Below are 144,179 nucleotides of genomic sequence, written 5' to 3' on the forward strand. Positions count from 1 at the left end.
TTTATTGCCCATCCCTAATTACCCTTGAGAAGGTGGAGGTGGTGAGCTGATTTCTTGAATTGCTTGTAGTGCAGGTACACCCACAGTGCTAAACTGTTATCAAACTAGCAACCCAGAGGCCAAGAATAATCATCCAGTGGAACCATAATGCCACCACGACAGTATTTAAATTGAAATGCAGTTTATACAAAAGTCTGAATCGAGATAGAATAAAAAGTGAAAAATAAGCTGTCAGAGTATCACTAAAATTTAACTGGTTCACTTGTATCCTTTACAGAGAAAAACCTGTCCTTTGCTGATCTGGCCTATACGTCACACCAGCTCCACATCAATATGGTTAACTTTTAACTGCCCTCTTCAATGGCCCAGCAAGCCACTCAGTTGTATCAAACTGCTCCAAAAGCAATGATTGGATAGTGGACTCTAACCTACAAAATGACCGTGTGATAAATCTGTTTTACTGTCGGCACAGTTACTGCTGTAAATGAGCTGTAATGTGCTTTTACCAGTCCCTGTAAAAAGTCACTTCTGCGGCTGAAATGTTGGCAGTGGAAATTAACTATTAATTAGTAAACCATTTTATATACACAGATGAGCGAGCATGCATATGTGTTCCTTCTGAACATTAAAAGTTTATTTTGGATATTATTTAATGTGACTCTTAAAAATTATTTGCCACAAATCACTTGTGTCACATGTTAAATGAACGCTCAAGAATTAAATAGACTTGTCGATACTTGTGGCATCAGTCATTAACGCAGTCTGAGATTTGTCTGAGGGGTGGCACGGTGGCGCAGTGGTTAGCACTGCTGCCTCACAGCTCCAGGGAGCCAGGTTCGATTCCCGGCTTGGGTGACTGTCTGTGTGGAGCTTGCACGTTCTCCCCATGTCTGCGTGGGTTTCCTCCAGATGCTCCGATTTCCTCCCACACTCCAAAGACGTGCTGGTTAGGTGCATTGGCCATTCTAAATTCTCCTTCAGTGTACCCGAACAGGCGCCAGAGTGTGGCGACTAGGAGATTTTCACAGTAACTTCTTTGCAGTGTGAATGTAAGCCTACTTGTGACTAATAAATAAAGTTTAGATTTTAGTGTGCCATTATATTCCCATGCTTGGGTCAGTATGAACAGGTTTTGGAATCTAATTGACACAAAATGGCGGCATAACTTAAGGCTGGGTTCCTGATGGAACTCACAACAGCCAGGTGGTGTAGGACTGCTCTGTACTAGGCCATTTCACACCAGGCAGCTCACCACTATCTTCTCAAGGACAATTAGGGATAGGCAATAAATGCTGGCCGGGCCAGCGATGAACAACTTTCTGCGAATAAATTGTTTTAAAAAATGTTTGAGATGACACCAGGTGACGAAAACGTTCCTTGTAACTTAACACTGTGGACACGGGGAAACTCAATCCAAAACAGAAAATGCCGAAATGCTTGCCAGGGCAGGCAACATCTTCAGTGAGAGGAACGGAGTGAACAGGCGGGGAGAATACATGTGAGTGCAGTCGGGCAAGGAAAAGGAGCATGGGAAGGAACTTAGAGAGGTTAATCTCTTGGGGAAATAGCTGCTGAGAACATTGAGTGAGTTAAGGTTTATGAATCACTTATATACAAGGCCCAGCTCGTGGGATCCAAGATCTCAGGAAATTCCGTCCCAGTGGACCTTACTTTTAAAAGAAAAATTCTCATGGGAATTTGGCACATTGTTGGCAGATTTGACATTTCTAATCTAAGCCACACTGGTGAAATCACTATAAGCATTAGCATATTGTAAAGTACTTCATAGGAACATTAGGGATAGGGGTATCGAATACCATGACTTCGATCGTGGCTGATCATCTACCTCAACTGTGTCAACTATGGCTTGTATAGTAACAGGCTTGCTTCTGAACCACAAGGTTTCTGGGTTCAAACCCTACTCCAGGGCATTGCATACAAAAATCAAGGTTGACACTCCAGTGCAGTACTTGTCATAATGATAACCGAATGTGTTCAGATACTTGGGTTGTACAGGTACTGTGTTATGCACTGATGAAGGTCATCCAAGGTCAAATGCATTTGCTCGGAAGTTAGATGACATTGCAGATTAAATGAAGTGACCCTTACAGCTTAATCTGTGATTTTGAGTGTTATTCTTTCAACCTGAGGTGTGACATTGACAATGGGGATAAACACATTGATATTTAAGATTGTGCCATGGCATTTCATAGAATCATAGGATCCCTACAGTGCAGAAGAGGTCATTCAGCCCATTGAATCTGCAACAGCTGACAGAGTACCTTACCTAGGTACTCTCCCTTGCCCTATCACCTCATACATTTACCCATTGAACCTACACATGTTGGGACACCAAGCGGCAATAGGGGAGGTGATAGTCTTGTGGTATTATCGCAAGACTATTAATACCCCTCCCTGATGAGCTCAATGCATTCTACGCCCATTTTGAGGAAGAGGTCAGCGAGAGCATCCCCTCCACCCTGGATGCATCTGTATCTGGGGTCACCATTGCAGATGTCAGAGCAGCTTTCTCGAAGGCCAATCCACGGAAAGTGACTGGCCCGGTTGTGGTACCCGGACGTGCACTCAAATCAGCTGGCGGGAGTATTCGCAGACATCTTCAACCTCTCTTTACAACAATTTGAGGTCTCTATCTGCTTCAAGAAAATGACCATCACCCCGGTACCTAAGAAAAACCAAGCAGCGTGCCTTAATGACTATCGGCCAGTGGCTCTGACACCCATCATTATGAAGTGCTTCGAAAGGCTAGTCATGGCACAAATCAATTCTAGCCTCCCAGACTATCTGGATTCAGTACAGTTTGCCTATCGCCGCAACAGGTCCACAGCAGATGCCATCTCCCCGGCTCTGCACTCAACCCTGAAACACCTAGAGAACAAGGACAGCTATGTCAGACTCCTATTTATTGACTACAGCTCAACCTTCAACACTATTATTCCCATGAAACTCATCTCCAAACTCTGTGGCCTGGGCCTCGGCACCTCCCTCTGCGACTGGATCCTGAACTTCCTAACTCACAGACCACAATCAGTAAGGATAGGGAACAACACCTCCTCCACAATCATCCTCAACACTAGTGCCCCACAAGGCTGTGTTCTCAGCCCCTTACTATACTCCTTATACACCTATGACTGTGTGGCTAAATTCCCCTACAATTTGATTTTCAAGTTTGCCGACGACACCACCATAGTGGGTTGGATCTCAAAGAATCATAGAATCATAGAAACCCTACAGTGCAGAAGGAGGCCATTCGGCCCATCGAGTCTGCACCGACCACAATCCCACCCAGGCCCTACCCCCACATATTTACCCGCTAATCCCTCTAACCTACGCATCCCAGGACTCTAAGGGGCAATTTTTAACCTGGCCAATCAACCTAACCCGCACATCTTTGGCCTGTGGGAGGAAACCGGAGCACCCAGAGGAAACCCACGCAGACACGAGGAGAATGTGCAAACTCCACACAGACAGTGACCCGAGCCGGGAATCGAACCCGGGACCTTGGAGCTGTGAAGCAGCAGTGCTAACCACTGTGCTACCGTGCCGCCCATGACAAGACAGAGTACAGGAATGAGATAGAGAATCTGGTGAACTGGTGCAGCAACAATAATCTCTCCCTCAATGTCAACAAAACGAAGGAAATTGTCATCGATTTCAGGAAGCGCAAAGGAGAACATGCCCCTGTCTACATCAACGGGACGAAGTAGAAAGGGTCGAGAGCTTCAAGTTTTTAGGTGTCCAGATCACCAACAACATGTCCTGGTCCCTCCCATGCTGACACTATAGTTAGAAAGCCCACCAACGCCTCTACTTTCTCAGAAGACTAAGGAAATTTGGCTTGTCAGCTATGACTCTCACCATCTTTTACAGATGCACCATAGAAAGCATTCTTTCTGGTTATATCACAACTTGGTATGACTCCTGCTCTGCCCAAGACCACAAAGAACTACAAAAGGTCATGAATGTAGCCCAACCATCATGTAAACCAGCCTCCCATCCATTGACTCTGTCGACACTTCCCACTGACTCGACAAAGCAGCCAGCATAATTAAGGACCCCACGCACCCCGGACATTCTCTCTTCCCCCTTCTTCCATCGGGAAAAAGATACAAAAGTTTGAGGTCACATACCAACCGACTCAAAAACAGCTTCTCCCCTGCTGCTGTCAGACTTTTGAATGGACTTAGCTTGTATTAAGTTGATCTTTCTCTACACCTTAGCTATGACTGTAACTACATTCTGCACTCTCTCATTTTCTTCTCTATGAACGGTATGCTTTGTCTGTATAGCGTGCAAGAAACAATACTTTTCACTATGTTAATACATGTGACAATAATAAATCAAATCAATAAATAATGAAGATTAAGAATAACAGTAACTCAGCAGAATACTAATAACAGTAATAACTATGAAAACAGGAGCACTAGTAAAACACGTCTTGTTTGCAGAACACTCTCTTGTAGACTGAAAAGTCCGCCAAAGCCTATTAAAGCCATAAGTGTGATTATTTTGACCTGCTAAGAACCAGAAGATAAAAAAGGCACGATGAAACCAAAAACAAAATGCTGGATAAACTCAGCGGGCCTGGCAGCATATGTGGAGAGAGAAACACAGTTAACATTTCGGATCCAAATTATTCTTCCGCATTTCTGTAGGAGAGTGAGGTCATCCAGCATTTTCTGTTTTTATTTCAGATTTCCAGCATCTGCAGAATTTTGCCATTAAACAAAATGCATGTTCGTTGGTTTTTTGCTTCAGGTATCGTAATGTTTTGGGGCAGGACCAGAGGTTCTATATTTTTTTGAGAATTGCTAATTATGAAAACAAATGGTGTTGGGAGTGGGGCAGTGTCACATCTTCCCAAGAGCTGGGGATATTCACTGTAGCTTCATTGCAGTGATAATGTAAGCCTACTTGTAACGCTAATAAATAAACTTAAGTAGCTGTTGCCATATGATTCAAACGTATGGGGGTTGGGGTGGGGTGGGCAGCATGGTGGCACAGTGGTTAGCACTGCTGCCTCACAGCACCAGGGACCCGGGTTCCACTCCCAGATGTTCGGAATTTGCATGTTCTCCCCGTGTCTGCTTGGGTTTTCTCCGGGGGCTCTGGTTTCCTCCCACAGTCTGAAAGATGTGCTGGTTAGGTGCATTGTCTATGCTAAATTTTCCCTCAGTGTACCCGAACAGGCACCGGACTGTGGCGACTAGAGGATTTTCACAGTAACTTCATTGCAGGGTTAATGTAATCCGACTGGTGACACTAATAAATAAACTTAACAGAAATATATTTTTAATCTTAGAATAAACTTAAAGCAAGACGACTACAATTCGTTTCACTGTATCCCAATACATGTGACAATAATAAATCAATTCAATTCCAATTCTCTCCCAACACATCAACACTTTGCAGGCTGGGCATTGGGAGTTGGGATCAGGTTGGTCCTCCGAGGCTGCGCGGCGCGATTCCGCTCTGTGGGGGGCGGGGTGGGTGCTGGAGGAGCCGAGCGGAGCCCGCTCCGGCGTCACCTCTTGTCGCGCTCCCGCAGATCCTCGACTCCCGCGGTGCACGCCGGGTAAGGGGAGCCGCCATATTGCTTCCGCAGATTCGTCAGAAAGTGAAAAAAATATAAATTTTAAAAAGATTCCGAGACCGCGATCAACCGTCCCGTTAAAATCTGAGCATCATGAGGATTGTGTAACCGCCCGCATTTATCTGGGGACTCCATGGAGCAGCGAACGCCAGGTGAGAATTGGCGGCCGAGCTGTTTTCCTTCTCTTCTCTGGTGTTTGTGTGAAAGGTAAAAGTAGCGCGAGCTGCCAGGGGCCCCCTGGAAACCTCCCTCCCCGAGCACCGCCCCCCCGCGCCGCGCTCCCGCAGCGCCGCTCCCCCCCCCCCCCCCCCCGCCGGGACATTCGGTTATTTATCCATTTATTTTAATTGGAAAAAAATAAAAGTTCCGGAGATTTAAAAAAAACACCGCGTCACTCAACCGTGATTGGCGGCTCAGCCCGGCCGCTGATTGGCTGCAGCCAGAATAGGCCCCGCCCCCTCCCCTCGTGCCACCTCCCGATAAACACCCGCCCGCCCGCCCCGATAAACACCCGCCCGCCCGCCCCGATAAACACCCGCCCGCCCGCCCCGATAACACCCGCCCGCCCGCCCCGATAAACACCCGCCCGCCCGCCCCGCCCCGATAAACACCCGCCCGCCCCGCCCCCCCCGATAAACACCCGCCCGCCCCGATAAACACCCGCCCGCCCGCCCGCCCGCCCCGATAAACACCCGCCCGCCCACCCCGATAAACACCCGCCCGCCCGCCCCGATAAACACCCGCCCGCCCCGCCCCGATAAACACCCGCCCGCCCCGATAAACACCCGCCCGCCCGCCCGCCCGCCCCGATAAACACCCGCCCCGCCACCGATAAACACCCGCCCGCCCGCCCCGATAAACACCCGCCCGCCCCGATAACCGCCCGCACGCCCCGATAAACACCCGCCCGCCCGCCCCGATAAACACCCGCCCGCCCGCCCCGATAAACACCCGCCCGCCCGCCCCGATAAAAACCCGCCCGCCCGCCCCGATAAAAACCCGCCCGCCCGCCCCGATAAAACCCGCCCGCCCGCCCCGATAAAACCCGCCCGCCCGGCCCCGATAAACACCCGCCCGCCCCCGATAAACACCCGCCCGCCCGCCCCGATAAACACCCGCCCGCCCGCCCCGATAAACACCCGCCCGCCCCGATAAACACCCGCCCGCCCGCCCCGATAAACACCCGCCCGCCCGCCCCGATAAACACCCGCCCGCCCCGATAAACACCCGCCCGCCCGCCCCGATAAACACCCGCCCGCCCGCCCCGATAAACACCCGCCCGCCCCGATAAACACCCGCCCGCCCCGATAAACACCCGCCCGCCCGCCCCGATAAACACCCGCCCGCCCCGATAAACACCCGCCCGCCCGCCCCATAAACACCCGCCCGCCCGCCCCATAAACACCCACCCGCCCGCCCCATAAACACCCGCCCGCCCGCCCCATAAACACCCCGCCCGCCCCGATAAACACCCGCCTGCCCGCCCCGATAAACACCCGCCCGCCCGGATAAACACCCGCCCGCCCCGATAAACACCCGCCCGCCCGCCCCGATAAACACCCCCCGCCCGCCCCGATAAACACCCGCCCGCCCCGATAAACACCCGCCCGCCCGCCCCGATAAACACCCGCCCGCCCCGATAACCGCCCGCCCGCCCCGATAAACACCCGCCCGCCCGCCCCGATAAACACCCGCCCGCCCCGATAAACACCCGCCCGCCCCGATAAACACCCGCCCGCCCGCCCCGATAAACACCCGCCCGCCCGATAACACCCGCCCGCCCGCCCCATAAACACCCGCCCGCCCCGATAAACACCCGCCCGCCCGCCCCGATAAACACCCGCCCGCCCGGATAAACACCCGCCCGCCCCGATAAACACCCGCCCGCCCGCCCCGATAAACACCCGCCCGCCCGCCCCAATAAACACCCGCCCGCCCCGATAAACACCCGCCCGCCCGCCCCGATAACACCCGCCCGCAGTGATAAACACCCGCCCGCCCCGATAAACGCCCGCCTGCCCGCCCTGATAAACGCCCACCCCGATAACCGCCCGCCCGGATAAATACCCGCCCGCCCGATAACCGCCCGCCCGCCCCGATAAACACCCGCCCGCCCCGATAACCGCCCGCCCCGATAAACACCCGCCCGCCCGCCCCGATAAACACCCGCCCGCCCCCCCCGATAAACACCCGCCCGCCCGCCCCGATAAACACCCGCCCGCAGTGATAAACACCCGCCCCGCCCCGATAAAACGCCCGCCTGCCCGCCCGCCCTGATAAACACCCGCCTGCCCGCCCGCCCTGATAAACACCCGCCCGCCCTGATAAACACCCGCCCGCCCTGATAAACACCCGCCCGCCCGCCCGCTCTGATAAACACCCGCCCGCACCGATAAACGCCCGCCCGCCCCGATAAACACCCGCCCGCCTGCAGTGATAGACACCCACCCGCCCGCAGTGATAAACATCCGCCCGCCCGCCCGCAGTGATAAACACCCACCCACAGTGATAAACACTCGCCCGCCCCAATGAACACCCGCCTACCCGCCCGCCCCGATGAACACCCGTCCGTCCGCAGTGATAAACACCTGCCCGCCCCAATAAACACCCGCCTGCCCACGGAGATAAACACCCACCCGCCCCCAGTGATAAACACCGCCCCGCCCCGATGAACGCCCGCCCGCAGTGATAAACACCCACCCGCCCCGATGAACGCCCGCCCGCAGTGATAAACACCCACCCGCCCCGGTAAACACCCCCGATAAACACCGGCCTGCCCCGATAAACACCCGCCCGCCTGCAGTGATAAACACCCGCCCGCCCCAATAAACACCCGCCTGCCCGCGGAGATAAACACCCACCTGCCCGCAGTGACAAACACCCACCCGCCCCCAGTGATAAACACCGGTCCGCCCCGATGAACGCCCGCCCGCAGTGATAAACACCCGCCCGCCCCGGTAAACACCCCCGATAAACACCGGCCTGCCCCGATAAACACCCGCCCGCCTGCACTGATAAACACCCACCCGCCCGCAGGGATAAACACACGCCCACAGTCAAAAACACCCACCCACAGTGACAAGCACCTGCCCACCCGCAGTGATAAACACCCGCTCACCTGCAGTGATAAACACCCGCCCACCCCAATAAATAGCTGCCTGCCCGCAGTGATAAACACCCACCCGCCCCGATAAACACCCCCAGATAAACACCCGCCTGCCCTGATGAACACCCACCCGCCCTGATGAACACCCACCCGCCCGCAGTGATAAACACCCGCCCGCCTCAATAAACACCCACCCGCCTGCAGTGATAAACACCCGCCCGCCTCAATAAACACCCACCCGCCTGCAGTGATAAACACCCGCCCGCCTCAATAAACACCCACCCGCCCGCAGTGATAAACACCCACCTGCCCCAATAAACACCCACCCGCCTGCAGTGATAAACACCCACCTGCCCCAATAAACACCCACCCGCCCGCAGTGATAAACACCCACCCGCCCGCAGTGATAAACACCCGCCCGCCTCAATAAACACCCACCCGCCTGCAGTGATAAACACCCACCTGCCCCAATAAACACCCACCCGCCCGCAGTGATAAACACCCACCCGCCCGCAGTGATAAACACCTGCCCGCCCCAATAAACACCCACCCGCCCGCAGTGATAAACACCCGCCCGCCCCAATAAACGCCCGCCCCAATAAACACCCGCCCGTCTGCAGTGATAAACACCCACCCGCCCGCAGTGATAAACACCCACCCGCCCGCACCAATAAACACCCGCCCGCCCGCGGTGATAAACACCCGCCCGCCCGCAATGATAAACACCGGCCCGCAGTGATAAACACCCGCCCACCTGCAGTGATAAACACCCGCCCACCTGCAGTGATAAACACCCACCTGCCCCAATAAACACCCACCCGCCCGCAGTGATAAACACCTGCCCGCCCCAATAAACACCCACCCGCCCGCAGTGATAAACACCCGCCCGCCCCAATAAACGCCCGCCCCAATAAACACCCACCCGTCTGCAGTGATAAACACCCACCCGCCCGCAGTGATAAACACCCACCCGCCCGCACCAATAAACACCCGCCCGCCCGCGGTGATAAACACCCGCCCGCCCGCAATGATAAACATCGGCCCGCAGTGATAAACACCCGCCCACCTGCAGTGATAAACACCCGCCCACCTGCAGTGGTAAACACCCGCCCACCTGCAGTGATAAACACCCGCCTGCCCCAATAAACACCCACCCGCCCGCAGTGATAAACACCTGCCCGCCCCAATAAACACCCACCCGCCCGCAGTGATAAACACCCACCCGCTCGCAGTGATAAACACCTGCCCGCCCCAATAAACACCCACCCGCCCGCAGTGATAAACACCCGCCCGCCCCAATAAACGCCCGCCCCAATAAACGCCCGCCCCAATAAACACCCGCCCGTCTGCAGTGATAAACACCCACCCGCCCGCAGTGATAAACACCCACCCGCCCGCACCAATAAACACCCGCCCGCCCGCGGTGATAAACACCCGCCCGCCCGCAATGATAAACACCGGCCCGCAGTGATAAACACCCGCCCACCTGCAGTGATAAACACCCGCCCACCTGCAGTGATAAACACCCGCCTGCCCCAATAAACACCCACCCGCCCGCAGTGATAAACACCTGCCCGCCCCAATAAACACCCACCCGCCCGCAGTGATAAACACCTGCCCGCCCGCAGTGATAAACACCTGCCCGCCCCAATAAACACCCACCCGCCCGCAGTGATAAACACCTGCCCGCCCGCAGTGATAAACACCCACCCGCCCGCAGTGATAAACACCCGCCCGCCCCAATAAACACCCGCCCGTCTGCAGTGATAAACACCCACCCGCCTGCAGTGATAAACACCCACCCGGCCGCACCAATAAACACCCGCCCGCCCGCGGTGATAAACACCCACCCGCCCGCCCCAGTAAACACCCGCCTGCCCACGGTGATAAACACACACCCGCCCGCAGTGATAAACACCTGCCCGCCCCAATAATCACCCGCCCGTCTGCAGTGATAAACACCCACCCGCCCGCAGTGATAAAAACCCACCCGCCCGCACCAATAAACACCCGCCCGCCCGCGGTGATAAACACCCGCCCGCCCGCAACGATAAACACCGGCCCGCAGTGATAAACACCCGCCCACCTGCAGTGATAAACACCCGCCTGCCCCAATAAACACCCACCCGCCCGCAGTGATAAACACCTGCCCGCCCCAATAAACACCCACCCGCCCGCAGTGATAAACACCCGCCCGCTGTGATAAACACCCGCCCGCCCCAATAAACACCCACCCGCCCGCAGTGATAAACACCCACCCGCCCGCAGTGATAAACACCTGCCCGCCCCAATAAACACCCACCCGCCCGCAGTGATAAACACCCACCCGCCCGCAGTGATAAACACCCACCCGCCCGCAGTGATAAACACCTGCCCGCCCCAATAAACACCCACCCGCCCGCAGTGATAAATACCCACCCGCCCGCAGTGATAATCACCCGCCCGCCCCAATAAACACCCGCCCGTCTGCAGTGATAAACACCCACCCGCCCGCAGTGATAAACACCCACCCGCACCAATAAACACCCGCCCGCCCGCGGTGATAAACACCCGCCCACCTGCAGTGATAAAACACCCGCGCACCCCAATAAACACCCGCCCGCCCGCAGTGATAAACACCCGCACTCCCCAATAAGCACCCGCCTGCCCGCAGTGATAAACACCCGCCCGCCCGCAGTGATAAACACCCGCACACCCCAATAAGCACCCGCCTGCCCGCAGTGATAAACACCCGCCCGCCTGCAGTGATAAACAACCGCTCGCCCGCAGTGATAAACACCTGCACACCCCAATAAACACCCGCCCGCCCGCAGTGATAAACACCCGCCCGCCTGCAGTGATAAACACCCGCACACCCCAATAAACACCCGCTCGCCCGCAGTGATAAACACCTGCACACCCCAATAAACACCTGCCCGCCCGCAGTGATAAACACGCGCCCGCCCTGATGAACGCCCGCCCGCAATGATAAACACCCACCCGCCCGCAGTGATAAACACCCGCCCACCTGCAGTGATAAAACACCCGCGCACCCCAATAAACACCCGCCCGCCCGCAGTGATAAACACCCGCACACCCCAATAAGCACCCGCCTGCCCGCAGTGATAAACACCCGCCCGCCCGCAGTGATAAACACCCGCACACCCCAATAAGCACCCGCCTGCCCGCAGTGATAAACACCCGCCCGCCTGCAGTGATAAACAACCGCTCGCCCGCAGTGATAAACACCCGCCCGCCTGCAGTGATAAACAACCGCTCGCCCGCAGTGATAAACACCTGCACACCCCAATAAACACCCGCCCGCCCGCAGTGATAAACACCCGCCCGCCTGCAGTGATAAACACCCGCACACCCCAATAAACACCCGCCCGCCTGCAGTGATAAACACCCGCCCGCCCGCAGTGATAAACGCCCGCCCGCAGTGGTAAATTCACGCCCGCCCGCAGTGATAAACACCCGCCCGCCCGCAGTGATAAACACCCGCCCGCCCGCAGTGATAAACACCCGCCCGCCCGCAGTGATAAACACCCGTCCGCCCGCAGTGATAAACACCCGCCCGCAGTGATAAACACCCGCCCGCCCGCAGTGATAAACACCCGCCCGCCCGCAGTGATAAACACCCGCCCACCCGCAGTGATAAACACCCGCCCGCCCGCAGTGATAAATACCCACGCGCTCGCAGTTTTAATCACCCACCCACCCGCAGTGATAAACACCCACCCACCCGCAGTTATAAACACCCACCCGCCCGCAGTGATAAACACCCGCCCGCCCCAATAAACACCCGCCCGCAGTGATAAACACCCGCCCGCCCCAATAAACAACCGCCCACCCGCGGTGATAAACACCCGCCCGCCCGCAGTGACAAACACCCACCTGCCCGCTGTGATAAACACCCACCCGCAGTGATAAACACCCACCCGCCCCGATAAACACCCTCCCGCCCGCAGTGATAAACACCCTCCCGCCCGCAGTGATAAACACCCTCCCGGCCGCAGTGATAAACACCCACCCGTCCTCAGTGATAAACACCCACCCGCAGTGATATACACCCGCCCGCCCCGATGAACGCCCCCCCGATAAACACCCGCCCACCCGCCCGCAGTGATAAACACCCGCCCGCAATGATAAACACCGGCCCGCCCTGATGAACGCCCGCCCGCAATGATAAACACCCACCCGCCCGCAGTGATAAACACCCGCCCACCTGCAGTGATAAAACACCCGCGCACCCCAATAAACACCCGCCCGCCCGCAGTGATAAACACCCGCACTCCCCAATAAGCACCCGCCTGCCCGCAGTGATAAACACCCGCCCGCAGTGATAAACACCCGCCCGCCTGCAGTGATAAACAACCGCTCGCCCGCAGTGATAAACACCCGCACTCCCCAATAAGCACCCGCCTGCCCGCAGTGATAAACACCCGCCCGCAGTGATAAACACCCGCCCGCCTGCAGTGATAAACAACCGCTCGCCCGCAGTGATAAACACCTGCACACCCCAATAAACACCCGCCCGCCCGCAGTGATAAACACCCGCCCGCAGTGATAAACACCCGCCCGCCTGCAGTGATAAACACCCGCCCGCCTGCAGTGATAAACACCCGCTCGCCCGCAGTGATAAACACCCGCTCGCCTGCAGTGATAAACAACCGCTCGCCCGCAGTGATAAACACCTGCACACCCCAATAAACACCCGCCCGCCCGCAGTGATAAACACCCGCCCGCAGTGATAAACACCCGCCCGCCTGCAGTGATAAACACCCGCCCGCCTGCAGTGATAAACACCCGCTCGCCCGCAGTGATAAACACCCGCACACCCCAATAAACACCCGCCCGTCTGCAGTGATAAACACCCGCCTGCCCGCAGTGATAAACACCCGCCCGCCCGCAGTGATAAACACCCGCCCGCTCGCAGTTTTAATCACCCACCCGCAGTGATAAACACCCACCCACCCGCAGTTATAAACACCCGCCCGCCCGCAGTGATAAACACCCGCCCGCCCCAATAAACACCCGCCCGCAGTGATAAACACCCGCCCGCCCCAATAAACACCCGCCCGCCCGCGGTGATAAACACCCGCCCGCCCGCAGTGACAAACACCCACCTGCCCGCTGTGATAAACACCCGCCCGCTGTGATAAACACCCACCCGCAGTGATAAACACCCACCCGCCCCAATAAACACCCGCCCGCCCGCATTGATAAACACCCTCCCGCCCGCAGTGATAAACACCCTCCCGCCCGCAGTGATAAACACCCTCCCGCCCGCAGTGATAAACACCCACCCGTCCTCAGTGATAAACACCCACCCGCAGTGATATACACCCGCCCGCCCCGATGAACACCCCCCGATAAACACCCGCCCACCCGCCCGCAGTGATAAACACCCACCTGCAGTGATAAACACCCGCCCACCTGCAGTGATAAACACCAGCCCGCCCGCAGTGATAAACACCCGCCCACAGTGATAAACACCCACCTGCCCCGATAAACACCCGCCCGCCCAACCCGATAAACACCCGCTCGCCCTCAGTGATAAATACCCGTCCGCAGTGATAAACACCCGCCCGCCCGCAGTGATAAACACCCGCCCGCCCGCAGTGATAAACACCCGCCCGCCCGCAGTGATAAACACCCGCCTGCCCGCAGTGATAAACACCCACCCGTCCGCAGTGATAAACACCCGCCCGCAGTGATAAACACCCGCCCGCCCGCATTAATAAACACCCGCTCGCCCCAATAAACACCCACCCGCCCTAATAAACACCCGCCTCCCCGCAGTGACAAACACCCACCCGCAGTGATAAACACCCACCCACCCCGATGAACGCCCGCCCGCTCGCAGTGATAGATACCCGCTCGCCCCGATAAACACTCCCCGATAAACACCTGCCTGCCCCGATGGACACTGACCCGCCCGCAGTGATAAACACCCACCTGCCCCGATGGACACCCACCCGCCCGCAGTGATAAACACCCACCTGCCCCGATGGACACTGACCCGCCCGCAGTGATAAACACCCACCTGCCCCGATGGACACTGACCCGCCCGCAGTGATAAACACTCGCCCGCTGCAGTGATAAACACCCGCCCGCCCGCAGTGATAAACACCCGCCCGCAGTGATAAACACCCGCCCGCCCGCAGTGATAAACACCCGCCCGCCGCAGTGATAAACACCCGCCCGCCCGCAGTGATAAACACCCGCCCGCCGCAGTGATAAACACCCGCCCGCTGCAGTGATAAACACCCGCCCGCTGCAGTGATAAACACCCGCCCGCCCGCAGTGATAAACACCCGCCCGCAGTGATAAACACCCGCCCGCAGTGATAAACACTCGCCCGCTGCAGTGATAAACACCCGCCCGCCTAAGTGATAAACACCCGCCCGCCCGCAGTGATAAACACCCGCCCGCAGTGATAAACACCCGCCCGCCCGCAGTGATAAACACCCGCCCGCCCGCAGTGATAAACACCCGCCCGCCGCAGTGATAAACACCCGCCCGCCCGCAGTGATAAACACCCGCCCGCCGCAGTGATGAACACCCACCCGCCCGCAGTGATAAACACCCGCCCGCCCGCAGTGATAAAGACCCGCCCGCCCGCAGTGATAAACACCCGCCCGCCTGCAGTGATAAACACCCGCCCGCCCGCAGTGATAAACACCCGCCCGCCTGCAGTGATAAACGCCCGCCTGCAGTGATAAACACCCGCCCACCCCCAGTGATAAACACCCGCCCGCCCCAATAAACACCCGCCCGCAGTGATAAACACCCGCCCGCCCCAATAAACAACCGCCCGCCCGCGGTGATAAACACCTGCCCGCCCGCAGTGACAAACACCCACCTGCCCGCTGTGATAAACACCCACCCGCAGTGATAAACACCCACCCGCCCCGATAAACACCCTCCCGCCCGCAGTGATAAACACCCTCCCGCCCGCAGTGATAAACACTCTCCCGCCCGCAGTGATAAACACCCACCCGTCCTCAGTGATAAACACCCACCCGCAGTGATATACACCCGCCCGCCCCGATGAACACCCCCCGATAAACACCCGCCCACCCGCCCGCAGTGATAAACACCCACCTGCAGTGATAAACACCCGCCCGCCCGCAGTGATAAACACCCGCCCGCCCGCTGTGATAAACACCCGCCCACAGTGATAAACACCCACCTGCCCCGATAAACACCCGCCCGCCCAACCCGATAAACACCCGCTCGCCCTCAGTGATAAACACCCGCCCGCCCGCAGTGATAAACACCCGCCCGTAGTGATAAACACCCGCCCGCCCGCAGTGATAAACACCCGCCTGCCCGCAGTGATAAACACCCACCCGTCCGCAGTGATAAACACCCGCCCGCCCGCATTAATAAACACCCGCTCGCCCCAATAAACACCCACCCGCCCTAATAAACACCCGCCTGCCCGCAGTGACAAACACCCACCCGCAGTGATAAACACCCACCCACCCCGATGAACGCCTGCCCGCTCGCAGTGATAGATACCCGCTCGCCCCGATAAACACTCCCCGATAAACACCCGCCTGCCCCGATGGACACTGACCCGCCCGCAGTGATAAACACCCACCTGCCCCGATGGACACCCACCCGCCCGCAGTGATAAACACCCACCTGCCCCGATGGACACCCACCCGCCCGCAGTGATAAACACTCGCCCGCTGCAGTGATAAACACCCGCCCGCCCGCAGTGATAAACACCCACCCGTCCGCAGTGATAAACACCCGCCCGCAGTGATAAACACCCGCACGCAGTGATAAACACCCGCCCGCTGCAGTGATAAACACCCGCCCGCTGCAGTGATAAACACCCGCCCGCTGCAGTGATAAACACCCGCCCGCAGTGATAAACACCCGCCCGCAGTGATCAACACCCGCCCGCAGTGATAAACACCCGCACGCAGTGATAAACACCCGCCCGCTGCAGTGATAAACACCCGCCCGCTGCAGTGATAAACACCCGCCCGCCCGCAGTGATAAACACCCGCCCGCAGTGATAAACACCCGCCCGCCCGCAGTGATAAACACCCGCCCGCCGCAGTGATAAACACCCACCCGCCCGCAGTGATAAACACCCGCCCCCCCGCAGTGATAAACACCCGCCAGCCCGCAGTGATAAACACCCACCCGCCCGCAGTGATAAACACCCGCCCGCCCGCAGTGATAAACACCCGCCCGCCCGCAGTGATAAACACCCGCCCGCCCGCAGTGATAAACACCCGCCCGCCTGCAGTGATAAACACCCGCCCGCCTGCAGTGATAAACACCCACCCGCCCGCAGTGATAAACACCCGCCCGCCCGCAGTGATAAACACCCGCCCGCCCGCAGTGATAAACACCGACCCGTCCCAATAAACGCCCGCCCGCCCGCAGTGATAAACACCCGCCCGCCCGCAGTGATAAACACCCGCCCGCCTGCAGTGATAAACGCCCGCCTGCAGTGATAAACACCCGCCCACCCCCAGTGATAAACACCCGCCCGCCCCGATAAACGCCCGCCCGCAGTGATAAACACCGACCCGTCCCGATAAACTCCCGCCCGCGGTGATAAACACCTGCCCACCCGCAGTGATAAACACCCGCCCGCAGTGATAAACACCCACCCACCCGCAGTGATAAACACCCATCCACAATGATAAACACCCACCTGCCCCGATAAACGCCCGTCCACCCACAGTGATAAACACCCACCCGCCCACAGTGATAAACACCCACCCACAATGATAAACACCCACCTGCCCCGATAAACACCCGCCCACCGGAGTGATAAACACCCGCCCGCCCCGATGAACACCCGCCCACAGTGATAAACACCCGCCTGCCCACAGTGATAAACACCCGCCTGCCCACAGTGATAAACACCCACCCGCCCGCCGTGAAAAACAACCACCCGCCCGCAGTAAATACCGGCCCGCAGGAATAAATACCGGCCCGCAGGAATAAATACCGGCCCGCAGGAATAAATACCGGCCCGCAGGAATAAATACCCGGCCCGCAGGAATAAATACCGGCCCGCAGCAATAAATACCGGCCCGCAGCAATAAATACCGGCCCGCAGCAATAAATACCGGCCCGCAGGAATAAATACCGGCCCGCAGGAATAAATACCGGCCCGCAGAACTGCACACAGTATTCCAAATGTGGTCTCACCAAGGTCCTGTACAGTTGCAGCATAACCCCACGGCTCTTAAACTCCAACCCCCTGTTAATAAACGCTAACACACTATAGGCCTTCTTCACGGCTCTATCCACTGAAGTGGCAACCTTCAGAGATTTGTAGATATGAACCCCAAGGTCTCTCTGTTCCTCCACATTCCTCAGAACCCTACCTTTGACCCTGTAATCCGCATTCAAATTTGTCATACCAAAATGAATCACCTCACACTTACCAGGATTAAACTCCATCTGCCATTTTTCGGCCCAGCTCTGCATCCTATCAATGTCTCTTAGCAGCCCACAACAGCCCTCCACCTCATCCACTACTCCACCAATCTTGGTGTCATCAGCAAATTTACTGATCCACCCTTCAGCCACCTCCTCCAAGTCATTTATAAAAATCACAAATAGCAGAGGACCAAGCACTGATCCCTGTGGTACACCGCTGGTAACTGGTCTCCAGTCAGAAAATTTTCCATCGACGAATAAATACCCGTCTGCAGCAATAAATACCCGCCCGCAGCAATAAATACCCGCCCGCAGCAATAAATACCCGTCTGCAGCAATAAATACCCGTCTGCAGCAATAAATACCCGTCTGCAGCAATAAATACCCGTCTGCAGCAATAAATACGCACCCGCAGTAATACATACCCGGCCGCAGGAATTAATACCCACGCGCAGCAATAAATACCCGCCCGCAGCAATAAATACCCGCCCGCAGCAATAAATACCCGCCCGCAGCAATAAATACCCGCCCGCAGCAATAAATACCCGCCCGCAGCAATAAATACCCGCCCGCAGCAATAAATACCCGCCCGCAGCAATAAATACCCGCCCGCAGCAATAAATACCCGCCCGCAGCAATAAATACCCGCCCGCAGCAATAAATACCCGCCCGCAGCAATAAATACCCGCCCGCAGCAATAAATACCCGCCCGCAGCAATAAATACCCGCCCGCAGCAATAAATACCCGCCCGCAGCAATAAATACCCGCCCGCAGCAATAAATACCCGCCCGCAGCAATAAATACCCGCCCGCAGCAATAAATACCCGCCCGCAGCAATAAATACCCGCCCGCAGCAATAAATACCCGCCCGCAGCAATAAATACCCGCCCGCAGCAATAAATACCCGCCCGCAGCAATAAATACCCGCCCGCAGCAATAAATACCCGCCCGCAGCAATAAATACCCGCCCGCAGCAATAAATACCCGCCCGCAGCAATAAATACCCGCCCGCAGCAATAAATACCCGCCCGCAGCAATAAATACCCGCCCGCAGCAATAAATACCCGTCTGCAGCAATAAATACGCACCCGCAGTAATACATACCCGGCCGCAGAAATTAATACCCACGCGCAGCAATAAATACCCGGCTGCACCAATAAATACCCGCCCGCAGCAATAATTACCCGCCCGCAGCAATAAATACCCGCCCGCAGCAATAAATACCCGCCCGCAGCAATAAATACCCGCCCGCAGCAATAAATACCCGTCTGCAGCAATAAATACCCGTCTGCAGCAATAAATACCCGTCTGCAGCAATAAATACGCACCCGCAGTAATACATACCCGGCCGCAGGAATTAATACCCACGCGCAGCAATAAATACCCGGCTGCACCAATAAATACCCGCCCGCAGCAATAATTACCCGCCCGCAGCAATAATTACCCGCCCGCAGCAATAATTACCCGCCCGCAGCAATAAATACCCGCCCGCAGCAATAAATACCCGCCCGCAGCAATAATTACCCGCCCGCAGCAATAATTACCCGCCCGCAGCAATAATTACCCGCCCGCAGCAATAAATACCCGCCCGCAGCAATAAATACCCGCCCGCAGCAATAAATACCCGCCCGCAGCAATAAATACCCGCCCGCAGCAATAAATACCCGCCCGCAGCAATAAATACCCGCCCGCAGCAATAAATACCCGCCCGCAGCAATAAATACCCGCCCGCAGCAATAAATACCCGCCCGCAGCAATAAATACCCGCCCGCAGCAATAAATACCCGCCCGCAGCAATAAATACCCGCCCGCAGCAATAAATACCCGCCCGCAGCAATAAATACCCGCCCGCAGCAATAAATACCCGCCCGCAGCAATAAATACCCGCCCGCAGCAATAAATACCCGCCCGCAGCAATAAAAACCCGCCCGCAGCAATAAATACCCGCCCGCAGCAATAAATACCCGCCCGCAGCAATAAATACCCGCCCGCAGCAATAAATACCCGCCCGCAGCAATAAATACCCGCCCGCAGCAATAAATACCCGCCCGCAGCAATAAATACCCGCCCGCAGCAATAAATACCCGCCCGCAGCAATAAATACCCGCCCGCAGCAATAAATACCCGCCCGCAGCAATAAATACCCGCCCGCAGCAATAAATACCCGCCCGCAGCAATAAATACCCGCCCGCAGCAATAAATACCCGCCCGCAGCAATAAATACCCGCCCGCAGCAATAAATACCCGCCCGCAGCAATAAATACCCGCCCGCAGCAATAAATACCCGCCCGCAGCAATAAATACCCGCCCGCAGCAATAAATACCCGCCCGCAGCAATAAATACCCGCCCGCAGCAATAAATACCCGCCCGCAGCAATAAATACCCGCCCGCAGCAATAAATACCCGCCCGCAGCAATAAATACCCGCCCGCAGCAATAAATACCCGCCCGCAGCAATAAATACCCGCCCGCAGCAATAAATACCCGCCCGCAGCAATAAATACCCGCCCGCAGCAATAAATACCCGCCCGCAGCAATAAATACCCGCCCGCAGCAATAAATACCCGCCCGCAGCAATAAATACCCGCCCGCAGCAATAAATACCCGCCCGCAGCAATAAATACCCGCCCGCAGCAATAAATACCCGCCCGCACCAATAAATACGCACCCGCACCAATAAATACCCGGCTGCACCAATAAATACCCGCCCGCAGCAATAAATACCCGCCCGCAGCAATAAATACCCGCCCGCAGCAATAAATACCCGCCCGCAGCAATAAATACCCGCCCGCAGCAATAAATATCCGTCCGCAGCAATAACTACCCGCCCGCAGCATTAAACGTGCGGCACGGTGGCACAGTGGTTAGTACTGCTGCCTCACAGCTTCAGGGACCCGGTTCAATTCCGGCCTCGGATCACTGTCTGTGTGGAGTTTGCACATTCTCCCCGTGTCTGCATGTGTTTTTTCAGGGTGCTCCGATTTCCTCCCACAGTCCAAAGATGTGCAGGTTAGGTTGATTGGCCATGCTAAATTGTCCCTAGTGTGGGGTTACGGGAATAGGGCCTGCGTGGGATTGGGGACGGTGCACACCCGATGGGCTGAATAACCTCCTTCATCACTATAGGGATTCTGTGGATTCTATAAGTATCCGTCTGCAGCAATAAGTATCCATCCCCATGAATAATTAACTGTCTGCAGGAGAGGGACAGCACTGAGAGAGCATCAGGAATAAATTTACGCCTGCAGGAGGGGGAAAGCGGACAGCATTGAGAGAGAGAAAATAATAAATTTGCATCTGTAGGGCAGGGACGGCACTGAGGTATAAATAAATGAAGTGAATATAATGTCTGGTGACTAAAACACAGCAATGTGCATTTTTAAATTGCACCTTTAACATTGCCAAATATCCCAGTGTATTTGTCGGGGGGATGTTGGAGGGATGCCAAATTTCCCAATGCCTTCAAGGGGAGTGTATTTCCTTTTTAAAACATTTTTTCATGTGGGTGTATTTTGATTCGGTAACAGTGGATGATACTCTTCCAAAATCAGGTTGGTGTATGACTTTGAGGAGAACTTGCAGGTAGTATTGGTGCCATGCATCTGCTTTCCTTGACCTTCTGGGTGGTAGATGTTGCGGGTCTGGAAGATGCTATAGATGAAACCTTGACAAGGTGCTGCAGTGCATCTTGTCAATGGTACACACTACTGCTAACGTGATAGACCAGATCGAATGAGGTGCATGTGAAGCCCTACTTCACCCGAAGAGTGTTTAGGATTCGGTGACTGCTTTGAATTATTGCATTCGCTGCTCCCTGTGTGGTCTGCTCTACAATGGAGAGACAAAATGCAGGCAGCCTGGCCGCTTTGCAGAACACCTTCGGTCCATCTGCAAGCAGGATCCAGACCTTCCTGTTGCCATTTCAATACATCATCCTGTTCTCATGTATGGAATCATAGAACCATATAGCGCAGAAGAGGCCCTTTAGCCCATCAAGTCTGCACTGATACATTAGAAGCACCTGAACTCCCACCTAATCCCATCTGCCAGCACTTGGCCCATAGCCCTGAATGTTATGATGTGCCAAATGTTCATCCAGATACTTTTTAAAGGATGTGAGGCAGCCCGCCTCTACCACCCTCCCAGGCAGTGCATTCCAGACTCTGGATAAAAACGATTTTCCTCCCATCCCCCCTAAATTGCCTGCCCCGCACCTTGAACCTATGTCTCCTTTTGACTGACCTTTCAACTAAGGGGAACAGCTGCCCCTTATGCACTCTGTCCATGTCTTTCATAATCTTGTACACTCGATCTGGTCGCCCTTCAGTCTTCTCTAATCCAATGCCCACATGTCTGCTTTGGCCTGCTGCAATGTTCCAGTGAAGACCAACGCAAACTGGAGGAACAGTACCTTGGGTGAATTAGCTCAAATCGTAGAGTACTTGTTTAGCATGCGAAAGGTAGTAGGATTGATACCCACATTCTCCGTCTCTCAGGGAGGCGATAGCCTAATTCTATTATCACGAGACTATTAATCTAGAAACTCACTCAGCTCATGTTCTGGGGACCCAGGTTCGAATCCCGCCACAGCAGATGGTAGAATTTGAATTCAATAAAAAAAATCTGGAATTAAGAATCTACTGATGACCATGAAACCATTGTCGATTGTTGGAAAAACCCATCTGGTTCACTAACGTCCTTTAGAGAAGGAAATCTGCCATCCTTATCCGGTCTGGCCTACATGTGACTCCAGAACCACAGTAATGCGGTTGACTCTCAGCTGCCCTTGGGCAACTAGGGATGGGCAATAAATGCTGGCTAGCCAGTGATGCCCATATAAAGTAAAGTTTAAAGTTTATTTATTAGTCATAAGTAAGGCTTACATTAATACTGCAATGAAGTTACTGTCGCCACACACCGACGCCTGTTCAGGTCAATGCACCTAACCAGCACATTTTTCGGACTGTGGGAGGAAACCGGAGCACCCGGAGGAAACCCACGCAGACACAGGCAGAACGTGCAAATTCCATACCGACAGTAACCCAAGCCGTGAATCGAACCCAGGTCCCTGGCACTATGAGGCAGCAGTGCTAACCACTGTGCCACCGTGCTGCTCCCACAAATGAATTTTAAAACATTTTGATTTTGGGGTGGCACAGTGTCTCCTCACATTCCCCCTCCCCCCAACCCCCCACCCCGCCCACTTCAGCAGTCACGGGCATTCAGCCTTGGATCTTCAGGTAAGCGTTCTCCAAGGCGGCCTTCACGACACACGACAGCGCAGAGTCGCTGAGCAGAAACTGATAGCCAAGTTCCGCACACATGAGGACGGTCTAAACTGGGATGTTGGATTTATGTCACATTATCAGTAACCCCCACAGCTTGCCTCCTGGGCTTGCAGAATTTCACCAGCTGTTCTGTCTGGAGACAATACACATCTCTTTAACCTGTGTTGAATGCTCCCTCCACCCACATTGTCTGTACATTTAAGACCTGGCTGGTTGTAGAGATTTGCATTCTAATCAGTATTCTGTAATTTGATTTCTGTGTCTGTTTGCACTGTTTGAGAACAGATATCCACTCCATCTGACGAAGGAGCAGCGCTCCGAAAGCTTATGGTATTTGCTACCAAATAAACCTGTTGGACTTTAACCTGGTGTTGTGAGACTTCTTACTGTGCTTACCCCAGTCCAACACCGGCATCTCCACATCATATCTTTGTTCTGCCAGCCACACATTCTGATCTCTTATTGCGCCACTATCAGCTGATGAACCAGTACTCCTCCATGTTGAATACCACTTGGAGGAAGCACTGAGGGTGGGAAGGGTGTAGAATGTACTCTGGATGGGGGACTTTAATGCCCATCATCCTTAGCCATGATCACCACCATTTACATTCCTTTTGACTTTTTGTCCTTGACACCTTTGTCAGTCTTTCCTTAGCCTCCACCTATCGTTAGCCCACTACTCAGCCTCTGCTGCTCCACCCCCATCCTCCACTGCCACATGAATATAAATCTCATCCTATTCCCAGTTTTCATTAGCTCTCTTCTCTCTCCACAGATGCTGTTAGACCTGCTGAGATTTTCCAACATTTTCAGCTTTTGTCTCATTGGCTTAGATTGGCTCCCAATTAAGCAACATCTTGATGACTGGGGAGGCAGTGGCGTAGTGGTATTATCACTGGACTAGTAATCCAGAGACCCAGGGTAATGCTCTGGGGACCCAAGTTTGAACTCCGCTGTGGAATTTAAACTTTAAAAAAAAATATCTGGGATTAAAAGTCTAATGATGATCATGAAACCATTGCCAATTGTTGTAAAAAAAATCCATCTGGTTCACCAATGTTCCTTAGGGAAGGAAACCTGCTGTCCTTAGCTGGTCTGGCCTACATATGATTCCAGATTCACAGCAATGTGGTTGACTCTTAAATACGTTCTGAAATGGCCCAGCAAGCCACTTAGTTGTATTCAACCACTACAAAGAAAACAGAAAGGAATGAAACTGGACGGACCACCTGGCATCGACCTAGGTACGGGAAATGACATCCTGTCGACCCTGCAAAGTCCTCCTTACTAACATCTGGGGGCTTATGCCATAATTGGGAGAGATATCTCATCAAGCAACAGCCTGAGTCATACTCATGAAAACATACCTTACAGGTAATATATGTATCCTGGGTATGTGTCTCACAGGCAGGGCATACCCGGCAGATGTGGTGGCACAGTGGTATACAATTGGGAGGGAATTGCCCTGGGAGTCCACAACATCAACTCTAGACCACATGAAGTCTCATGGCACCAGGTCAAACAGGGCAAGGAAACCTCCTTTTGATTACCATGTACCATCTCTCCCCATAGCTGATGAATTAGTACTCCACCATGCTGAACACCACTTGGAGAAAGCACTGAGGGTAGTAGGAGTGCAAATTGTACTGTGGGTGGGGCACTTCAATGTCCATCATCAAGAGTGGCTTTGTAGTACCACCAAAGAGCAAGCTGGCAGGGTCCTAAAGGACATAGCTGCTATACTGGGACTGCAGCAAGTGTTGAGGGAACTATTAGGAAGGAAAAACATACTTGACCTCATTCTCACCAACCTGTCTGCCACAGATGCATCTGTCCGTAACAGTATCAGGAGTGACCATCGCACAGTCCTTGTGGAGACGCGGTCCCATCTTCACAATGAGAATATCCTCCATCGCGTTGTGTGACACTACCACTGTGCTAAATGCGATAGACTTTGAACAACTCAAAGATTTAGCAACTCAAGACAGGACATCCGAGAGGCACTGTGGACCTCAGCAGCAGCAAAATTGTACTCGGCCACAATCATGGCCTGGCATATCCCCCACTCTACCATACCACTAAACAAGGGGATCAACCCTGGTTCAATGAAGTGTGCAGGAGGGCATGTGAGGAGCAGCACCAGGCATACCTAAAAATGAGGTGTCAACCTGGTGATGCTACAATACAGGACTCCTTGCATGCCAAACATCATTAACAGTAAGTAACAGAGAGAGCTAAGTGGTTCTACAATCGACAGAACAATTCTAAACTCTGTAGTCTTGCCACATCCAGCCGTGAATAGTGGTAGACAGTAAACTCACTGGAGGAGGAGGCTCCTCAAGTATCCCCATCCTCAGTGATGGAGGAACTCAGCACATCTGTACAAGAGATAAGACTGCAGCATTCGCAACAATCTTCAACCAGAAGTGCCAAGTGGATGATCCATCTTGGCCTCATTCGGAGATCCCCAGCATCACGGATGTCAGTCTTCTGCCACTTTGATTTATCCCACGTGATATCAAGAAATAGCTGAAGGCACTGGATATTGCAAAGACTATAGGCCCTGACATTCCTGAAGACTTGTGCCCCAGAACTTGCCACACCCCTAGCCAATCTGTTCCAATCCAGCTACAACACTGGCATCTACCCAGCAATGTGGAAAATTGCCCAGGTATGTTCCGTACATAAGGAGCAGGACAAATTACTGCCCACCAGGCTACTCTCGATCATTAGCAAAGTGATAGAAGGGGCCATCAAAAAGCTACCAAGCGCCACTTACTCAGCATAATAAACTGTTCACCGGTGCTCAGTTTGTGTTCCGCCAGGGTCACTCAGTTCCTGACCTCATTACAGCCTTGGTTCAAACATGGACCAAAACTGAATGCCAGAGGTGAGGTGAGAATGGCTGCCCTTGGCATCAAGCCAGCATTTGACCAAGTATGGCATTAGGGAGCCGAGCAAAACTGAAGTCAGTGGGAATCAGGGGGAAGACTCTGTTCGTTGGAGTTATACCTGGCACAAAGAAAGATGGTTGTGTTGGTTGGAGGTCAATCATCTCAGCTCTAGGACATCACTGCAGCAGTTTCACATGTAGTGTCCTAGGCCCAACCATCTTCAGCTGCTTCATCAATGACCTCCCTTCCATCATAAGATTTAAAGTGGGGATGTTCGCAGATGACTGCACAATGTTCAGCACCATTCGTGTCTCCTCAGACACTGTAGCAGTCCAAAGATGTGCGGGTTAGGTGCATTGGCCATGCTAAATTGCCCCTTCGTGTCTCGGCATGGGTAGGTTATAAGGATTAGTGGGGTAAATATGTGGGATTACGGGGATAGGGCCTGGGTGGGATTATTGTCAGTGCAGACTCGGTGGGCCAAATGGCCACCTCCTGTCCTGTAGGGTTTCTATGTTTCTATGTTCAAATGCAGTAAGACCTGGACAATATCCAGGCTTGGGCTGATAAGTGGCAAGCAACATTCATGCTGCACAAGTGCCAGGCAATGATCATCTCGAACAAAAAAGGATCCTTGATATTCATTTGCGTTACCATCGCAGAATCCCCACTATCAACATCCTGTGGGTTCCCATTGACCAGGAACTGAATTGGACTAGTTATATAAATACTGTGGCTACTAGAGCAGGTCAAAGGCTAAGAATCCTGTGGCGAGTAACTCACCTACTGACTCCCCAAAACCTGTCCACCATCTACAAGTCACAAGTCAGGAGTGTAATGGAATACTCTCCACTTGTTTGAATGAGTGCAGCTCCAACAACACTCAAGAAGCTTGATACTATCAGGACAAGGTAGCTTGCTTGATTGCTACCCCCTTCTACAAACTCAAGGACTGCAGCAGTTCAAGAAGGCAGCTCACCATCACCTTGTGAAGGGCAACTAGGGATGCAAAATAAATGCTGGCCTGGCCTGCAATGCCGACATCCCATAAAATGAATTAAAAAAATTAAATTTTGCATACTTGTTTTCAAATTCATCTATCACCGCCCCTCCTTAACTCTGTAATCTCCTCAAGCTCGCAAGATGTCTGAGATATCTATGCTTCTGTAGTTCTGACTTTTTGAACATCCTCAATTTTAATTGCTCCACTATTAGTGGCTGTGCCTTCAGTTGTCTTGCCCCAAGCTCTGGAATTCCCTCTAACCACCTTCAAAGGTTTGTGCACAAAAATGCCTAGTTTTCTATTCCTGTATTAGCTTTAATATTGCACCATTTGGCTTGTACCGTCTCTCCTCATTCTTCCTACCAAAATGTCTTAGTTTACTTGAAACTTAGCCCTCGTAGAAGTCACAATGGGCAGATTAATGGGTTCCACTATTCTCCCATTGTCTATTTTGTGCCAGTGTTAAAAGTGGCCTCTGTGTTCTTGGGAAAGATGGGGAAAGCTCATCCTAAAACTCTTGATAATTGCTTCTTTGGCAGTTTATAGTCTGCATGTTCAGAACGGGAGGTTAGAGTTATGAACGGGAAACTCCAAATTAAGGGATTCCCAAACATCCTGCAATTTTCATTTAGCCGGAATTTCCAGAGAACATGTAATTTTATTAAAGTTGAGCATTTCTTCTGCAGCTAACCGCTTTTCTTTCTCATCCCTGATTATCCAGAGCTGGTTTCCATCTTCATGTGCAAACTCTGTAACCTGTTTTCCCCAAGCCGAGGCGAGCTACTAACTCATGTCTCTGAAAAGCATGCAGAGGAAGATCTGGCTCCAGACGAACTTATTGTCCCGTTACGGCCTCTTCCTGGACCTGAAAGATCTGAGAGAAATGAAGAAGGTAGGAGCCTAAAATAATCCTGACCCACTGCACCCACTCTTGTATCTACTCCTGAATAATATTTTTTCATCCTTTGTATTAAGGCAAATTGTAGCACTGCTCGATCTTAGAGCCAGTTTGATTCTTCTACCAAGGAGTCCATCGCTGGATTAGGGAATTAAATTAGAGTAAGAATTAATATTGAGAATCTGCTACTAGATGTGTTAGGATACCAGATCAGAAACGCCAAGGTATATAATGAAATCATACAAGACCTCAACAATTTGCTATTTTGGCAAATTGAGGATATGTTTCACTCCAGGTGTGATTCTATTGATACACTAGGGAGCTTTTATCAAAATAATTTTTTTTTAACAGCAGAGTTTAACTATAACAAATGAATTAATTTAACATCTACAATTGAACAATACTTAAACATGACGAGATACAGTTCTTATCCACTAACATATCACAAGTTCCAATTCAAGCAATATTCCTCTTATAGATTTAAGCCACTCTTTAAAATTTCTGAGGCCATAGGAAGCGTAGGCGGAGTCAGTGGATGGAAAGCTGGTTTGTGTGACGGAACCCTTTACACAACCCTTTCTAGTTTCTTGTGGTCTTGGTCAGTGCAGGAAATGCTGGCGTGAAGGAGAGTGCCTTGTTCCTCAGCCATGGGTTTGGGTTCAATTAATTATCATGTCCTACTTTCCCCTTAATTGTAGAACTGCCACACAAATGCACTGCCACTCACCTTTTGGCTGCAGTAGTACAAATGCCTGCCAACCTCAAGGCCTCCTCCAGTAGTCAGGTTAAAAATCAGCTAAAAGTAATTTTGGTGGAACTGTATGATCTGGACAGAAATATTTAGTTTTAGGATGAGCTTTCCCCACCTTTCCCAAGAACACAGAGGCCAATTTTAACACTGGCACAAAATAGACAATGGGAGAATAGTGGACAATTACTCTGCAATTAATCTGGACAATGACACTTCAATGGCTACTGTGGTTCTTAGACAACATTTTAAAAATGGACCAAAGGGGCGGCACGGTAGCACAGTGGTTAGCATTGCTGCTTCACAGCTCCAGGGACCTGGGTTCGATTCCCGGCTTGGGTCACTGTCTGTGTGGAGTTTGCACATTCTCCTCATGCCTGCGTGGGTTTCCTCTGGGTGCTCCGGTTTCCTCCCACAGTCCAAAGATGTGCGGGGTTAGGTTGATTGGCCATGCTAAAATTGCCCCTTAGTGTCGTGAGATGCGTAGGTTAGAGGGATTAGTGGGTAAAATATGTAGGGATGTGGGGATAGGGCCCGGGTGGGATTGTGGTCGGTGCAGACTTGATGGGCTGAATGGCCTCTTTCTGTGCTGTAGGGTTTCTATGAACTAACAGAGAGGGTATTCAATTGCCATTAATCATTGCTTTGAAGGTGAGAGCACTGTTGGCTGACCTCATAACAGCAGATGGAGATGGTTGTACTGCACAGCTGTGGCATCTATCACCTTCAAGCACGGCTGTGTCCATGGAGGCAACAAGGGAGGGTTCCTTCTTCCCATTGGCTGTTGTGCAGCTTGGGGGAGTTGATCAGGCAAGCAAATGTCAGCAGATTCCATGAAACTCACATGAAATCTTCACATAAAATATAGTGTAGATAAAGCTTGGATTTATATAGCACCAAGCACAACTCAGGACTTCTCCAAGCTCTTTACAGTCAATGAGGTACTTTGTAAAGTTTAGTCACTGTTTCAATGTTGGGAAGCACAGTAGTCAATTTTGCACACAATAAACCCCCACAAAAATGAAATAAATGACCAAATCATCTGTTTTGGTCTTGTATTGATTTATCACAGCCATTTCTGTTTTTGGGTGGGATTCCAGAATATTGAACAGTAAATTACCCTCTTTTATGAGACTGCTTGTGTTCATGATTTGCTCAACAGGATAGCAATGAAGAACTTCATTCATTTATGCTTAATTTCAGCATCGTAATTTGGGTCAATTTTGCCATTCACTTGAAAAACAACAGTGGATATAGATTAAAATCAACTCTTTCATTTAAACCAAGTGAACTGAAGGTTTTTAGCTTGTATCTGCCATTAAGGGGAGATGTATTGGAGAACTTTCAGACCAACTTATCTGAATTAAAACCCCATCCCATCTGCCATTTTTATCTGACCATTCAGAAAATTTGAAATCTTTAATGGGTAAATTGGGTTGTTGCATTTATAAAACAACAAAGACCAAAGAACAGTACAGCACAGGAAACAGGCCCTTTGGCCCTCCAAGCCTGTGCCGCTCCTTGGTCCAACTAGACCAATCGTTTGTATCCCTCCATTCCCAGACTGCTCATGTGACTATCCAGGTAAGTCTTAAACGATGTCAGCGTGTCTGCCTCCACCACCCTACTTGGCAGCGCATTCCAGGCCCCCATCACCCTCTGTGTAAAAAAACATCCCTCTAATATCTGAGTTATACTTCGCCCCTCTCACCTTGAGCCCGTGACCCCTCGTGATCGTCATTTCTGATCTGGGAAAAAGCTTCGCACCGTTCACCCTATCTATCCTCTTCATAATCTTGTACACCTCTATTAGATCTCCCCTCATTCTCCGTCTTTCCAGGGAGAACAACCCCAGTTTACCCAATCTCTCCTCATAGCTAAGACCCTCCATACCAGGCAACATTCTGGTAAACTTTCTCTGCACTCTCTCTAACGCCACCACGTCCTTCTGGTAGTGCGGCGACCAGAACTGGACGCAGTACTCCAAATGTGGCCTAACCAGCGTTCTATACAGCTGCATCACCAGACTCCAGCTTTTATATTCTATACCCCGTCCTATAAAGGCAAGCATACCATATGCCTTCTTCACCACCTTCTCCACCTGTGTTGCCACCTTCAAGGATTTGTGGACTTGCACACCTAGGTCCCTCTGTGTTTCTATACTCTTGATGGCTCTGCCATTTATTGTATAACTCCTCCCTACATTATTTCTTCCAAAATGCATCACTTCGCATTTATCTGGATTAAATTCCATCTGCCACCTCTCCGCCCAATTTTCCAGCCTATCTATATCCTGCTGTATTGCCCGACAATGCTCATCGCTATCCGCAAGTCCAGCCATCTTCGTGTCATCTGCAAACTTGCTGATAACACGTTACACCTTCTTCCAAATCATTTATATATATCACAAATAGCAGAGGTCCCAGTACAGAGCCCTGCGGAACACCACTGGTCACAGACCACCAGCTGAAAAAAGACCCTTCGACCGCTACCCTTTGTCTCCTGTGGCCAAGCCAGTTCTCTACCCATCTAGCCACTTCTCCTTGTATCCCATGAGCCTTAACCTTCTTAACCAACCTGCCATGTGGGACTTTGTCAAATGCCTTACTGAAATCCATATAAACGACATCCACGGCCCTTCCTTCGTCAACCGTTTTTGTCACTTCCTCAAAAAAACTCCACCAAATTTGTAAGGCACGACCTCCCTCTTACAAAACCATGCTTATATTAAGGAAAAGAAGGTAAAGGCAATTAATGAAGTGCTGATTGCAGTTTCAAATTACTGTAAACCTACATGGTACAGTGTCTAATCTGGGGCTTTGCCAGTGTAGTAGCATGCCTGTATGTTTGCCTCCTTTTTTTATGGACTTCTAATTCACCTAATAGAAATTTCACAAATTAGGAGGATGCAGAGGGTGGTAATGATCAACATTAGTGCCTAATAAGGCAGTAGCATCACACTGATGTCATAATCAGTGTCAAATGTCACCTGAAACATGCCATATTTGGCCTCAAAAACTTGCAGTGCAGGTGAGCTAAACTGACATCACAATGGTGTTGATATTGTGAAGAGCAACTCGCTTGTTTAGTCAGCTATATAAGCATGTAATGCAGCACAAGGTACATACACACCTTGGACCATCAAACTTAGACACAGCGATGGGTTGCAAGCCACGGAAAGTGCGAAAGCGTCCTAAATGTCGACAGAAAGCGAAAAAGCTTCCTAAATGCAAACGTCGTCGCAAGGCCGCCAAAAAGAAATGTGGCTGCTAATAAGATGGTCGAATAATAACAAGGCCCAGACAAGAAATATGAACAAGAAAGAGAACTGACTGTTATTGTAAACATTCACTGGCCTGGAAGATAAAATTGCCTCATCGCTAAACCTTTTACTGTACCACATCATTGTACAGCAAAATAAAATTCTCAAGTAGCTTGAGTTCATGATGAATGTAAATGTGCCGTATATTCTTCATTTGACTTGCTTCTACTTTGGTTTGTTGGGTTCTGAGATAAGTTGTGACGTGGTGGTGTCCAAACTGTTGTGTAAATGGGTTGTCTGAAGGTTTGTGTGCTCCCTTTGACTTTTTTGGTATGTTCTTGACAAAATCTCAGTGTTCAATACATTTCCCAATTAATTCTTCTCTCTAGTTTGGTCGGTCACAGACTCCCCAAGCTCTCCCATGACCTCTTCAGAGATGCTTTGAGGACATTGCTAAAATGCTTCCACTGTCCGAAAGATCAGAGAAAATTACAGCACAGGAACAGGCCCTTCGGCCCTCCAAGCCTGCACCAACCATGCTACCTGACTGAACTAAAACTCCCTACTCTTCCGGGGACCATATCCCTCTATTCCCATCCTATTCATGTATTTGTCAAGATGCCCTTTAAAAGTCACTATCGTATCTGCTTCCACCGCCTCCCCCGGCAGCGAGTTCCAGGTACCCACCGCCTCTGGGTAAACAACATGCCTCGTAGATCTCCTTTAATTAAACCTTGCTCCCCACACCTTAAACCTGTGCCCCCTAGTAATTGACTGTTCCACCCTGGGAAAAAGCTTCTGATTATCCACTCTGTCCATGCCCCTCATAATCTTGTAGATTTCTATCAGATCGCCCCTCAACATCCGTCATTCCAGTGAGAACAAACCAAGTTTCTCCAACCTCTCATACCTAATGTCCTTCATACCAGGCAACAGCCTGGTAAATCTTTCCTATACCCTCTCCAAAGCCTCCACATCCTTCTGGTAGTGTGGCGACCAGAATTGAACACTTCCAAGTGCGGCCTAACTAAGGTTCTATAAAGCTGCAACATGACTTGCCAATTTTTAAACTCGATGCCTCGGCTGATGAAGGCAAGCATGCCGTATGCCTTCTTGACTACTCCACCTGCGTTACCACTTCCAGTGATCTGTGTGCCTGTACACCCAGATCCCTCTGCCTATCAATACTCTTAATGGTTCTGCCATTTACTGTATATTTCCCATCTGTATTAGACCTTCCAAAATGCATTACCTCACATTTGTCCGGATTAAACTTCATCTGCCATCTCTCCGCCCAAGTCTCCAACCGATCTATATCCTGCTGTATATCCTCTGACGGTCCTCATCACTATCCGCTAATCCGTCAATCTTTGTGTTGTCTGCAAACTTACTAATCAAACCAGTTACATTTTCCTCCAAATCATTTATATATATTACAAACAGATTTCCTCTTGGGAATCTCCTCCATTCTTTGTGACCAAGCTCTGAGGAAAGCAGCAAATTTAAGAGTCTATTGTCAGCATAAGAACATGTCTGGTTGAGTTCAAACAAATCCCATTTTCGTATTTAAATTCCCCACCCTCTAAAGTTTGTGAAAACAATCCCCTCCGTCTTTGTATTGAAAGAATTGATACGTGTACTTACAATGAATGTCTGTCATATAGCCCCAAGTGCTGTCATGCCTGACTGCTTCCACAACATACCATCACAACATAGTAAGTTCAGTTTTGTTGACGGCTCCAAGATTGTAACATATATATGTCATCATTGTGGAGCTATGAATACAATTTTTTTAATAAGGGATTGCATACTCTGGAGGGACTTTAAATATATTGAAATTAATTTTATCAGAAGCTTTATAAATGAAGTCTGTAATAAATAGATACTTAGAACTTCATAATAAGCCAGTTTAATTTCAGTATGATCCTTAGGTCTGCCCATGGTGGATGGAGGGTGTAAAGGGTGGTGGATGAGAGGAGCATGGTTTGACATGAGTTGGCATTAAGTTGGCATATGAGTTGTAAGCTATAACATTGGGTCGAGGGGCATGGTTGGATGGATGGTATGAGAGAGGCCATTGGGTGCATTTAAAAAAAACAAGCGGAGACAATGTTTATAATGCGAAATCAGGAAGTGGCAGAGTTTGAAACCCATCACGGCAGGAGGTGGAATTTGAATTCAATAAAAAATATGTGGAATTAAGAATCTACTAATAACCATGAAACCATTGTCGATTGTCGGAAAACCCCACCTGGTTCACTAATGTCCTTTAGGGAAGGAAGTCTGCCATCCTTACCTGGTCTGGCTTACATGTGACTCCAGAGCCACAGTAATGTGGTTGCCTCTCAAAACTAGGGCAACCAGGAATGAGCAATAAATGTTGGCCAGCCAGTGATGCCCATGTCCCACGAATAAAAAAAATTAAGCAAATAATTTGCGTCTGTCTTCCTGGAAGAAGATACAAATACAATCTTCCAGGAATGGTGCAGAACTATTGGTCTAGCAAGAATGAGGAATTGAAAGAAATTAGAATTAATTTAAAAAAAGTAATACTAAGAAATTAATGGGACTGAAAGTTGATAAACGGTGGCACAGTGGTTAGCACTGCTGCCTCATAGCGCCGGGGACCCGGGTTCAATTCCCGACTTGGGTCACTGTCTGTGTGGAGTTTGCATGTTCTCCCTGTGTCTGCGTGGGTTTCCTCCGGGTGCTCCGGTTTCCTCCCACAGTCCAAAGATGTGCAGGTTAGGTGAATTGGCCATGCTAAATTCTCCCTCTGTGTATCCAAACAGGCGCCGGAATGTGGTGACTAGGGGATTTTCACAGTAACTTCATTGCAGTGTGAATATAAGACTACTTGTAACAAGTAAATAAACTTTAAAACATTAAATAAATCCCCTGGTTCTGATGCTTTACATGCCAGAGTTTTGAAGATGCTGCTGTACAGAAAGTGCACATGTTGGTGGTCACCTTCAAAAATTCAATAGATTCTGGAGCGGATCCTGCAGTTCGGGAGGTAGCATTGTAACCCCATTACTTAAGAAAGGAAGCGAGAAAGCGGGGAACCACAGACCTGCTAGCCTGACATCAGTAGTAGCAAAAATGCTAGCTATATTATAAAGAATATGATGGTCAGACACTTAGAAAATAATGATTGAGGACAGTCAAGATGGATTTTGTGAAAGGGAAATCATGTTTGACAAACCTGTTGGAGGCTTTTGAGAAATGTAACTATCAGAATAGAAAAGGAGGATCCAATGGATGTGGTGTATCTGAATTTTCAGAAGGCTTTTGCTAAGCTGCCACACATGCAAAATTAGAGGACATAGGATTGGGGGAAATATAGCGGCATGGATTGGGAACTGGTTAATTGACAGAAAACAGAGTAAGATTAAATGCATCATTCTCAGATTGGCAGGCTGTGACCATAGAATCCCTACAGTGCAGAAGGAGGCCATTTGGCCCATCGAGTCTGCACCACCTCTCTGAAACAGCATCTTACCATTGGTGTGGAGGGGGTGGGGGGAGGTGTTATTTCCTTTATTTATTTTTACTTATTTAATAGTGTCACAAATAGGCTTACATTAACACTGCAATGAAGTTACTGTGAAAGTCCCCTAGTCGCCACACTCTGGCGCCTGTTCGGGTACTGAGGGAGAATTTAGCATGGCCAATACACTTCATCAGCACGTCTTTCAATCTCTGAGATTTTAAATTTAAAAATGGCACCCTGATCTCCGTGAAGCCGGACTGGCCAGCGTGTTTCCTGTTGGGAATTTTTTGCCCAACAGAAGGTAGTTGAATCCAATCCAGCAAGCGTTGCCAGTGCCAGCGGGAAACACTCCCGTTTTCCCACTGGGTGGCAGCACTTAGTTTTTGTTCCAGAGAATCAAGGCCAATGAGTCCAGAAGCCTTCTCTCACAAGAGAAAACAACCTCTCCACATCCACTCTGTGAAGAACCCTCAGGATCAAGGTTTCAATCAAGCCACCTCACCTCTTACTTTTCTAGACTCCAGTAGATACAAGCCTGGTCTGCCCAACCTTTCATCGTAAAACAAAACGCCCATAATTTTAACAGAAGACCATGATCATGAGGAATGACCGGCGAAGACCCGATGGGCTGAATGGCCTCTTTCTGCACTGTAATGTTTCTATGGTTCTAAGAGCTAAAGGGGAAAATGGAAAAACATTTAGCAAGTAACAGAAATGGAAGGACTTTTACAAGCATTAAGAAAGTTAAAACCCGGTTAAAGAGAGGACTGAGTCTAATTTTGGAGAATGAAGGTGTCTTACTTCCATATTTGTCGTGACTAGATTAAAACTGAAAACATGTTGTCATATCAACAGTATCTGGTGCTAATGGTCCTAAAATGTTTTCCTTTATAATTTATAATTTCTCTTCAGGCTCAATGGGTAGAATAGCCTCCTTCGGATTTTACTACTATATGAAAGCTGTGAAGCAATAAATCGGTTCAAAAGACATAACTTTTTGGGAAATGATCGCTTCCATACCTCAATTGGCTACTGTCTTCCCAATTGTTACCCCAGGTTGGAACAGGGACTGCTACATTTAACTGTGTATCTCTGGTGTTTCATCCTTGTTCATTATAGTATGGAAATGTCAACCACAATCTAAGGGAATGTGGACACTTCTGATATGTTTGTTTGCCTTCTAACTCTATTTTAATTTAGGAACAGTAGCTGTGAAGAGGAAGAGGGGAAGACCCAAAGGTTCAAAGAAAAAATTCTACGCTGAAGCAGAGGAGTCAGGAGATGCTGGCAGTTGCAACCTGAGTGCAGAAAATAAACTTGACCAAGAAGAGGAGGAATTGGAGGAGTTGGATAGCTTGGACTGCAGAAAGTGCAGCCGGAAATTCTCAAACAGGAGACAACTGCAGAAACATCGCTGCTTTGTTGTACTGAAGGACGATGGGGAAGAAGATGAAGCAGAAGATGGTAATACCTATTTATCACTAAACATCACACTGGGTTTAATGTTGCACTTTTGGGGATGCAGTTTTACTTTTCCGTTGGATAATATTTGTCTTTATATGTTTTGTTGGAAATAGAGTGTGGAGGAAGGACAGTGTGGGGATTGGTTAGCTCAGTTGGCTAGATGTCTAGAATGTGGTGCAGAATGATGGCAACAGTGTGGGTTCAATTCTTGTACTGGTGTAATAATTTATGAGGGCTGCCTCCTTGCCATCCCCATGCTTGATTTGGAGCAGTACCCCTCAAGCTATATAACCACTTCATAGAATCATTGAACCCCTACAGTACAAAAGCCGGCCATTCGGCCCATCGAGTCTGCACTGACTCTCTGACAGAGTTTCTTATTCAGGCCATCTTTTCCCGTCCTATTCCCATGATCCTGCACATTTGCCAAGGCTAATCCACCTAACCGACATATCTTTGCACACTACTGAGCAATTTAGCATGGCCAATCCAACTAACCTTGCACATCTTTGGACTCGAATGGGTAATTCAGTGTGGCCAATCCACTTGACCTGCACATCTTTGGACTGTGGGGTGAAAACCAGAGCACCCGAAGGAAACGCACGCAGACATGGGGCGAATGTGCAAACTCCACACAGACAGTCACGGAGACTGGGATTGAACCTGGGTTCTTGACACTGAGGCATCAGTGCTAACTACTGTGTCACCATGCTGCCTCTTTCTGTAACCGAAAGGGATGCTTATGGTCCCTTGTGGACTGTGACCTTACCTGGAGGGTGGAACAGAAGTTTCCACAATTTCATATAATCCTTGGATGACATCCATGAGATTAATATTTTGGACCTCATAGTGCAGCATGCTAAGTATGAAATGGGTGCTAAGGGGCCCAGTTTAAGAGGGCAGCTTACAGGACAAGTCTGGCTTGAAATTGCATCAGGCTATAGCTGCCACCTAAAACGGTGTTGAATTTAAAATATGTAAATTAGGGCCTAATATCTGTTTAAGGCTCTCTCAAAGAAATTTAATTGTGATAAGCAAGGCAGGCAGTTGTAAATGTTCCTTCATTTCTATACGTTTTTTGAGATAATATCGACGGATTTCTGTTGGATTGGTGGAAATATTCAACTTAGTATGAGATAATTCATGTCATTTCCAAAGTACCACTAGTAAAAATACAAATTACGCAAAGTTATATAGATCTGGTAACCAATTTTGAACAGGTCTCAATTGAGATCTGATTTCAGCTGGAACGAGATGAGGTAATTGACCTGTTTTTGGGCAGACAAAGTTCCATTCTCTTTAAGTATATTCCCAATGTTCTGAATGTCCTGTTTTGTGGATACTTTTTTGATTTGATTTGATTTATTATTGTCGCATGTATTAGTACACAGTGAAAAGTATTGTTTCTTGCGCGCTATACAGACAAAGCACACCATTCATAGAGAAGGAAAGGAGAGAGTGCAAAATGTAGTTCATAGCTAGGGTGTAGAGAAAGATCAACTTAGTGTGAGGTAGGTCCATTCAAAAGTCTGACAGCAGCAGGGAAAAAGCTGTTTTTGAGTCGGTTGAAACATGACCTCAGACTTTTGTATCATTTTCCCAATGGAAGAAGGTGGAAGAGAGTATGTCCAGGGTGCATGGGGTCCTTAATTATGCTGGCTGCTTTTTTGAGGCAGCGGGAAGTGTAAACAGAGTCAGTGGATGGGAGGCTGGTTTGCGTGATAGATTGAGATATGTTCATAACCTTTTGTAGTTTTTTGCGGTCTTGAGCAGAGCAGGAGCCATACCAAGCTGTGATACAACCAGAAAGAATGCTTTCTATGGTGCACCTGTGAAGGTTGGTGAGAGTCGTGGCTGACATGCCGAATTTCCTTAGTCTTCTGAGAAAATAGAGGTGTTGATGGGCTTTCTTAACTATAGTGTCGGCATGGGGGGACCAGGACAAGTTATTGGTGATCTGGACACCTAAAAACTTGAAGCTCTTGACCATTTCTACTCCGTCTCCATTTATGTAGACAGAGGCATGTTTTCCATTACACTTCCTGAAGTCGATGACTATCTCCTTCATTTTGATTGATAGTGAGGGAGAGATTATTGTCATCGCACCAGTTCACCAGATTCTCTATCTCTTTCCTGTACTCTGTCTTGTCATTGAGATAATTCAGTAAGATAATGATCAGACTTGGCTGAGATATACCTCTCGTCAAATATTATATAGTTAAATTGAATTTATAGCATGGAAACAGACAATTTGACCCAATTGGCCAATGCTAGTATTTACACATCCCCCCTCCCATTCCTCTTCTTCACACCCTATCAGCGTAACCCTATTTATTTCTGTCTTGTACATGTCTATCTTCTCCTGGAACGCATCTCTGCTGTTTTCCTCGCTGCACCCTGTGGCGGTGAATTTAACATACTAACCACTCTTTAGGTACAAGACAGATTATATACTTATTTTAAAGCTGAAAACTTACACACAAAATCTAACACTTTTGAAAGAAGATGCCAGAACCACGCCAGCTACACAAACCAGATACATATCTCACAAAGTTCATTCAGAGTACTGGTGTTAGAACAAAGGATATAGGTTAAAACTGGTAAAAGTAAGGTTTGAGAGTAATGTGAGGAAGAACATATCTACAGGAAAAGGCATCAACATTTGGAAGGGTTCGCTGGGTAGAATAGTGGAGGCAAAACTTGGCCATTCAAGAGTCAGCTGCAAACGGGGGAACATAGCCTTTTGTCTTAGTGGCTATACTGAGGTGATCTTAACAGCTTCCCTCGTCCTTATCTGTTTTGTGATCTTGTTAGCTGTTTTACTGAGCACAGTACTGCAAGTGTGCAGAATATTTAAAATTGGCTGCAGGTGCAAATTACTAATATTATAAAATACCTAATGTGAACTTTATGCAACATGCAAGCTCTTGCTGCTGTTTACCTGCACACAGTGAGTTAGTGCAAAGTGGCATTGACATCCAAAACCCAAGGCAAGCATCAGTCTCATACAGTAAGTCAGCACCAACATAACCACAGCTAGTACTCAAACTGCCCAACAGGTGTCTGTTGTACCTATATCCCATCCATACCAACAGCATAACTGTCTTAACTCAACTCAGCTGCTTATCAATTGCTTAGGATTCTGAAGTCCTAAAACTGGTTACATACATTATTACCATGTATATAAATAAATTATTGGATACCATTCACATTCTTCATGGTGAGAAAACCTATTGAGAGAAGGCACTCAATGTCACCCATGGTTCCAATTGATTTCTGAGTTGCAGTCAGTATTAATTGTATTCGGATTGGAGCTGGATTAGAGATAAATTATGCTGTGTCACTGCTGCGATTGATCTCTATTTCTTTCTCTAGACAAAACGGATCCTGAAGTAGAGTTGGATGATGAAAGAGAGCGGGCAGCTAAAAGACCACGTTTACAAAGGAACGAAAATTTGATTTTTAAGGATGCTGATCAAAACGCAGGAGGAAAGAAGCCAATTATCAGTGTGGTTCTTGCGGCACATGAAGCTATTCCAGGTGAGTAGTAATGGACTTCCATTTATTTAGCACCTCATTTCATCTCAAAGTGCTTGACCTTCAATGAATGAGCTTGAAATGCAGTCACTGTTACTAATTGACAGTGCTTCAGAGCTAACCCATGTTGTATCCAAACAAGGAAAGCTTTATTCTAATGGTGGTTGCAGAAATGTTCCACTCTTCCCCCCCCTCTTTTCTGTTGAAGGCAAATCATGTTTAATTAACTTGAGCTTTTTCATGAGTTAACAGTGGTAGTTGATAAGGGCAATGTGAGCGATTTGTTATAAAAGCATTTTGATGAATTGCAACAGAATAGAATTGAAACTAAAGTTGACATTCATGGAATTAAAGGGACAGCAGCAGAGTGGATATGAAGTTTGCTGAGTGACAGGAAACAGGAGTGGCTAATGTTTGTTTTTCAGTCCTGAACAACATATAATCTTGGGATTCTCCAGGGATTTTAACTAGGGTTATTGTTACACTTGATCTATGTCAAGACTTTGACTTGAGTGTGCAGGTGATAGGTTTTTCAGTTCTTTTTCTGCCAGCTCCAACTCCTTCAACTTGTACATTTAAACACTAGAGTTGTGATCGAGTCTGGCATGTCCAAACTGCGCTTGCTGCAGCTGATTGGACAGGAAATCAGGAAGTTGAATGGTAACGAAATGGCTGAGTTTTAAAAGACTCCGACAAATGTGCAAACTTATTCTTCCCCCTCGGCCCCCCTCCCCTTCCAGCCCCTACACAAATTCCATTGGCAGCACTTCTCAAATTTAAAATTATAACCTTTGTTTCTACTACCTCAGACCCATTTAATTTTAGGTGTTGATCAGTCTATCTGGAAGAATGCTTCATGTTTATATCTCAATAAAATGTAATTCTTATCAAACCTTGAATTTGTTAACTTGTGCGACCAAGAAATATTCTGTTTATATATTCTAGGTGCCACAAAGATTATTCCTGTTGAGGCCACCCCAGCTGAGGAAACCCCAGCAGCTGAGCCGGAAAGTATTGGCCAAGAATCGGCTTTGCGCAAGGGTTACCAGGAATATGCTATTCAGCAGGCACCTTTGGAATTGGCTCAGAATTCTTTCAGGTGTGTCTGCATTGCAGAAAAATTAGGTTTAGTCGGCACAGGCCCATTTTCTTCAATTAACTTCTTTCCTTATTATCTCCACCACCTGAAGGTGGATGGAGGTAATGTTCTATTTTTCATGTATTAATCATGAAGGAACACTGACAAGACAGTTGTATCTATTGTCAGTTTTCCTGACTATTGATCTGGGGCTTGGGAGAGGATCACTGAGTCAGAGGATTCTAAGTTCAAGTCCCACAACTTGAGGATGAAAATCAAGGCTGACATTCCAGAGCAGTACTGAGAGTATGCTGCATTTTTGGAGATGCCGTCTTTTGGATGAGATGTTAATCCAAGGCCCCATCTGCCATTCTGTTGAATGTAAAAGATCCGATGCCACTATTTTGAAGAAAGGAATTATCCCTGGTGTCCTGAGTAATATTTAACCTTCAGTCATTATCATATTGCTATTTGTGGGAGTTTACTGTGTGCAAAATTGTCCACTATGTTTTTTGCATTACACCAGTGACTACACTTCAAAAGTACTTTTTGGCTATAAAGCACCTTGAGATGTCTGGTGGTCATGAAAGACACTACATAAGTACTTTTCCTTTGATTCCTTGAAGTTGATGTCAGTTTGAGTCTCCAAAATTGATAGCGTAAAGGTGACAGGAGACAGTATTAATGTAAATTAAATAGGTTTCTTTTAGAAATGACCATTTTTATATTTGGAGACATGATATGTGCCAAGTGTAGCATGCTTGGGTGGAACAGTCGATTTTGGATCTATTGTTCCCAAAGTTCTTTCAGCTGGAGTTTTCCTTGTATTATGTCTAGATCTGTTGTACATTAATTGATGAAGATAGATTGCTGTGATTAATCAACAACTCCATTATGCAATACTAGGGAGAAGACATCAAGTTCATAAATCTCTAAAGGTTCATGACCAATTGATGAAGAGATAACCAAAATAAAAAGGGTGCTAGTGTATTTATAAGACAATAAACAATGCATGCATTTTTACCTTGTACAAGACCTTGGTTAAGTATCTGTTATATAGTGTTTAATTTTGACCTCACAAGTGATAATTAATGTGTAGAAGGGCACAGCGAATTAATTTCCAGATGAAACCTTTTCCGTCACCAAATATTAAGGAATATTTCCTGTGGGATTCGAGATGGTAACTCAATGCGATGAGTACTTCATACTGAAAATAACTGCCTGCAGAAATCTCTCTTTCACAACATTGTTCAATACTATAATAATCAAACAAAGAAACATTTAATTTTTCTTCCTTCCTGGGAAGTTGACCAATCTGTCACATACTTCCATTAGTTTCCAACAACTCTAAATCTCCGTCGTCTGTGGTATCCTGTCCAATTTACAACAGAACCTTCTGGGTGCAGAATGGCCTTACATACCCACCGGAGCCCTACCGGGGGAAATTTTCCCATCCCGCCCGCCACGGGAATTGTAGTGAGTGCGGGGTCAGACCACGCAAAGATCGGTTGACCTCGGGCAGGATTTTCCGGTTTTGGGATGAGCACAGCTGGAAAATCCCACCCCCAGGTCAAGCAGCATTTCTATTTTTGTTTGAACATCATCTTTGCCTTGATGGACCAACAAGATCAGTTTCTAACTTAACTTTGAGTTTACAGCATTTATTGTTTTTTGTTTTACTGCTGCATGGATTTACAATTTTTATTCACTACATGATCTCTCACCTAAAAGTGCAATTTGACCAGTGATTCTGAGTCAGTTCTTTGCTCATTCACTGTTTGTTTGGAAACAGGTTTCACGACAGTAGGATAAATTGTTTGTGAATTTTCTTAATGCCATCAATAATTAACAATAATGTATTGTGTGCCGGATATGTCAAAAAATATAGGGATCATGACCGTATTTGAAACTTTCTGACATCTGGGATGGGATTCTCCCAAAACCTTTTCCTGTGTCAAATTCACATAAAAATCCAGCTGGTTTTTTCAGCGTGATTTTCAAAATGAATCTCCCACACTCTGTGCACTTCAAACTGCACTAGCATGAATCTCATTAAAAATCAGTGGGCGGGGCCTATTTCCACCCCAGAGGCTGGCAGCATAGCGCTGAGCGGGCCACTGCACATGTGCTGATCTGTCAGCGCTGAGATCGGCGCATGCGCAGTAGCCCCACAATGCCGGCCCCCCGGTCGCTGGCCAGCTCAATTGCTGACCAGCACAGCAACCCCCTATCGCTGGCCGAGTGAACCCCACCCACCACCCGATCGTTGACCTCCTGGCCGTATCCGGGCCAGCCTTGACCAACCCCCCTGCCCCCCCCACCCCCCTCACCCCGATGGCCAGCCCTGATCGCTGGCCTCCCTCCCTCTATCATGGCCGGATGCAGAGTGGCAGCGGGACCTCCAACCCCCATGATCTCCTCCAGAGGCCCCGCCCTCTATAGGCCCCACGCCCATTGGGTCCCACCCTCTTGTCATTGCCTGATGCCTGGTGGGCAGTGCCAAGGTGCCCCCTTGGGCAGTGCCACTTTGCTCCTTGAGCAGTGCCAGAGGGGCTAGGCTGGCACTGCCAAGCTAGCAATGCCCAGAGGGCATCCCCCGTTACCCCCGAGCTCCTGGGGGGCCTACTTGGCCCCCCTTCACTTCAGTGGGGTTGGGCTGCCAGCTCCCCACAAGTGGTGAGCTGTTGTAAACCCCGTTGGAGTGAAACACTGCTGGCGGGGTGTGGGAGAGAGGGGGTGACTCTAGCGGGTCCGGAGACTTTAATCCTGGGCCCGCTAATTGGATTGAAAGCATGATTTAAATTATATTTTCTGCTCCGTGCCGATTTTTGGCACAGAGCTGACAGCGTTGGAAATCCGGTGGCCGGAGACACGTGCAGGCTATGGCCCCCAGTGGGGAGCCCGCTACACAGCCTCCGATTGAGCCTCCAGGCCCGCTCCGCTGCTAAAGCGGTGCAGTGGACTGGGAGAATCGTCCCCCTGGTTTATGAACAAAGTCAGAAATTGTAGGCTGACATTTTCTGATTGTAAATAAGTTAATGTTATGTTACAAGTGGAAAAGTCCAGGCTGTGCTGTCTAACTAATTTTTTAACTTGCGCTTGCACACATGGCAACCCTAGAACAGCTGCTGTTTGTCCTCCCTCGTCAGCAGATGCAGCTCATTGTAGACTTCTTTGACTTTCTCCTCATCCATGTCATGGCTCTCCCCGATCTGCTTAAGCAGATTCTGCTCATAACAGAAATCTGCTGATTAACTTCATAAGTAATTTCCGTGATTTATTAACATTGTTATAAAGAAAGAAACTTTATTTTCTTATCCAATCTAAGAGAATAGTTTGTCAACTATTTATCAGATGTCAATTTTCACATTCAAAATATAATTTTTTGCCACTAGTGCATTTCAAAAAACATTAGTTGAAATGTGCCAATTTAGTTGACCTCATTTGGAGCACTAATTAGGCACTACTTTTGAGCTTCTTGTTCTTGCGTAAGGAAGGGTAATAATTAGCCAAGGTGCAGCTTGAATGTACACGAGCCTGGTTTGTTAAGTTACTTGAGGTCAACACATGGAGACTGGTCACTTGGGTGAGATGCCCATGTAATATACCCAGTGGGAGTTAGTCATTGATCTCTAGAGGAGAGGAAGGGAGACATTTTGCTTTGCTCAAATGGCTAGGGAACCAGTTTGTAGTTTGATGTCAGATTAGCAGTCCATTCAATGCCTTCAACTGATGCAGTGTGAATGGTTGTGATGCCACCAGGAATGGATCTGTCAGAGCAGAAGTTTATATGGAACTAGGCAATGGATCACTTACATACAGATCCTAGGAGCAATTTTTAATCTCTGGGTTGGCAGTTAACCGGGGCAATAGCAGAAGCTCTGTTATTGTTCACTGCATTAAAAGAGGGGGGTATCAGCCCATGTTACTGTTATTGATTGCCCTACAAGTAACCTTTATTGGGTGTAGTTGATGTTTGAGGACATGTTTGGATTCTATTGTGATGCTCTCTGTGTGATTGAATAGCCTATCCAACTTTACAATTCAATGATGCTGATTTAGGCTTGACAGGGAGATTATCTGATACCTGGGAAACTATACTCCAGAAGCACCTATAAAACTATAGGGATGTCCCAATGCATTTTACAATAAAGTACTTTTGAAATGTAGTCACTGTTGTAGTATAGGAAACGCGCCAGCTGATATAAACACAGTAAAGTCCCAGAGACTGCATTTAGATAATGGCCAGATTATGTGAATATGGTATCTATGAAGGGATAAATATTGGTGAGCATCTGCAGTTCTTTGAATAGTGCCATCCATGCTTTTAAGCCTACCTGAGTAGGTAGACAAGGCCTCAGTTTAATGTCTCATCCGAAACAGGGCAGCACTCTGTCAGTACTGCACTAGAGTATCAGACTAAGATTGTGTGTTCCAGTCTCTGGAGTGTGACTTGAATACACAGACTTCTGGAATGAAACAAAAAAACAGATTTTAAAATAAAATCCAAAGGGAACTATTAACACGGTTTCCACTATACACCGACAATAGAAAGGTCCTATTCATAGGCTGAAAATTCACGAGCATCTTTCTGTTTTTTCAGACAGGGGACCACGCAGCTGAAGATTTTTACCTGTGAGTATTGCAATAAAGTATTTAAATTTAAACACTCACTTCAAGCTCACCTCAGAATTCATACCAACGAGAAACCTTATAAATGTTCGCAATGTGACTATGCCAGCACAATCAAGGCCAACCTTATTGTCCATATGCGCAAGCACACGGGGGAAAAGTTCAGCTGCGACTACTGTGTCTTCACCTGCCTCAGCAAAGGACATCTGAAAGTGCACATTGAGCGTGTGCACAAAAAGATCAAACAGCATTGCCGCTTTTGTAAAAAGAAATACTCAGATGTCAAGAACCTGCTTAAGCATATCCAGGAGAGCCATGACATGGACGAGGAGAAAGTTAAAGAAGTCTACGACGAGCTGCGCCTGCTGACGAGGGAGGGCAAACGGCAGCTGCTGTATGACTGCCACGTGTGCGAGCGCAAGTTTAAAAATGAATCAGACCGTGATCGGCACATGCTGGTCCATGGCGACGACCGCCCATTTGCTTGCGAGCTCTGCGATCACGGAGCCACAAAATACCATTCACTAGAGGCGCATGTCCGTAAACATAAATTCATCTACATATGTTCTGTGTGCACAAAGAAGTTTGTCAGCTCGGTCAAGTTAAAGTGTCACGTCAAGGAGGCTCATAGTGACTTGGGAGAGGATTCAGTATTCAATAACTCCATTAATCAGAGCTTCTACCTTCTGGAATCAGGAGGAGACATTCAACCAGAGGCCTTGGAGGACTCTGCTGACGGTGCTGGTTTCAATGACTGTGACCAAGATGCACACGGGCACCAGGTTCTTGTAGAACTTGAAAATGAAGAAGCTAACATTCCCATACAGAGTCTTACTCAACAAGAGGAAGTTATACAGATCCATTCCAAAGTCTTGGACAATCCCTCAGACGGTCCAGAGACCATCCACCACGAAGAAGTTTCTTTGGATGAAAGCAACATATCTTCTAAAAATGAGCAACAATGTGTGGATGAGTGTCAGGGTGAAATCCTGTCAGCTTTGCCTATTGGCAGTGACACTGTGGTAGATTCTGAAAGCATAGGAACAAACCATCGGTCAACTTCCACTGACCAGGATGGTGCTGATTCCCTCAAAGAGTATGAATCTTGTGTGGCCCAGAACGAAGACTCATTTGAAATGGTTCAGCTTGATGGTGCTAAGGATTTGTGCAATTCAACTACACACTTAGCTTTTGAGAAAATTCCATCGAGAACAGAAGCTCAAAAGGATGGTGTAGACCTCGGAGCCTTCCAGCAAGTTCTTGACAGCTTACAGAAGAGGCAACTGAATGTCAGTCTTTTTGAGAAGATCAGGAAGGTCTATGGTGATCTGGAATGTGGATACTGTGGTAAGAAATGGTTTAAATTGTTAATTTATCTGTTGAAATCTTGCCTTTTACATGCCAGAATTAATTTAAATCTTTTGATTTGCAGCCGTTCCAAAAGGACCATCTGGGCTGTGATGTTTTCTACTTCTTTCATCAAACATACAAGTAGAAAAATCACAGTTCTTTTTTAGTATGAAGTGAACCTTCTGGGGTCACTGGGGTTTGGATTTTCTTATATAGTTTTGGACTGAATAACCTTTTTGAGTCCTGAAATTTCCAGCAAAGTAAAAGTTCCTCGGTGGCACTTTTGGTTTTTGTGCAACCCACTGGAAAAGTCTACTGTCCGTATGCCCACAACTGCACAAAGAGGCAGCTGCTTGTGAGGTGCTTGTCTCATTAACATCAGGCTAATAATTTGCAGGCCAACAATATTGAGTCAAACTAGCTGCTTCTCTGGGCCCCATAAAAATAATTCCAAAGTTACCTTGGCTGATTCAAAGAACAAAGAAAATTACAGCGCAGGAACAGACCCTTCGGCCCTCCAAGCCTGCACCGACCATGCTACCCAACTTAACTAAAACCCCTTACCCTTCCAGGGACCATATCCCTCTATTCCCATCCTATTCGTGTATTTGTCAAGGCGCCCCTTAAAAGTCAGTATCGTATCTGCTTCCACTACCTCCCCCGGCAATGAGTTCCAGGCACCCATCACCCTCTGTGTAAAAAATCTGCCTGGTACATTTCCTTTAAACCTTGCCCCTCGCACCTTAAACCTGTGCCCCCTAGTAATTGGGAAAAAGCTTCTGACTATCCACTCAGTCCATGCCTCTCATAATCTTGTAGACTTCTGTCAGGTCACCCCTCAACCTCCATCGTTCCAGTGAGAACAAACCAAGTTTCTCCAACCTTTCCTCATAGCTGATGCCCTCCATACCAGGCAACATCCTAGTAAGTCATTTCTGTACCCTCTCCAAAGCCTCCACGTCCTTCTGGTAGTGTGGCGACCAGAATTGAACACTATATTCCAAATGCGGCCTAACTAAGGCTCTATAAAGTTGCAACATGACTTGCCAATTTTTAAACAATGCCCCAGCCGATGAAGGCAAGCATGCTGTATGCCTTCTTGACTACCTCCTCCACCTGCATTGTCACTTTCAGTGACCTGTGTACCTGTACACCCAGATCCCTTTGCCTATCAATATTCTTAAGGGTTCTGCCTTAAAAATATTGATAGGCAAATTCCTTCAACTCCATCACCTGTATGAATTGGACTGCTCACAAAGTGGAATCCGTTCAAAAAATGGTCACGGGTGTTTCCTAGGTCCTCCACTTGCACATTAAAAGGGCCAAAAATATGGTTGCTCCAACATCCCTTTCAATTATTACTGGCTTTGTTGTAGGTGTTAATGGAGTGGTAATACTACTGACTCCATTTTGAGGCCTTTGTCATCATGCGAACACCAGGGCAGATGTGGAAATTGATTCCTTGTTTTGTCTTCATTGACTTGACATAGAAATTCTGATTGTTAAAATTTCCCAAGCATGTTTAATGGCAGCAAAGTAAACATTGCTGCTCAAACCATGACCTTTCCCTGCTACGTGACCCATTTTGAATTTCACTAAAGGCTTCATCCCATCAAGTTGAGATATTTTCAGTGCAAGCAATTTCAGCACCAGGCACTGTTGAGCCAGATGCAGCTCAATTGAGGTGCAAGCTTCTGATGTCTAGCACGGAGGTGCCTTCAAGGTTGCTAACAATCCTTGATTCTTTTCCAAATGTATTTTCCAGGGGATATTGTAAGTTGAAACTCTGATGACAGTGCTTTACTGAACAGCTTCATACATCCTATCGAGATGCTCTGCATTTGAACTCTTGGATTTAACTAATTGGGAACGTTTTAAAAATGAAAACCGCAGTCTTGACACATAATAATACACAAGGCAGGAATTTAGACACAAACTAATTGATGCTTAAACTTGACTCCAACCTTCACAATCTTCCTTTCCCCTGACAATCTATACGTGCTTGCCATCACCTAATCACAGCTTTGTGATTTCTCTTAATCTTGGTCATGTACTGTATGATGGGGCTTGGAACTTCATCTGTTTTTATTTAATTAAGAGCAATTATGCAAACTTGCATCGAAAACATTGCTGAGGAGGCTTGCAGATTATTTGGATCCCAGTAAGTCTACAGATTACTCAACATCAATGAACAAATGCTTACCACACTTGCAAGGCATTCTTTATTCCTATATTGTAACCTATTAGAAATATATGGGTTACTTCAGGCTAAAATTGCAGGAATCTTGCATGAACTTGTTATATTACCAATGTTAATTCTAGAGTTTAGATTGTTAATACTTAAATGGAGTAAGACTGCCGAATGCTGTGCTACAGAGGGATTTAGGTATCCTTGTACATGAATCACAAACAGATATAGAAAGTAATGAGGATGGAAAATGAAATGTTGGTCTTTATTGCAAGGAGGGGTGCAGTAAAGTGGATAGAGCTGTGAAGAAGGCCTATAGTGTGTTAGCTTTTATTAACAGGGGGTTGGAGTTTAAGAGCCGTGGGGTTATGCTGCAACTGTACAGGACCTTGGTGAGACCACATTTGGAATATTGTGTGCAGTTCTGGTCACCTCACTATAAGAAGGATGTGGAAGCACTGGAAAGAGTGCAAAGGAGATTTACCAGGATGCTGCCTGGTTTGGAGGGTAGGTCTTATGATGAAAGGTTGAGGGAGCTAGGGCTGTTCTCTGTGGAGTGGAGGAGGTTGAGGGGAGACTTAATAGAGGTTTATAAAATGATGAAGGGGATAGTTAGAATGAACGTTCAAAGACTATTTCCTCGGGTGGATGGAGCTTTTACAAGGGGGCATAACTATAGGGTTCATGGTGGAAGATATAGGAAGGATGTCCGAGGTAGGTTCTTTACTCAGAGAGTGGTTGGGGTGTGGAATGGACTGCCTGCAGTGATAGTGGAGTCAGACACTTTAGGAACATTTAAGTGGTTATTGGATAGGCACATGGAGCACACCAGGATGATAGGGAGTGGGATAGCTTGATCTTGGTTTCAGATAAAGCTCGGCACAACATCGTGGGCCGAAGGGCCTGTCTGTGCTGTACTGTTCTATGTTCTATAAAACTGGGGAAGTCTCGCGACAACTGTATAGAGCATTGGTGAGACCACACTTGGAGTATTGTGTACAGTTTAGACCTCCTTACTTGAGGGATTTACTTGCATTGGAAGCTATTCAGAGAATAGCTGATTCCTGAGATGAAAGAGTTGTCTTATGATGAAAAATTGAGCATGCTGGGCCAATACTCGTTGGAGTTTAGAAAAATGAGAGGTTATCTTACTGAAATATATCAAATTCTGAGGGAGCTTGACGGGATTAGATGCTGAAAGGCTGGTTCCCCTTTTGGGGGAATCTCAAACTAGGAGAATGTTTCAAGTTAAGATTGAGATGAGGAGAAATTTCTTCTCCAAATCTCATTGATCTTTGTAATTCTCTTCCACAGGGCAGTAGAGGCTGGGCTATTAAAAATGTTCAAGGCTGAGTTAGCCACATTTTTGCTCAACAGTGGAGCCAGGATTATTGGGGGCAGGCAGGAAAATTGAGTTGAATCCTCAACAGATCAGCCATGCTTTTATTGAATGGTGGAGCAGACTTGAGGGACAGATTATCCTGATTCTGCTCCTCTTATGATTATACGGGTATCATTATCCTCGATGCAGCCATGATTCCTTCATTTTGCGGCAGTGCTTTGTTCCACCTGTATTTGAACCACCGCCTGAAAGCAAAGGCCGGCTGTTTGATGATGAGGGTTATTCCCTCATGATCTTTTACTCTGGTCAGGTACTTAACGTCCAACTTCACAGCAAGCAAACAATGAGAGGCATGCTGCCACAAGAAACATTACAGATCACATCATCGCCATCCTCCAGACAATGCCACCACTGTTTGGCCTGGAGCAGCCCTGCACCATCTAACCAATTGGGGATCAAGATTTGTGATGGTATCTATCATGCTTCACAACCTTACCATTGAGAAGTAACAGCTCTTGTCACCATCTATTAGGTGAGAAGCTGAGGAACAGGAGCATAAGGATAAGAGAGCTTACAAAACAAACCCTTTCTGCAAGAACTCTTGCATATCAGATTATTCATGAACAATACTAGCAACCTCAACTACAACTCCATAGTCACCAATAGTTCCACACTCCTACTTTTCCTCTATCATCGACCATCATATCATTTTTTCTGACAATACAAAAAAAGGTGATGTTTCAGCAGATTCAAATTCCTTCCCAACCCAACCCTTCTCTCTATACGCACAGTCTGAGGATACAGGGTAGACCATTTAGGATGAAAATAAGGAGACATTTCTTTACCCAAGGAGTGGTGAGCCTGTGGAATTCGCTACCACAGGAAGTAGTTGTTGCCAAAACATTGAATGTATTCAAGATGGGGCTAGATATAGCACTTGGGATGAACAGGCTCAAAGGTCATGGGGAGAAAGCAGGATTAAGCTACTGAGTTGCACAATCAGCCATGATCGTGATGAATGGCGGAGCAGGCTCGAAGGGCCGAATGGCCTCCTCTTGCACCTATCTTCTATGTTTCCATGTTCATAGTGTAATTCTCTCTAGGTACCTATGAGTGATGGCACCTTTTTATTTTCACCGTTTTCCTCCATTGCCCCTTTGATTAGGAGGTTCTAGTTCTTGTGTGTCTGAAATGAAAAAAGGACAAGTCTAGATTGTAAAATGCGAAGCAGAGAAAGTAAGGTGTCCGTGAGTACACTAACTGCAGCTTGTGATTCAGAAGAGATTGTGGGAATGAGGAAGAAATGGGAAGAGGGATGGAAATTTGCTGCTAGTGCTCATTGTGTCTGAAATGCCCTTTTCCTGGATGTCCAGCACTGTCTCTATGCTTTTAAAACTTGCAGTCTTGCCTGTTTTTATCACTGCATCCTCCAGTTGTGCATCATCTTCTAATGCAGGAAAGAGTGAAACATGTTTTTGAGTGGCCTGCAACATTCTTGCATAATGTAGGTGAACTGCATTCCTGGCATTGACTTCTGATGCTACTTCTTTCCAGTTCCAGTTCTTTTCCTTTGACTTATCTTAAAGGTCTTCTTGGGACCTTCCCCATTTTCCTTTAGGATCTGCTCTCTGCAGTTACCTTTCCCAGAAGACTGCTGACAACTTGGTATCTCCTTTGAAATGCAGCACTCAACATTCCCTGCTAAAGCAACTCATCTAAGATTCTCATACTTATTTTCCTCAGAAATCTGTTTGTATATTAGAGAGATTTAAACTGCTCCCTTTTCCTTAAACCATAATCACCAACTGAACTAAAAACAGCTGTTCTGTCTCTGTGGGTTTCCTCACAACACAGGTTTTTTCTCTACTTAATTTCTTAATTCGCCAGCCAGCAGCAAAGGGAGCTATTGCGCACGTGCAAACCTTTGTGTCTGCACATGCGCAATTCGAACAGCTGTCCTGAAAGAGAGAGAGAGCTGTCAGGCCTCTGCAGCTGCAACCAGTCTGAACCAACCCCACCCCCTGCATTCCCCCCACCCTGTAATCATGGGGGCCCATGGCCGATCGTGAGTCCCACACTGTCCAAAAACATATCCCCCGCCACTATCCCGCCATCCAGACTGATTGTGCACCCCCATCCCCCCCACCAATCGCAATACAGAGTGGCAGCGGGTCCCCTTCCCATCCTCCACCGATCATAGGCTGAGCAGAAGCGGGCTGCCCCTCCCTCCCCAATTAGGCCACCCAAGCCTGGCCCAGCTCCTTCTGGGCGCCTCTCCCATACCCTCTTCAGGCCCTGCCCCCATTCCTCCTTCAGGCCCTGTCCTCACACCCCCCTCCAGGCCACATCTGCCATTGGCCCTGCCCTCTGGAACTGCCCAGTGGGCATTGTCAAGGTGCCAGGCTGGCTGTGCCAAGGTGCCAGGTTGACACTGTCTAAGAGGCATACCCCCCTTGCCCTCAGCATCCGTAGGGGACCTCAATGGCTCCATTTCTACCAGCGAGGGCAACACGACTTCTTCATTCATGGGAAGCAGGTGTTTTCCTCGCCAGAGAGAACCTCTCCCGGCGAGGCCATAAAGGCAAGCAAGCCTGGACGATTGAACGCCAGGCTCGCTAAACAGATGCAATTCATCATTTAAATAAATTTAAATAATATATTCAGCCTCTCGCCAAAAATGGGCGAGAGGCTGACCGCGCTAAAAATCCAGTACTGGGAAGATCACGAGAGCTGAGAAATCGGGCACGAACCTGATCTGCAATGTGCATTAACTCTCCATCGATGGGCGGGGCGAATCGGTAACATTCCACCCACTGTGTTTGCAATAAGAGAGTAGGTGAACCTCAGAGAGATGGGGACACTTTCAGAAAGAGCAGTAGGCAAACTGAAAGAAAGAAATAGGTAACGGACGAAAGGAAGTTACAAGGAAGAGGAAGTTTTTTGTTATTTTTCTCTGTGGTCGACATCACAGGTGAAAATACAGGGCCCTAAACGGGTGCGAAACCATGGTAAAGTCGGGTGTGAGGCCATTAACGCGATCCATGGCCGCGTCCACGCAGATGGCCACTTTACCAAGATCCAGCAATGGCCGCGATCCTATTCACGTCTGAATTGGGCACAACGTCGAATTAAATGTATTTGCATGCATTTAAATTGAATTAATGAACTGCCCGCCCAACTCTGTCAGCATTTCCCCCTTTACCACCGCGTTCGCCAATCCAGAATCGCGCCGAAATGGACATGCTGAATAAAAGCCTGAATCGGGCGCTCCAGCTGCAGAAGAGGGGAGTTCAGAGCTTCCAACGGTGGTGGGTTAGGGGGAGAGTGAGGCCAGATCATTCTCTTGGTGGGGGGCAGAGAGTGAGGCCAGATCACTCTCTGGGGGGGTAGTGAAGCCAGATCTTTCTCTGGTTGGGGGTGGGGGGGGGGGGGAGGCGGGTAAGATGTATCTCTGTTGCAGGGGGAGAGGAGGCCTGATCGCTCACTGATGGGGGGTGGGGGGCAGATGTATCTTTGGTGGGGGGGGGGGGTGGCAGAGGGGGTCTGCTTCTACTCTGCAGGCGATCGGTGGGGTGGAAGGGGGCAGGGGGTTGTGATCGATCTGGGTACCGGGGTTGGGGGTGTGGGTGGATAAGGGAGACAGTGATGTCTGTGGGGGCCATCGCTCCCGCTTTTCGCTCCTGGGCCACTTTCTCTGCTTTCTGCGGCTCGGGAGTGATCTGACACGGGCGCGCTTTTTCAAATTTTTTCCTCACTGCGCATGCGCAGTTCAGAGCTCCGATCGTTTTGGGTGCGCTAAGCCCCGCCCACACCGCGATTCAGACCCACGATTTTTTTTTTAAGCTGAGTGCGTACGGGGGCGCCTGAAAGCAGGTTTCCAAATCGGATCTGAATTGCGCCCAGATTCAGCACTTAGAATGAAAATGGTTAAATCAGGCCCACTATGTTTTGGATGGAGAACCTGCAGCAAAATTGGAAGAACGAGAACAAGAGTGCCATAATATTTAACATTGTTTGAGCGCTGCTCTCTACCTGGCACCATTGCATGTATTCTCCCAACCTCACTCTTCATAATCACTGAGTTAATTAACCTCAAGGAACTTCATTTCACATCATCCTTTGTCTTATCTGTAAGTTCAGTGAATTGCTTATCTCCTTTCTTTCAGTTATCAGGTCCTGACCCCAGTCTTCTATCGACGAATGTTTGCCAGTTTTCATCAGCAGCCTTCTCTCCCTGAATCCTTAGCTTCAACTTTGAACCCTTTCACCCTCATCTCCAACATGTCCAGGCTTGACATTATTTCTGAAATCTTTATTTTTGTCTCCGTGCATTTTCCTCGATGCAAGGCTGTTCATTTCATTTTTGTCTTTCGCAACTTTGTATCCTGGGCCTTAATGTAGCCTCAAGTCCTGTAACAATGCCCATTGCAAATACGTCTGTGAATTCACAGACATTTGTCATCACTTTATTCATTCTGCAGTTTTACATGGGCCAATGAAGCCAGTGCAAAACCCGTTTAGAAAAATGAACCGCAGGTACCTCGTGCTGTGATATCTTGTTTACAAACCTGAGCAGTTGGATATGTAGCAATAACTCATGCCCTTAGGGTGAGAGGGGGAAAGTTCAAAGGAGATGTGAGGGGGCAAGATTTTACACAGAGAGTGGTAGGTGTCTGAAAGGCACTGCCAGGGGTGGTTAAACTAGAAAGAGTGCAGAAACGATTTACGAGGATGATACCAGGACTTGATGGATTGAGTTATAAGGAGAGGCTGAATAGACTGGGACTGCGACCACAGGTCCCTCTATTCCTGCCCATTCCAGAATGGTGCCATTAAGTCTACATTTGTTAAGCATTTGGTTTTAAGCCATATTTCCATTGTTACCACAACATCACGGTCCCACTGGCTATCTGAGCTTGTACATCACCAACTTTATTCACCACAGGCCTGTGACCAGCGGTGTGCCTCAGGGATCAGTGCTGGGTCCAATGTTATTTGTCATTTATATTAATGATTTGGATGAGAATATAGGAGGCATGTAAGTAAGTTTGCAGATGATACTAAGATTGGTGGCATAGTGGACAGTGAAGAAAGTTATCTTCAATTGCAATGGGATCTTGATCAATTGGGCCAGTGGGCTGACGAATGGTAGATGGAGTTTAATTTAGACAAATGCGAGGTGATGCGTTTTGGTAGATTGAACCAGGGCAGGACTTACTCAGTTAATGGTAGGGCATTGGGGAGAGTTACAGAGCAAAGAGATCTAGGGGTACATGTTCATAGCTCCTTGAAAATGGAGTCACAGGTGGACAGAGTGGTGCTTGGTTTCATCGGTCAGAACATTGAATACAGGAATTGGGACATCTTGTTGAAGTTGTACAAGACATTGGTAAGGCCACACTTGGAATACTGTGTGCAGTTCTGGTCACCCTACTATAGAAAGGATCTTTCAAAAGTCACTGGAGTCAGGGAAAGTCCCAGAGGATTGGAAAATCGCTGTTGTAACCCCACTGTTCAAGAAGGGAACAAGAAAAAAGATGGAAAATTATAGGCCAATTAGCCTAACCTCAGTTGTTGGCAAAATTCTAGAATCCATCGTTAAGGATGAGATTTCTAAATTCTTGGAAGTGCAGGGTCGGATTAGGACAAGTCAGCATGGATTTAGTAAGGGGAGGTCGTGCCTGACAAACCTGTTAGAGTTCTTTGAAGAGATAACAAATAGGTTAGACCAAGGAGAGCCAATGGATGTTATCTATCTTGACTTCCAAAAGGCCTTTGACAAGGTGCCTCACGGGAGACTGCTGAGTAAAATAAGGGCCCATGGTATTCGATGCAAGGTACTAACATGGATTGACGATTGGCTGTCAGACAGAAGGCAGAGAGTTGGGATAAAAGGTTCCTTCTCAGAATGGCAACCGGTGACAAGTGGTGTCCCGCAGGGTTCAGTGTTGGGGCCACAGCTGTTCTCTTTATATATTAACGATCTAGATGACGGGACTGGGGGCATTCTGGCCAAGTTTGCCGATGATACAAAGATAGGTGGAGGGGCAGGTAGTATTGAGGAGGTGGGGAGGCTGCAGAAAGATTTAGACAGTTTAGGAGAGTGGTCCAAGAAGTGGCTGATGAAATTCAACGTGGGCAAGTGCGAGGTCGTGCACTTTGGAAAAAAGAATAGAGGCATGGACTATTTTCTAAACGGTGACAAAATTCATAATGCTAAAGTGCAAAGGGACTTGGGAGTCCTAGTCCAGGATTCTCTAAAGGTAAACTTGCAGGTTGAGTCCGTAATTAAGAAAGCAAATGTAATGTTGTCATTTATCTCAAGAGGCTTGGAATACAAAAGCAGGGATGTACTTCTGAGGCTTTATAAAGCACTGGTTAGGCCCCATTTGGAGTACTGTGAGCAATTTTGGGCCCCACACCTCAGGAAGGACATACTAGCACTGGAGCGGGTCCAGCGGAGATTCACACGGATGATCCCAGGAATGGTAGGCCTGACATACGATGAACGTCTGAGGATCGTGGGATTATATTCATTGGAGTTTAGGAGGTTGAGGGGAGATCTGATAGAGACTTACAAGATAATGAACGGCTTAGATAGGATGGACGTAGGGAAGTTGTTTCCATTAGCAGGGGAGACTAGGACGCGGGGGCACAGCCTTAGAATAAAAGGGAGTCACTTTAGAACAGAGATGAGGAGAAATTTCTTCAGCCAGAGAGTGGTAGGTCTGTGGAATTCATTGCCACAGAGGGCTGTGGAGGCCGAGACGTTGAGCGTCTTCAAGACAGAAATTGATAAATTCTTGATTTCTCGAGGAATTAAGGGCTATGGGGAGAGAGCGGGTAAATGGAGTTGAAATCAACCATGATTGAATGGTGGAGTGGACTCGATGGGCCGAATGGCCTTACTTCCGCTCCTATGTCTTATGGTCTTATTATTAAACTAGAAAGAGTGCAGAAAAGATTTACTAGGATGCTACCGGGACTTGATGGTTTGGGTTATAAGGAGAGGCTGGATAGACTGGGACATTTTTTCTCTGGAGCGTAGGAGGCTGAGGGGTGATCTTATAGAGGTCTATAAAATAATGAAGGGCACAGATCAGTTAGATAGTCAATATCTTTTCCCAAAAGTAGGGGAGTCTAAAACTAAAGGGCATAGGTTTAAGGGGAGAGATACAAAAATGTCCAGAGGGGCAATTTTTTCACACACAGGGTGGTGAGCATCTGGAACAAGCTGCCAGAGGTAGTAGTAGAGGCGGGTACAATTTTGTCTTTTAAAAAGCATTTAGATAGTTGCATGGGTAAGATGGGTATAAAGGGATATGGGCCAAATGCGGGCAATTGGGATTAACTTAGGAGTTTTAAAAAAAGGGCGGCATGGACAAGTTGGGCCGAAGGGCCTGTTTCCATGCTGTAAACCTCTATGGCTCTGTGACTTTGTACCTTTATCGACATGCATTGTAATCCTTTCTTCACACTTATCTAACCTGGTACTACTACCTCATCTAAAACTGTCCAATACTTGAACTTTATGCACCTTATTTCTCTTTTCTATTTCTATATGCTGGCACCCACTCCCTATCAATTTATTTTAAACCATTCACAGCCACACTGGAGAACGCCCCCCACCCCTTCAAGGATATTCATCCCTGTTCTTTTGAAGTGCAACTCATCCCTTTTGAATAGCTGCCTTCTGACCCAGAACTGGTCCTGACGCCTTAAGAATCTGAAAGCTTTTCTTCTGCACCATGCTTCAAGCCACACAGTGATCCTCCTTATTTACCTAATTTTACTCTGGCTAGCATGTGGCACTGGGAGTAATCTGGAGATTTCTACCCTCGAGATTCTACTTTTTATCTTCCTAATTCCTGGAAACCTGACCACACAATCTCAATACCTGTCTGCTGTATGTTATTGATACGAAAGTAATGCACAACTTCTATCTCACTCCCTTCCTCCTCCAGAATATTCTGTGAAGTCTGTGAAGTCCTTTACCCTGGTACCAGGGCAAGAAGGCACCATGTGGACTTACAATGACAGTTACAGAAATGCCCGTCTTCGCCAAAATCCTCCATAACAACACATCTCTGCTTAGCTGTTCCCTCCTGCACAGAATCTTCCCCATTGGTGCTATGGTCTGGGTTGCAGTCCTTCAGGTTATTGTCACACCCGGTTGTCTGTAATTCTGATTGTCTGAAGGTGACGTAGACTCCTGTACTGCCTGTCCCTCCCTCCCTCCTCTCCTGGACAGCCACCCACCTACTGTCCTGACGTCTCACTGCCCCTGGGGTGACCACCTCCTGGAATGTATGATCCAAGAAACTCTCAGTCCTCCCTGGTGCTCTGCAGTGACTTGAGTCACCCCTCAATCTCAGAAATCCTGTTCTTGACCTCAAGCAGGTGTTGTTGGACTATGGAGCTCACGATGGTTTAATTGGAGCCTGAGAACAGGCGATAGCCAAAGCTAAACTGGGGTGTCCTCTGGTTGATGTTGGCTGGTTCTACTCTGATTTCAATGCCCAACTTACTTTGTTAGGGTCATGAAACGCACTGGTATTCAAATTTCAATGCACCAAGGATAACAGAAATTGTTCAAACAAACATGATAAATGCACAAGTTTCATTTGACCATCAGGTGGCACCATTACATCATGTTCATGTACCCAACATTTAATTCTACATTTCCGTGCTTAACTGTGTCTTATTACACTCTCCACGTGTTTATTTTTATTGTCACAATTAGTGGAATTGTAGTTGGATAGAGGAGAAATTAGTTTTGAATAATTTACTTTTGTAAAACAATATAGTGTGCAGTTCATTTGTTACAGCAGTCTCACCTATCTCATGGACATCCGTACCAAGTGACCCTAGTTTAGTGAAGTAAAAAGCAGCAGTAGTGAATAAACTGGCCAACACTGACATTGCTAATTAAAATATTTATGAAACTTGTGATTGGTACAAAATGCCATACGTGAAAAAGTGCTCACAGTTACAGACTAACTCTTTCCAGATTGCAGGCTTACTGTTGTAGATAGATTGTCAATGGATGCCATATTTCTTTCTAGGGAATAGGTTTAAAATCCGAGAGAGAACATCTTCTGTTATTCCTGTGCTGCTTCCAGCAGTAGATTTCAGAGTCGCCCTTTGGTGATGACCAAAGGACTGAAGGCAGGTGTAAGAGGGTTTGGCAGTGGAACTTCAAATAGAGTAGGAAATCAACCTGAATGCTTTGTTTAAAAGAAAGTTCTCCAATAACTTTGTTACACACCTTGTGGGGAATGTAGGATGTTGTTCTCATTATCCATTATAACTTCAATAGAAGTACCAGAAAAACTCTGGAAAAATAGTTTCCCAGAAAGCCCCATGGTCAGTTCCACAGCTGTAAACCCTATGCCTCTGTTGTCAGACACAAGGCCTTCTCAGTGGCCTGGATTTGCGGAATCATGGAGACACTGTGGAAATTCCAAAATGATGGGATGGAGCCAGTTACCCAGGTGCTGAGTTTAGACATGCCCCACTTTAACTGGAGCAAGGGCCTTATCTCGCAGTGTGGGAGCTAGGAATCTTCCGAGAAGTTGCAAATGCCCTTAAAAAGCAGATACGGCCGGTAGAATTGTCGAGCTGTCAAGTTCTTAAAAGGCTGAACTATTTAAAAATTGGAAATTAACTGCGTATCTGTCTCTGTGAAAGTTGGAAAAAATGTCCTATCAGTTTCAATAGCTATTTGTTGCCATGAACCAGTGTGTTATTAGGATAACATTATTAGTGTTTTGCCATATCCTATCCTCATCACTGTGAAGGTGGGGAGGGGTGGTTGTAAGTTCACAATTTGATTGACAACTTGAAGAGATTACTAAAGAACGAGCTGTTTTTGAGTTGGTGTTATGAATACAAATCTGTTAAGTACTTGAAATTAATTAAATATACTGAATGGACTTTCATAAATGGGGCTTTCATATAAACTGTGAACTGTATCGGATGTTTAGAACATTATTTTATTTAATTTCAACATGGCTCCTGAGATATGTACAGAGTGGATTGATTGATTTTGATGTAGAGTGTGTAATGCAAAGTGAGGTGGGTGGGGGGTAATGAGATGTCATTAAATTGACCTCGGGGACTAAAAGAGGCCATGGATATGGTTGGAGGACATGGGTTGGCATGGGTTGTCACGTATGGGATGTGGAGTGGGTGGGAGGGTAAGAGGGTGAGGACTAGAGGCCCTAATACTAAAGGAAGCATCTCGGTCGAAGTCACAGAGAACTATAGTGAGAATTTAAACAACCCATTTGCATTCAGCAGCCCCTGTTGCTGTTTCACTCCTGCATCCATAGGTAGAACACCCAACGCCTTGCTGCACATGCTCACTTCCCATCTGCCTCCAACCCCAGATGAATATCCAGCCATGTGGGCCACTTTTTCTCTAGATGGGTGTTGGGAGCTGCGGAAAAAAATGCCCCCCACTCCCCGGCACAGCCCAGTCAATCATAGCCCCCATCCCCACCCCGAACAATCGCCGCACCACCCGCTCTCCCACCGCCCAACATCTCCTTCAAATTCCACCTCCCCCCCCCCCCCCCCCCCCCCCATGTCGATTGCCGGTTGCAGAGTGTGCAGCATTCCCCCTGCCAGCCTCCCTTTAGGTCACGCCCCCATCTGGGCCCCATCCCCTCAGGTCCCGCCCCTTCGGCACTGCCTAGTGGGCACTGCCAGGGTGCCAGGCTGGCACTGCCCAAGGGGCACTGCCACTCCCCCGCCTCCGACCTCCCGGGGGCCTCAATGGCTCCGGTCCTCTCGGCAAGGCATCACAACAGGGTCCCTGTTGATGGGGCCCATACATGATCCTCGCTGGTGAGGACCTTCACTGGCGAGGTCGCAAATGCAAGTGAGCCTGAAAGATTCCATGATGGGCACACTAATAATATTTAAATCAGAATTAAATTTGATTAAAATATTATAATCAGCTTCGCGCACTGATCTCGCCAGGTATCAATGCCCAGTACAATCACGATAGGCAAGAAATTGGGTGCGAACCCGATTTTGTTTTTTGCCGGTTTGTCCCTCCCATTGACTGGCAGGACGAGAAGGTAAGGTCGCCCCCATAAATCCTTTAATAAACTCTTTGAGCTGTCAATCAAGATGAAAATGATGATAATAAAAAGTGTGAAAATCAGTCAGGCATAAATAATGTTATACTAATGATAGTACTTAAGGTTATGCCAACAAATGGCTATTGCAACTTCTAGAACCAATTTTTCCAACTCTTACAGACACAGGCAGGTGCTTTTTTTTTCAATTTTTAAAGGTCTGGCAATATAAATAGGTTGGCAGTTCGACAGTTTAATGGAAATTATCTGCTCTTCAACAGCATTTAAGACCTCTCTAAAGATTTGAAAGAAAGTGAGGTCTGTTTGATCTCAGCACTGAGTTCGAATAGCACTGTTGACCTCAGGTTTCTTTCCTCTCCACACCCAGTGAAACTAGTCTCTGTCAGAAATGAAGATGGGACCTCTGGGTCTGGCCTGGATTGTTAAAGGTCCCTGGAGTTCCTACAACAGTGGTTAGCACTGCTGCCTCACAGCGCCAAGGACCTGGGTTCAATCCCGGCCTCGGGTCACTGTGGAGTGTGGAGTTTGCACATTCTCCCCCTGTCTGCATGGGTTTCCTCTGGGTGCTCCGGTTTCCTCCCACAATCCAAAGATGTGCGGATTAGGTTAATTGGCCATGCTAAATTGCCCCAAGTGTCACGGGATTAGCAGGGTAAATATGTGGGGTTACAGGAATGGGGCCTGGGTGGGATTGTCATCAGTGCAGACTCAATGGGCCGAATGGCCTCCTGCACTGTCGGAATTCTATGGTCAACTCCATGGAAATCCACTCAAAGTGCCTGAATGGCTGACCTAAAACCATCCCTTTTTGCCTATCAGAAATATTTTCCATTTGTTGTGGGAAGATTGCTTATTTTTCAGATTCTGCTTTATATGTGCCTGCTCTTCATTGTTTGCTGTGCAAATGTGCAGTTTTGTTTCTGCCAAATTCAGTTGTGTACATAGTAAACAGTAACAAACCCGCAAGATCCATTGTTACCCCCTCGCCAGCCAATCCAGCAAACTGTGCAATCACCTTTTGTTTCTGCCGAAAATTAATTAAAATATGCAAATACCTTTGCTTCTGCTGAAATTAATTCAGGAAGACAAAAAATAACTTGCATTGATATAGTGCATTTTGATGGCTTCAGGATGTCCCAAAACACTTTGCAACCAGCGAAATACTTCAAAAATGTGGGCACTGGTGTAATGTAGGAAATGTAGCAACCAGCAGGGTCTCGGAGACAGCAATGTGATAATGACCAGATAATCGGCTTGCGATTGTTGACTGAGGATTAAATATTGACCAGGACACCAAGAATAACTCATTCAAAATAATGACATAGGATCTTTCATGAGCACCTGAGCAGGTAAGTGGGCCTTGCTTTAACTGCTCATCCGAAAGATAGCACCTCCGACAGTGTAGCAATCCCTCAGTACTGTACTGAAGTACCAGCCAGGATTTTGTGCAAAGGGCTTCAACCACAACCTGGACTGGATTTTACGGGGCACCAGGGTCCCTGCCCACCTCCCCGCCAAAAAGACAGTGAGAGGAGCCTACCCACAATCCCAACAGCTGCCCTACAGCATTTTAACGCTGGGAGCTGCACTAATTTTTTTAAGGCGAGACTTCCACCGCTTTCTAAGGAGAAAGTCCAGCCTTGGAGAGCTACCAGCCAATTGCATTGTACGGAAGCTCTGTAATCCCAGCAGCCACTATTGAGACTACAGCATCGAGGAACCTGGACTGACAGGTAAGTCTGTGGCTGGAGATTGTTATGAAAGAGGTGAGTGGGGACAGGGGAGATAGGGTAGCCTGGTTCAAGAGGCCAGGCAGGCGGGTTAAAGGGAGGTGGTGCCCCCTGTCTTTTGCCTGACATTAGCCTGTGCAGCTAAAACTGCCAGGATTCCTGCGGGGCGGCTCTCCCTGCTGTGGGTGAAATACTGGGGAAATCTGGATGGGGCCCTTAAGGGCTATTAATTGGCCACTTAATGGGCCTCAATAGGCCTTATCCTGTAAAATGTCAGATAAATTGGTGGTGGGCGGGAAGGCATTTTCCATGTTTACCTACCTTCAGATCTGCCAGCGGGGAACATAAAATCCTGGCTGTGAATCAGAAGTATTACTGCAACCAAATAGACAAATGTTATTTAACCTGTTTTAAATGACCAAAAACGATGTCTATGATGGTGGTGGAAATGGAGCAATCAACAGTTTCAGAAGGTAAATTGGATAGGCATTTGAGGGCTATTAGCAGAGCTACCCGGAGCAGGGAAATGGGACTGACTGAATTCCTCCACAGAGAACAGGCATGGAACTTGATAGGTTGAATGGCCTCCTCCTTTCCATACTGATTCTATGACACTAATCTCTTCTTTCAGTGCCTTTCAGCAAACTCTCCGTCACCATTTAACTGCATCAAGTTATTACATGCCTGAGGCAATATGTTGTTATAATCAAAGAAGCAATTATTGAGAAGGTGGCTTTGTCCAATAAGACAAGCTAGACAGGTGGAAACTGGTTGGAAATTGTTATGAGAAACAAATACGCAGCAGGTCAGGCAGCATTTATGGAGAGATTTAGCTAAAGATTTAGCTTGATGACCTTTCATCAGAACACAGTGTAATAACTGTGGGTTCTGCTGAAGTTTAAATAAATTAACACAATTTTATTAGCCCTCCTTCAAAGATTTCCAAGGTATTCGTCAGGCCATACTTCTTTGAGGAGGTAACAAGGAAGTTAGATAAAGGAGAACCAGTGGACGTGATTTAAGTAGATTTCCAGAAGGCCTTTGACAAGGTGCCACACAGGAGACTGTTAAATAAGTTAAAAGTCCATGGTTTTAAGGGTAAGATCCTGGCGTGGACAGAGGATTGGCTGACTGGCAGAAGGCAGAGAGTGGGGATAAAGGTGTCTTTTTCAGGATGGCAGTCGTTGACTAGTAGTGTGCTGGGACCACAACTTTTCACAATTTGGAAGAAGGAACTGAAGGCACTGTTGCTAAGTTTGCAGATGATACAAAGATCTGTAGAGGGACAGGTAGTATTGAGGAAGCAGGGGAGCTGCAGAAAGACTTAAACAGGTTAGGAGAGTGGGCAAAGAAGTGGCAGATGGAATACAATGTGGAAAAGTGAGGTTATGCATTTTGGAAGGAGAAATGGAGGCATTAACTATTTTCTAAATGGGGAAATGCTTCAGAAATCACAAGCACAAAGAGACTTGGGAGTCCTTGTTCAAGATTCTCTTAAGGTTAAGGTGCAGGTTCAGTCGGCAGTTAGGAAAGCAAATGTAATGTTAGCATTCATGTCAAGAGGGCTAGAATACAAGAGCGGGGATGTACTTCTGAGGCTGTATAAGGCTCTGATCTGACCCCATTTGGAGTATTGTGGCTCCCTCTGTTGTTCTGTATTCATCATTCATTGCTTCAAAACCATCTCCAACACTTTCCCTGCATCAGAGAAAGAGAGAATGGCCTCAGCACAATGGTGGGGAACTGTGCTGGGTGGCATTGGGATTGGAGAACTGAAGTGACAATGTTGTGCCGCAAATTTTGACTTGGCCTCATTGCAAATATACAGCTGTCTGTTGAGATTATCCATACAATGATTGAATTCTGTAAAAGGGATTGGCTTGATTTCATTTCCAAAAGTTCCAATATCAGTCCAGCATTTGGCGGTAAACCGATGATTAGACCTTATAACTTACTCTGCCAGCTCAAGATACAGTGAGACATGAAGGGGCAGATTCTATCCAGAATTAGTAGGACCAGCTTTGGCTAGAACAAGAAGAGCTGGAAGACTGCTAATGTTGTACTGATTTTTAAAAAAGGAAAGTGGGATAGACCAAGTAAATTACAGACCACTCTGTCTAAACTCAATGCGGGACAGATTATTGGAAAATATTCTGAAGAATAAAAAAGAGTATTACTTAAATGGAGAATGATTACAGAATGCCAACAGTTCAGATTGCAGAAGGATTTAGGTGTTCTCTTGCATGAGTCACAAAAAAGTTTTATATAATCCAGAAGGCTTATTGAATGTTATCCTTTATTACAAGAGAAATTGAACATAAAAGTAAAGATGTTATGCTTCAGTTATACAAGGCATTTGTGATACCACCGGGGGTAATTCTCCCAGTAATTCTCACAGCCCGCTGTGCTGCTTTTGTAATGCAGCTGGCCAAGAGACTCGAGGGGAGGCCATTTCGCGGGCTCCCCACAGGGTGCTACGTCTCCGGCAGCCAGATTTCTGGCATGGAGCTGTATAAGTTATTCTAAGTAAGAAGTTTAACAACACCAGGTTAAAGTCCAACAGGTTTATTTGGTAGCAAAAGCCACACAAGCTTTCGGAGCTCTAAGCCCCTTCATCAGGTGAGTGGGAATTCTGTTCACAAACAGGGCATATAAAGACACAAACTCAATTTACATGAATAATGGTTGGAATGCAAATACTTACAACTAATCAAGTCTTTAAGAAACAAAACAATGTGAGTGGAGAGAGCATCAAGACAGGCTAAAAAGATGTGTATTGTCTCCAGACAAGACAGCCAGTGAAACTCTGCAGGTCCACGCAACTGTGGGAGTTACAAATAGTGTGACATGAACCCAAGATCCCGGTTGAGGCCGTCCTCGTGTGTGCGGAACTTGGCTATCAGTTTCTGCTCAGCGACTCTGCGCTGTCGTGTGTCGCGAAGGCCGCCTTGGAGAACGCTTACCCGAATATCAGAGGCCGAATGCCCGTGACCGCTGAAGTGCTCCCCAACAGGAAGAGAACAGTCTTGCCTGGTGATTGTCGAGCGGTGTTCATTCATCCGTTGTCGCAGCGTCTGTTATTCTAATGCACATTTCAATCTCCTTTACATATAATTAGTGGGCCCAGGACTGAAATCTCCGGGCCCGCTAGCCTCTTAACAATCCTCCCCCCCCCCCCCCCAGCCAGGAATGGTTCACTCCAGTGGGGTTCAGAATAGTTCTCCACTTGCGGGGAGCTGGTGGCCCGACCCCGCTGGAATGAAGGGTAGGCAATTGAGGCCCCCCAGAGGGTTGGGCGCTCGGGGGTGCCCCTGGGCATTGCCAACTTGGCAGTGCCAACCTGGGCCCCCTGGCACTGCCCCGGGCACAGATCGGGACTGCCGGGGGTTGGGGGGAGATCAAGACGGACCGGGGCTGGCCCAGACACTCCGAGAGACCAGCGATTGGGTCATGGGGCGGTCAGAGGGGCAGCGATGTGGGGTCACAGATCTGGCCTGCAGTGTGGGGCTACTACGCATGCGCCAATCTCGACGCTGACTGATTGGCACATGCGCAGTGGCCCGCTCAGCACTTTGCTGTCAGCCTCTCCAGTGGGAATAGGCCCCGCCCACTGATTCTTAATGATATTCACGCTGAGGCACTCTGCCGTGCACAGAATATGGGAAATTCATTCCGAAAATCCCACTGAAAAACCAGTGGGATTTACCCCAGTTTTTATGCAAATTCAGCACTTCGAACTTTTTTGGGAGAATCCCACCTCACATTTTGAATACTGTCTCCTTATTTAAGGAAGCATGTAAATGCATTGGAGGCATATCAGAGATTTTAACTAAAATCCCCTATCCCAGTAATGATTCTGGTAATTCTCCTCAGCACCCTCTCAAGCACCAAAGAGTGAGCAGTCAAATCATTTGTACATTCCTTTCTTTTCATCCAGTCTAATCTTGAAGACTGAAATAATTTATCCCTCAATTATTTACTCTAGAAGTGAATCACTGTACGACACAAGTAATACTTTACCTAAAGTCTGTTCAACTAAAAATGCAGTTGCTCTACCAACTTTTGTTTTTCGCTGGAAGTCCAAAGTTGTGCAGGTTAGGTGGATTGGCCATGGTAAATTGCCCCTTAGTGTCAGTGGGATGGGCTGGGTAAATATCTGGGGTTACGGGGATAGAGCCTGTGTGGGATTGCTGTCGGTGCAGAATTGATGGGCAGAATGGCCTCCTTCTGCACTGTAGGGATTCTATGATTAATATCCTGCTATCTCCCTATCCCAAGGAATTCAGAGATATACATACGAAGCCAATTACTCACAGAGATTCTTTTTTTTAATGGGAACAGATGGAGGCCATTCAGCCACTCCATCCTATCATAGAATAATAGAATCCTGCTGCTCTATTAAATTAAATCATGGCAGATCTGTACCACTGTCTCTTTTACTTGCTTTGGTGGATTAAAGACTGTGTTCAAAGAAAGGAGAAAGTAATTTGGTACGAGTATGTTATGTGTTAGCAACAGTAATCTAACCAACTGCAATTTTGTTGTTGCATTAGTGGGGAAAGGGAAGTAAAAACTGCACTGCCCTCTTTATAGCTGTTATTTGCCAAGAATGTTTTGCTGGTAACTTTTAAATATTTTCTCCGTGTCAGCTCTGGCTCAGTAGGCCGCACAGTTGTCTTGGGGCCAAATGGTTGTGGGTTCGAGTCCCATTCAAGAAACTGAATACAACATTTAGGCTGACACTGTTAGGTTCTGTCTTTTGGATGAGATGGCAGGGGGGGAAAAATCCCATGACATGATATTGAAGAAGAGGAAGGTTCTCCTGATGTCCTGAGGTCAATATTTTTCTCTCAACCAACATCACTGAAGACTGATTATTTGGTTATAGCATTGCTGTTTGGGGGGGAACCTTGCTATGCACTTTTATTGCAAAGGAAGTAATTAATTGATATGCACCTTTAGGGCGTACAGAAGTGAAAGCAAAATTTTTTATTTATGACAATTTTTTTTAAAAGCCCAAATTTCACTAATTGCGACATGAGCACTATTGTGTTGACTTGCTTACCATAGCTTTTAAGCATATACCTAGAAAGATAACAGGGAAATACTTACATTAATTAATATCATAAATTATTGAAAAGTACGAGTACTTTAAACCGATGCTTTTGCAGTTATTACATACTTTTCCCTTGCAATCTCCCATTTTAAAACCAGATTTCTTTGGCAGGTTGCAGGTTCCCTCAAGCCTAAGATAATTGGCCAGTATTTTACTCCTAATTATATTTTGCGGTGCTTTTTTTCCTCCCCAACCCTCTCCTCCCTTGCTTCCTTTTTTTCCCTTTCTTCCCATCCTCTCCTTATTGAAGGAAAATTATACTGGTACCAAGTCCACTATGACATGCACATTCGGACACACACCCGGGAGCATCTGTATTACTGCTCTCAGTGCAGCTACTCCTCTATCACCAAGAACTGCCTAAAACGCCACGTCGTGCAGAAACACAGCAACATCCAGCTGAGGTGTTCATCCGAGGGATGCGGTTACACCACTGCGGACAAGTACAAGCTTCAGGCGCACCAGAGAAACCATAGTGAACTGGTAAGTTCCTCACCCCCCCCAATATAATTCTCAATGCCAAAAAGTGCCACAGCCAAGGAACGCTGCTTCCAAAATAATACTGGTTCCAGGGTTTTGTACCAGGTAGTCAGGTATTGTCAATTCTTGAGCGGGCTATTGGTAATTTTTAAAATGTAAGTCAGCCAGTAAATAAAACAAATTTTTCCTCAACCTAACTTATATGTCTGCATCACCAAGTGGAGATATTAAATTTTAAAGAGTCACCAGCTTGGCTTAGTTGTGGTAGCTCTGTTATCTCTCAAGTTCCATTCCAGGGCTTGAGCACATAACTTAGGCTGATATGTCAGTGCAATAATTGACTGAATACTGAACTAGTAGAGGTATGGTCTAGAACAAGGCTTTGTCCAACTATTGAGGCGGATGTAAAAATTTCTATAGTACCATTGGAAGAAGAGTCTTCCCAGTGTCATGGCTAACATTTATCACTAATTAACACTAAAAATCAATTAACCTGTTGCATCTTACTGCTGTTAAAAGTGTGAAAATTTGGTTGCTTCAGATATATATTATAGAATCATAGAATCCTACAGTGTAGGAGGAGGCCATTCAGCCCATCAAGTCTGCACCAACCACAATCCCACCCAGGCCCTACCCCCATAACCCCATGCATTTATACTAGCTATACCCCCTGACACTAAGAGGCAATTTAGCATGGCCAATCCACCTAACCCACACATCTTTGGACTGCAGGAGGAAACCGGAGTACCCGGAGAATATATACAGAAACATAGAAAAACTGCAGCACAAACAGGCCCTTCGGCCCCACAAGTTGTGCCGAACATATCCCTACCTTCTAGGCCTACCTATAACCCTCCATCCTATTAAGTCCCATGTACTCATCCAGGAGTCTCTTAAAAGTCCCTATTGAGTTTGCCTCCACCACCACTGACGGCAGCCGATTCCACTCGCCCACCACCCTCTGCGTGAAAAACTTCCCCCTAACATTTCCCCTGTACCTACCCCCCAGCACCTTAAACCTGTGTCCTCTCGTAGCAGCCATTTCCACCCTGGGAAAAAGCCTCTGAGAGTCCACCCGATCTATGCCTCTCAACGCCTTATACACCTCTATTAGGTCTCTCCTCATCCTACGTCTCTCCAAGGAGAATACTATATATCATATTATATATATTTTATATATATATATTATATATAAAATATACAACATATATAACAATAGTCACTTTGCATCATTGATTGTGCAACACTTCACTATGTTTCGAGGATGTAAAAAGCAAGTTTCTTTTTACTGATTTTTCATCACCAGGGAAGTAATGCTCAGAATGCAATCATCCCATCACTATTCTTATTCCTTGTCTGTCAGGTTGGACTGCGGTGCGGGGATTGAACACTCAGGCCAGATAGCCTACTGATCTTTGCATTGAGAAGGTTTCTTTGTTCCTCATACGTAGAATTATCTCCTTTGACCTATTCTTGATGGGGTACTAACCTTATAATCAGTAAATGATTAGAACTATACACAGTGTTTTGAATTGTTGGAGTAAATGCACAATCATAGCTCTGACTTGGGGTATGATTTCTATTCCACCTGAAAGCATGAATGGTGGTGTAACTATCTCCAATTTGCTTATCCAATCCCAATACTCAAGCAGAAAGTTTGAATGGGAGCACTGATGCAATTATTTTCAATCCTTATAAATTCTAATTCCGAGCTTCCATCCCTCTCTTTGGGAATTGTCTGAGGCTAAATCAAACTACTTTTTTATTCTTTCATGGGATGTGGGTATCGCTGCGCGGCCATCAGTTTTATTGCCCTTTCCTAATTGCCCTTGAACTGAGTGAATTCTCTAAAGGGCAGATGGGTTTTACAACAATCAACAATGGTTTCACTGTGATCATTAAACTTTTAATTCCAGATATTTATTGAATTCGAATTTCACTATCTGCCATGGTGGGATTCGAAACCGCATCCCAAAGGTATTACCTGAGTCTCTAGATTCTTAGTCCACTGACAATTCCATTGCCTCCCCTCTGCTCAAACTTTTGCTGCATTTAGCTCTTGAGATAAGCTCCAAGCCACGTATCTGCTCATCAGCAAGACCGCCTACTTCTACACCTGTAACACTGTCCAGCTCTACCCTTGTTTCATCTGCTGCTGAAGGCCTCATTCTTGGTTTCATTAGCTCTAGATTTTGCTATTCCAACGTTCTCTTGGCTGGCCTTCTGTTTTACACCCTCCACAAACTTGAGCTCATCCAAAATCTACTTATCACACCTTAACTCGCACCAAGTCCTGTTTACCTCATCACTTCTGTCCTAGCTGACATACGGTGGCTTAATCTCTGGCAACGCCTCAATTTTAAAATTTTCATTGTTTTGCTTTTCCTTAACATTTTGCTTTCATTCGGCTGTACTTTCCAGTTCTGGCCTCCTGCAGACCTCCTATTTTAATCAGTTGACCATTGATGGTGTTGTTTCCAGTTGCCAAGCTCTGGAATATCTAGCTACACCTCACTGCCTCTCTATCTCTCTTTTCTCCTTTCAAACACTCCTTGAAACCTCTTTGACCAAGCTTTCGATCATCTCTCCTAATATCCCTTTATGTGGCTCAATGTTAAATTTGTTTGAAAATGCTCCTGTGAAGTTTCTTGGGATGTTTTACTATGTTAGCGGTGCTATATAAATGCAAGTTATTGTCGCTTATAATTCTGGATTCAGCTACTGGTCCTATGCTTAGGAATGCCCAGCTCACTGTGCTTGAGCTACATTCATAGAATCATAGAATCCCTACAGTGCAGAAGCAGGCCATTCGGCCCATCGAGTCTGCACCGACCACAATCTAACCCAGGCCCTATTCCCGTAACCTCATATATTTATCCTGCTAATCCCCTGACACGAAGGGGCAATTTATCATGGCCAATCAACCTAACCCACACATCTTTGGATTGTGGGAGGAAACCGGGGCACCTGGAGGAAATCCATGCAGACACGGGGAGAATGTGCAAACTCCACACAGACAGTGACCCAAGGCCGGAATTGAACCCGGGTCCCTGGTGCTATGAGGCAACAGTGCTAACTACTGCACCACCGTGCCGTCCCTATTGTTGTTTAACAATACTCAAAGAGACCATTGAAAGCTGATTTGTTTTTAAATTGAAAAGCAGATATTCCCACCACATGATAGCAAATGTTGAACATTCCAACCACCAATGGGGTTCTTTTTTAGGCACAAATATCAGAGAATCAAAACCCTGTGATTTTCTTTTTATTCATTCACGGGATGTGGCTGTTACTGGCTGGACCAGCATTTATAGCTCAGCCCTAACTGCCCTTGAACTGAATGGCTTGCTGGGCAATTTCAGAGGGCATTTAATAGCCAACCACAATGGACAAAATCTTACCATAAATTGGCAGAATGTTGTTTCCAGCGAGAAAACCGGCCTGTTTCTCTCCAGAGAAATAGTCCGGTTTTCTTTCCAGATGTTACGACACTCTGCCAGAAAAAAATCAAGGAGGTGCGTGTCACGCTGTCACGCGGGGAGGAGCAGGGCCTCAACACGCCAACAAAATCCACCTGCACTGAGTTGGGGTGCCATCTTTAAAAAGTGCCCTGACCAAAACAGCAATAAACCTCCCCCCTCAACCCACCATGGAAGTCCTGGGGCTTCCCTATCTACACTCGCCCATCAGAGCTGGCGAGATCTGCGACTTCCGAATCTTTCAGCATTCCCACTGACAGCGAGCTTGGGATCAAGACTGCCCCCAATGTATTCACTACAGCTATTGCTGTCAGACTAGCAATACTTCATTGTGCAATACTTTAGAATGACTGCAACTTAAGTGTTGAATTAAATATGGGCAAATACATTGGCATTTTTGTGATGTTGATCATTTCTGTGCAGGAGGTAAGCAATCAAAGATTGATTAAGTGAGCAGGTGGGGTATTTGATGAAGTTAAGATTTTATCTCTCTAAATGTGGGCAATAGTTTAAACCAGCACTGGAGAGGTAGAAGTAGTGCATTGAATTTATAACTTAACTGGTTAAATTACTTCATATAACCACAGATGATATTTGAAAGATATTTCTAAACTTGAAGCCAATTCGTCAATCCGCATGTCTGTCCTTGGCCTACTGCAATATTCCAGTGAAGCTGACCGCAAACTGGAAGAACAGCATCTCATCTTTCGGCTGCCTTCCGGTCTCAACATCGAATTCAACAACTTCAGATGATTAGCTCTACCCCACCTCCACCCCTTTGTGTTCATGTTATTTTTAACCATTCTCTACCTTTTATTTCTTTATTGTCTTTCTTTATTTTTCTTCCCCCCCCCCCCCCCCGCCCCACACTCCCCCGCTTTATCCCCTCTTTCCTTACCTTTTTTCCACCATTGTTTCCCCTTTCCCCCTTTTTCTGAATTTTACCTCTCTCTCTCCCCCCTCCCCCCCCCATCCCTCCCCACCTCCCCCCCCCATCCCTCCCCACCTCCCCCCAACCCCCATATCTTCGTCTGTCACAGTTTACCCTCTGATTTCAGCTTCTCTGCCGTTTGGCCATTCACACTTTTTATTCTTTTTATGGACTGCCATTAGCAGCCTTTCCCCTTGTTTTTGTGGCTATGACTCTTCTTTCATTCCTTCACCATACAGTATAAATATCTCCCACTTTCTCAGCCTTTGAGCTTTGACAAAGGGTCATCTGGACTCAAGACATCAGCTCTTTTCTCTCCTTACAGATGCTGCCAGACCTGCTGAGATTTTCCAGCATTTTCTGTTTTGGTAGTCAATTTACTAATTGTCAATTAGTCAAATAAAACATAATAAAGTTAGCAAGGCAGGTGAAATGTTGCAGCTCCACCATATGGATGCAAGTGTGATCCATGGCATTCTCGTCTGCAGTAAGTATATGCAAGTTGAGGAACTTTGGTTCAAAGTTGATGGACTGAAGTCCAGCCTCGGACACTGATGAATCGGGGAGGGGGAAGATTACTTGAACGCTTTTGCCAGGAGGCAGTCACACCCTTTAGGCCAGCTACTTCTGACTTTGTATGTGGTCATGAACAGATGCGTCTAACTGCAAATGAGGCAGTTAGGGGTACTTAGAAGGTAGAAATGGAGGATCCTCAGCCCCTGCAATTGTCCAGCAGGTTTGAGGTTCTTGCAGCTTCTGTGGACAAGAGCATAACACTGCAGGGTGGATGAGCAAAGTGACCACAGCGCTATGATGTATGGAGCCATTCAAATGGGGAGAGTGAAAACAAATGTTGTAGTAGACAACAGTATAGTTAGGGGGAACTGGACCAAAGGCTGTGTTGCCTGCCTGGTGCTAGGTTTAAGGACATCTCTAGATTGGAGAGGAACTTGGGAGGGGGAAAAATCAGGTTACAACCGCCACGAGCCTATAGTCATCTGGGACTATAGTGATTTTACCTTTACAGGAACATGGTTACAAGGTGACCATTGTTGGGAAATAAATATTCTAGGGTAAACAACATTTTGAAAAGATAGGCAGAATGCAATAGGAGGAGGAGCAGCCCTCATGGTAAAGGACAACAGTGAACAAAGCCCTTGGCTCAGAAGATTAGGAACTTGAATTGAGTGGGGATTAGGAATTTTAAAAAGCAAGAAATCCCTGGTGGGAATAGATTATGGGCCCCTAATAGTAGTTATACTGTTGGACAGAGATTAAACAATCATTGGAGCTTGTAATAAACACGGTGTAATAGTGTGGAGGACTTGAGTTTTTATATAGACTAGACCAATCAAATCGGCAAAGATGATCTGGAAGATGAGTTTGTAGAATGCTTTTGTGACAGTTTCCTGGTGCAATATGTTTTGGGACCAACTCGGAATAACACTATTTTCAATCTAGTATTGTGAATTATAGAATTCCTTCAGTGCAGAAGGAGGCCATTTGGCCCATCAGGTCTGCACCAACTCTCCGACAGAGCATCTTACCCAGGCCCTACCCACATAATCCCACGTATTTACCCCACGCATTTACCCCACTAATCCCTCTAGCCTACATATCTTGGGACAGTAAGGGGCAATTTAGCATAGCCAATTCACCTAACTTTCACATCTTTGGACTGTTGGGGGGAAACCGGAGCACCCGGAGGAAGCTCACGCAGACACAGGGAGAATGTGCAAAATACACACAGTGATCCAAAGCTGGAATTGAACCCGAGTTCCTGGCACTATGAAGCAGCAATGTTAACCACTGTGCCACCCTGCAGTTATTTTCAATGCGACATTAAAGCGAGGTCACATCTATCCTTTTAAGTAACAGCAAAAGATTTCATATTTCGCAAAGGGCAGGGGAGTTGATGACACATCAACCCAATAAAAAAAGATCATCAGTTCAGATATCTCATTTCTATTTGCAGGACCTTCCTATGTTATGTTTCCTTCATTATAACAGTGCCTGTATTCAAAATTACTTCACTGTAAAATGCTTTGGGATGCCTTGACTAAGTGAAAGAAACTATATATTTCATATGAAAGTCCATTCTTTTCATACCAAGAAGGTTTCAAAACATGAGCTTCCAGCTGCAGATGGCCAAGCAAGACATTCAATCCAATGAGCAATTAGGGATGGGCAACAAATGCTGGCCCAGCCAGCGACGTCCACATCCCATTAAGCAGATGGAACTTTATATGTACCTCCAGTGGCCTTCCCTAGTAAGTTAGTTTACAATTCTTTCCTTTTGACTGAGAACATTCTAACTAACTCTGCATCTTACTTCATATTTCCAAATTTCGAACATGGGCTTCACTGTCATGCACAATGTGACTGGAAAATTTTCGATTCCCTACTTCACCTTCAAGATAGATAAATCATTAAATATAATCCCACGAGGATATGGTGAATCTATTGCCCCAGGTAGTAAAATTACTGTCAAAAGCTGTCCTGACCGAAAAGTGTCCAGAGGGGCAATTATTTCACCCGACAGAGGGTGGTGAGTGTCTGGAACAAGCTGCCAGAGGTAATAGTAGAGGCGGGTACAATTTTGTCTTTTAAAAAGCATTTAGACAGTTACATGGGTAAGATGGGTTTAGAGGGATATGGGCCAAATGCGGGCAATTGGGAGTAGCTTCGGGGTTTGAAAAAAAAGGGCAGCATGGACAAGTTGGGCTGAAGGGCCTGTTTCCATGCTGTAAACCTCTATGACTGCCCTTTATTAAATAACTCTCAAGATCTTCCTGGAACTTAAATTAAGTTATTTTTTATTTGTTCATGAGACATGGACATCACTGGTCGGCCAGCGTTTATTGCCCATCCCTAATTGCCCTTGAACTGAGTGGCTTGCTAGGCCATTTCAGATAGCACTTAAGAGTCGACCATATTGCTTTGCGTCTAGAGTCACATGTAGGTCAGACCAGGTAATGCAGTAAAATTCCTTCCCTAAAGGGCATCAGTGAACCAGATGGGTTTTTACAGCAATCAATAATGGCGGAACAGGGTCGAGGGGCCACTTGGCCTACTCCTGCTCCTAATTCTTATGTTCTTATGTTTCATGGTCATCATTAGACTTTAATTCCAGATTTTTACTGAATTCCAATTTCATCATCTGCCATGATGGAATCTGAACCCAGGTCCCAGAGCATTACCCTGAATCTCTGAATTACTTGTCCAGTGACAGTACCACTGCACCACTGCCTCCCAAAGAAGAAAAGTAATTGGAGCAAAGAAAGCTTGGGAAATGTTATTGTTTAACATCTCATCTTTAACTCCGTTCAGGACTTGGAAATGCCAGCAGAATAGAATATTATTTTTTATTCATTTACGGGATGTGGGCATTGTTGGCTGGGCCAGCATTTATTACCCATTCTCAGATGCCCTTCACAAGGTGGTGGTGACCTACCTTCTTGAACTGCTGCAGTCCTTGAGGTGTAGGTATCCCCATAATGCTGTTAGGGAGGGAATTCCAGGATTTTGACCCAGTCACAGGGAAGGAATGACAATATATTTCCAAGTAAGGATGGTGAATGGCTTGAAGGGAACTTCCAGGTAGTGGTGTCCCCAGGTATCTGATGATCTTGTCATTCTAATGGATGTGGATATGGAAGTTGCTGCCTAAGGAGCCTTGGTGAGTTCCTGCAGTGCACCTTGTAGATGGTGCATGCTACTGCCACTGTTTGTCAGTGGTAGAGAGAGAGAATGTTTGTGGAAGAGGTAGCAATCAAGTGGGCTGCTTTGTCCTTGATGGTGTCAAGCTTCTTGAGTGTTGAAGTGGAGAGTATACATCACACTTCTGACTTGTGCCTTCGACATGGTGGACAAGATTTGGGAAGTTGGGTGATAAGCTTACTACTGCAGGCTTCTTAGCCTCTAACCTGCGCTTGTAACCAAAGTAATTATATGGCTAGACCAGTGCAGTTTCTGGTCAGTGCTAATCCCAGAATTTTGGTAATGGGGATTCAGATGGTAATGCCATTGAACTTCAAGGAGCAAAAGATTGCCCAGGTGTATCCTGTACACAAGAAACAGGACAATTCCAACCCAGCCAATTACTGCCTCATCAGTCTACTCTCAATCATCAGTAAAATGATGGACAGGGTAATCAACAGCTGTATGAATGAGTACATGATGAGGAGATGCCGGTGTTGGACTGGGGTAAACACAGTAAGAGTTTTAACAACACCAGGTTAAAGTCCAACAGGTTTATTTGGTAGCAAATGCCATTAGCTTTCGGAGCGCTGCTCCTTCGTCAGATGGAGTGGATATCTGCTCTCAAACAGGGCATACAGAGACACAAAATCAAGTTACAGAATACTGATTAGAATGCGAATCTCTACAGCCAACCAGAAGACAAACACGGGACACGGTGGACAGAGTACCCTTCGTCGTCCAGTACTTCTCCGGAGTGGAGAAGCTACGGCATCTCCTCCGGACCCTTCAACATGTCACTGATGAAGACGAACATCTCGCCAAGGCCATCCCCACACCCCCACTTCTTGCCTTCAAACAACCGCACAGCCTCAAACAGCCCATTGTCCGCAGCAAACTACCCAGCCTTCAGGAGAACAGTGACCGCGACACCACACAACCCTGCCACAGCAACCTCTGCAAGACGTGCCGTATCATCGACACGGATGCCATCATCTCACGTGAGAACATCATCTACCAGGTACACGGTACCTACTCTTGCAACTCGGCCAACGCTGTCTACCTGATATGCTGCAGGAAAGGATGTCCCGAGGCATGGTACATTGGGGAGACCATGCAGATGCTACGACAACGGATGAATGAATACCGCTCAACAATCACCAGGCTAGACTGTTCTCTTCCTGTTGGGGAGCACTTCAGCGGTCACGGGCATTCAGCCTCTGATCTTCGGGTAAGCGTTCTCCAAGGCGGCCTTCATGACACGCGACAGCACAGAGTCGCTGAGCAGAAACTGATAGCCAAGTTCCGCACACATGAGGATGGCCTAAACCGGGATCTTGGGTTTGTGTCACACTATCAGTAACCCCCACAGCTTGCCTCCTGGACTTGCAGAATCTCACTGGCTGTCCTGTCTGGAGACAATACACATCTCTTTAACCTGTGCTTAATGCTCCCTCCACTCACATTGTCTGTATCTTTAAGACCTGGTTGGTTGTAGAGATTCGCATTCTAATCAGTATTCTGTAACTTGATTTTGTGTCTCTGTATGCCCTGTTTGAGAGCAGATATCCACTCCATCTGACGAAGGAGCAGCGCTCCGAAAGCTAATGGCATTTGTTACCAAATAAACCTGTTGGACTTTAACCTGGTGTTGTTAAAACTCATACTTTGAATACAATCAGACTAAGAGCTTTCTTCATTTGATGCTGTCTCATCACATGGTTCTATAATGTATAATCTGACATTAAATTACGGTCTTGCAGTCACTGTTCTCTAACTAATAATTTATTAGTCAATGATTCAATGTATCATCAATCATTCAGTCAGTTGGGTCCAATTAGGTGCTGACAGAGATTGAAATAAAATATCAGAGGCAATTCAGCAATTCCCAGGTCTTGTAGTTTCTGCTTTGTGTGGTTTATGGTAGCATTGTCGTTATGTTGCTGAACAAGTAATCTGGAGGCCTTGGCCAATGATCTTGGGAGATCCAATCTTACCTTGGCAGCTGGTGAGTTTAGATTCAGTCAAATAAATCTGGAATTAAAAGAGTATAACAAGAACTAGAGAGCAGATTCAAAATAATGGACGAAAGGAGTAGAAGGAAAGCTTTTTTCACCCAGAGGGTGGTTGGAATCTGGAACGAACTTTCTGAGAGGCTAGTGGAAGTATTCAAAAGAGAATTGAAGGGAATTCAAAAGAAAAAATGTGCAAGGTTGCAGGTGAAAGGCAGGGGAGTGGGACTAGGTTGAATGCTCTTACAGAGAGCCAATGCAGAATCAGTATGGCTGAAAGGCCCTCTTCTGCACTGTATAGATTCTGTAATTCTGTGGTATTAGTGTAAAAATGCATCTGCTTCACTATCATCCTTTAGAGGAAGGAATCTTACTTGATGGGGCTGATATGTGACGTTGGCCCCACAGCAATGTGGTTGCCTTTTAAGATGGCTGGCAACCAATCGATTATGTTCAAAGAAGAACAAAGAACAAAGAAAAGTACAGCACAGGAACAGGCCCTTTGGCCCTCTAAGCCCGTGCTGATCCTGATGCCCTAACTAAACTAAAAAAAATCTTCTGCCCTTACTCAGGCCGTATCCCTCTATTCTCTCCCTATTCATGTACCCATCCAGTTGCCTCTTAAATATTGCTAATGTGCCTGCTTCCACTACGCAGCACATTCTAGGCACCCATCACTTTCTGTGTGAAAAACATTGCTCGGCACATCTCCCTTAAACATTCCCCCTCTCACCTTGAACATGTGCCCCCCTGTAGGGATGGGCAATGAATTTTGATCCTGCCAGCAACATCACATCACATAAATGAATAAAAGAACAACTTGTGCTGGAGGCGAGACTTGATCTGTAATAGTATAATTCACCCTCCACATTTTACATTTCACATGGTGGCCTGGATGTTTGCTCCCGAGTCAGGTAGTGGAAGCTTGAAAATTTCTCGAATTACCTCACTGGCCTGAGGAAAATATTTCCCAAGTGGTAACATCTTCATTTCAGGGATGCGGGTGCAAGATGGAGTGAGATTATCTGGCCACGGATTGGATGTAGCCACAAGGAGTGCCAAGCGCTGAGGTGGGCTGTTTGAAAGGCCCACCCTGGTTCCATGGAACTTTGTCCTAGTTGTTTTCTTAACCATTAGGCTCTCTAGCCCTCACACCGCTCCCCATGCCCATTCATGCCAACCCATGCCCTTTCACTCATCCCCATGGTCCTTTACAACTCCCATGTCAAATTTGTGCCAGCTCATGACTCCCCACCCACCTACCACCCTTTGCCCTTACACAGTCCATATAACTCACCCAGCGTTCACCATGAGCAGACCTCAGTAGATATACTGCAATGGATTTTCCAACTATTCCCTCTGGTGGGATTGCCACCCTGCCGATGCCCCCCTACCCCCACTGCTGGTTCCCTTGTGGCGGAGAGTGCAAAAAATGGCTCACCCTATTGTCAGTGGTGGGACTGGAAGATCCTGCAGCCGGCTGATGGCAAGCTACCTCTGTCACCACAAAACACTCCGCAGGGGGTGCAGAAAATACCACTCGCTGAGATCTAAATATCTACTCCAGACTTCACTAAATAAAAAACTACTCTCATTCATCAACTCACATGCAAAACATTTTAAATCACTTTTAAAACAGACGTACTTACATTCCTAACCCCACCTCAAAGATAGTGAACCCTTTAATAACCTGTTTGAGCCATCAATCAAACCCCCCACTGTGATAATTGGATTTTTTGGCATCAGCCAACTGTAACTCCCAAACTGTAGGGTAAGCTTCTTTCCCCAGTGACAATGGGGTCCGGTTGAACTCAACACTGAATTCAAATATCCCAGCTGAATTTGAATTTCCCACATGAGGGATCCATGACCTGTCCTCTGCCCTTACCCCTGCCATCCCTGTTCCCCTGGCAAAACTGGTTTCTGCCAGACGTGAGGGCAGGACTTCCAGATCTAGGATCTGTCCTCTTGCCGTACATTTTGGATGTGCCATGGAGTTTTCACGACTCCTCAGAAATCTAGATTAGTGATTTTACTATTTATTCTCAGGATGTGGGCGTTGATGGCAAGGCTGACTGACTGCCAATTCCTAGTTGCCCTTGAGAAAGTCATGGTGGACCTTCTTGAACTGCTGTAGTTTTTACAAGGTGCTGACACAAAGGGATGGATGCAGTGACGAAACAGGAGCAGCAATATATTTCTAAGTCTGGATGGTTTATAGCTTGCTACGTACCAATGATATGAGAGATATCTGAGTCATGCAGTTGACATAGATGAGCAGGACGCAAATGCAACAATACGTTTCTCTATACAGATGGTGATATATGTGTACATGCAAAACAAAATGACTGTGCTGAGAGTTCTCTGATTCTTTGTTTCGCAATGCTTTCATTCAGGATAAGAAGACTTACACTTGTCCTGTCTGTGAAAAATCCTTTTCTGACGATCGTCTGATTAAGTCTCACATCACCACATATCATCCAGGTAAGTTATCACATCTGCGCCACTGATAAGTCTTATTGTTTAAATGATGAATAAAGTTGGTCCCTGAACTGAAGTGGGTTACACTGTTTGGTCTGTTACTACATGCATTCAAGGTCATATTAGTAACTTGAGATAGAGTCTTGCATTGTGAGTTAAATGCATATAAATCCAAGTTGGGTGACACTTGCAAGGTTCAGAGATCCATTTTTCATTAACTGCCTGTTTCTTCACGGGACAATATCATAGTTCATTAATTTTATTGGTAAAGCCTATAAACTCTAATCTGTTATTTAAAGAGGAAGTATCTTTGCTTCATCATGAGTTGACTAATTCATTCATCTAATACAACAGTGAAGATAGCTGGATTTATCTTCGGTATCCTTAGAATAAAGAAGGGAAAATAATTCAAGCTTTCTACTCCTGATAACATCTACTGGAAATGTGCATGTCCAGGTATTGGGAGGAAAACTCAGGTTTGTCTATAAATTCAAATAAATTCACTCATGAAGAATGGCCACTTGGGGTCCCAGTGGATTGCAAACAGCTTCAAACTATACCCCTACATATGCCATAGCCGTCAAGAGAGTGTTACAGATGTTCTGGTGACTCAAGCACCTGAACAGTAGCCAGCCAAAGAAAATTACACTACCCTGAATGTTAATTAATTTATCAAGTTACTGAGTTAACATTGCCTAGTGTTCCAACCCAGTACATGAGCAGAAGACAGCTTCAATCAATACAGATGGCATTTAACTAAGGAATCTGTGTCATGCCAGCAGTTATCTGCTCTCATGTGATGCTTGCACTATTTTCCTATTGGGATACTGATCTCTTGGTGGAGCTTTGTTAGGCTCTCATCAACTTCAGTGCCTGATCTGTTACAATAACATGGTTGTTGTTATTTGGGGCGTGAGTGAAAGTCATGGAAGTCCCAGTTGGTCCAATCATATATGGACGTATGATTTAGGAGCAGGAATAGGCCACTCAGTCCCTTGAGCCTGCTCCTTCATTCAGTAACATCAGGGCTGATCTGATTGTAACCTCCTGCCCAATAACCTTTCACTTCCTTGCTCCTCAGCAATCAATCTATCTCTGTCTTAAAAGCATTAAATCGACTGCCTTTTGAGGAGGAGAGTTCCAAAGATTCACTATCATCTGAGAAAAGATTTCATCTCATCTTGGTCTTAAATGGGCAACCCCTTATTTTTAATGAGTGACCCCTGCGTGATCCAGCATTGTTAAGCATTATGGTTGGCTGTTGTGTGCCGTTCAACTTCCCAAACTTGTTTTTCTAAACAACTGGAATATGTAGGCTCCCCTTATCTGTACGCAGATCCTCTCAAGGCCTTCTGTATCTCTGATGTGTCCTCCTTTTTCACAATTCTATCTACCTGCAGTCTTTGACCACTTGGTTTAATTTTTCAGTCTGTGAATTTGCCTACTTTCTCCTTATCACTTGTTTTTGCGAAACAGAGGCGACACAGTGGCACAGTGGTTAGCACTGCTGCCTCACAGCTCCAGGGACCCGGGTTCAATTCCCGTCTTGGGTCACTGTCTGTGTGGAGTTTGCACGTTCTCCCCGTATCTGCGTGGGTTTCCTCTGGGTGCTCCAGTTTCCTCCCACAGTCTGAAAGATGTGCTGGTTAGGTGCATTGACCCAAAACAGGCGCCGGACTGTGGCGACTAGGGGAATTTCACAGTAACTTCATTGCAGTGTTAATGTAAGCCTCCCTTGTGACTAATAAATAAACATTTTTAACTTTAACTTTGCTTGAAACTTCTCAAAGGTATTTCAATGATTTCAGCATGTTGCTGCCTTTTTGTTTAAATTGACAATGTACACGTTTGTTAAAAATCTTCCCTTTGTGGGAAAATCACAAAGGATGAAGGAATGGCCGAGACACAAATGAATACTCTACCTCACTGTTCACAGATCAGCCATAAAATACAGCATAGAGGTGGCACACTTCAAATGATGATCCTTTTAAAAGATGAACTCATACTCTCTGATTTAACCATGGCAAAGAATTGACAGGGAAACTTTCCAAATTTTCATAGAATCCCTGCAGTATAGAAGGAGGCCATTCGGCCCATCAAGTCTGCACCGACAACAATCCCACCCAGGCCCGAGTCCCGTAACCCCACATATTTTCCCCGCTAACCTACGCATCCTGGGACACTAAAGGACAATTTATCATGGCCAATCAACCTAACCCGCACATCTTTGGACTATTTTGTGACCATTTTCTGGGAGAGGAAGAGAGAAAATGAATTCAATTTTCACCTTTGCCCATGAAGAACTCCCAAGTGAAAAAGAATGCATTGGCATGTGGATTGAGAATTAAACTAATGTGTCACTCTGGAATGAGAGACTGACTTGACTCCTGAATGGTCAAAAGTGGAGCTAATGAGTGATTGAAACACTTTTGCAATTCCTGATTTGGACAAACATGAGACTTCATGAAACAAGCAGCAGGATACTTATTTACAGAGTGTGGTTGTTGAGCAATTTGGCTATCTTTAAAATATGGCTACGAATCTTACCCGAACGTGGCATTAATGTGTTTTCCCCTTTAAGAGTAAGGGCAATAAGAAGCACATTGACTCAAAGTTGGGTGTGAGGAAGGGGCACGTGTAATTTATATTTCGCTGTGTGGACTAAATATTTTAATCACTTTTTTAAAAATTTAGTCAAAGTTTTTTGGCTATCTCCTCAGCTGAATGTAATAATGCCTTGTTGGTGCATGGGTGCAAGGTGTGCCACAGTCTCCAGTAACTTTATGTAGCTTGAATCAGTGAACCAATGACAATTAATTAATTTTAATTTTCTCTTATTATTTTTGGCATTCTGAATATTGTTTCCACGTTAAATTCTAGGTTGTGCAATTTCAAACCAGTTTTTAACTGATTTAACATAAAAAGGAACGTGATGCACACTCATGAACCAGCTCACAAAAGAATGTTCGATGCAATTGCTGCTTTCAGTTCCCTTTAGTGCACATAGAATCCTAGAATCATAGATTCCGACAGTGCAGAAGGAGGCCATTCAGCCCATTGAGTCTGCACCGACCACAATCCCACCCAGACCCTATCCTCATAACCCCATGCATTTAACCTAGCTAGTCCCCCTGAGACTAAAGGGCAATTTAATATAGCCAATCCACCTAACCCGCACATCTTTGGACTGAGCCACCAACTTCCATCGTGTTATATAGGTGCGTCAGAGCAGTGTTTGATTCTGTCGCCTGAGAATACAGTGGTCATTAGAAGGTGGTAAACAGAGCAAACTTTTGATGGTTTTTCCACCTCAGTGGGTATATGGGGAACATTATGCTATAGATGTCACTTTTCAAACAGATATTTTGATCTAAAGCAGATCAATAAAGGCCTCCTGTCCAATTCTTGAAGAATTCTGTTTTGTAAAAAATGTCATTAGACCACTAGGCGAAAAACTCACCAATACAGTGCCCATTTTGCAGACGCTAGATGGCCTCCAAAGCATCCAGTGTGGCGGTAGGCAGCATTGCACATTTCTAATTGAAGTGCTCTGCCCACCATATAACCTAAGGTGGTGGCGCTAGCATCAGGAATACACGTCAAGAAAATTCAATTGTTGAAACAGCATATTCATTGTGAACAGTGAGGAGGATACTGTCGAACTTCGAAAGGCTGTAGACGAGTTGGTGGAATGGGTAGACAAGTGGCAGATGAAGTTAAATGTGGAGAAATGTGAAGTGATTCATTTTGGTAGGAAGAACAGGGAGAGACAATATAAAATAAAGGGTAGAGGGGATGGAAGAGCAGAGGGACCTGGGTGTACAAGTTGATATGTCATTGAAGGTGGTAGGACAGGTTGAAAGAGCAATTAATAAAGCATAAAGTATCCCAGGCTTTAGTAATAGGGGTATGGAGTACATGAGCAAAGAGGTTATGTTGACCTTGTATAATACACTAGTCCACCTCAGCTGGAGTGTACATTCAGTTCTAGGAGCCTCACTTTAAGAAAGGTATGAAAAGATTAGAGAGAGTGCAGAAAGGATTCATGAGAATGGTTCCAGGGATGAGGAACTTCAGTTCTGAAAATATATTGTGGAAGTTTGGAATGTTTTCCTTAGAGCAGAGAAGGATGAGAGGAGATTTGATGGAGGTATTCAAAATCATGAGGGGTCTGGACAGAGTAAATAGGGAGAAACCGGACCCACACATGAAAGAATTTGGAATGAGAGGGCACAGATGAAAAATAATTGGCAAACGAAGCAAAGGTGACAAGAGGAAAAACATTTTCATGCAGTGGGTCACTAAGGTCTGGAAAGTACTGCAAAAGAATTTGATGGATGCAAGTTCAAATCAAAGCATTCAAAAGGGAATTAGACTGTTATGTGAAAAGGAAGAAGATACAGGGTTACAGGGAGAAGGTGAAGGAATGGCTACTAGGTGAATTGCTCATTAGGAGATTCCATGCAGACGTGATGGGCCAAATGGTCTCCTCCTGCGCCATAACAGTTTTGTGTGATATTAAAATCACTGCCCTGAATTTTTAACTTTCAAATGCTTTGCTTGCCACTTTCACAGCACAATATGATCATCACTGGGCAGCAAGGTCCCCATAATTGTGAATATAGAGCATGGAGAAAAATATAGCCCACATACCCTCAACATCCCCCTCACGCCACCTCCCTGCCAGCCACCGATTGTTCAGACCCAGCCACCATCACCCGAGCTCAGCCACCGCTTGCCATGGCCCAGCCACAAATTTGATCCACTCCCCTCCCTGTCGGCCTACCTCCCCTCTACCAGCAATTCCACTCCCAATATCAAGAATGCTTCAGCATTTAGGTGCAAAGACTATACCTTCATAGAAACATAGAAAACTACAGCACAAAAACAGGCCCTTCGGCCCCACAAGTTGTGCCGAACATATCCCTATCTTTTAGGCCTACCTATAACCCTCCATCCTATTAAGTCCCATGTACTCATCCAGGAGTCTCTTAAAAGACCCTATTGAGTTTGCCTCCACCACCACTGACGGCAGCCGATTCCACTCACCCACCACCCTCTGTGTGAAAAACTTCCCCCTAACATTTCCCCTGTACCTACCCCCCAGCACCTTAAACCTGTGTCCTCTCGTAGCAGCCATTTCCACCCTGGGAAAAAGCCTCTGAGAGTCCACCCGATCTATGCCTCTCAACATCTTGTATACCTCTATTAGGTCTCCTCTCATCCTACGTCTCTCCAAGGAGAAAAGACCGAGCTCCCTCAGCCTATCCTCATAAGGCATGCCACTCAATCCAGGCAACATCCTTGTAAATCTCTTCTGCACCCTTTCAATCTTTTCCCCATCCTTCCTGTAATGAGGCGACCTATATCCTGCAACTAAATTTCTCAGCTCCAGTGTTACAAAGTCAGCCACAATTCAAGAGTTCCAACGGTCTGCAGAGTATTTTAAATTAAATTCCTTTAGCCTTTATCTTAAAAATGCATTTATATGAAATAAGGATCCATTTGGTACATTTTCATTTCAAATCTAATTTGCTAACAATTTTGAATACTTAGTTCAGTAAAGTACACTTTTTAAACAGCCTTTGCCAATTTAAAACACTCTACTTCCTCCATCTGAAACTTTTTCTGACTCAGGTGAGGCGCCCATTATAAATTTTCAGTAATTCTTCATTAAGTGAATTTCCCATTTTGTACACATCTACCTCTTAGTCATACAGCATTTTAACTTGAAAGCTGTTGCCCAACATGCCACCAAGCCACTCTCATCTAATTCTAACATCTATTTGCAGAGGTCCCTATGAGCACTATCTCGGAGATTCTGGGCAAACGAGTACAACTAAAAGGGTTGATTGGAAAACGAGCAGTGAAATGTCCTTATTGTGACTGCTATTTCCGGAAGAATGGTACTGACCTGCAGCGTCATATCTGGGCACATGAAGGTATGAATGCACTAGCACACTGAGTGTATTACTTAACAAGTTCTAACACACCTCCCCTATCTCATCAGTTGGTGCTAGACACTGAACGGCACCAAGCTATGGAAGGGCATATGATAATGATTAAAATATAGTAGCTGAATAAAATGAAGTATTGCTGAAAAAAAGAGACATGCAATTGAAGCTGTTCATCTTGCACTCATCAGAGCAGACACAAGAATACCAAATTTCAAAGGGAGCAGCAGTTTATACTGCATGAGAAAAGGGTGCTGATTGGTTTGCAGATTAACTCTGATTGATCGATGTGTTGCCGTGGAGATTGCACTAGGGAACCGCTATCCTCCAAACTTTTGTTTTAATTCAAAATAGACAGGCCAGCTCTGATTAATTGAGGTCTTGCCATGGGGAATGCAACAGGATACCATTATCTCCCATGCTTTTATTTAACTGAAAAATACGCAGTGCTTGTTGTAAGAAGACAGGGCCCCGAATATGGATCTATATAGTTTCTGGAAAACTTAAGTGAACCACATTGCAGGCCTGTCTGACAATCTGTGGTGATAATCCCTTTCAAAGATCCATCTGCAGAGTAAGAGTCACAGGGAGCAGGGTGGGGAAGCATCCTGATGAGCTCAAGTTTCTGTTCTAGAACTTTCTCGACAGCTGACCACAACCATAAGACTACAAGCCCCTGTATAACCTTTGCATGTAAATAAATGTGTTGTCGTTTTTCCCTTAACTGGTGAACAAGAATTATTGCACAAACATAAATTGGTTGTTAGTGTAATTCTTAGCACACTCAGGATTGTTTCGTAGGTGCTGTCTAATCACAGAATCACATCTAATACACAATGTTCTGAGGTCTGCAACACGGGCTGGTTGAGTATGGTCAATACTTTGCCTGTTGCAAAACATCTAAAGTGACATGCTGTTTGATACAGTTCACCAGTTAGTGGGATATACAGCCCACATACCTGGCATCACACCAGCACTGAAAATCACATACCACAAAGTTCATTTGTGTGGTAGGCAGAACATCTTTTTGGCTCGATGGCAGCATCCTGTTAGTGGGGAATTCCACTTGTGTTGCTACTGATTTTTGAGCCATCCTACCCTTCCAGGGTAGTTTGTGGTAGATTGGGCAATAGCTCAGCCAATCAGACTCCACTTGCTAACCATTTCTCATGCAGTATAAACTGTTCCCTTTGAAATTTGATAATCTTGCGTCAACACTCACGAGTGCAAGATGTAAAGAGTCTGGGACATTGGCTGTAAGATATGATTTGGTGGGCATAACTGTGATGGGCTCTTGCTTGCAAGTGACATTCGAGCCACACAAGCGGCAAACAATGACCATCTCGGAGCAGCACAGTGGTTAGCACTGCTTCCTCACAGCGCCGGGGACCCGGGTTTGATTCCCGGCTCGGGTCACTGTCTGTGTGGAGTTTGCACATTCTCCCTGTGTCTGCATGGGTTTCCTCCGGGTGCTCCCACAGTCTGAAAGATGTGCTAGTTAGGTGCTAAATTCTCCCTTGGTGTACCCGAACAGGCACCAGAGTGTGGCAACTAGGGGATTTTCACAGTAACTTCGTTACAATATTAATGTAATCCTACTTGTGACACTAATAAATAAACTTAAAAAACAAGAGACTCTAGTTATTGCCATTGGCTAGAAACTGAACTGGACCCAATCATATAAAAGCTGTGGTTATAGAGCTGGCCAGAGGCAACTTACCTCCAGACTCTACAAAGCTTGTTTACTATTTGCAAGGTGGAAGTCCGGAGTGTGGTGGAATACTCCTCAGTTGCCTGGATGAGTGCAGCTCAACAATACTCAAGAATCTCAACATCATCCAAGGCAAAACAACCTGCTTTATTGGCACACAGTCCACCACCTTAAACACTCACTCCCTCCACCACTGGTGCAGTGTGGCAGCAGTGTTTACCACCTACAAGATGCACTGCAGAAATTTACCCAGGCTCCTTTGACAGCACCTTCCAAATCCATGACCTCTACTAACTAGAAGGAAAAAAGACAGCAAATGCATGGGAACAACCATCTGCAAATAACACACCATCCTGACTTGGAAATATATCACTGTTCCTTCACTGTTACTGGGTCATGGTCCGGAAACTTTCTTCCTAACAGCACATTGGGTGTAATTACACCTCAAGGACAGCAGCAGTTCAAGAAGCTGAGAATATAGCCACCATGAAAGAATAAAGTTAATAAGAACACACCCTCAACGAATTCTTGTCTATTGAAATTAGAGGCAAATAGTGATTCTACTGCAGAAAACATGCATCTTATATATAAGTCCCCACTTAACGTCAGCTCACTTAACACTATTTCACTTTATCATCATTAATAAAGTAGTGACAATATATCCATTTGACGTGCCAGTTTCACTTTAACGCTGTTTGCAATAGAATTCGTCTGATGTTCCCTGTCTGCTCACGTGACTTTTCATGCAGTGCTTCCGTTCTTGCCCACAGTTCCTCTTACTCCAATTCAAGGCCTTTCCGACTGCCGGCCTTTCTGACTCCCAACCTTGCCGACTCCCGGCCTCTGCTTTTGCGGCTCTCATCCTGCTTTGGTTCTCAGGGTCTGTTCCTCAGTGGCTCCTGACCTAGCTCCTGCTACTGGCTTTGCTTCCGAACTCGCACTGAAATCATGGACGGTGCAACTAGTCATTGGACTACAGCTGATTCCTGCACTGACCTACTTCTGCCACTAGCTGGAGCCTGGTCAATCTAAAATTAGTGTACTGAGGCGAATACTCATAGAATCATAGAATCCCTGTACTGTACTTAGAAGCTGGAATCGGAAACAAAAACAGAAAATGCTGTAAAATCTCAGCAGGTCTGACAGCATCGCTGGAGCGAGAAAGTGTCATCAAAACTCAAAATGTTAGCACTATTCTCTCTTCACAGATGCTGTCAGACCTGCTGAGATTTTACAGCATTTTCTGTTTATGTTCGAGTACCTTAACTTATTTAAAAAGATTGTAGTTGTATTTTTTTCATATTTAGTGATATATTTTAATTTTCAAGTTATTTCGGTTAGGAATGCACAGTGCTACATACATATGGGACTGCATTTCAGCTTGTAGACTGGTTTTTCTGGACCAGGTCCAAAGGAATCTAACTCTGGCTAACATTGATTCCTGTGGGAACCACTCAAAGTCGGGATCTATAGGACCACAGCCAGAACTTTAAGTGAAGACTTACTGCAGCAATATGGTATACACCTGAATCAATACAGAAGATTTGTTTATATATTTGTCTTTATGTGGCATACGTATTAAATGCCGATCACAATTTCTCAAACCTCCAGGAGTAAAGCCATTCAAGTGTTCAGTTTGTGAGTATGCCACACGCAGCAAGAGCAACCTGAGAGCCCACATGAATCGTCACAGCACCGAGAAGACACATCTCTGTGACTTGTGTGGAAAGAAGTTCAAGTCGAAAGGCAGCCTCAAGAGTCATAAGCTGTTGCACACCGCTGATGGTAAGTAATGTCACACAGCAGAACCCTTTGCTGCCTGCCTATCTCCTATTCAGCTACGAACCTTCCAAGTTGCTCACTAACCTAAAATCCCTTGATTGGATATTATCGCCTACAATGAACTGAGATGCCAGAGGATAGATGGAACAAAGAACATTACAGTGCAGGAACAGGCCCTTCGGCCCTCCAAGCCTGCACCAACCATGCTACCTGACTTAACTAAAATCCCCTACCCTTCCGGGGATCATATCCCTCTATTCCCATCCTATTTAAGTATTTGTTAAGACGCCCTTAAAAGTCACTATCGTATCTGCTTCCACTACCTCCCCCAGCAACGAGTTCCAGGCACCGACCACCCTCTGTGTCAAAAAATCTTCCTCGTACATCTCCTTTAAACCTTGCCCCTCGCACCTTAAACCTGTGCCCCCTAGTAATTGACTCTTCCACCCTGGGATTGGTCTTTGGACTTCATTAGTATGCTTGATGCCTATAATGGTTGCCTCTCGACAGGCAGCTCCACCAAGCGAAGACATCAATGTTGGGCCTTCAAAACTGCTAGAGGACTGGACCAGAATGTCATCGGTTAAGCAGCTTTCATCAATATTATTTTGTTATGACCATGTGGGGAGAGGTAAAATGACTATTGACTGTGATTGATTGGACCGTGTGAGTGGATTATGAGTGAGGGAGTGCTTCACTGTGAAAGTTAGGCATGTGGTTTATTTTTAAAATGACTCCCCTATCCTACCACTCCACGTTTGACCATGTTATTTTCTGAATTTATAAGGATGAAGATATTAATTCAATGTCTGTCTTTAACCATTTACAGGAAGAAGTCTCACAACACCAGGTTAAAGTCCAACAGATTTATTTGGTAGCAAAAGCCACTAGCTTTCGGAGCGCTGCTCCTTCGTCAGGTAAGTGGGAGTTCTGTTCACAAACAGGGCATATAAAGACACAAACTCAATTTACAAAATAATGGTTGGAATCCATATACACAGGATCTGCTCAGATGAGGAGGATCACAACAGACACCTCCAGACGCTGAAAGATGCCCTCATAAGAACAGGATATAGCTCTTGACTCATCGATCGACAGTTCCGACGCGCCACAGCGAAAAACCGCACCAACCTCCTCAGAAGACAAACACGGGACACGGCAGACAGAGTACCCTTCGTCGTCCAGTACTTCCCCGGAGCGGAGAAGCTACGACATTTTCTCTGGAGCCTTCAACATGTCATTGATGAAGACGAACATCTCACTAAGGCCATCCCCACACCCCCACGTCTTGCCTTCAAACAACCGCACAACCTCAAACAGACCATTGTCCGCAGCAAACTACCCAGCCTTCAGAAGAACAGTGACCACGACACCACACAACCCTGCCACAGCAACCTCTGCAAGACGTGTCGGATCATCGACACGGGTGCCATCATCTCACGTGAGAACACCACCCACCAGGTACACAGTACATACTCTTGCAACTCGGCCAACGTTGTCTACCTGATACGCTGCAGGAAAGGATGTCCCGAGGCATGGTACATTGGGGAGACCATGCAGACGCTATGACAACGGATGAATGAACACCGCTCGACAATCACCAGGCAAGAGTGTTCTCTTCCTGTTGGGGAACACTTCAGCAGTCACGGGCATTCAGCCTCTGATCTTCGGGTAAGCGTTCTCCAAGGCGGCCTTCACGACACACGACAATGCAGAGTCGCTGAGCAGAGACTGATAGCCAAGTTCCGCACACATGAGGACGGCCTCAACCGGGATCTTGGGTTCATTTCACACTATCTGTAACCTCCATGACTTACCTGAGCTTGCAAAATCTCACTAATTGTCCCGGCTGGAGACGATACACATCTCTTTAACCTGTGCTTAACCCTCTCTCCACTCACATTGTCTGTACCTTTAAGACTTGATTACCTGTAAAGACTCGCATTCCAACCGTTATTTTGTAAATTGAGTTTGTGTCTTTATATGCCCTGTTTGTGAACAGAACTCCCACTCACCTGACAAAGGAGCAGCGCTCCGAAAGCTAGTGGCTTTTGCTACCAAATAAACCTGTTGGACTTTAACCTGGTGTTGTGAGACTTCTTACTGTGTTTACCCCAGTCCAATGCCGGCATCTCCACGTTTTAACCATTTATGCTCTGATTGCAAGTCCTGACAGACATTCTTGAACATAAAATGCTAAAGGAGTTAGTTTTATTTTTCCAAGTAACCTTGAAATTTCAGTGCAGTTGAAGCTGATGTAAACTTCAATTTCTAGAGACAAATCTCATTTGAAACGTAATCCAGCTTTTCCAAAAGTCGATGACTTTTATTTGAAAATTCTCTGGGTGGAATTTTCCCCTCCCACCCCCCCACGGGAATCGTACCAGGCGGGAGGTAGACCATGCAAAGGTCCATTGACCTCGGGTGGAATTTTCCGGTCTTGGGGCAAGCACGGCCGGAAAATCCCGCCCACAATCTCTGCTCTGGATTTCAAACTGTAGTGGAGATAGGGAATTGAACTTGAGAGAAAGAGGGGAGAGTATAATGATTACTGATTCATTGGCAGATCACTTCCAGATTCCTCTTTTGGAGCTTGGGTATTGTAATAAAGGACATTACAAAATGGTTATTCTAGTCACAAGACCTCTCTCTCCCCATAATGATTTCAGAAAGAAAATGATTTCAGCTTTCTAGACCAGACCAGGTAAGGGCAGCTGACTTCCTTCCCGAAAGGATAGACCATGGCTATTATTTTATGGCCTAGGTGATCAAATTCTGTAATGTCACAGCCATTAACTCCTGAATGATATGTCCTCCATCTTGATGAGATGAGAAGGGCACCTTCCCTATAGCTAGAGACTTTCTGTCTCTGCTTGAAAGGTAGCTATATAGACATGCAAGTGATAAGAACCCTACAGTTTCAGTTCACCTTTTGAAGACGTTTTTGGCGTCAACAGGTGTGAAATGCCAGAGGACAATGTCTTAATCATAATTCACATTGGAAACTTCCAGAAACTGGCCAATTTGGAATACATGGTGCTCTGTGCAGCCATCTTATTTCAGTGCCTGTGCTTGCTTTTTAAAAGTCCTTTTAAAGCAGTTGAATATATATTTGATCAGCCAATGAAATTATAGATTAAAATAACACATGCACACATCACATTATCCTGACAATTTACTGGAAGGCAAGTCCCATCACATACCAACATCAATGATATTGCTAATCCCAATAGCTCTAAGAATAGTAATTTGCTGACCTGACTCATCTAATAAGCATGAGGATACTTGACGTGTAAAAAGAAATCTTCTATTATTTCCTGTACCCTTTCCTATGATGGTGAATACAGGAGAACCTATGCAATCATTGTCAATTGTCACTAATATCCTTTAGGGAAGGAAATCCCACGCCGACACTATAGTTAAGAAAACCCACCAACGCCTCTACTTTCTCAGAAGACTAAGGAAATTTGGCATGTCAGCTATGACTCTCACCAACTTTTACAGATGCACCATAGAAAGCATTTTTTCTGGTTGTGTCACAGCTTGGTATGGCTCCTGCTCTGCCCAAGACCGCAAGGAACTACAAAAGGTCGTGAATGTAGCCCAATCCATCACGCAAACCAGCCTCCCATCCATTGACTCTGTCTACATTTCCCGCTGCCTCGGCAAAGCAGTCAGCATAATTAAGGACCCCACGCACCCCAGCCATTCTCTCTTCCACCTTCTTCCGTCGGGAAAAAGTTACAAAAGTCTGAGGTCACGTACCAACCGACTCAAGAACAGCTTCTTCCATGCTGCTGCCAATCTTTTGAATGGACTTACCTTGCATTAAGTTGATCTTTCTCTACACCCTAGCTATGACTGAAACACTACATTCTGCACTCTCCGTTTCCTTCCCTATGAACTGTATGCTTTGTACAGCACGCAAGAAACAATACTTTTCACTGTATTCTAATACACGTGACAATAATAAATCAAATCAAATCAAATCTGCTGTCCTTACCTGGTCTGTCCTACACCTGACTCCAGAGCCACAGCAACATGGTTGACTCTCAACTGCCCTCCAAGGGCAACTAGAGATGGGCAATAAATGCTGTAAGAAGTTTAACAACACCAGGTTAAAGTCCAACAGGTTTATTTGGTAGCAAAAGCCACAAGCTTTCGGAGCGCTGCTCCTTCGTCAGGTGACTCACCTGACGAAGGAGCAGCGCTCCGAAAGCTTGTGGCTTTTGCTACCAAATAAACCTGTTGGACTTTAACATGGTGTTGTGAAACTTCTCACTGTGTTTACCCCAGTCCAACACCGGCATCTCCACATCAATAAACGCTGGCCAGCCAGTGACGCCCATGTCCCACGAATTAATTTAAAAAAACACGGTTGACACTGTACATAACTGGCAGGTTTTTTTTTACAGTTTTTGAAATTCTACATTAAATTCTAAATGTTAAACTAAATTTTAGCTTGGCCCACTCGTACATAGTTTGCTAGAGAATCCCACTCTTACCAAATTCTCAACTTCCCACTCTATTCAAGATGCATTCAGTTGATGTTGTGATCTGAGGTTACTTTATGCCTCGGATCTTTAACAATTTGTTTAAATTACTGAACAGTTGCCCGTAATTCAAGTTATTTTTATTCCCTTTACTTGCATTGCCAGGGCTGAAAATTGTTTTAAGCTTTCACATTACTTGGTTCTGTCTTCATTTTAATTCTGTATTTTTGTATTTCATTGACAAGAAGACATGCATCAATTACAAGCATTTCACAAGAGGTCTTTTCACTACATAAGTTTTTGATAATCTTACTTCCTTCCTCACACTTGTCATTTTCTTATCCTGCAGGTAAACAATATAAATGTACAGTGTGTGACTACACTGCCGCGCAAAAGCCAAACCTCCTTCGGCATATGGAGCAGCACGCAGCATTCAAGGCAAGAATTATTTGCCTGGAATAAAATCTTATGAGACACTTATATGAACATTGATGGTTTTCCACTACTTCCAGTGAAGGTTATTATCAGGGAATCTAACCAAGGTCAGGTTGTGGATGTAACAGAATGCCGAATTGTTACTGGCATGTCCAATGGTTAATGATCAACATTATTGGTGACTGTCAAGGATATTGTGAATGAGGGAGGGCAGCTTGGGAGTCACCAATTGATGCAGTAGACTTAAAAGCTTTTGAAGCATGGAGAAGATATATATAACTATCATGATCTGAGGTTTTTCAAATGCCTTGCCCTTTAACTTTAAATAAAACAGGCTGGAGCTGTCAGTGAAAGTTTGACAAAACCCTTTGCTGAACTGCTTTGAATGACAGGCGTGGGTTAGAGAAAAAATACTGCATTTGTTCATGCAGTTTCAATAGAGCTCTTTGTTGGCATTTTCCAAGGGCTATCATTGTGTCATTATGAATGCTTGGCTAAATTTCAATAGCTACAATCAACTCAACAGGAAATTCTGAGTTCACAGTTTAATTTACAGTTTGAAGAGTCTTTTAAAGGATTAGCTGCCTTTGATGCAGGGTTTGAATAGGCGTTTGTTTTTTATAAGATATTAATCGCTTGAGATTTTAAAACTTTGAATGAGTTTTATGACTGGGTTGTTTTGCTACTGAACGTGTAGGAGTGATATTTGTATTAGATTGTTAAAAGTTTTCTTTTCATCTTCACATGGCTCCTGACATCAACCATGGTGGATATTGGGTGAGTGGGTATGAGGGGCCATGAGGAGCTGGATGGGGGGCATGATTTGGCACGATGGTATGAGGGGCCATGCAGGGGGGGGTTGGGTAAGAGATGAGGGTTAGAATGCCTAACAGCTTCTAAAACAACTAGGACAAAGTTCCAGATAATCTAGGCTTCCTAACAAGCCAGCCTTGACACTCGCCAGTTCCCATGACCACCTACACTCCAATTCCAGGATCTGCAGACCTGGCTCTATCCGTAACTATCACCCCTCATCCCACTCCGAGCGAAAATCCCATTTTACTGAGGCAGGTCTAGTGAGTCAGAAAATTTCCTGATCTGCCACAGTAGCCAAAATCCAGCCCAATGGGTGAATTTGAAGACTTGAGTTTTCTCCCTCCACTGCATCCAAGCATTGGATAGGTCCTGTAAGATGTACACTGCATTGGACCACAGAGCACCCAATTTGGTAGAGTAGGACATTTACCTTATTGCTAGATGCTATTCCTAATTTGGCTACCATTGGAGAGGTACAGGTAGCAATATTGCTTAATTGCTTATGGTGTTCTGTTTTCTAGCCTGATAGCTTTTGCTATCGAATTTCTTCGTGATTTCTTTTGGATGTTGATGAGCGGCTGTTTCTGTTGTGGATACTACTTACTTTTGCTGATGGTGGCCTCAGTAGAAGTCCTTTTCAACCTGTTATCACGGTTGCTTTTTGTTGTGTTTAGGTTGTATAATTGCTTTCTGATTGTTGCAACCTTTGAGATTCCTGATGCAGTTTTTGTTTTTCTTTATGGGGTAGCTACTGCTATCACTGATGTTGGTGTAGATGTTGCTATCCATATTGTCAGTGTAGATGTTGCTGCTGTGCCTGTTGGTGCAGATGTTACTGACATCCCTTTTGTTGGTGTAGATGTTGCTGCTATCTTTGTTGGTGGTTTGGATTTTGCTGCTACACTTGTCAGTGCAGATATTTTTCCTTGTTGCTAGTAATGTTCTCCTTGTTCACTTCAGCCTTTCCGATGTGCACTGTGCCACTATTCGTGTAACATGGCTGGATCACTGAAGAGACATTATCACAAGAAACATCCCAATGATGAGTATGTCAATGCTGGGACTGGTGTGCTAGCTCAGGAGAGTGTGACGCAACAAGGTATTAAGAGCTTCACTTTGAAATAATGCATGCAGCTTATAATAAAATCACATAATAAAGTTCCACATATAATGGATTCATCTTCACTTTCATTTTTCCATAAAATCCTCGCTCCTCTTACATCCAGGAATGTTTCTGCTTGGTTCTACCAGCCATTCTGGTCATTTTCCATTTTCTCAGTGTCCCTATTTGTATTTCCTCATCTCCGTATTTCTCCAATTATAGCATCCTGCGGTACTGAGGTACAAATTTGGTTTGCCTGGTAGCACTAAGCAGGTCGAGTCAATGGAACAGAATGCGGCTTAGGGTGTATAACAGCAAGACATATTTCTACCATCGTCTCCTCATGATCTATTGCTTGGATCCTTACCCTAGGATCAGTTTGTGACCTTGCTGTCTCTGAGTTAGACGATTGTGGACTCCATTTTTTCTGCCCCGCTCTCTTCTTGGTTGTCCAAGAATTGCTAATCATAGCACTCAACATATCTTCTGTGATCTCTATGAGAGAACACAGCTGGTATGGGGATTGAACCTGCACTGGCAGTGTTATTAAGCTTAAGCTGTGTTATTATGTTCTTAACCAACTGAGCTAGCCTGCTTTATAGACTCCATTATCTGGGGGTGGATACACCAGGAGCGCTATATTGGTGGACAACACTGTCCTTTAATTGAAATGTTGAACCAAAACCTCAATTTGGGTGGGTATTTAATCCTTTACTAATTTTTAAGAAAAGGGAATTCTCCTAGTATCCTAGCCAATATTCCTCCCTCAGCCAATATCATCAAAACATTAATCTGGTTGCTGTTGATGGCATCTTTCCATGTTAAAAAACAGCTGCCACATGTACACTGCAAAAGTAGTTTACAAGCTGAAACATTGCTGTGGTATCCTAGCCTTTCTCTCAGATGCAAAGTACTATATAAAGGTTTACATGATTAGCATGATACATTGTATTTTCATAAAGGAAAAAAGAACCACAGCTGCTGGAAATCCAAACCAAAATAGAAAATGCTCGAAACACTCAGCAGGTCAGTCATTATCTGTGCAGAGAACAGACATGTCAATATTTCATGTATGGATCCTCCCTCAAAATGCTTGCATCTGATGAAGTATCCATTCCTAAGATGTCATTTTGTCTGCACTCTCCATCTCCTAGAAAGTTGGTGCCAGCCTCACTTGAAAGTCACTTTAAGACTTCCTCTAGGCACCTTTCATTCTTCTGACATCAGGCTTCCATCACTTCCTCCTGCTCCATCATTGACAGCTACATACTCAGCCATTAAGCTCCATGTCCCTCCCTGCTTCGTTCTTTCCCGTTTTAACCAGCATTATTGGGACCCCTCACTTCAATTGTATTTAATGTTTCTCTTTCCCCGTCTGCTCAGCATTCACACTTTTGCCCTCCTAATGTTAAGTGCACATCTGAAGCACCAAGCAAATGCGTACTGTTATTTGTAGCTGGGCTGTGGGGAGGTGGCAATACATGCCCGATATACCACTCCGCCATTTGTCTCAACCCTTCCATTGCCTCAGTATTGTCTGGCTGATTCTCTGGCATTCAATCTTGGATGAGCTACAATTTCCTCCAGCTAAGCATTGGTAAGACCAAAGTCATCATTCTCGGCTCCTGCCATGAGCTTCCAACCCTCTGCCATGCTTAGTGACTCAGGCTAAACCTTAGTGTCACATTTAAACCTGAAATAAGCTACTGGCTTCACATTCGTTTCATCAGTAAGACCACCTATTTCCACCTCAGTAATATTGACCACCTTTGTCTCTATTTCAGCTTCCCTGCTGCTGAAGCCCAAATTCACAACTCTGTTACCTCTAGACCTGACTATTCAAATGCATTCCTGGCTGGTTGCTCACGTTCTACCTTCCGTAGGCTAGAGGTAACTTAAAACTTTGCTGTCCATGTCTTAACTCTCAGAATCACTGAATCACACAGTGCAGAAGAGGCCCTTCAGCCCATCAAGTTCTAGCACCAACATGTGAAAAACCCCTGAACTACCTAATCCCACTTACCAGCACTTGGCTCATAGCCTTGAATGTTATGATGTGCCAAGTTTTCATCCAGGCACTTTTTAAAGGAGATAAGACAATCTGCCTCTACCACTCTCCCAGGCAGCGCATTCCAGACTGTTACCACCCTCTGGGTAAAAAGATTTTTCCTGACATCCTCCCTAGATCTCCTGAGCTTCACCTTAAACTTGTGTCCCCTCGTGACTGAACCTTCATCTAAGGGAAACAGCTGCTCCCTATCCACCCTATCCATGCCCCTCATAAACTTGGGCACCTCGATCAGGTCACCCCTCTGTCTTCCCTGCTCCAATGAAAACAACCGAAGTCTATTTACCTCTCTTCATAACATAAATTTTCCATCCCAGGTGGCATCCTGGTGAATCTCCTCTGCTCCCCTCCAGTGCAATCATATCCTTCCCGTAATGTGACGACCAGAACTGCACACACTACTCTAGCTGTGGCCTCACCAAAATTTTATACAACTCCAACATGACCTCCCTGCTTTTGTAATCTATGCCTCAATTGATAAAGGTAAGTGTCATAGAAATCATAGAAACCCTACAGTACAGAAAGAGGCCATTCGGCCCATCGAGTCTGCACCGACCACAATCCCATCCCGGCCCTACCCCCATATCCCTACACATTTTACCCGCTAATCCCTCTAATCTACGCATCCCAGGACACTAAGGGGCAATTTTAGCATGGTCATTCAACCTAACCCGCGCATCTTTGGACTGTCTTTTTCACCACTCCACTAACATACCCTTCTGCCCTCAGAGATCTATGGACAAACATGCCAAGGACCCTTTGTTCCTCAGAACATCCAAGTGTCATGCCATTCATGAATACTTCCTTGTTTTATATGTGTGAAGCACCTTTTTTTATATTAAAGGTCCTGTTTCCAATTGAGATCTAGTCAAACGCCATCTGGTCAAGGCTGGATGAGACTCAGCTGTGATATCTTACACCCACCAGTGTTCTAATAGCCTACAAACATTCACTGCCTGTGCTCACACATGAATAAACCACTTGGCATGGAAAATTGCTGGAGGTATCAACAGCGGCCAAAGCTGCTGTAGTACTTGGAGCTGAGGAGCTCTGGATAAGGGGACCTACTTAAAGTGCTAATTGTTTCGCTTAGATTTTGCTGTGCATTTCAAAATACTAATAAGTTCTGCTTAAGATATGAGCACCGTGCTGTGCATTTGTATCATTTTCTGTTTCTGTTTAAACTTGCAGCAATTGTGTCTGCATTAAGATACAATGGACCATCTCCCTACTCTTGTGCTGTACACGTCCAAAAAACCTCTCTGTCTCTTTTGCTCTAAAATGATAGATAAAAATGATGTTAAATCTCACCTGATAAAACACATTCTATATATAGAAGAGGTTGAATTGCCAATCAGTACTACTAATGCTCATCTGGAATGCAGTCATAATACCATGAGAAAGTTTGTGTTGCTCCTCAGTAATTGCAACATTGGGATAATGTCAGAAATCCAAGTTATGAAGCATGTCTGAGGAAGTTGCTATATTCCTGCAGGCACTGAGGATACTCGGATGTCCGAGCACAAGAATGCTGGGAGAAGTTGTATGGTTCAATATTGCACAAGATATCTGCTAATGTATCATAGAAGCTTTTATAATGGTTTTAGAAACTATGCTTTGATATTTAAAAATGATAAAAGAAACATATATTATGTTTAGCTGGTTAGATTTTAGGTATGACTCACAACAGTGTTTCTCCAATATCCTCCTTCCTTTGAAACATTGGGAATTAAGAGGCTTCGCAGAAGTCAGTCCGCAGAGCTCTGATCCTTCAGCATGGTTATCAAGTCAATAGTGGAGTCATATAGATGAGAAAGATTCCAGGTTTGGTTTCTTGATCTGTGTGGAATTAGTATTCAGTTAAAAACTTGGTATATGAAAAACTGGTATCAATAAAAGTGACTGTAAAGCTATTGGATTGCCGTAAAAATCCTACTGGTCCTTCAGACACGCTTACTACGCCTGGCCTGTCTGTGACCCCAGATCCACACCAATACCTTTGAGTCTCTGAAGTAGCCTAGCAAGCCACTCAGTTCAATAAGTCTGGCTTCTTATGGCAGCTGAAGAAAGGCAACAAATTTGACATGATTTGATTTATTATTGTCGCATGTATTGGGATACAGTGAAAAGTATTGTCTTTTGCATGCTATACAGACAAAGCATACTGTTCATAGAGAAGGAAAGGAGTGAGTGCAGAATGTAGTGTTACAGTCACTGCCAGGTTGTAGAAAAAGATCAACTTAATGTGAGTTAGTTCCATTCAAAACTCTGATGGCAGCAGGGAAGAAGCTGTTCTTGAGTTGGTTGGGATGTGACCTCAGATTTTTGTATCTTTCTCCCAACGAAAGGAGGTAGAAGAGATAATGTCCGGGTTGTGTGGTGTCCTTAATTATGCTGGCTGCTTGTTTTGTTTGTTTGTTGGGTTAGTGGTCATGCCTTCTCTGAATGTCTACCCCCCTCATCCTTTTGTGGAATTATCCTGGGACATTAAAAGCATTGATAAGGGAAGATAACATGAGGCTGTGCTGCCAGGAAAAACTTTACTAGGTGTGATCACCATGAGAACAGGACTACAATGGTGCCCTTACAGCCAGAGTATGGAAATTTCTGCCTTTATAAGTTCTTAACATATTTTGCAATCAATTTTAAGAATGGGTGTTTACTCCTGAAGTCAGCAGGTGATCTCAAACTTATTCTGTTGATAATGAAAACAGTTCATTATATCGACAGCTGCAGACTCTTATGCAGTAGCCTGCTAGTTGATAATAGAGACTTTTGTAAGGAAGATCATGTGAGGGGAAAATCCCATAGGCATGGTAAAGGCGTTTCATTTTTCCTTCTAATCTTAATAATTCTACCCGATGGTAATTGTGGGAAATCAGCAGCAAAATAGATTGTTATCACTTCATGAAGCAAATAAACCTTTTTGCTGGCTCAAAGGTAGTTTAATTCTCAGCAGTTGTGAGCAGGAATATTGGAAGCAATTGGAAACAAGCACTGATTTCAGGATACATGAAGTTGGTTAATGACACTTTACAGTGTCATCATTATCCATCTATCATTTAGATGTGTAATCAAAAAACCGTAAGATTTCAGATAAGGTCGTCTATGTCATCTTACAAAAGGTATTTTATTTGTTGAGAAAAGAGGCAGGATTTTCTCACTCATCAGAACAGATGAAAAAATGTCTATTTTCAAAGGGAGCAACAATTTCTTCTGCATGCAAAAAGGGGTGCTGATTGGTCGACAAGTCGACCCTGGTAGGTCAGGATGTTGCCATGGCGAATGCACCAGGGAGCAATTGTCTCCCATACGCCTGGACATATTACTTTTGCCTGCAGAGGAAAGGTTGTTGCATATGTAAATTTTCGCAAGCGTATATCAGCTATATTGTGACTGAAAATCTTATCTGCTAGTTGTTGGTGCAATTCTTTGTGATTGGGTACCATTTGCTGAACAATCACGGAATCGCACCTAACATTGGACATTCATAGAATCCCATAGAATCTCTACAGTGCAAAAGGAGGCTCATCGAGTCTGCACCGACCACAATCCCACCCAGGCCCTATTCCCATATTTACCCTGTTAATCCACTGGCACTAGGGTCAATTTAGCATGGCCAATCAACCTAACCCGCACATCTTTGGACTGTGGGGGGAAACCGGGGCACGCAGAGAAAACCCACACAGACACGGGGAGCAGAATTGAATCCGGGCCCCTTGGCAGCAGTGCCAACTACTGTGTCACCATGCCGCCCCATTGTTCTGAGTGTTGCAAGCACAGGTTGGTTGAGTACAGTCAGTACTCTGCTGATTGTGAATAGTCGAAGGGACATGCTGTTTGATATGATTCACTAGTTGTTGGGACTTGCAGTCTATGTACTTCGCATTGGCACTGAAATTCATATATAATATTACTCATTTTTGTGTTAGTTACTCATCACATATACTCAGGAGTGAACCAAAGATAACTTTAAAAGTGCCCAGTTTACTTCAAATTACCCTAAAAGGGTAAAAAATTCTGAGAAACAGGTGAAGCTAGCCATTTCGCACAACATGAGCGCTGTTTCCCACTAACGCAATGCTGACATAAAGCCTAAAAGATATTTGCCTACCATGCAAATGAGTAGTGTAGTGTCTGAATTTTAGTGTCAGTGTGATGCCAGGTGCATAGGCCATACATCCTAGCAACTGGTGGATTGTATAAAACAGCACATCCCTTGCCCACAATTGACTGAGTACTCAACTATCCAACCAACCCTGCTTGCAAAACTCAGAACATAATGTTTAATGTTAGATGTGATTTTGCGAATGGGCAGCAATTTGCTGTGTGCTAAGATCTACACCAGCAACTAATGTAAGATTATCAATCGGACTTGCAATGTAGCTCACTTACGTTGGCTTGAAGCTACATATATCCATTTGCAATAACCTTTCCTCTGCAGGCAAAAGGAATATTTCCAGGGAAATTTATTTTTGAATAATAGAAAAACACAAAGGCTGGAATTTTTCTGCTCCACCCGCCACAGGAATCGGAGCTGGCGAGGCGTGGACAATGGGAAGATCCGTTGACCTCAGATGGGATTTTACGGTTTTGAGATGAGTGAGGCCATAAGATCCCGCCCACAAACTCCCTGGTGCATTCACCACAGCAATGTCTTGACCAATTAGAACCAACTTGCCAACCAATCAGCATCCCCTTTTCTCATGCAGTATAAATTGTTGCTGCCTTTGAAATTTTGCATTCTCGCAACTCTCCTGGTGAGTGCAAAATGAGAAACTTCAGCAGCATGTCTTTTTTTCTCAGCAATACTCAAATTCTGTACTATCAAGTGACTATTTTCATTTTCATTTTAAAGGTGGCGTAAAGTGTCCAGTTTGCAGCTTCGTGTATGGTACTAAGTGGGAGCTGAACAGACACTTGAAAAACAAGCATGGACTGAAGATTGTTGGCAGCATAGAGGGAGAAGCCTTAGAGCAGGTACATATTTCTTCTTCGAAAGGTACTAAATCTTGCAAGGATGCAGTTCTGGAGGATTCCAGTTGAACTCTACAGATAAAGGGAGGCAATGGCCTAGTGGTATTATCACCAGACTATTAATCCAGAAACTCAGCTAATGTCCTGGGGACCAGGATTCGAATCCTGCCACGGCAGATGGTGGAATTTGAATTCAATAAAAAAAGTATGGAATTAAGAATCTACTGATGACCAGGAAACCATTGTCGATTGTCGGAAAAGCTCATCTGGTTCACTAATGTCCTTTTAGGGAAGGAAATCTGCTGTCCTTACCTGGTCTGGCTTAGATGTGACTCCAGAGCCACAGTAATGTGGTTGACTCTCAACTGCTCTCCAAGGGCAACTAGGGATGGGCAATAAATATGTCCCACAAATGTTAAAAAAAAAACTTGTGGCTACTCTTTCGATATGTATTTTAACAGTCATCAAAGTCCAGTTCTCCTCGCCTAATATTTAGAATTGTCAGTTCTTTTTCTCAATTAAGTTGCTGCAACTACACTGTGTATTGCAAGACATTCTGTATAAATTACCTCACACATCAAAGATATACACGGTACAGATAGCCAGTTTTGTTTTCCATCAGGCGCATCTCAATTTGAATACTGTCATTTTTTGTACTTTCCCTTCTATAAAAATGTTCTGTCTCTAGCTTATGTATTCATTGTTAACTAAACCTGTTAAAGAAAAGCGTGCATTTATATAGTATTTTTCATAAATACCGGATGTCGCAAAGTGCTTTGCAACCAATTATGTATTTTTGAAAGGTCACTGTTGTAATGTAGGATGCAGAGCAGCCAATCTGCATTCAGCAAGTATCCACAAACAGCAATGTGATAACAACTATTTTTGTGATGTTGATTGAGGAGTAAATATTGGCCAGGACACCAGGGATAACTTCCCTGTTTTTCTACGAAATAATGCCATGGAATCTTTTACATCCACCTGATGAGACCTTGGTTCAGTGTCCCATCTGGAAATTCAATTGGACTATCCATTTAAATCCTGTGGCAGATCAGAGGCTAAGAGTCCTGTAGCAGGTAACTCACCTCCTGACTCTCCAAAGCCTGTTTACTATCTACAAGGCACAAGTCAGGAATGGATGGAATACTCTCCCCTTGCCTGGATGAGTGCAGCTCCAGCAACACTCAAGAAGCTTGATGGTAAGGGGATACCATCCAGGACAAAGCAGTCAACTTGATTGGAATCCCTTCCACAAGCATTACTCCCTCCATCACCGACACACAGTAGCAGCAGTTTATATCATCTACAAGATGCACTGCAGGAACTCACCAAGGCCCCTTAGAGAGCAGCTTTCAAACTCACGACCACTACCATCTAGAAGGACAAGGGTAGCAGATACATTGGAACACAACCACCTGGATGTTTTCCTCCAAAAATCTTTTAAAAAGAGAGCCCTCCCAACCGTGAAGTTCATAGATAATTATCAAGAAATAAAATAAGACCAAAGAAACCATTGGAGCAACACAATAATGTCTAATATGTTTATAAAATGTAATGTTAATAAAATGCAAATCTCAGGTGATCTGAGATGAGACCAGGAAGAAACTTAAAGGATAAAACAAAAATTGCCTCACATTGGTTCAGCTGTGGAAATCCTAAAATATTGAGCACTTCCACAGAACTAAAAACAGAAGAAGCTGGGAAAGCTCAGCAAGTTTGGCAGCATGTGTGGAGAGAGAAACAAAGTTAACGTTTTGAGTCCGTATGACTTCTTCAGAGCCAATTTTATACTTTCTGAGTTGGTTTCTGCTTCTATTTAACATAGAAAGAAAGCCACAGCACAAACAGGCCCTTCGGCCCACAGGTTGCGCCGATCACATCCCCACCTCTAGGCCTATCTATAGCCCTCAATCCCATTAAATCCCATGTACTCATCCAGAAGTCTCTTAAAAGACCCCAACGAGTTTGCCTCCACCACCACCGACGTCAGCCGATTCCACTCACCCACCACCCTCTGAGTGAAAAACTTACCCCTGACATCTCCTCTGTACCTACCCCCCAGCACCTTAAACCTGTGTCCTCTCGTAGCAACCATTTCAGCCCTTGGAAATAGCCTCTGAGAGTCTACCCTATCCAGACCTCTCAACATCTTGTAAACCTCTATCAGGTCACCTCTCATCCTTCGTCTCTCCAGGGAGAAGAGACCAAGCTCCCTCAACCTATCCTCATAAGGCATGCCCCCCAATCCAGGCAACATCCTTGTAAATCTCCTCTGAGTTGGTTTCTGCTTCTATTTAACATAGAAAGAAAGCCACAGCACAAACAGGCCCTTCGGCCCACAGGTTGCGCCGATCACATCCCCACCTCTAGGCCTATCTATAGCCCTCAATCCCATTAAATCCCATGTACTCATCCAGAAGTCTCTTAAAAGACCCCAACGAGTTTGCCTCCACCACCACCGACGTCTTTCAATGGCTTCAACATCTTTCCTGTAATGAGGTGACCAGAACTGCGCGCAGTACTCCAAGTGGGGTCTAACCAGGGTCCTATAAAGCTGCAGCATTATCTCCCGACTCCTAAACTCAATCCCTCGATTAATGAAGGCCAGTACGCCTTCTTGACCGCATCCTCCACCTGCGAGGCCGATTTAAGAGTCCTATGGACCCGGACCCCAAGGTCCTTCTGATCCTCTACACTGCTAAGAATGGTACCCTTCATATTATATTGCTGCTTCATCCCATTGGATCTGCCAAAATGGATCACCACACACTTATCCGGGTTGAAGTCCAACACATCCTCTTTCTTTATGGTGAAATGCTGCAGCCAGTAGCCAGAGTGGCTTCAGTATGCAAGATTTATTTGTGGGGGAAAGAAATGGCAGGTCTTGCTCAGCTATTGCCCTTTAGAGTACCTGGTACTGGCACTGTGTACTAAAATATGCAACATTTGAGAATCAACATGAACCCCCCTCTCTAACAGCATTGTAGGTTTACCTACATGAATTGGAATATTGTAAGCAATTTTGGGCTTCATTTCTAAGGAAGGATGTGCTGGCCCTGGAGAAGGTCCAGAAGAGGTTCATGAGAATGATCCCAGGAATGAAAAGCTTGACATATGAGAAGCGTTTGAGAAATCTGCATCTGTACTCAATGGGCGTTTAGAAGGATGATGGGGATCTCATTGAAACTTGCAGAATACTGAAAGGCCTGGATAGAATGGACGTGGGGAAGATGTTTCTATTAGTAGGAGAACCTAGGATCCATGAGCACAGCCTCAAAGTAAAGGAACAACGCTTTAGAACCAAGATGAGGAGGAATTTCTTCAGCCAGAGGGTGGTGAATCTATGGAATTCATTGCCACAGAAGGCTGTGGAGGCCAGATCATTGAGTGTATTTAAGACAGAGACTGATAGGTTCTTGATTGGTAAGGGGATCTAAGGTTACGGGGAAAAGGCAGGAATTGCATCAGTTCAAGGAGACAGCTTAACAACACCTCAAGGTCAGTTAGAACTGGAACAAATGCTGCTCTTGCCAGCATCTCAGACACGGATAATTTTTTAAAACGCTCACCTGAATTTCACAAGAAATTCACCTCTTTTGATTTGAGGAACAAGAGCAATCTATTATAAAGTAGGTGATTTTGGATGTATTTGTACTTGTGTGCAGCAGGTTCTTGAAGCTTCTCCAGAGCAGACTCAAACACAGTACTTTCACATAACAGAGAGCGAAGAGGATGTCCAAGGCACTCAGGCAGCAGTGGCAGCTCTTCAGGATCTACGGTACAACACAGAGAATGGTAAGTGAAGGAGTATAACTGAGAGAAATTTCTATAATGACTTCTATCCTACTCTAATTAGAGAAGCAGGGTGGCGGGTTTGTTGTGAATGAGTTTGCTTTGTTTCAATTTTAAACCCACTCGGGTATTAGGATAATGCATAACTAAGAGTATGCTAATAAGGTAACTACATAGTGATAGGTTCAGAGCATATTGTTAAAGCTGGAGCAGTTTAACGGAGGCACCTGTATCTGTTTTATGATTGTTCTGGCTGTGCATGGATATTCAAGAGAATTATGCATTTCAGTTCATAAACATATTTTCCTGGCCACGTTTCTCTGTCAGCACTTATCATTGTAAATTGCAATGTCAATATTTCCCATTCAGTTTTATCATGGTATTGTAGGTGGCAGTGTGGATTGAGTTTTTAAAGTCTCTGTCCAAGATTGTTAGAAAAAGCTATTTGACACGTATGTGCAAGACCAGAGGTGCTTTATCAGTTTGAAAATATACTGCACTTGGAAGCTTAACGTTTTTGTATGGTATAATTCTTTATTACTGAAGTTAAGCTGTGTCTATGTGAAGTGGTGATTCTATGAATAAAATTCTCCCAGATATCACATTTAACAGTTAAAAGGCATTGATTCAGCCTCTTGGTGTCTCAGTGAACAGAGGCACCTTTCATAAACCAAATACCAAAAGTTCCCAAATTCGATTGCTTATTTTAGTTGTTGGCAGCATTATTGGGCTCAGTGCCATAGAATAGCAAAGGACCATAAGATATAGGAGCAGAATCAGGCCATTCAGCCCCTCGAGTCTGCTTCACCATTCAATCATGGTTGATAAGTTTCTCAACCCCATTCTCCTGCCTTTGATCCCCTTACCAACCTATCAGTCTCTGTCTTAACTACACTCAATGATCTGGCCTCCACAGCCTTCTGTGGCAATGAATTCCATAGATTCACCACCCTCTGGCTGAAGAAATTCCTCCTCATCTTGGTTCTAAAGCATTGTCCCTTTACTTTGCGGCTATGCTCTTGGATCCTAGGTTCTCCTACTAATGGAAACATCTTCCCACGTCCATTCTATATACCTTTCAGCATTCTGCAAGTTTCAATGAGATCCCCCATCATCCTTTTAAACGCCCATTGAGTACGGACGCAGATTTCTCAAACGCTTCTCATATGTCAAGCTTTTCATTCCTGGGATCATTCTCGTGAACCTCTTCTGGACCGTCTCCAGGGCCAGCACATCTTTCCTTAGATATGAGCCCAAAATTGCTTACAATATTCCAAATGTGGTCTGACCAGAGCCTTATAAGGCCTCAGCAATACATTCCTGCTTTTGTATTCTAATTCTCTCGAAATGAATGCTAACATTGCATTTGCCTTCCTAACCACCAATTCAACCTGCAGGTTAACCTTAAGAGAATCCTGAACTAGGAGTCCCAAATCCCTTTGCGCTTCCAATTTCTGAATTATATCCCCATTTAGGAAATATGCCTCTATTCTTCCAGTAAAGTGCATAACCTCACACTTTCCCACATTATATTTACCCACTCTCCTAACCTGTTCAAGTCCTTCTGCAGCTTCCCCACCTCCTCAATACTACCTGTCTCTCCACCTATCTTCGTATCAAGTTTGAAGTCAGAGTTCCAGTTCCTGATTGCTATCCAAAGCACATGCACACTTATATCAGTGCACATGAATGGATGTTGGATGAGGACAGAGTGGGCTTAGCTGTGATTAAGTGCCCCTGGTTGAGCTCAGTGTTTAGGTGCAGACTATCAGAACAATATTGGAATGGTGGAATTGTGAAAATGAATCCAAGCTTCTGGAGTCAAAGGAGAAGAAATTAGGAAAGTACATGCTACTGATTTTATATCTGTTGTTCCTCATTCTTAGGGGATAGGATGGATTCAACAGCTGTGAACATTCTTCAGCAAATTATCGGTTTAGCTCCAGAACATCATGATGGTGCTGTTGCTTCTGTGGTTACCATGGCACCAGGCACATTAACAGTTGTGGAACAAGTAAGATTTTTATTTTCTTTTATCTGGAATTAATTCTTGCAGTACTTTACTGTCAGATGTAAAGCCCCATTATTAAATCCTGGGGGTTATAATTGAACAGAAACTGAACTGGACCAGCCATATATATACTGTAACTACAATATCAGGTCAGAGCTAGGAATCCTGCAACCTCCTCCCTCCCCCCTCCCCTCCTGTAACCCCATCTACCACCTACAAGTCAGAAATGTGGTGGAATTGTCTCCACTTGTCTGGATGAGTGCAACTTCAACAACACTCAAGAAGCTCGACACCATCCAGGACAAAGCAGTCCACTTGATTGCTGAAGGAGATTCAACACAGTGGGGGTAACCCTGTGTTTGTGCTGATGGAGAACCTCCAGTAAGTAGCAAATGTAAGTAGCTTCCTTTCAAGAAAGGAGAGAGACTGAAAGCAGGGAGCTAGAGGCCAATTAGCCTAACATCTGTCATAGGGAAAATGCTGGAATCAGAGGAGATTAGTCGGACAATTGTAAAATAATGCAATCTGGCAGAGTCAACATGGTTTTGTGGGTCCTTTGAGGAAGGAACAAGCAATGTGGAAAATGGAGAACCTGTAGATGTGGCATACTTGGATTTCCAGAAGGCATTTGACAAGTGCCACATCATAAGAGCTCATGGAGTAGGGGGTAACATATAAGCATAGATTGAGGATTGATTCGCTAACATGAAACAGAGAGTATGCATAAATGTGTCACTTTTGGGTTGTTGAGATGTAACACCTGGAGTGCCATAGCGATCAGTGCTAGGGCCACAACTATTTCCAAAATCTATGTCAATTACTTGGATGAAGTGACCAAATGTGTGGTTGCTAAATTTGTTGATGGGACCTAGGTAGCAGAGTAAGTTGTGAAGGGGTCATAAGGGCCGGAATTTTACCGTCCCGCCCACCATGGAATAAGAGCGGGCGAGGGGCGGATAATGAAAATGTCCATTGACCTTGGGCAGGATTTTATGGTTTCAGGACGAGCAAGGCCATAAAATCCCGCCCAAGGAGTCTGCATAGATTAACTGATTGGGCAAAAATTTGGCAGAAGGAGAGTGGGAAAATGTGAACTAGTCCACTCTGACAGGAAGAATAGAAAAGCAATATATTTAAATGGAAATTGCAGAACTCTACAATACAGAGAGAGATCTGGGTGTCCTGCTACATGAATATCAAAAAGTATGGATATATAGCAAGTGATTAGGAAGCCAAATTAAATGTTGTTTATTGCAAGGCAAACTTGATGTAAAAATAGGGAAGTTTTGATAGTTGTATTTCACAGAGCGTGGGGACACCATGCCTGGAGTACTGTGTGAAGTTTCTATTTAAGAAAGGATATAATTACATGAGAAGGAGTACAGACAAGGTTCATGCGACTGTTTCTTGGGATGAGAAGGAAAGGCTTAATAGGTTGGGCCTGTATTCATTAGAGCAGATTTCCCAAATTCTTTTGGCCACAGAACCTTTTTGACCTCCCAAGATTACTAACGGAACCCCTGAGAAACATTTTGGGTGTGACCCAACATAGCAGAGTGGGAAATGTCAGCGGGAGGTCAAAAACGGGAATCGCAACCAGACTCACTAATGTTTCCGATCCCGCCAGTGGAGGTCCACATTAGCAGGGATCATGTATCTCATTCTCCTCCCCAGCCAGCTGGAGGGTCCACTACTTGGCTACCATAGCCAATGTTGTTCCTTTGTTTAAGAAGGGTAGCAAGAATAACCCAGGTAATTACAGGCCGGTGAGCCTTACATCAGTGGTAGGGAAATTATTGGAGAGGGTTCTTCGAGACATGATTTATTCCCACTTGGAAATAAGTGGACGTATTAGCCAGAGGCAACATGGTTTTGTGAAGGGGAGGTTGTGTCTCACTAACTTGATCGAGTTTTTCGAGGAAGTGACGAAGATGATTGATGAGGGTAGGGCAGTGGATGTTGTCTACATGGACTTCAGTAAGGCCTTTGACAAGGTCCCTCATGGCAGACTGGTGCAGAAGGTGAAGTCATATGGGATCAGAGGTAAGCTGGCAAGGTGGATACAAAACTGGCTCAGTCAAAGAAGACAGAGGGTAGCAGTGGAAGGGTGCGTTTCTGAATGGGGGGCTGTGACAAGTGGCATTCCTCAGGGATCAGTGCTGGGACCTTCGCTGTTTGTAATATATATAAATGATTTGGAGGAAAATGTAACTGGTTTGATTAGTAAGTTTGCGGACGACACAAAGGTTGGTGGATTTGCAGATAGCGATGAGGACCATCAGAGGATACAGCAGGATATAGATCAGTTGGAGAGATGGCAGATGGAGTTTAATCCGGACAAATGTGAGGTGATGCATTTTGGAAGGTCTAATACAGATGGGAAATATACAGTAAATGGCAGAACCCTTAAGAGTATTGATAGGCAAAGGGATCTGGGTATACAGGTACACATGTCACTGAAAGTGGCAATGCAGGTGGAGAAAGTAGTCAAGAAGGCATACGGCATACTTGCCTTCATCGGCCAGGGCATTGAGTTTAAAAATTGGCAAGTCATGTTACAGCTTTATAGAACCTTAGTTAGGCCTCACTTGGAATATAGTGTTCAATTCTGGTCGCCACACTACCAGAAGGATGTTGGAGAGGGTACAGAAAAGATTTACCAGGATGTTGCCTGGTTTGGAGGGCATTAGCTATGAGGAGAGGTTGGAGAAACTTCTCACTGGAACGAAGGAGGTTGAGGGACGACCTGATAGAAGTCTACAAGATTATGAGGGGCATGGACAGAGTGGATAATCAGAAGCTTTTTCCCAGGGTGGAAGAGTCAATTACTAGGGGGCATAGGTTTAAGGGGCAAGGTTTAAAGGAGATGTACGTGGCAGGTTTTTAACCAGAGGGTGGTGTGTGCCTGGAACTCGCTGCTGGGGGAGGTAGTGGAAGCGGATATGGTAGTGACTTTTAAGGGGCGTCTTGATAAATACATGAATCAGATGGGAATAGAGGGATATAGTCCCCAGAAGGTTAGGGGTTTTCAGTTAAGTCAGGTGGCATGGTCGGAGGGCTGTTCCTGTGCTGTAATTTTCTTTATTCTTTGTTGTTGTACAGCAAGTGATTAGGAAGCCAAATTAAATGTTGTTTATTGCAAGGCAAACTTAATGTAAAAATAGGGATGTTTTGATAGTTGTATTTCACAGAGCGTGGGGACACCACGCCTGGAGTACTGTGTGAAGTTTCGATTTAAGAAAGGATATGAGAAGCAGTACAGGCAAGGTTCATGAGGCCAAAAACGGGAATCACAAACGGACTCACGAATGTTTCCGATCCTGCTGGTGGAGGCCCATATTAGCAGGGATCATGTATCTTGTCCTCCTCCCCAGCCAGCTCGAGGGCCCACTACTTGAAGCATTGACAACTCCGCCATGACTGCTGCCAGATGCACACATTGATGCCTGTTGTGCTCTAGTTTGTTCTGCAATGACACGGATAGGGAGAATGTAGGTGAGAGTCTGGACATTTAAGATGGTGATGAGGCAGGCTTGGGGCTTCGGTGGTTTCAGGAGTGTGTGGAGCATAGCAGCTACTGGGAGTACATGGTGATTGTGGGAAGGAATGGGAGAACCTGGTGTTGGCAAAAGCCAAGGTACTTACCCGGCTAAGTGAAGAAGATCGTTCATCTTTTTCTGACACTGCTGTCCCATCCTCTTCTGTAGGGCACACACTGGCATTCACCAGGGATGCCACTGCATCCCAGGTGGGGGTAGTCACCCTGCTAGACAGCTGTCTCCTCGAGCCTGGGTATAGGGTTTCCTACCTCTGCACCCTCTCTGGAGCAGTCTGGTGAGGGCACCTCTCTAAATTGCAGTGCACTGCTGGCTTCTTGGCTGCCATACCCTGCAGTCATTGTGGAACAAGTGCCAGAGAGGTACAGTGTGGCAGCACGGCGGCACAGTGGTTATCACTGCTGCCTCACAGCACCAGGGACCCGGGTTCAATTCCGGCCTCAGATCACTGTCTGTGTGGAGTTTGCACTTTCTCCCCGTGTCTGCGTGGGTTTCCTCCGGGTGCTCCGGTTTCCTCCCACTGTCCAAAGATGTGTGGGTGAGGTTGATTAACATAGAACATAGAACAGTACAGCACAGTACATGCCCTTCAACCCTCGATGTTGTGCCGAGCTTTGTCCGAAACCAAGATCAAGCTATCCCACTCCCTATCATCCTGGTGTGCTCCATGTGCTTATCCAATAACCGCTTGAAAGTTCCTAAAGTGTCTGACTCCACTATCAAAGCAGGCAGCCCATTCCACACCCCAACCACTCTCTGCGTAAAGAACCTTCCTCGGACATCCTTCCTGTATCTCCCACCATGAACCTTATAGTTATGCCCCCTAGTAATAGCTACATCCACCCGATTGGCCATGCTGAATTGACCCCAGTATCAGAGGGATTAGCAGGGTAAATATGTGGAGTTACGGGAATAGGGCCTGGGTGGGATTGTGGTCAGTACAGACTCGATGGGCAAAATGGCCTCCTTCTGTACTATAGGGATTCTATGATTCTATGATTCTAAGTGCCAGGGAGCTGTTTACAAGGAGCTCCCCAGTGCTTGCAGCAGTTCAGTCAAAGAACAAAGAAAATTACAGCACAGGAACAGGCCCTTCGGCCCTCCAAGCCTGCACCAACCACATTACATGACGGGCGAATCAGAGGGAAAGTGCCGCTGGAGCAACTTGAAACTCTTAGGAATAGAAATAAATATTAATGATCTGTAAGATTCAAAGCCGAAAACACAGCAGCACAATTGGCGCCAAACACGACCCAACACTCTGCCATTTCTTGGTAAGATTTCACCCCTCGTCTCTGTTTGAAACAACCAGCTTCACAGCATTTTTCAAATGTTATTCATCAGCCTGATTTACTGCGGAACCCCTGGGGATATCCAACCTCAGAGGTCCATGGAACCTAGTTTGGGAAATCCGGCATTAGAGATTTTTAAAAATGTGAGGTGATCTTATTGAAACATTTGAGATTCTGAGGGGACTTGAAAGGATAAATGCTGAAATAATGTTGTGGGAGAGACTAGACCCAGGGGACACAGTTTAAAAATAAGGGAGTCACCCATTTAAGACGGAGAAAAGAAGAATTGTTTTTTTCTCTGAGGCTCATTAGTCTGTGGAATTACCTTGCCCAGAGAGCAGTGGAAGCAAGGTCATTGAATATTTTTAAAGCTGAGTTAGATAGATTCTTGACTGACAAGTAAGCCCCAGGATAACAGAGGTATTGGAGGTAGACAGAAATGTAGAGACCACAATCAGATCAGCCATGATCTTATCAAATTCTGGAGCAGGTTTGAAGGGCCAAATGATCTACTCCGCTCCTAATTCATATGTCTATTAAGCACAGGGTGGTTGCTGATCAAGTTAATGCAGTCTCCTAAAGTAAAGTTTCTTTATTAGTCACGAGTAAGGCTTACATTAACACTGCAATGAATGTACTGTGAAATTCCCCTAGTCGCCACACTCTGGCGCCTGTTCGGGTCAATGCACCTAACCAGCACATCTTTCAGAATGTGGGAGGAAACCGGAGCACCCGGAAGAAACCCATGCAGACACAGGGAGAATGTGCAAACTCCACACAGATAGTGACCCAAGCCAGGAATCGAACCCAGGTCTCTGGCGCTGTGAAGCAGCAGTGCTAACCCCTGTGCCACCGTGCCGACCCTGGCTCCCATTGTGCATTGTTACAAATAAGGAAGAAATTTGCCACTATCAAGAGGAAGATGAAGGCAACATTACCATTTTTCTCGCATTTCAGTGGGGCCTATCAAGCACAGCACGAACCTAAAGTTAAGATTCTCCTCCAGATTCTATGTTTTAAACATTGTGCATGGCCTTTGCAGTTGGTGACCCAATACAGTTGCATGTAAGGACCTACCAGTGCCAGTTGTAATTGAAAACTTACCCTTCACTGCCTAGGCTCACTCAGGAAGATTGACTAAAGTGAAGTACGCAAGAGCTGCTACTACCTATTGTCGTTTTGTGGTCTAGAAAGAGTTAGCCCCTTTAGAAGAGGAAAGAAGAAAGTTGGAGGAGATGGGAAGATTTAAGAAATATAGCATTCTATTGCTAGCTATCTCTGGGGTAGGAAGTTGTGTAATCGAATTGCACTCATCCTTTCCTTTTTGGTTGCTTCCTTACCTTCAGGCTGAGGATGAAACAGCAGGCAATCACACAGTGATGATCCAGCAGGCCTTGGAGCAAGCTTCAGTGGAACTTGGCGAGGGACATCATCTGGTCGAGCAAGTCGTAGTCTCCTCTGATGATGTAGAAGGGATTGAGACAGTGACTGTTTACACTCAGGGTGAAGAGACATCCGAATTCATTGTTTACGTACAAGAGGCCGTGCAAACAGAGGAGCAAACCACAGAGCAGCAAGTCGAGGAACTGTAACTGCTTCCATCAGTTTTAACCAAGGCTTCAACTGGTTGGAACAAAAAGGCACTAGCACCCCTGTTTCTAGTTTGGATAAAATAATGGCAAAAGGAGTGGAATCAGTGAATCCAGTTCAGGTCAGAGTGGCAGTAAATAACCAAACAGAAATTCTCCAGAAAAAGGAATGTGAATAGATTTCTTTCTGTTACTTCACTTTTCTAATCTGTAATTAACATTTCCCCCATCCCCCACTTCTCTGTCCCACCCCGCAACCTGCCTTCCCAGATCAATGCTTCTCTTCCAGGTGATCAGGAGCAACAAGATGGCTGAATCAAGGGACAGTGCCCTGGATACCACCCAAGATAGTCAGGAAAATCTGTGTAGTCAATCATAAGGGAGGGAGAAAGGGCTTCACAATTTTCCCTAATACTACCTCCTGTGTGGACGTTTTAGGGGGTGCAGCAGGGAAGGGAAAATCCAGACTGGAGAAACTCAGGAAGCCCAAAGCCACGGATGCCTGATGGTTGAATTTGCTTTTCCTTTCTTATATTTTTGTTTAAACTGTAGTTTCCCCAGACAACACCGTGAAATACAAGTCTATTTAGATTACAGGCTAAAAGCAAGATTTGTGTGAAGATTGAGGAAACTTTTAATTTATTCAATGTGGGTAGTGACTCGGAACTATTTTCAGAACCTCATACCTCCTGGAAACCAGTTAAGATATATTGGAATGTCATCAGATCACAGATGGGAGCATGTTAAACTGATTTTCTTTTGTGCTATAGGCTGTGAATGAAGTATCAGTGTGACAGACACATTGAATAAAGAAACAAGGCAACATGTTTTTGCGTAATAACTTCTAGTTCTGAATTTTATGAAGAAAATGGCATGAATAACAGGAGAAAACTTGCAAATGCTGGAATTCTGAAATAAAAACTATAAAAGAAACTAGCCGCTGGTGGAGGGGAGGAACTGGTTGCTGGTGTGCGATAAAGAGTATGTGTGAGAGAGAGTGTGAGGGTTCATGTGAGTGCTTGAGGGAGAGAGAGAGAGTGTGAGAGAGAGAGAGAGAGTGTGTGTGAGAGAGAGAGACAGTGTGTGTGAGAGAGAGAGACAGTGTGTGCGAGAGAGAGAGAGAGTGTGTGCGAGAGAGAGAGAGAGTGTGTGCGAGAGAGAGAGTGTGTGCGAGAGAGAGAGTGTGTGCGAGAGAGAGAGTGTGTGCGAGAGAGAGAGTGTGTGCGAGAGAGAGAGAGTGTGTGCGAGAGAAGAGAGTGTGTGCGAGAGAAGAGAGTGTGTGCGAGAGAAGAGAGTGTGTGCGAGAGAAGAGAGTGTGTGCGAGAGAGAGAGAGTGTGTGCGAGAGAGAGAGAGTGTGTGCGAGAGAGAGAGAGAGTGTGTGCGAGAGAGAGAGAGAGTGTGTGCGAGAGAGAGAGAGAGTGTGTGCGAGAGAGAGAGAGAGAGTGTGTGTGCGAGAGAGAGAGAGTGTGTGCGAGAGAGAGAGAGAGAGTGTGTGTGCGAGAGAGAGAGAGTGTGTGCGAGAGAGAGAGAGTGTGTGCGAGAGAGAGAGTGTGTGCGAGAGAGAGAGTGTGTGCGAGAGAGAGAGTGTGTGCGAGAGAGAGAGTGTGTGCGAGAGAGAGAGTGTGTGCGAGAGAGAGAGTGTGTGCGAGAGAGAGAGTGTGTGCGAGAGAGAGAGTGTGTGCGAGAGAGAGTGTGTGCGAGAGAGAGAGTGTGTGCGAGAGAGAGAGTGTGTGCGAGAGAGAGAGTGTGTGCGAGAGAGAGAGTGTGTGCGAGAGAGAGAGTGTGTGCGAGAGAGAGAGTGTGTGCGAGAGAGAGAGTGTGTGCGAGAGAGAGAGTGTGTGCGAGAGAGAGAGTGTGTGCGAGAGAGAGAGTGTGTGCGAGAGAGAGAGTGTGTGCGAGAGAGAGAGTGTGTGCGAGAGAGAGAGTGTGTGCGAGAGAGAGAGTGTGTGCGAGAGAGAGAGTGTGTGCGAGAGAGAGAGTGTGTGCGAGAGAGAGAGTGTGTGCGAGAGAGAGAGTGTGTGCGAGAGAGAGAGTGTGTGCGAGAGAGAGAGTGTGTGCGAGAGAGAGAGTGTGTGCGAGAGAGAGAGTGTGTGCGAGAGAGAGAGTGTGTGCGACAGAGAGAGTGTGTGCGAGAGAGAGAGTGTGTGCGAGAGAGAGAGTGTGTGCGAGAGAGAGAGTGTGTGCGAGAGAGAGAGTGTGTGCGAGAGAGAGAGTGTGTGCGAGAGAGAGAGTGTGTGCGAGAGAGAGAGTGTGTGCGAGAGAGAGAGTGTGTGCGAGAGAGAGAGTGTGTGCGAGAGAGAGAGAGTGTGTGCGAGAGAGAGAGAGTGTGTGCGAGAGAGAGAGAGTGTGTGCGAGAGAGAGAGAGTGTGTGCGAGAGAGAGAGTGTGTGCGAGAGAGAGAGTGTGTGCGAGAGAGAGAGTGTGTGCGAGAGAGAGAGTGTGTGCGAGAGAGAGAGTGTGTGCGAGAGAGAGAGTGTGTGCGAGAGAGAGAGTGTGTGCGAGAGAGAGAGTGTGTGCGAGAGAGAGAGTGTGTGCGAGAGAGAGAGTGTGTGCGAGAGAGAGAGTGTGTGCGAGAGAGAGAGTGTGTGCGAGAGAGAGAGTGTGTGCGAGAGAGAGTGTGTGCGAGAGAGAGAGTGTGTGCGAGAGAGAGAGTGTGTGCGAGAGAGAGAGTGTGCGAGAGAGAGAGTGTGTGCGAGAGAGAGAGTGTGTGCGAGAGAGAGAGTGTGTGCGAGAGAGAGAGTGTGTGCGAGAGAGAGAGTGTGTGCGAGAGAGAGAGTGTGTGCGAGAGAGAGAGTGTGTGCGAGAGAGAGTGTGTGCGAGAGAGAGAGTGTGTGCGAGAGAGAGAGTGTGTGCGAGAGAGAGAGTGTGTGCGAGAGAGAGAGAGTGTGTGCGAGAGAGAGAGAGAGTGTGTGCGAGAGAGAGAGAGAGTGTGTGCGAGAGAGAGAGAGAGTGTGTGCGAGAGAGAGAGAGAGTGTGTGCGAGAGAGAGAGTGTGTGCGAGAGAGAGAGTGTGTGCGAGAGAGAGAGTGTGTGCGAGAGAGAGAGTGTGTGCGAGAGAGAGAGTGTGTGCGAGAGAGAGAGTGTGTGCGAGAGAGAGAGTGTGTGCGAGAGAGAGAGTGTGTGCGAGAGAGAGAGTGTGTGCGAGAGAGAGAGTGTGTGCGAGAGAGAGAGTGTGTGCGAGAGAGAGAGTGTGTGCGAGAGAGAGAGTGTGTGCGAGAGAGAGAGTGTGTGCGAGAGAGAGAGTGTGTGCGAGAGAGAGAGTGTGTGCGAGAGAGAGAGTGTGTGCGAGAGAGAGAGTGTGTGCGAGAGAGAGTGTGTGCGAGAGAGAGTGTGTGCGAGAGAGACAGTGTGTGCGAGAGAGAGAGTGTGTGCGAGAGAGAGTGTGTGCGAGAGAGAGAGTGTGCGCGAGAGAGAGAGTGTGCGCGAGAGAGAGAGTGTGCGCGAGAGAGAGAGTGTGCGCGAGAGAGAGAGTGTGCGCGAGAGAGAGTGTGCGCGAGAGAGAGTGTGCGCGAGAGAGAGAGAGTGCGCGCGAGAGAGAGAGAGTGTGCGCGAGAGAGAGAGAGTGTGCGCGAGAGAGAGAGAGTGCGCGCGAGAGAGAGAGAGTGCGCGCGAGAGAGAGAGAGTGCGCGCGAGAGAGAGAGAGTGCGCGCGAGAGAGAGAGAGTGTGCGCGAGAGAGAGAGAGTGTGCGCGAGAGAGAGAGAGTGCGCGCGAGAGAAAGAGTGTGCGCGAGAGAGAGAGAGTGTGCGCGAGAGAGAGAGAGTGTGCGCGAGAGAGAGAGAGTGTGCGCGAGAGAGAGAGAGTGTGCGCGAGAGAGAGAGAGTGTGCGCGAGAGAGAGAGAGTGTGCGCGAGAGAGAGAGAGTGTGCGCGAGAGTGTGTGAGTGAGAGAGAGAGAGTGTGTGAGTGAGAGAGAGAGAGTGTGTGAGTGAGAGAGAGAGTGTGTGAGTGAGAGAGAGAGAGTGTGCGCCAGAGAGAGAGAGTGTGCGCGAGAGAGAGAGAGTGTGCGCGAGAGAGAGAGTGTGCGCGAGAGAGAGAGTGTGAGCGAGAGAGAGAGAGTGTGCGCGAGAGAGAGAGAGTGTGCGCGAGAGAGAGAGTGTGCGCGAGAGAGAGAGAGTGTGCGCGAGAGAGAGAGTGCGCGAGAGAGAGAGAGTGTGCGCGAGAGAGAGAGAGTGTGCGCGAGAGTGTGAGAGAGAGAGAGAGAGTGTGTGAGTGAGAGAGAGAGAGTGTGTGAGTGAGAGAGAGAGTGAGTGAGAGAGAGAGTGTGTGAGAGATTTTTGAGGTCGGACAGAGAGGACATGTCCCCTTTTCTTTGTGCTCTGAGAGTGTGTGTGTGTGAGAGAGAGAATGTGTTTGTGTGTGTGAGGGAGAGAGTGTGTGTGTATGAGAAAGAGAGACTGTGGCCAGGATTTTCCACATCCAAGCACAGAGGCAGGGGAGAGATACAACTACTACCATATAAGCACAAGGGCGGTGGTGGAAAGGACTGTTGGCCTGCTGAAGATAAGGTTCTGATGCCTGGACTGATGTGGGAGTGTCTTGCAATATCTGCCGGAGCAAGTGTTGCTTATCATCGTCTGCAGCACTCTTCGTGATTTGGCTCTCTCCTGGGGTGAACCTCTGGTTTTTGAGTCTGTGTCTTTATAAGCTCTGTTTGTGAACAGAGTTCCCACTCACCTGAAGAAGGGGCTAAGAGCTCCGAAAGCTTGTGTGGCTTTTGCTACCAAATAAACCTGTTGGACTTTAACCTGGTGTTGTTAAACTTCTTACTGTGTGAACCTCTGGACCAGGAAGACACTGATGCTGCTGCATCTGACTCAGACGATGACAGCAAAATCTACTCGGGGGCAGATCAAGAGCAGCCAGAAGGCAAGGAAGAGGAGGCTGAAATCAGGAACCTTCACTGGGGCAGGAAAACCAGGGAGGCCCTGATTCAGCCTTCTTCGGATAGGCTGGCACCAATCCATGGGCAACACCCCAATCCCAAACACCTCACATTTACCACTCCCTGAGCCGATCTGCTTTAGTGATAAAGGTCGATATCCCAGATGTGTCCCAACCCCCATCTCCCTGCTCAAGCAGCTCACATCCAGGCCCACATCTTTGGACTGTGGGAGGAAATTTGGAGCAATCGGAGAAATCCTACGCAGACGCGGGGAGAACATGCAAGCTCCTCACGGACAGTCAACCAGGGCCGGAATTGAACCTGGGTCCCTGGCGCTGTGAGACCACAGTGCTAACCACTGTGCCACCATGCCGCCTGTGAATATTAAAGCATTAGCTGTCTTTTGTGTGAGATTATGAATGCAAATGTTTGTTTTTATAAGGCATTAAGTACATGAGGGGATTTAATTGTGTATGCACTTTCATGAATTAGTATTATTTATACATAGTGAAACCTGTAATAGATATTTAGAACTCTATTTTATTTCATCTCAGCATAGATGCTAAGGTCTGCCCATGGTAGATAATGGGTGAGTTAGCGTGGGAGTGTAAGGCATTGGAATGTGTCATTGGTTGCCATGAGTTAGCGCTAATTTGGAATAGGAGCTATAAAGGGCTAAGGACTGGATGGGAGGAATGAGTTGACATAGAAATTACGAGAAGACATTGAGTGGATTGGGGACATGAGTTGTTATGGTGAGTGGGTGGGGTATACAGGGTGAGGGCTAGAGGGCCTAATGTTTAAAGAAACAAATGAGATGATGTTCCAGAGACCAGATGTGGGCTTTTTCAACAGTCAATTTCAACACTCAGCAGACCCTGTGGCCACCTCAGATCTACATCTGAGAACGATAAGCCTGACTCCATCCTCTTCTCAACCGAAAATCCTGCCATGTGGGGCATTTTTTCCCAATGTAGGTGCAACAAGCTGATACATTTATCAGTTTGGTACATCCACCTCGGGAGTGAATGGTTATGGTTTCAAATACATATTTTTCTGCTCCTACCTAGCCTGTTGTACCTCAAGTGGAGACACCACCATCTCGTCATACTCAAACACGATTGGCTTGATTCCGGGAGTGTTTTTCACCATGTCCAAGGTTCCTTTAGCTGTTTGATATGGATTCCCCTTTTTTTCCCTTGCTAAAGGCAACTTTATAAAGAGCTGAACCAGCCATCTCAACAATGGAATAAGGAGTTGCTCCCCATTCTATTACCTTAACCTGTGTCTCAAAATACAGTTTATTTGTTCTTTTAGATTGATCATAGTGATGGCAATGTCATTATTTGTTGCAACTGGTTATTCTGTGAGTCAGGGCCTGGTATTATGGTTGGAACATATCTTGGTGCGTTAAATGTTCGGTGGTTTTCATTACACATTCTGATCATTAATTCATGAGGTGAGATACCAGAGGAATGTAATTCACAGGATCACATGGCCAATAATGCCAAGAGAAGCAATTGATTCCCATGTCTAACAAAATTGTTCAAATGCTTCATTGAGCGACTTTCAATGTGCATTTCAGCTTAAGAGTTGTGTGAAATATGGGGCAGAATTTTACAGCCTTCTGAGAGCTGGTTTGCAGGCGGTGGAGGGTGGCTGACAAACTTCACGAGTGGCCTTCCCACCAGTCCTGAACTATCTGCAATTTTACATGGTGTGCGAGAGGCCTAGGATCCTTGCCCCAACTGAGTGGTGCTAAGTGGCCCCTAATTTTGAGGCTGGCAGGAGGACTTCAGGATGGGGGGAAGCCCGGCAGGTCACCTTGCTTGGCCCTTGGACAGGAAGGAGGAACATGTCCCTCAACAGTCCTCTCTTCACATCGAATGCCCCCCCTGCCAATGTCTGCCCCCCCCCATGGGTACTCACTCCTCTGTCTCACCCGACCTCTCTGTTAAGATCCCCACCTTGATCCTCCCACCCCTTCCTAGGTCTCATCAATCCTCCCCACCATGAGACACCTTGAACTTAACTGGTCCTGGACATGGCAACTTAAAAAGGACTAATCTGGAGACTGCTTGTACTTCCAGTCCGAGCCACTGATGCCACTGCCACAACTGGGACGACAGAGCTGCTGACCAATCAGATTTGTCTTTGCTTAAATCTATATTACTATTTAGGTACCCTTTACTTAACCCTTTTAATTTAAAGCTCTATTCACATCCCTGGTTATACCATTCACCTGGACACTGATCCCAGGCTGGTTAAGGTGGAGCCCATCCCACCTGAACAGCTCCTTCTTTTCTCAGTACTGATGCCAGTGCCATATGAATTGAAACCTTTTCTCCACAAACCACTCTTTGAACCGCATATTTAATTCTCTAATCTGCTAGACCCTATACCAATTGCGTCGTGGCTCATATAACAATACAGAAATTTTATCCTTGAATTTTGCCATCCTCAGGCTCTCTCAGCAGAACGCCTTCTTGCTCCTTTTCCTTGCACCCTCCTTTCCAACTCATCCAATATCCACCAGGGGCAGACCTCAGGATCAATGGTGAGATTAAATAAAATTAACTTCAAAATAGACTTCACTATAGAACATAGAACAGTACAGCACAGAACAGGCCCTTCGGCCCACGATGTTGTGCCGAGCTTTATCTGAAACCAAGATCAAGCTATCCCACTCCCTATCATTCTGGTGTGCTCCATGTGCCTATCCAATAACCGCTTAAATGTTCCTAAAGTGTCTGACTCCACTATCACTGCAGGCAGTCCATTCCACACCCCAACCACTCTCTGCGTAAAGAACCTACCTCAGACATCCTTCCTATATCGCCCACCATGAACCCTATAGTTATGCCCCCTTGTAATAGCTCCATCCACCCGAGGAAATAGTCTTTGAACGTTCACTCTATCTATCCCCTTCATCATTTTATAAACCTCTATTAAGTCTCCCCTCAACCTCCTCCGCTCCAGAGAGAACAGCCCTAGCTCCATCAACCTTTCCTCATAAGACCTACCCTCCAAACCAGGCAGTATCCTGGTAAATCTCCTTTGCACTCTTTCCAGCGCTTCCACATCCTTCTTATAGTGAGATGACCAGAACTGCACACAATATTCCAAATGTGGTCTCATCAAGGTCCTGTACAGTTGCAGCATAACCCCACTGCTCTTAAACTCCAACCCCCTGTTTATAAAAGCTAACACACTATAGGCCTTCTTCACAGCTCTATCCACTTGAGTGGCAACCTTCAGAGATCTGTGGATATGGACCCCAAGATCTCTCTGTTCCTCCACAGTCTTCAGAACCCTACCTTTGACCCTGTAATCCACATTTACATTTGTCCTACCAAAATGAATCATCTCACATTTATCAGGGTTAAACTCCATCTGCCATTTTTCAGCCCAGCTTTGCATCCTATCTATGTCTCTTTGCAGTCTACAACAGCCCTCCACATCATCCACTACTCCACCAATCTTGGTGTTATCAGCAAATTTACTGATCCACCTTTCAGCCCCCTCCTCTAAGTCATTAATAAAAATCACAAAGAGCAGAGGACCAAGCACTGATCCCTGTGGCACTCCGCTAGCAACCTGCCTCCAGTCCGAAAATTTTCCATCCACCACCACCCTCTGTCTTCGCTCAGATAGCCAGTTACCTATCCAATTTGCCAACTTTCCCTCTATCCCATACCTCCTTACTTTCATCATAAGCCGACCATGGGGGACCTTATCAAACGCCTTACTAAAATCCATGTATATGACATCAACTGCCCTACCTTCATCAACACACTTAGTTGTTTCCTCAAAAAATTCAATCAAATTTGTGAGGCACGACTTGCCCTTCACAAATCCGTGCTGACTATCCCGGATTAATCCGCATCTTTCTAAATGGTCGTAAATCCCATCCCGAAGGACCTTTTCCATCAACTTACCAACCACTGAAGTAAGACTAACCGGCCTATAATTACCAGGGTCATTTCTATTCCCTTTCTTAAACAGAGGAACAACATTCGCCACTCTCCAGTCCTCTGGCACCATCCCTGTGGACAGTGAGGACCCAAAGATCAAAGCCAAAGGCTCTGCAATCTCATCCCTTGCCTTCCAAAGAATCCTAGGATATATTTCATCAGGCCCAGGGGACTTATCGACCTTCAGTTTATTCAAAACTGCTAGTACATCCTCCTTACGAACATCTACTTCCTCCAGCCTATTAGCCAGTAACACCTTTTCTTCCTCAAAAACATGGCCCCTCTCCTTGGTGAACACTGAAGAAACGTATTCATTCATCACCTCTCCTTTCTCTACCGATTCCATACACAAGTTCCACTACTGTCCTTGACCGGCCCTAACCTCACCCTGGTCATTCTTTTATTCCTCACATAAGAGTAAAAAGCCTTGGGGTTTTCCTTGATCCGACCCGCCAAGGACTTCTCATGCCCCCTCGTAGTTCTCCTAAGCCCCTTTTTCAGCTCATTCCTTGCTAACTTGTAATCCTCAATCGAGCCATCTGAACCTTGTTTCCTCATCCCTACATAAGCTTACCCCACTCATTCATGAAAGTCCACTCAGTACATTAAACACCTTCAAATATTTAATACCTTATTAAAACAAACATTTGTATTCATAACCCCACGCCAAAGTCAGCAATGAGGTGATACCTTTAATCCTGGCTCCGAGCAAGCAAGACAACAAGCATCGAGTGTAGCGACTAGGAGATTTTCATAGTAACTTCATTGCAGTGTTAATGTAAGGCTACTTGTGACACTAATAAATGAATAAATAATTCATAGCTCATGACCGCAGCTGCAGAGAACAGTGTCTATCCCCTGATTATATTGTATACTACCACTAACCCCACTTCCCCACGCACTTTCAATGTATTGAACTGACAAATCCCTAGGGCCTGATGGAATCTATCCAAGGCTGCTCAGGAAGACGAGAGATGAAATCGCTGGGCCTCTGACGCAAATCTTTGTCTCGTCACTGGACGCAGGTGAGGTCCCAGAGGATTGGAGGATAGCTAATGTGATCCCGTTATTTAAGAAGGGTAGGAAGGATAACCCGGGTAATTATAGGTCGGTGAGCTTGACGTCCGTGGTGGGGAAGTTGTTGGAGAAGCTTCTTAGAGATGGGATGTATGCGCATTTAGAAAGGAATAAACTCATTAACGATAGTCAGCATGGTTTTGTGAGAGGGAGGTCATGCCTCACTAACCTGGTGGAGATTTTTGAAGAAGTGACCAGAATGGTTGACGAGGGAAGGGCCGTGGATGTCGTCTATATGGACTTTAGTAAAGGGTTTTGTCAAAGTCCCTCATGGTAGGCTGGTGAAAAAGATTGGATCTCATGGGATAAAGGGGGAGGTGGCTAGATGGGTGGAGAACTGGCTTGGTCACAGAAGACAGAGGGTGGTAGTGGAAGGGTCTTTTTCCGGCTGGAGGCCTGTGACTAGTGGTGTTCCGCAGGGCTCTGTATTGGGACCTCTGCTGTTTGTGATTTATATAAACGATCTGGAAGAAGGTGTAACTGGGGTGATCAGTAAGTTTGCGGACGACACAAAATTGGGAGGACCTGCAGATAGTGAGGAGCATTGTCAGAAGCTACAGAAGGATATAGATAGGCTGGAAATTTGGGCAAAGAAATGGCAGATGGAGTTCAATCCTGATAAATGCGAAGTGATGCATTTTGGTAGAAATAATGTCGGGAGGTGCTATACGATAAATGGCAGAACCATAAAGGGTGTAGATACACAGAGGGACCTGGGTGTGCAAGTCCACAGATCCTTGAAGGTGACGTCACAGGTGGAGAAGGTGGTGAAGAAGGCATATGGCATGCTTGCCTTTATAGGACGGGGCATAGAGTATAAAAGTTGGGGTCTGATGTTGCAGATGTATAGAACGTTGGTTCGGCCACATTTGGAATACTGCGTCCAGTTCTGGTCGCCACACTACCAGAAGGACGTGGAGGCTTTGGAGAGAGTACAGAGGAGGTTTACCAGGATGTTGCCTGGTATGGAGGGGCTTAGTTATGAGGAGAGATTGAGTAAACTGGGGTTGTTCTCCCTGGAAAGAGGGAGGATGAGGGGAGACTTAATAGAGGTGTATAAAATTATGAAAGGCATAGCTAGGGTGAACGGTGGGAAGCTTTTCCTCGGGTCGGTGGTGACGTTCACGAGGGGTCATAGGTTCAAGGTGAAGGGGGGGAGGTTTAACACAGGTATCATAGAACATAGAACATTACAGCGCAGAACAGGCCCTTCGGCCCACGATGTTGCACCGACCAGTTAAAAAAAAAACTGTGACCCTCCAACCTAAACCAATTTCTTTTCGTCCATGAACCTATCTACGGATCTCTTAAACGCCCCCAAACTAGGCGCATTTACTACTGATGCTGGCAGGGCATTCCAATCCCTCACCACCCTCTGGGTAAAGAACCTACCCCTGACATCGGTTCTATAACTACCCCCCCTCAATTTAAAGCCATGCCCCCTCGTGCTGGATTTCTCCATCAGAGGAAAAAGGCTATCACTATCCACCCTATCTAAACCTCTAATCATCTTATATGTTTCAATAAGATCCCCTCTTAGCCGCCGCCTTTCCAGCGAAAACAATCCCAAATCCCTCAGCCTCTCCTCATAGGATCTCCCCTCCATACCAGGCAACATCCTGGTAAACCTCCTCTGCACCCTCTCCAAAGCCTCCACATCCTTCCTGTAATGTGGGGACCAGAACTGCACACAGTACTCCAAGTGCGGCCGCACCAGAGTTGTGTACAGTTGCAACATAACGCTACGACTCCTAAATTCAATCCCCCTACCAATAAACGCCAAGACACCATATGCCTTCTTAACAACCTTATCTACTTGATTCCCAACTTTCAGGGATCTATGCACACATACACCTAGATCCCTCTGCTCCTCCACACTATTCAAAGTCCTCCCGTTAGCCCTATACTCAACACATCTGTTATTCCTACCAAAGTATCAGAAGGACATATTTTACACAGAGGGTGGTGGGGGCCTGGAATGCGCTGCCAGGCAAGGTGGTGGAGGCGGACACACTGGGAACGTTTAAGAGTTATCTAGATAGGCATATGAACGGAGTGGGAATGAAGGGATACAAAAGAATGGTCTAGTTTGGACCAGGGAGCGGCACGGGCTTGGAGGGCCGAAGGGCCTGTTCCTGTGCTGTATTGTTCTTTGTTCTTTGTATTGTATGGTCACTTTGCACCCTGTAGTCATTTTCTCAATCGTCACAGGTAACAAGCACCTTGTATGTGTTGGTCGAAGTCAAGGACCAAGGTTCCTCTATCACTGCCTCCTGGATCCACATACCTGCCTGGATGCAAGTCATACACATGGAAAAATTAAACTATATCTGGGTGTAAATCCGAGACCCGTAGGCAACTGGTCTCAATTTCTCATAGGTTTAATGTGTTAGGATAGCTGGTATGGAGAACTTGCTGGCTGCTGTTTCTATGGTAGTCATGATGTGGAGATGCTGGCGTTGGACTGGGGTAAGCACAGTAAGAAGTCTCACAACACCAGGTTAAAGTCCAACAGGTTTATTTGGTAGCAAATACCATAAGCTTTCGGAGCACTGCTCCTTCGTCAGATGGAGTGGATATCTGCTCTCAAACAGTGCACAGACACAGAAATCAAGTTACAGAATACTAATTAGAATGCAAATGGAGCACTTCAGCAGTCACGGGCATTCAGCCTTGGATCTTCAGGTAAGCGTTCTGCAAGGCGGCCTTCACGACACACGACAGCGCAGAGTCGCTGAGCAGAAACTGATAGCCAAGTTCCGCACACATGAGGACGGCCTAAACCGGGATGTTGGATTTATGTCACATTATCAGTAACCCCCACAGCTTTCCCCCTGATCATGCAGAATCTCACTAGCTGTTCTGTCTGGAGACAATACACATCTCTTTAACCTGTGTTGAATGCTCCCTCCACCCACATTGTCTGTACCTTTAAGACCTGGCTGGCTGTAGAGATTTGCATTCTAATTAGTATTCTGTAACTTGATTTCTGTGTCTGTGCACTGTTGGAGAGCAGATATCCACTCCATCTGACGAAGGAGCAGTGCTCCGAAAGATTCACACGGATGATCCCAGGAATGGTAGGCCTGACATACGATGAACGTCTGAGGATCGTGGGATTATATTCATTGGAGTTTAGGAGGTTGAGGGGAGATCTAATAGAAACTTACAAGATAATGAACGGCTTAGATAGGATGGACGTAGGGAAGTTGTTTCCATTAGCAGGGGAGACTAGGACGCGGGGGCACAGCCTTAGAATAAAAGGGAGTCACTTTAGAACAGAGATGAGGAGAAATTTCTTCAGCCAGAGAGTGGTAGGTCTGTGGAATTCATTGCCACAGAGGGCTGTGGAGGCCGAGACGTTGAGCGTCTTCAAGACAGAAATTGATAAATTCTTGATTTCTCGAGGAATTAAGGGCTATGGGGAGAGAGCGGGTAAATGGAGTTGAAATCAACCATGATTGAATGGTGGAGTGGACTCGATGGGCCGAATGGCCTTACTTCCGCTCCTATGTCTTATGGTCTTATGTTATTTGCTACCAAATAAACCTGTTGGACTTTAACCTGGTGTTGTGAGACTTCTTACTGTGCTGTTTCTATGCAGAGCAGCTTTTTCAGCTGGGTGGAGAGGAAATGTTTTCTTTAAAGCTAGCTTTAACTATGTGCCAATCTCTGCACAGAGTTCCCACTGACATTGTTTCTCAGCAGGGCAGAGAGGGGCATACTTAATGTCATAAAATTCTGTAAATTTCCAACAGTACCCCATCAATCCAAAATATGATAATACTGTTTTAACAGATGTTGGAAAGGACAACTCCCAAAAAGCTTTTTCAATATTTACTTTCTGAATCCATATCAACCTATCGTCTGCAGGTAATAGAATTCAAAATGACTTTTAAAAATAATGTGGAGATGCCGGCGTTGGATTGGGGTAAACACAGTAAGAAGTCTCACAACACCAGGTTAAAGTCCAACAGGTTTATTTGGTAGCAAAAGCCACTAGCTTTCGCAGCGCTCCAAAAACTCGTGGCTTTTGCTACCAAATAAACCTGTTGGACTTTAACCTGGTGTTGTGAGACTTCTTACTGTGTTTTAAAAATAACACAGGACCAATAACTATTATTGGGCTTCAGTGGTCAGTTTCTTTGGGGTTTTTTTAAGTTACAAAAGCTTTTCAAATCTTGTTATTAATGCCGTTGTGTTTCAAAGAACTAGTTTATCTTTCAGAGTGCACTCCTTGGCCCACAGTTGAGTGCAATTCAACAGAAACCCCTCATGGTGATTACTTCATCCTGGCAGCTTACAGTTTTGTGGGCAAGACCAGCCCCGAGCACAATGCTTTTTCTTTCTTTGAAACCAGCACAAAAGGCTGTGGAAAATCAATTTACATTGAACATAATTTACACTTAAAATTCCATAATCCTTTGTATTGGTTATGTATGGTGTTTTCACTCCATTTACAACAAAGTTTTCCAGGACGCGCTGTATTAGTCTTTTAAAAGGTAAATCCTGGGCATACGCAGCAAGTTTGGCAACATTTTTGGAGAAAGAAACAGTTCACGTTTCACCTGAAATTAGTCTTTTAAGTATCAGCCCAAAGCCACTCTCTGCAGCAGAGGTTTTTGAGGAATAAGTTCCTTTGAGATGGAAAGGGCAAGGCAATTAATGATAATAATAGACGTGTGCTTTTTGTGTCAGACTGTAAAGACCATGTTCGAGGTGGAACAGAAACTCAGCATTCCATAGGATCTGCAGATGTCAAACTTGGTGAGAATGAGAACAAATAGAATGGTTAAAACTAAGTAGTCAATGAGTTTAAAATAGCCCTTATTTTGATGGCGATTAGAGGAACTGAAAGCAATATCTTGTAGCATTTGAAGCCATGACAGGTCATGAAGCAGTGTCTCTTAGACACGTCAATGCTGCCCCAATGACTGATAAGTCAAAGCAAACTTGCCTTTGAAGGCCTCAGGTGAATAAACCACTGAAAAGCCTTCTTTTCCAGTGAATAACTTGGATTAGTCTCTGCTTAAATTCTAAACCGGTATGGAGAGTTCTTTTTTAGATTGAACCGGGCATCAGGCAATGCCAATGGGTGGTGCCAGAGGGAGCGGGGCCTCTGAGGGCGATCAGTAGGAGTAGGGGCGTCCATTGCCACTCTGCACTCGAGATCGGTGACGGGGAGGGCGAACAGCGATCGGGGGGGGGGTGGGGTTGAGGTTTGGGGAAGGGGTCAGGACTGCAGAGTGGGGGGAAAAGATCAAGGCGGGACAGGGGAAAAGGGTCGGGGCTGGCCCGGACACATCCGGGAAGCCAGTGATCGGTGCATGAGGGGGTTGCACGGCCAGCATTGCGGGTCACGGGGTTGGCCAGCAATTGAGCCGACCAGTGTTTGGGAGGCCGGTAGTGTGGGCTACTGTGCATGTGCTGATCTCGGCGCTGACAGATCAGTGCATGCACAGTGGCCCTCTCAGCGCTATGCTGCCGGCCGCTCCAACGAGAATAGGCCCCAACCCTGGAGTTTCAGCATGCTTCACACTGAGACACTCTATGATGCACAGAGTGTGGGAGATTCATATTGAAAATCCCGCTGAAAAAAGCGGGATTTACTTCGGTTTTTACGCAAATTCGGCACTTAGAATTTTTTTGGGAGAATTCCACCCATTGCTTTTGTTACCAGCTCAAATTATTTGTTTAATCTTCTGTAAATTAGTATTTCTGCTGTTCAGAGTGCTATATATAGTGTGCATAGGTTTCCAAAAGCATTTGATAAAGTACCGCACAACACACTGAACATTGAGTTCAACAACTTCAGAGCATGAACTCTCTCATAGAACATAGAACATAGAACATTACAGCGCAGAACAGGCCCTTCGGCCCACGATGTTGCACCGACCAGTTAAAAAAAAACTGTGACCCTCCAACCTAAACCAATTTCTTTTCGTCCATGAACCTATCTACGGATCTCTTAAACGCCCCCAAACTAGGCGCATTTACTACTGATGCTGGCAGGGCATTCCAATCCCTCACCACCCTCTGGGTAAAGAACCTACCCCTGACATCGGTTCTATAACTACCCCCCCTCAATTTAAAGCCATGCCCCCTCGTGCTGGATTTCTCCATCAGAGGAAAAAGGCTATCACTATCCACCCTATCTAAACCTCTAATCATCTTATATGTTTCAATAAGATCCCCTCTTAGCCGCCGCCTTTCCAGCGAAAACAATCCCAAATCCCTCAGCCTCTCCTCATAGGATCTCCCCTCCATACCAGGCAACATCCTGGTAAACCTCCTCTGCACCCTCTCCAAAGCCTCCACATCCTTCCTGTAATGTGGGGACCAGAACTGCACACAGTACTCCAAGTGCGGCCGCACCAGAGTTGTGTACAGTTGCAACATAACGCTACGACTCCTAAATTCAATCCCCCTACCAATAAACGCCAAGACACCATATGCCTTCTTAACAACCTTATCTACTTGATTCCCAACTTTCAGGGATCTATGCACACATACACCTAGATCCCTCTGCTCCTCCACACTATTCAAAGTCCTCCCGTTAGCCCTATACTCAACACATCTGTTATTCCTACCAAAGTGAATTACCTCACACTTCTCCGCATTAAACTCCATCCGCCACCTCTCGGCCCAACTTTGCAACCTGTCTAAGTCTTCCTGCAAACTACGACACCCTTCCTCACTGTCTACCACACCACCGACTTTGGTGTCATCAGCAAATTTGCTAATCCACCCAACTATACCCTCATCCAGATCATTAATAAATATTACAAACAGCAGTGGCCCCAAAACAGATCCCTGAGGTACACCACTTGTAACCGCACTCCATGATGAATATTTACTATCAACCACCACCCTCTGTTTCCTATCCGCTAGCCAATTCCTGATCCAATTTCCTAGATCACCCCCAATCCCATACATCTGCATTTTCTGCAGAAGCCTACCATGGTGAACCTTATCAAACGCCTTACTAAAATCCATATATACCACGTCCACTGCCTTGCCCCCATCCACCTCCTTGGTCACTTTCTCAAAAAACTCAATAAGGTTAGTAAGGCACGACCTACCTGCCACAAAGCCATGCTGACTATCACCTATCAATTCATTACTCTCCAAATAACTATAAATCCTATCCCTTATAATTTTTTCCAACATCTTGCCGACAACAGAAGTGAGACTCACCGGTCTATAATTCCCGGGGAAGTCTCTGTTCCCCTTCTTAAACAATGGGACAACATTCGCTAACCTCCAATCTTCTGGTACTATACCAGAGGCCAACGACGACCTGAAGATCAGAGCCAGAGGCTCTGCAATCACTTCTCTTGCCTCCCAGAGAATCCTTGGATAAATCCCATCCGGACCAGGGGATTTATCTATTTTCAGACCCTCCAGAATATCCTGCACATCCTCCTTATCAACTGTAATACTGTCTATTCTACTCCCCTGCAACCCAGTGTCCTCCTCAGCTATATTCATGTCCCCTTGCGTGAACACCGAAGAGAAATATTGGTTCAATGCTTCACCAATCTCCTCCGGTTCCACACATAACTTCCCTCTGCCATCTATAACTGGCCCTAAACTTGCCCTAACCAACCTTCTGTTCTTGACATACCTATAGAACGCCTTAGGATTCTCTTTAACCCTATCCGCCAAAGTCTTCTCATGTCCCCTTTTAGCCCTTCTAAGCTCGCTCTTCAACTCCCTCTTAGCCAATCTAAAGCTTTCTAGTGCACTACCCGAGTGCTCACGTCTCATCCGAACATAAGCCTCCTTTTTCTTTTTAACCAACAAAGAAACTTTTTTGGTGCACCACGGTTCCCTAGCCCTACCAATTCCTCCTTGCCTGACAGGGACATACCTATCACAGACTCGCAGTAGCTGCTCCTTGAAAAAACTCCACATGTCGGACGTTCCCAGTCCCTGTAATCTCCTAGTCCAACCTATGTTTCCTAATTCTCTCCTAATAGCCTCATAATTACCCTTCCCCCAGCTAAAACCACTGGCCCGAGGTTCATGCCTATCCCTTTCCATCACTAAGGTGAACGTAACCGAATTGTGGTCACTATCACCAAAATGCACACCAACTTCCAAGTCTAGCACCTGGTCTGGCTCATTTCCCAGCACCAGATCCAATATAGCCTCACCTCTAGTTGGCCTGTCTACATACTGAGTCAAAAAACCTTCCTGCACGCTTTGAACAAAAACTGACCCCTCTAACGAGCTAGAGCTATAACAATTCCAGTCAATATTAGTCAAGTTAAAATCCCCCATAACAATTGCCCTATTACTTTCACTCCTAAGCAGGATTGACTCCGCAATCCTTTCCTCAACCTCTCTAGAACTTTTAGGAGGTCTATAAAAGACTCCCAACAGGGTGACCTCTCCTCTCCTATTTCTAATCTCCGCCTCTCCTCTATCTTCACCTTATTTCCATTTATTTTATTTCTTCTTTTCATCTTATTCATCCATTTTTATTACTTTACATTCTTATTTTTACTTTTTCACTTCTAAAATCTCGCTTTCCATTTTGTTTAACAAGTCCCCCACCCCACAAGGGCCAACTGCCATGTTCCTCAGGGTTGTCCTTTGACACTCTGCACCTTTGTTCTGCCATTCACACATTCCAACCTCTTAATGGATGCTGTTAACACCATTCTCAGCCTTTACTACCACCACAGATATTCCCTTTGTTTTTTGTCGATGCCAGTCCTATCAATTGCAGCCAACTCAACACGCCACCCACGCCCAATCCTCATAGTATAAATCTTGTCCAATTTTTCTTCTCTTCAGCTCTGACGAAGGGTCATCCAGACTCAAAACGTTGGCTCTATTCTCTCTCCACAGATGCTGTCAGACCTGCTGAGATTTTCCAACATTTTCTGTTCTTTGTTAGAGAAAGAAGGAGTTCCCCTCAAAGGCATTTCTTGAACCATGACGTTTCCTGGGCAGGATGGGATTTATCCTAGGATTCTCTGGGAGGCTAGAGAGGAGATTGCAGAGCCTTTGGCTTTGATCTTTGTGTTGTCATTGTCTACAGGAACAGTGCCAGAAGACTGGAGGATAGCAAATGTTGTCCCCTTGTTCAAGAAGGGGAGTAGGGACAACCCTGGTAATTATAGACCGGTGAGCCTTACTTCTGTTGTGGGCAAAGTATTGGAAAGGATTCATAAGAGATAGGATTTATAATCACCTAGAAAGGAATAATTTGATTAGGGATAGTCAGCACGGTTTTGTGAAGGGTAGGTCGTGCCTCACAAACCTTATTGAGTTCTTTGAGAAGGTGACCAAAGAGGTGGATGAGGGTAAAGCGGTTGATGTGGTGTATATGGATTTCAGCAAAGCGTTTGATAAGGTTCCCCATGGTAAGCTTTTGCAGAAAATACGGACACATGGGATTGAGGGTGATTTAGTGGTTTGGATCAGGAATTGGCTAGCTGTAAGAAAACAGAGGGTGGTGGTTGATGGGAAATATTCATCCTGGAGTTCAGTTACTAGTGGTGTACCGCAAGGATCTGTTTTGGGGCCACTGCTGTTTGTCATTTTTATTAATGACCTGGATGAGGGCTTGGAAGGATGGATTAGTAATTTTGCGGATGACACTAAAGTCAGTGGAGTTGTAGACAGTGCGAAGGGAAGTGGCAGGTTACAGAGGGACATAGATAAGCTGCAGAGCTGGGCTGAGAGGTGGCAAATGGAGTTTAATGCGGAAAAGTGTGAGGTGATTCACTTTGGAAGGAGTAACAGGAATACAGAGTACTGGGCTAATGGTAAGATACTTGGTAGTGTGGATGAACAGAGGGATCTGGTGTCCATGTGCATAGATCCCTGAAAGTTGGCACCCAGGTTGATAGGGTTGTTAAGAAGGCGTACGGTGTGTTGGCTTTTATTGGTAGAGGGATTGAGTTTCGGAGCCAGGAGGTCATGTTGCAACTGTACAAAACTCTGGTGCGGCCGCATTTGGAGTATTGCGTACAATTCTGGTCGCCGTATTATAGGAAAGATGTGGAAGTGTTGGAAAGGGTGCAGAGGAGATTTACCAGGATGTTGCCTGCTATGGTGGGAAAATCATATGAGGAAAGGCTGAGGGGCTTGAGGTTGTTTTCATTAGAGAGAAGAAGGTTAAGAGGTGACTTAATAGAGGCATACAAGATGATCAGAGGATTAGATAGGGTGGATAGTGAGAGCCTTTTTCCTCGGGTGGTGATGGCTAGCATGAGGGGACATAGCTTTAAATTGAGGGGTGAGAGATATAGGACAGATGTTAGAGGTAGGTTCTTTACTCAGAGAGTAGTAAGGGCGTGGAATGCCCTGCCTGCAGCAGTAGTGGACTCGTCAACATTAAGAGCATTCAAATGGTTATTGGATAAACATATGGATGATATTGGAATAGTGTAGATTAGAGGGGATGATATTGGAATAGTGTAGATTAGAGGGGCTTTAGATTGGTTCCACTGGTCGGCGCAACATCGAGGGCCGTAATGTTCTATGTTCTCGAACTGATACTCATGAACTCAGATAGAACTCCAACCTTCCTGCTCCTGCATCATTTGTTAAAAAAATTCCCAACTTGGAAGACCTGCCTTGGTTTAAAGGACCCCATTACACCCAGTTTTCACTCCGGGGAAGACTGACCTGCAGACTCTTGAAGCAGATCCTATTTGGCCAAGCCGGTAGGCAACTGCTGAGGTAGGTAGGTTAGAAAGTCCTTTGGGACATATTCCCAGTTGTTTTCTAAGTTGTCAACCTTTACCCCCACTTCTCCTCAACCACCCGTCCATGTCCCTTCAAACCCCTGATGCCATCTCCATACCAACTCACCCACATGTCCTTCTTTTTCCTGGCCATTTCCATGCCAACTCATACCTCCAGGCCATGCCATGACACCATGTCACGTCCAGAGCCATGCATCAGTATCCACCATTGGCAAACATCCGTAGCCCTGTGGAGATGAAAAGACTTTGAACAATCTAATACAGCTTTCATCCATACACACTTTAAAGTGAAAAAAACTTCCATTCAAGAAACCTGTTCAAAGATTTTAAATCTCCTCAAATGGTTAATCTCTTCTAAAAACAGATAAACTTCTATTCAGACCCCACATCAGAGAAAGCTCATTCACTTCCATTTCTCTTTGATGAACGCCTGCTCAACAGAAGTATTCCTCTCCAATGGGATTTCCAATTGTCTTTTTTACCATGTTTGCATTCGTTGCTTTTCATTTCCCGCTTGGTATTTGCTATTTTGCTCAACCTGCTCCACCCCTTCTTAGAGAGTACAAAATCCCTCTCTTTAGCTCTAAAACCGTACAGATGTGAAACATTGGGCGGGAGTTTACGGCCTCGCTCTTTCTGAAACAGTAAAATCCATCCCGAGGTCAATGTTCTGCCCCTCACCTGTTCTGATTCCCATGGTAGACGGGGCAGTAAAATTACGGCCGTTAACTCTGTTTCTCTCGCCACAGATATTTTTATTTTGGCTAATTCTTTAATGGATTCTTAAGCTGTCAATGAAATTGTGAATGCAGATCGTTACCTTAAAAACAGAAAATGCTGCATAAACTCAGCAGGTCTGGCACCATCCGTGGAGAGAGAAATTGAGTCAACATTTTGAATCTGAAGAAGCGCCTCTGAAGACTCAAAATGTTAAGTCTGTTTTCCTCTCAACAGATGCTGCCAGACCTGATGAGTTTTTCCAGCACTTCCTGTTTTTTTTTCAGATTTCAAGCATCCGCAGTATTTTGTTTTATATTTCTGTTGAGATCATTGTAGCTTTCGAAACTCAGATACGCTTTCATAAAAACACAATAATAGCCCTTGGGGAAATACCAACAAAGACTTCTTTGGGAACTGTATGGTCATATGCTAATACTTTTTTCTCACCTGCATCAAATAGCCTGTCAATCAAAGCAATCAAGCAGAGGGTTTATTTTAACTCTCACTGACAGCTTAGGCCTGTATTTTTCATGTTTAAAGAGTGGAGGATTTAAAATTCAGTTCATGAAAGTTGTACAGACCTTAACCACCCTTCAAGAATGTTCTTTACATCTATTCCATCAATTTGTGGCTCCCACACTGTTGGATAAGACCCTTACAAAACAAAAATTGGGTCTATTTGAACTCAACACCAAGTTCAAATGGACCTTGTGAGTTCTGCTTTTCTGCCTGTGTGAATTATGTCCTGCCCCCTCCACCCTGCTGGCAAAAAATTGAATCTGTCAGAAATGGGGGTAGGACTTCCACATCCGGGTCCCACCATCATCTATAAAGGTCCGCAGAGTTTTCCTAACTCCTCAAATGTCCAGCTCAAAAGCTTATCAGAGTGAAAGAATCCTGGATGCTTCCTCCTCCTCCCAAGTTAGCCTCCAAATATCTGGTGTCAGGGGCTGTACCTCATAATAGCAAGATTGTGGAGGAGGCCACCAGTAACTTCAGCACTTGGTCTGATGAGCACAATCAGCAAAACCATAGCTTCAGGAGTCCATGGTTTGCTCCAAGACTTGTTGCTGCATAATTGTCATTGTAGGTATGGTTTCCTTGAGTTCTCAGGTGGCTGATGAAAATCATCAGCTAAATGTATAGAGGTACTGCTCATCAACCAGCAGCCAGCCTCCTGTTCCTCATGGTGACCCGAATATGGCAGGTACAGTAGACTGCCACAGGATTATGCATTGACCAAGAGGATCCTCTCATTGTGGCCACACAACACATTGGACATTGATAGTTTTGTCATCCTTGTGGCTACAAAGCATCTCCCCATTAACTTGTAGGGTCCACAGAGATACATGTTAGTGCACCCTGCACTATTGGGAATACTGCCAGCCTGGCAAATTCACATGCTCCCCCTTCTCTCTGGGACGACAATGACATCCCTTTTATTCTAAACAGGCCTGATACAGCAATGGATGGTGTTAGAGGAATTTGAAATGCCCTCGGACTACAACAAAGATTATTAAAACGGAGTGGATTAATTTAGGATAAGGATCACAGACTGCCTTATACATATATTTTACAGAGGTACTGCCTGCATAGAAACCCACATAACCACAGTTAGAAAATTTAAACATGTATTTTTGAAAGTGTATTATTAAACAGGCATACATCTTGGCTAATGGCACAGGGTTCTAAGGCATCATGGAAAATAGGCCACTAAAGTGAACTGCATTCCTTATAACAATGCACCCACAGAAGTATAGTTCTTTTCGGCATAGACTCCATACATTCGTTAGGAATAGGAAATTCGTAAGCCAAGGGCAAAGCTAGCAAACTCAGATGGCCTAATGAATAGACAAAGCCTTCAATGAGATAAGAGAGTCTGGAACCAGCAGCAGGCGGCCATGAGAAAGGCAGTCACTTGTAACCACTGTTCTCATGTTGTCAGAGAATATCTGTAATTGGTCAAAGTATATGACACTTACTAATGATGATTGGTTCATTTCCAACTGGGATGAACCAGGGGTGGGTAAAATGTCTTTTGAAAGATGTATAATTGTATTGCCGCTGTGATGTAACTTCAGAGAAGTGTTGGACCGCCCAACCCTTTCAATGGGAGGTTCACACGAGAATGTCCCGCACTCTGTGCACTGCAGAGGCCACCGACATGAATAGCATTAATTTCAGGGGGTGGGGCCTATTCACACCTGTGAAGCTGAAACCAGCAGGCCTCTGAGCATGCGCAGTGGCCCCAAACTGTCAGCCTCCCATTTGCAGGCCAGCTCGATCACTGGCCAGCTTGAGACCCCTGCAGTGCTGCCCCCTCAACCTCTCCATGGCCCAATTGTGGCCCCCCTGACCATTCTCAGCCCCCCCATCACAGACTGCCCCGATTTCCATTCCCCCCCACAGTGCCAATCACCCCCCCCCCCCCCCACACCCTGCAGTGCAGAGCACTCCCCCGGCACCCGGCAGAAGCTCCACATAGGCAGACAACCCCCCCCCCCCCGACAGACCCCCCCAGCTCAACCCAATCGCTGGCCTCCCTCCTTCCCCCACCGATCCCGAGGCAAAGTGGCAGCGGGACACCCCCCACTCCCACTGATTTCCCCCTAGGCCCTACCCTTTCAGGTCCCTCCTCTAGGCCCTACCCCAATAGGCCCCACCCCCTTGGCATTGCCCCATGCCCAATGGCCAGTGCTAAGGTGCCCCCTGGGCATAGGCACATGGACATAAGGAGAGATTGAAACATCAGAAGGAGAGATTGAAACCCTGGGGGTGGATCTTTGTTGACGATGTCCAAGTGAAAGAGTCGTTTGGGTGGAAATTCCAAGGCAGTTTCATTGACAATGGAGATTGAAAACCCAAGTTGAAAGACAGAGCTTCTGTGAGATTGGTTGTCTCACAGTATAATATGCATCTGGGAGGAGTTGATGAGAGGTCGATAGAAGTTGCTTTTGGGTAGCATCTGCCATTTGGTTTTAGAGTGTGGTGTTCAGTTTCATTGCTTTAGCTTCAGTTTGAAAGTTGTGACAGGTGCCTGGAACCCAAGGCAAGGCACAACCCCTCAATTCTCTGATGTGGACCTGGAAGTCCTTCCAGAGGGTGTAAGGGAGAGGAGGAGGCTACCCACCCAGACAAAGCAGGTCTGGACATAGCTGACGCAGTCAGTTGATGGAATGATCTCAAGAAGTTTCATCCACTTTCAGAAGAACTTCACTGACTTCATATATCCTGGCTAGGTGAGTGAACTCCCCCAAGCCTCTGGGTATTCACCCTCCAGCAAACACAGCAGCTGAACAGCCTCAGGATACAAGCTGCACCTGAACATGGAAGGAGTACGTGTCATAGAAATAGAAACATAGAAACCCTACAGTGCAGAAGGAGGCCATTCGACCCATCGAGTCTGCACCGACCACAATCCCACCCAGGCCCTACCCCCACATACTTTACCCACTAATCCCTCTAACCTATGCATCCCAGGACTCCAAGGGGCAATTTTTTTTTAACCTGGCCAATCAACCTAACCCGCACATCTTTGGACTGTGGGAGGAAACCGGAGCACCCGGAGGAAACCCACGCAGACACGAGGAGAATGTGCAAACTCCACACAGACAGTGACCCGAGCCGGGAATCGAACCCGGGACCCTGGAGCTGTGAAGCAGCAGTGCTAACCACTGTGCTACCATGCCGCGGCACTTACTGACCCCTTAGAATGATTCAGAGCCATAGTGCCATTGAGAACCTGCCAGCACTGAGGCACAGGAGGAGTTGGCACTTTCTATAAAGAACAGCAGTACCTTATCTTTTCTACTGCAGGAGAAACAGGCATTCACTGGCTAGCGCATTGTAGGGTTCCCTATCTTCAAGTTATCACCACAGTGGAAGAGGGTGCCATAGACATTGCCAGGGTTGCGGAGGGTTACAAAGATACGGGGGCAAGTTGAAATGGACATCCATGGTGGAGATTGAAGAGTGCAATCCATTCATTAACCTCTATGTTACCTGCAAATTCCCTTCCAAGCCACACAGCTTCTTGACTTGAAACTACATCATTGTTCCTTCACTGTTACTGGGTCAAAATCCTGAAACTCCCTTCCTAGCAGCACTGTAGGTGTACCTACAGTCTTTCAAGAAGGCAGCTCACTATCACCTTCTCAAAGGCAATTCAGGATGGGCAATAAATAGTGGAACAAGAGGTATGAAGTGAAGATGAGCAAGGATCCAACTACAGTGACAACTACTCTAGGCAGATACGCATCCTTCATTGGTGATAAGAGTTTATATATTCCAGATTGGCCGTATTCTAGATTCCCCAGCCAAGGGAAACAACTTCTTAGTTGTCTACCCTATCAAGCACCTTACAAATCTTGCATCTCACAATTCGATCACTCTAAATCTTCTAAACTTCAGAAAGCAGAAGCCTACCTTATTCAATCCTTACATCCTAGGGTCCAATCCAGTAAACATTCGCTGCACTGCCTCCAGTTCAAATGTACACTTCCTTAAATATGGAGAACAAAACTGCACACTAAACTCTCACTGAAACCCTGTACAATTGCAGCAAGGCTTCCCTGTTACTGTACTCTAATCCCTTTGCTGTTTGCCTTCCTAATTGTTTGCTGTATCAACCTTTTGCATTTCCTGTACCAGTGCACCCAAGTCCCTCTGAACATCAATACTTACAAGTTGCATGTCTTCTAAAAAAAATACTCTGCCTTCCTGTTCATGCAATCAAAGTGACTAACGTCACACTTCCCCGCATTATACTTCACAAGTCATCTTGTTGTACATTCATTTAGTCTCTTTGTAGCCTCTGTCCTTCTCACAGCTTACATCCCCACCTAGTTTCGTATCAACAGCAAACTTTACTCTCAGATACTTTA

General features: G+C 46.2%; 1 protein-coding gene across 7 annotated transcripts; it reads left to right on the top strand.

Annotated features, from left to right (window-relative positions):
• The first annotated feature begins 5,482 nt into the window (after positions 1–5,482).
• On the top strand, positions 5,483–118,745 carry zfat (zinc finger and AT hook domain containing). Of its 7 annotated transcripts, none has more exons than XM_078215799.1 (16): positions 5,483–5,766; positions 28,033–28,203; positions 36,913–37,176; positions 40,552–40,716; positions 41,659–41,812; positions 46,395–47,770; positions 69,508–69,740; positions 82,255–82,342; positions 88,132–88,281; positions 91,616–91,789; positions 96,629–96,717; positions 98,491–98,629; positions 105,559–105,680; positions 109,343–109,472; positions 111,356–111,483; positions 117,676–118,745. In XM_078215799.1, the coding sequence occupies exons 1-16, from the start codon at positions 5,748–5,750 to the stop codon at positions 117,919–117,921; spliced, it is 3,648 nt and encodes a 1,215-aa protein (XP_078071925.1). In that variant the 5' UTR covers positions 5,483–5,747; the 3' UTR covers positions 117,922–118,745. The 7 variants fall into 7 exon arrangements, 6 of the variants coding, with proteins under 6 accessions (XP_078071925.1, XP_078071927.1, XP_078071930.1 ...); XM_078215801.1 differs by having other exon boundaries at positions 5,576–5,766; positions 109,346–109,472; XM_078215802.1 differs by having other exon boundaries at positions 5,609–5,821.
• Positions 118,746–144,179: the final 25,434 nt, after the last annotated feature.

Source organism: Mustelus asterias, chromosome 7, assembly GCF_964213995.1.
Source record: "Mustelus asterias chromosome 7, sMusAst1.hap1.1, whole genome shotgun sequence".
Classification (NCBI taxonomy): Eukaryota; Metazoa; Chordata; class Chondrichthyes; order Carcharhiniformes; family Triakidae; genus Mustelus; species Mustelus asterias.

What these genes read in the sequence shown, in the direction of transcription:
- zfat (XM_078215799.1), top strand. An exon ending in TTGGCTCAGAATTCTTTCAG is followed by an intron (nt 41,813 to 46,394) that starts GTGTGTCTGCAT and finishes CTGTTTTTTCAG; the next exon opens with ACAGGGGACCACGCAGCTGA. An exon ending in CATTAACAGTTGTGGAACAA is followed by an intron (nt 111,484 to 117,675) that starts GTAAGATTTTTA and finishes CCTTACCTTCAG; the next exon opens with GCTGAGGATGAAACAGCAGG.